Raw genomic sequence first — 144,179 nt, forward strand, 5'->3', positions numbered from 1 at the left:
CATGCTTCAAGGCTTTTGTACATGCTCTGCCTCCTGCTTGGGACATTCTTCTGCTCTTCACATAGCTCTCTATTTCTCTATCTTCACACCTCACCTCAAATTTTAGGACATCAAGAAGTCTATCTGCATCTAGAGGTAGCCCTTGTTCTGGTATCAGATGCCCTAAATATCAAACATGGGTATCGGCAAACTGCAATTTTTCTTTGACCATCTTATGTTCCTTTAATGCTAAAAGCTTTAGCAAGAGGATGCTGTCTTTCTGTGAGGGGGCTTGAGAAGGAGAGCAAAGAAGCAATTATCCACAAATTGCAATACTGCAACAGAGCAGAACCTCTAGGGAACTTTATGTCATCCAGATCAGCCTTCAGGATTTTTGAGAAATAAGAAGTTCTCTCAGTATTACTGTCCAGGTGAATTGTTTTTCCTCCCAAGTGAAGGCAAAAAGGTATTGGCTGTCTTCATCAACTGGAATACTAAGAATGTACTGCATAAATCAATTACTGTAAAGAATTTACTCCCAGTGGGAATGGATTTTAGTAACGAAGTTTAGAAACAACATTGTCAATGTTGTTTATTACTCGGAGGTCCTGGACAAGCCTCTATCCTTGGCCCTTAGATTTTCTCACTGGTACAATGGGAATGTTACAGGGACTAATACAAGGGGTAATGAGGCCTCGAGACTTGTGTTCTTCTATTATGGGCTTTACACCTTGAAGGGCTTCTTTATTTACATGGTATTGATTAATTCTTGGAAGAGGTTTTCAGGGATCTATTTAATCTTGATGGGAGATGTGCTGTGAATTTTGCCAACATTAGTTGGAGATTTTGTCCATAGGAAAGTGGTAGCTGATTCAATAGGGACAAATGATCAGCATTTCCAGAATCAGCTGTAGTATCATCAGAGATGGAACAAATAAAAGTTGTCAAAGAGTTATTTAATTAACCTGGTGTGTTTGATATTACTGTCAAACACAAATAATCTAGAATTATTTCCCTCTTTTGGGAGAAAGAAATTCTGGCATGATACTAAGAAGTGTCAGTCTAATAAATGGTTAGGGACAGAGGAATTAAGGAGAAAAGGGTGTGTATCTCTCAAAGGACCTAAACAAAATGGAACAGGTTAGAGATCTCCACTATTTGAACTGTTTTAGTATGCAGAGGCAGGGTCTGTTCTATGGTAGTGGGGTTGAGCACTGAGAATGTGGCTCTGGTGTCAGTTAAGACTGGCAAAGATTCATCCCCAATCTGGAGAAATGTTTCTTCAGGCTGATTAAGAAGGAAGATTGGGAAGAGCCCCTGTAGTTGATTGGAGCCCCATCATAGTGAACTGGGAGGACTTTGGAAAGGCTGAAGCTGCCTAAAGTGTTTACATTTGTAACAGTCTCTTTTCCAGTGTCCTGGCTCTTTGCAATAAGAGCAGAAACTAGGAGAGTTCTGATTTCATTTAGGAACCTTCATTTACTGGAATTCAAAATTAAGAATTTTGGTGATCTTTCTTTCTTTCTTTCTTTTTTAAAGGTTGCACTGCATGGCTTGTGAGATTTTAGTTCCCCAACCAGAGACTGAACCCGGGCCTTTGGCATTGAGAGCGCGGCATCCTAACCACTGGACCACCAGGAATTCCCTGGTGACCTTTCTTGAAAGTAACTCATCTAGAGTATGAGAGAGGTACTTTGCCAGATTAACTAAATCTGGAGTGGACATAATTTCCCATTCCATCCTGGTCTTTTTTACTAGAAGGAAAAGGTCCCAGTTTAGTTCATTAATAAGTATAGAGTTAAAAGCTATCCTGAGTGGAATCAACATCTAAAGAAAGGTCAAAATTTTCTTTAAAAACAATCTTAAATCAACTGTAATATGCATGAACAAGTTTGTCAGATTTTTGTGTGCAAGCCTGAATTTTGTTCCAATCAACAGGCTTAGAAAAAGCTCTAGAAATTGCTCAGTAAAGTTGCCTAGCAATTGCTGAAGGCTATTCATATAATGTTAGCGGGCTGGTCTCCAAACTGTAAATCTAGAGACCCTTCAGGATTTTCACAATTAGGATTTTCATCTAATGCTGGGCCTGGCCTTCACTGACAAGCATATGAACTAGCTGATATAAGTCAGAGAAACCAGGTTGATAATTTGAATGACCATATTAAATTTCTCAGTAAATCTGGGAGGCTCTTTGGTTACTTGGGGAAAATCTTTGATGATGGTTCACAGTTCAGCTTTAGTCCAGGGAGTATAAGAAATTAACGGTTTAGCTGCTAGACCCTCAGAAGGCTTAATTTTAAAGGAACAGGTTCTGACAAATTCAGAGGAAAAGGACTAGTTTGGTTGGAGAATTAGTATGAGGAAATTGAGGCTATAGTGGAGGCATAAGCAGTATAAAAGGAAAGAAGGAAGATGGCAGATTCTAGCCACAAGAAGCCAAAGGAGAGAGACAAGTTGGTGCCCAAAGCTGAGCCTGAGACAAAGAAGCCAAGGAAAAAGAGCCCGAGGCTTTGGAAGTCATTTTATCTTTCTTTAATTATGTGTATGCCTCAGTTAATCTTAAATTCTTATTTTGCAGAGAGGCAATTTTAGACTCCTGATAACTTTGGAAATCCTCAAAATACTAATTCTGGAAATTTTTGAGCTACTGTAGTCCAATTTAGTTTTAAGAAAATTAAGTTTGGGAATTTCACAAATTCCCCATAATGGCCACCAATATTCTAAATTGCCTTTAGTGAGGTTGATTCATTTAGTTATAAATGTGCATGAGGAAGTACCAAGGTTTTTTAAACATAAAGTCAGAGTCCCTGTGGTGGAGGGCACCCTCAGAATACTTAGATAACTAAGATCCTATTTCCTACAGGTTTTTCCTCTAGGGTAAAGAACAATTTTCAAACAGTGTAACCAGCTTACAGCACAAATGGCTCAATTCAAACAATTTGCAAGCCAATCCAAGTCAATTCAAAGGAAACAGCTTGGTCCCAGAGGAGCCACACCAGAGAAGGTTATGGCTTTTTCAGCCATTTTCCAGAGAATAGCCCAAAGGCTGAAAAAGTCAGTACCTTTTCAGAGAAACAACCCCTGTTCCTGAAGGAATGTGTCATAAGCTAAGCCAATTTCAGGAGAAGCAGCCCCTTTTCTGAAGGGAATAGGCTGAAGGCCAGCCAGTTTCAGTCAAAGAGTCTGATCTCAAATAAGACCAAAGTGCCAAACAAGTACTTGAATGCAGAACAAAGCCTTAAGTAGAAAGATAAAACACTTAAATAGATCCTGAATGAAGCCTGGAGAGCTTCAAACCCAAAGAGGGCATGATGTCAGATCTAGAACGTCCAAGGTCAATGAGAAAAGCAGTGAGTAACAATGGGCTCAATTGTGGGTACTATATCTATTTGCTCACCAGCCCTAGAGCCTTTGGGAGTCTTCTCTGGTCCCCTTACCGGCCACCAAAATGTTGGCCTGAAACAAATAGAATGCAGATATTTCTCCAGCAAAGTTGGGTTTACTTGGATTCAGCAGAAAATTGCAGGTCTGGGTCTGCAACCATGGTAAGCCACATGCAAATCCCCTCCCAGCAAGCGAAGGAGAACCCTTTTATAGATAGAAAAGGAAGTTGGGAGGGTTATAGTAAACAAAGAGTCTATGGCTTTTCATTGGCTAAGTCCTTGCCAGGAAAGAAAAGGAGTCTTTCTTTTTCCTGTTGGGCTCTGTTATCATCTCAGAGCATGGGAGCTCCCCCTCCTGGTCTCCTAATTCTATTTCATTGTGGTTTCTGTTCATTTTTTACAACTGAAGCTACACTGGGGAGCAAGCTATAGTAGAAGATGAGTAAGATCATTTTTTCACCTCTTTTCTTTAATTCAACAGGCAAAAGTAAAGCCATGATGCCTGAATGTGTGCCAAACAATCTAGTTACATATATATATATATATATATATTTTTTTTTTTTTTTTTTTTTTGCGGTACGCAGGCCTTTCACTGCTGTGGCCTCTCCCGTTGCGGAGCACAGGCTCCGGATGCGCAAGGCTCAGCGGCCATGGCTCACGGGCCCAGCCACTCCACGGCATGTGGGATCTTCCCGGACCGGGGCACGAGCCCGTGTCCCCTGCATCGGCAGGTGGACTCTCAACCACTGCGCCACCAGGGAAGCCCCTAATCTAGTTATATTTAATTCATAGGTATTACACAAAGATGCCACTCACATTTTTAGGGGTATTAACAGTGAATCAAAATAAATATTCCTTTGGTAAAAATCCTAAAACTTCATTTTTGTATGCATGTGTTAATATTCATATATTTGTATGCAGGCAACCTTTGGAGGAAGCAAATGTCCTCTAACTGCAATTTCAGACTGGTCAAGGTAACAGTCCCTTTCATTAAGTACTTCCAAATTTCGAATCTATCCATGAACGTGAAAAATATGTGCTAATTAAAGCCTGTCACATAGGCCAATAGTGCAGAGAGGACCTGGGAGTTTCTTAGGATTTAAAGGAGCAGACTCTGCATTAAATATAACTTAGGATTTTCTGTACCACAATGAAGATGTTGCTTCGTTCTGGTTTTGTTACCCAATTTATGAGCAGCTGTTAAAATGTTCAGTGGAATTTTACCTTATAAAATGTTGATCAATTTATGTAGCTAGAAAAAGGGAAAGTACCCAATATAGAGAACATTTGATAGAACAAATTTAGTGGATAAAATACTTACGTCTTTTATATCATCCTGTCATATGCCTCAAGGATTTCAAACAGGAATGTCTTCAGAGGTCTGGTAGAGTGATTTTATTTTTTATTGTCAGTTAGGTTGTGCAAAATGAAGATCTCTGACCAGCTAAATGGGACTAGTGACGCAGCCACTGTCAGTTTCAGCAGATTTTTTCCATGCAAAAATGAATCCATGAATGCACTTTTCTAATTTTTCAAAAGAAGCCAGATATCAATATTTTTCAAAAATATAAAAATATATATTTATTATATATAAAAAATTCTTGCCACTAATTAAAATTTTTTTAAGCATTGAATGGACAAGTGACAGAAGTTTGTGTACTAAGTGTTCTCTACCAGTTTTTGGTTTCTGAACTAAGTCATCCTTTTACCCTCTAGTGCAACACTGTTCATTGGAAGTATAATGTGAGCCACATATGTAATTATAAATTTTCTAGTAGCCACATTAATAGAAGGAAAAATAAACAGGTGAAATTAATATAAATAATGTATTTTACTTAAACCAATGTACCTAAAATATTATACTTTCACCATATCATAAATACAAAAATTATTGATGGAATATTTTACATTATTTTTGTTATACTACATCCTCAAAATTTGGAATGTATTTTACATTTGTAATACATCTCAATTTGTATACAATACTAACTTTTATCTGGAAAGATTTAATTTGTGTTTACATTTTATAAAATAAACAATTGAAAAGGTTGATTCACATATCCAATTTTTCTCAAATATTCCTAAACGTACTGAATTGAGTACCAGATTGAAAATTAAATTAATTAATTTAAAGATGTGGGTAAAAGATGTGGAGATGTGCATTGTTGGTAGAAATAAATAGGTGCAACAACCATGGAAAACACTATGGAGGTTCCTGAAAAAAAAAAAATCGAACTACCATATGATACAGCAATTCCACTCCTGTGTACTTATCTGAAGAATATAAAAACCTTAATTTGAAAAGATATTTGTGTCTTCATTATATTCATTAGAATAGCCAAGATATGAAAACAAACCAAGGGTCCATCGATGGATATATGAATAAAGAAATTTTGGTATATATACAAATTGGAATATTATTCAGCCATACAAATGAATGAAATCTTCCATTTGTGACAACAGAGATTGACCTTGAGGGACTATACTAAGTGAAATAAGTCAAACAGGGGAAGATAAACACTGTATTATTTCTCTTACATGTAGAATCTGAAAATTTAAAAAAAAAAACAAAAAGCAACTAAGCTCATAGATATTATACAAAGAACATATTGGCGGTTGCCAGAGGTGGGGGTTGGAAGAGTAGGGAGAAATGGCTAAACTGTGGGGGGTATTTTTAGTTTAAATAAATTAAAAAATTTTAAAAGTGTAAATAAAAAAGTAAATGCTTATTAAATAAACAGAAAAACAAGTTGACAGATAAGCCTTTGGAAGACAACAGGGACAGGTTCAAATTACAATATTTCCATTTCCACTCTTTGCATTGGAAGACCACTTAATCTATCTTAACTTCAATTTCTTTTTTTTTTTTTGAATTTTAGTTACTTATTTTTTTATACAGCAGGTTCTTATTAATTATCCATTTTATACATATTAGTGTATATATGTCAATCCCAATCTCACAAATCATCCCACCACCACCACCACCCACCACATTACCCCCTTGGTGGCCATACGTTTGTTCTCTACATTTATGTCTCTATTTCTGCCCTGCAAACCGGTTCATCTGTACCATTTTTCTAGGTTCCACATATATGCATTAATATACGATATTTGTTTTTCTCCTTCTGACTTACTTCACTCTGTATGACAGTCTCCATATCCATCCACATCTCTACAAATGACCCAATTTCATTCCTTTTTATGGCTGAGTAATATTCCATTGTATATATGCACCACATCTTCTTTATCCATTCCTCTGTCGATGGGCATTTAGGTTGCTTCCATGACCTGGCTATTATAAATAGTACTGCAATGAACATTGGGGTGCATGTGTCTTTTTGAGTTATGGTTTTCTCTGGGTATATGCCCAGTAGTGGGATGGCTGGGTTATATGGTAATTCTATTTTTAGTTTTTTAAGGAACCTCCATACTGTTCTCCATAGCAGCTGTATCAATTTACATTCCCAACAACAGTGCAAGAGGGTTCCCTTTTCTCCACACCTTCTCCAGCATTTGTTGTTTGTAGATTTTCTGATGATGCCCATTCTAACTAGTGTGAGGTAATACCTCATTGTAGTTTTGATTTGCATTTCTCTAATAATTAGTGATGTTGAGAAGGTTTTCATGTGCTTCTTGACCATCTGTATGTCTTCTTTGGAGAAATGTCTATTTAGATTTTCTGCCCATTTTTGGATTGGGTTGTATGTATTTTTAATATTGAGCTGCATGAGCTGTTTATATATTTTGGAGATTGAGCCTTTGTCCATTGATTTGTTTGCAAACATTTTCTCCTATTCTGAGGGTTGTCTTTTCATCTTGTTTGTAGTTTCCTTTGCTTTACAAGAGATTTTAAGTTTCATTAGGTCCCATCTGTTTATTTTTGTTTTTATTTCCATTACGCTAGGAGGTGGATCAAAAAAGTTCTTGCTGTGATTTATGTCAGATAAGGTTGTTCCTATATGTTCCTGTAAGAGTTTTATAGTGTCTGGTTTTACATTTAGGTCTATAATCCATTTTGAGTTTATTGTTGTGTATGGTGTTAGGGAGTGTTCTAATTTCATTCTTTTACATGTGGCTGTCCAATTTTACCAGCACCACTTTTGAAGAGACTGACTTTTCTCCACTGTATATTCTTGCCTCCTTTATCAAAAATAAGGTGACCATAGGTACATGGGTTTATCTCTGGGCATTCTATCCTGTTCCATTGATCTATATTTCTGTTTTTGTAACAGTACCATATTGTCTTGATTACTGTAGCTTTGTATTATAGTCTGAAGTCAGAGACCCTAATTCCTCCAGCTCTGTTTTTCTTTCTCAAGACTGCTGTGGCTATTCAGGGTCTTTTCTGTTTCCATAGAAATTGTGAAAATTTTTTATTCTATTTCTGTGAAAAATGCCATTGGTAGTTTGATAGGGATTACATTGAATCTGTAGATTGCTTTGCGTAGTAGAGTCATTTTCACAATGTTGATTCTACCAATCCAAGAACATGGTATATCTCTCCATCTGTTTGTATCATCTTTAATTTCTTTCATCAGTGTCTTATAGTTTTCTCAATAGAGGTCTTTTGTCTCCTTAGGTAGGTTTATTCCTAGATATTTTATTCTTTTTGTTGAAATGGTAAATGGGGGTGTTTTTTGAATTTCACTTTCACATTTTTCATCATTAATGTATAGGAATGCAGGAGATTTCTGTGCATTAATTTTGTATCCTGCTACTTTATCAAATTCATTTATTAGGTCTAGTAGTTTTCTGGTAACATCTTTAGGATTCTCTATGTATTCTATCATGTCATCTGCAAAGAGTGAGAGCTTTACTTCCTCTTTTCTGATTTGGATTCCTTTTATTGCTTTTTCTCCTCAGATTGCTGTAGCTAAAACTTCCAAAACTATGTTGAATAATTTTGGTGAGAGTGGGCAACCTTGTCTTCTTCCTGATCTTAGTGGAAATGGTTTCAGTTTTCCACCCTTGAGGACAATGTTTGCTGTGGGTTTGTCATATATGGCCTTTATTATGTTGAGGAAAGTTCCCTTTATGCCTACTTTCTCCAGGGTTTTTATCATAAATGGGTGTTGAATTTTGTTGAAAGCTTTTTCTGCATCTATTGAGATGATCATATGGTTTTTCTCCTTCAATTTGTTAATATGGTGTATCACATTGATTGATTTGCATATATTCAAGAATCCTTGAATTCCTTGGATAAACTCCACTTGATCATGGTGTATGATCCTTTTAATGTGTTGTTGGATTCTGTTGCTAGTATTTTGTTGAGAAATTTTGCATCTATGTTCATCAGTGATATTGGCCTGTAGTTTTCGTGTTTTGTAACATCATTGTCTAGTTTTGGTATCAGGGTGACGGTGGCCTTGAAGAATGAGTTTGAGAGTGTACCTCCCTCTGCTATATTTTGGAAGCTTTTCAGAAGGATAGATGTTAGCTCTTCTCTAAATGTTTGATAGAATTCACCTGTGAAGCCATCTGGTCCTGGGCTTTTGTTTGTTGGAAGATTTTTAATCACAGTTTCAATTTCAGTGCTTATGATTGGTGTGTTCATATTTTCTACTTCTTCCTGGGTCAGCCTCGGAAGGTTGTGCATTTCTAAGAGTTTGTGCATTTCTTCCAGGTTGTCCATTTTATTGGCATACAGTTGCTTGTATTAGTTGCTTGTTTCTCTATCTGCTTTAGGTGTAAGGTTATGTGTTTATTTGAGATGTTTCTTGTTTCTTAAGGTAGAATTGTATTGCTATAAACTTCCCTCTTAAAACTGCTTTTGCTGCATTCCAAAGGTTTTGGGTGGCTGTGTTTTCATTATCATTTGTTTCTAGGTGTTTCTTCATTTCCTCTTTCATTTTTTCAGTGATCTCTTTTTATTAGGTAGTGTATTGTTTAGCCTCCATGTGTTTGCATTTTTTTACAGATTTTTTCTTGTAATTGATATCTAGTCTCATAGTGTTATGGTTGGAAGAGATAGTTGATACGATTTCAATTTTCTTAAATTTACCAAGGCTTGATTTGTGACCCAGGATATGATCTATCCTGGAGAATGTTCCATGAGCACTTGAGAAGAATGTGTATTTTGTTGTTTTTGGATGGAATGTCCTATAAATATCAATTAAGTCCATCATGTTTAGTGTATCATTTAAAGCTTGTGTTTCCTTATTCATTTTCCTTTTGGATGATATGTCCATTGGTGAAAGTTGGGTGTTAAAGTCCCCTACTATGATTGTATTACTATTGATTTCTCCTTTTATGGCTGTTAATATTTGCCTTGTGCATTGAGGTTCTACTATGTTGGGTGCATAAATATTTACAATTGTTATATCTTCTTCTTGGATTGATCCCTTAATCATTATGTAGTGTCCTTCTTTGTCTCTTGTAATAGTCTGTGCTTTAAAGTCTATTTTGTCTGATAGGAAAATTGCTAATCCAGCTTCTTTTTGATTTCCATTTGCATGGATTATCTTTTTCCATCCCCTCACTTTCAGTCTGTATGTGTCCCTAGGTCTGAAGTGGGTCTCTTGTAGACAGAATATATACGGGTCTTGTTTTTGTATCTAGTCAGCCAGTCTATGTCTTTTGGTTACAGCATTTAATCCACTTACATTTAAGGTAATTATCAATATGTATGTTCCTTTTACAATTTTCTTAATTGTTTTGGGTTTGTTTTTGTAGGTCCTTTTCTTCTTTTGTGTTTCTTGCCTAGAGAAGTTCCTTTAGCATTTGTTGTAAAGCTGGTTTGGGGGTGCTGAATTCTCTTAGCTTTTGCTTCTCTGTAAAGGTTTTAATTTCTCCCTTGAATCTGAATGAAATCCTTGCGGGGGACTAATCTTGGTTTTAGGTTTTTCCCTTTCCTCACTTTCAATGTGTCCTGCCATTCCCTTCTGGCTTGCAGAATTTCTGTGAGAAATAAGCTGTTAACATTATGGATATTCCCTTGTGTTATTTGTTGCTTTTCCCTTGCTGCTTTTAATATTTTTTCTTTGTATTTAATTTTTGATTGTTTGATTAATATGTGTCTTGGTGAGTTCTTCCTTGGATTTTTCCTGTAATGGACTCTGCGCTTTCTGCACTTGGTTGACTATTTCTTTTCCCATATTAGTGAAGTTTTCAACTATAATCTCTTCAGATATTATCTCAGTCCCTTTGTTTTTCTTTTCTTCTTCTGGGACCCCTATAATTTGAATGTTGTTGCCTTTAATGTCCCTGACGTCTCTGAGACTGTCCTCAATTCTTTACATTCTGTTTCCTTTATTCTGCTCTGTGGTAGTTCTTTCCACTCTTTTTTATTCCAGGTCACTTATCCATTCCTCTGCCTCAGTTATTCTGCTATTGATTCCTTCTAGAGAATTTTAAAATTCATTTATTGTGTTGTTCATCATGGTTTGTTTGCTCTGTAGTTCTCCTAGGTCCTTGTTAAATGTTTCTTGTATTTTCTCCATTCTATATCCAAGATTTTGGACCATCTTTACGATCATTACTCTGAATTGTTTTTCAGGTAGACTGCCAATTTCCTCTTCATTTGTTTGGTCTGGTAGGCTTTTATTTACTCCTTCATCTGCTGTTTATTTCTCTGTCTTCTCATTTTGCTTAACTTACTGTGCTTGGGGTCTCATTTTCACAGGCTGCTGGTTCACAGTTCCCTTTTTTTTTGGTGTCTGTCCCCAGGGTAAGGTTGGTTCAGTGGGTTGTGTTGGCTTCCTGGTGTAGGGGACTCACGCCCGTGTTCTGTTGCATGAGGCTGCATCTTGTCTTTCTGCCAGGCAGGAACTCATCTGGCGGTGTGTTTGGGGGTGTTTGTGAACTTATTATGATTTTAGGCAGCCTCTCTGCTAATGGGTGGGGTTGTGTTCCTGTCTTGATAGTTGTTTGGCTTGGGGTGTCCAGCACTGTAGCTTTCTGGTCTTTGAGTGAATCTGGGTCTTAGCATTGAGATGGAGATCTCTGGGAAATCTTTTGCCATTTGATATTATGTGGGGCTCGGAGGAATCTGGTGGACCAATGTCCTGAACTTGTCTCTTCCACCTTAGAGCTTAGGCCTGACACCAGGTTAGAGCACCAAGATCCTGTCATCCACATGGCTCAGAAGAAAGGAGAGAATAAAAAAAGAAAGAAAAATAAAATAAAATAAAGTTATTCAAAAAATCATTAATAATAAAAAAGAAAGAAAGAAAGAAGAGAGCTGCAAAACCAATAAACAAATCCACCAATGATTACAAGTTCTAAAACTATACTAAAAAAAAACCAAACCAACAAATGGACAGACATAACCCTAGGACATATGGTAAAAGCAAAGCTATACAGACAAAATCGCAGAAAGAAGCATACGCATACACACCCATAAAAAGAGAAAAAGGAAAAAAAAAAAATATATATATATATAGAGAGAGAGAGAGAGAGAGAAAGGAATAAATATATATTTATTAAAAAAATGGAAGAGAACAACCACATCAATAAACAAATCTACCAAGGATAATAAGCTCTAAATACTAAACTAGATAAACATAAAACCAGAAACAAATTAGATGCAGAAAGCAAACCCCAAGTCTACAGTTGTTCCCAAAGTCCACCACCTTAATTTTGGGATCATTTGTTGTCTATTCAGGTATTCCACAGATGCAGGGCACATCAAGCTGTTTGTGGCAATTTAATCTGCTGCTCCTTAGGCTGCTGGGATAGATTTCCCTTTCTCTTCTTTGTTCGCACAGCTCCTGGGGTTCAGCTTTGGATTTGGCCCCGCCTCTGCATGTAGGATGCCTGAGAGCATCTGTTCCCCACCCAGACAGGAGAGGGTTAAAAGAGAGGCTGATTAGGGGGCTCTGGCTCACTCAGGCTGCGGAGAGGGAGGGGTGAGGAATGCAGGGCAAGCCTGCGGTGGCAGAGGCCAGCGTGAAGTTGCAACAGCTTGAGTCACGCTGTGTGTTCTCCCGGGAAAATTGTCCTTGGATAACAGGACCCTGGCAGTGGCGGGTTGCACAGGCTCCCGGGAGGGGAGGTGTGGATAGTGACCTGTGCTTGCACACAGGCTTCTTGTTGGCTGCAGCAGCAGCCTTAAGAGTTTCATGATGGTCTCTGGTGTCTGCGCTGATAGCCATGGCTTGCGCCTGTCTCTGAAGCTTGTTTTGGCGGTGTTCTGAGTCCCGTCTCCTGGCACTCCCTGAAACAATGGTCTCTTGCCTCTTAGCCAGTTCCAGACTTTTTCTCAGACTCCCTCCTGGCTAGCTGTGGTGCACTAGCCCCCTTCAGGCTGTGTTCACACAGCCAAACCCAGTCCTCTCCCTGGGATCTGACCTCCGAAGCCCGAGCCTCAGCTCCCAGCCCCCACCCGCCCTGGCAGTGTGCAGACAAGCCTCTCAGGCTGGTGAGTGCTGGTTGGCACTGATCCTCTGTGCAGGAATCCCTCCACTTTGTCCTCTGCACCCCTGTTGCTGCGCTCTCCTCCGTGGCTCCGAAGCTTCCCACACACCCCCATCTCTGCGAATGAAGGGGCTTCCTAGTGTGTGGAAACCTCTCCTCCTTCACAGCTCTCTCCCAGAGGTGCAGGTCCCGTCCCTATTTTTTTCTCTGTTTCTTCTTTTGCCCTACCCAGGTACGTGGGGAGTTTCTTGCCTTTGGGAAGTCTGAGGTCTTCTGCCAGCATTCACTAGCTGTTCTGTAAGAGTTGTCCCACATGTAGATGTATTTTTTATGTATCTGTGGGGAAGAAGTTGATGTCCACGTCTTACTCCTCTGCCATCTTAAAGGTCCCCCATATACCATTTTATGTTTCCTAAAATAATGCTTTGTTCTTATGCTTATTACATTTTGAATTCAGTTTATCAAAGTAAATGGCAAAGCAAGAGATGATATCTTTCATGTAGCAGTTTCTAAACATTCCTCAATTCTGATCTGTCAAGATGTTGACAGCACAAGTTCTCAACTAGTAAAATATTTGTATCATTCAAATCATACACATTGTTAAAATTAATTGTCTTACTAAGATACTGTATTCACCTGAAAATAAAATTAAAGCTCATTTTTACATCATTTTGACTATAAATCATTTTTACTGTACACCAAAGTTTTCTGAGCTTTTTCTTAAACTCATTAGGCATTACTTAAATGGAATACATCTATTTGAATTGAAATATAATAGTTTATTATCACTAAGAAAGAAAGAGCTACAAATGCAAAAGAAACACAGATTCAAGTGAGCTCTTAAGGTCATTTAGTTGCATTCTAGAAAATAATTCAAGCATATATATATACCCCCATCATGTGCTGATCCCTACTGAAAGAGATTAGGAACTGTTGAAGTTGAATTTTAACTGTGTAGAAATAGAATCTGTATCAGAGGAAAGCACGCTCAGCAGAAATGCTGGGCCAAACAAAGGAAGAAAGAAGCCCATTATCTTGTTTTAAAAATGATAAAAACATTTCCAAAGGATTTTCTTTCTTAGTTATGCCTTAAGTATACTTGAGGTCATTTTTCTGGGCAGGGGAGTGACTGATAATATTTGAAACTTATGTGTCTTTAGGTCAGAATGTTTTTGTGAGTATTTTTCATAGTTGATGAGCAATTTGATTTATTTTATTTGAAGAGAGTCATCTTCACTAGAGAACAAAAACAGCTTATGTTGGGAAATTAATTTACTTTTCTAAAAATGCAATCCTATTCTGTAAAAAGTAGGAAGAAATTACTGTGACTCCTCTGAGAAATAAAAAGCCCTCAATCTTGAGCATAATATACCCATGGCTCTCCCAAGATTTAGCTATTTTCAATGCCAATCAAGGTTATAAAACTTCATGTCTTCATTACTTAGAAAATTCATGAAATGAAAACAAGATGTTTTTCTTTTCCTCTACCTGGAGGCATTTATTCGTGCAGCTTCAGTTTCAAGTTAGCTACTTTCTAGCATAGAAGGAACTTTATTCTCCCTATACTCTCAAAGTCTTTCTTGAATAGAATATGTGCAAACTTTTTTGGGGAGGTGGAGGAGCATCATTTCAGCTCTAAGAGATGAAAGAAAAAAGAGACAATTGTTGTCCATATCACCCTTTTCAATCCTTGAGCAGCTGATTCATTACATGGATCCATTTCATATTTAAAGTTTACAAATTACTGCTGAGGAATATGCAAATTACACATATTTTCAGGGAAATTGCCTATTCTATTTTCTCCTAAAATTAGGGGAAAATATTTCCAAAATTTTATTGGTACCATCCACAACTTTTGTGCATTGTTTGGATAAAACTGACTTTTCTTTAGCAAGTCAAATGCTAGTTCCTTTACAGAGACTCTTTTGTAGTTATCATTAAAACAAAAATTAGAGGACGCAACCACACATACACACATACACACATTTACAAACATGAAAATTGCTTTCATTTGAATTACGCAAAGATAAATAGCAACTTAATTCTTAAAATCAGATGATGCCCACAGCCTCACCAGACTCACCTCTCCCTACAAAATAGAATTAGTACCTTAAAAAAAGATTTTCAAAATCTAGAAGACACGTTTTTGTTGTTTCAGTAGGTCAAGATTTCCCTTACGTTTATATTTAAAAATTACAACTCAGATATGATCTGTAAAATATTCTGTTTTTCTGATTATTGTTGTGCTTTTATAAAATACTTTTGACATGAGATCTGTGTTTATTTTTCCCTCCCTCCCTCCTTCCCTCTCTCTTTCACTCTTTCTTTTTACAGGTCTTAACTGCAAGGGGATTCAGAGGATTCTCCCTATTTGTCATTAGGTTAATTCATGACTCAAAAATTGTTAGACCCCCCAAATATCAATCTGACCTCCTTTTTAAAAGTCTAAACCCCACTGAGATGAAAGAGGGATTTTTCTCACTGAGTCATTGTTACTTCTACAAAATGGTCAGTGATGCTTTTCACTTCGATAAGGAAAAACAGAGGATGTAAGAGGGTAGAGGGTAAAGTGATCCTCTCAACCATGATGATCAAAAAATGCCTAGTGAAGAATAATTGACATTTTTCATCATACAATCTAAATTTTCATTAACTCTGCTTATCCACAAAATATGGTAACTTTCCATGGATAGTCTCCTTGCTGGGATAAATCATAATTTCTCCTAGGTTTTGAATTTAATGTCAGGTCCCTTTATATATCTATTGTTGCAAAGATAGAGTTTAAATTCCTATTTAAAAATATAGTGAACAAACTGTGTATTTGTTATTTTTCCTTTTTAAAAAATTTGAAATTGAGGTGCAGAAAGTAGAGATAATCACATTCTCTTGTTTAGTTGTTTTTGATCCCCTTTTACCCCATTTTCTCCTTACTTCCATTTCTGTCCTCTCCACAAAAGCAATCCCATTGATGTTTTAGGTATGCAAAAAACAGTACTGTTTTGTAACATACATTAAGCTATCGGCTTGTTTCTTTCATATTCTAAGACTCACTTGACACTGTGTTTATATAAGATATACCCATGGCTCTCTGCTTACGTATAGTCTCTTGCTTCTAAAAGCTGCAAAGTATTCCATAGTATCATAGATTATAAAAAAATAACACTGATTTTAAAAGATGCTGGTATTAGTATCTATTTCTGCTGTAAGACACAGCTATAAACTTAGTGGCTTAAAACAGCACAGGTAGATTATCTTACAGTTCTGGAGTTCAGAAGTCCAAAATGATTTGGCAGGGATCCATTCCTTTTGGAGTCTGTAAGAAAATGTTTCTCTGTTTTGCTAGCTTTTAGAGGTCCACAGATTTCCTTGACTTGTGGTTCTTTCTATCTTCAAAGCCAGCAGTATTTCATTTTTAGATCTCTCTCTGACCTCTGCTTCTGTTCTCATATCACCTTCTCTAACTGTGACACTCCTGTCTCCCTCTTTGAATGACCCTTGTGATTATGTTGGGCCCACCTAAATAATAGAAGATAATCTCATCTCAAAATCCTTACCATAATCACATCTTCAAAGTCCCTTTTGCCACATAAAGTAACATTCACAGAATCTGGGGGTTAGGACGTGGGCATCTTTGGAGAACCATGATTCTACCTACCACAAGGCCAGAAAAAATGGGAATGGGCCTAGTTGGGGTCCTTGACCTACTGTTATTCCTTAAGGCAGGTTATGGTACACCCAGATGGCACAGATTCCTCACAAGGCTGCCCATCCCACCTACTGCAAACTACTCTGAAGTAGTACTATCAAGGACTCAACTTGTGTTCAGCAAGCACCCTTCCTGTTATCATTCCCAAACCAATGATGCTGCATACAAGTAAGTCACAAGTTCCTGACACTTAAATTCCTCAAACTTCATCATCTCCCCATTTCAGCAGGCTAACAAAGTTCATCCAATCTAGGCAATCTTGGGTTTTCCAAGCCTTCATTTCCTTCCTGCTCACAGGTTACCCAGCTCCATTTCTTAAATGAGTCTGATCTTTCCTGAACCAAAGACCTTCTGGTATTGCCTGGAAAATTCTACTCTGGGCACTATTTTTTAAAAGAAGCATGGAAACTCCTTATATTTAGGTACATAAGGATTTAGTTACCTTCTTAACATGAGCAAGCACACTCCTACATCAGCGAGGAAAAAAGAATCACACAAATTACTAACTTAAATTTGCTTACCAAATTAGCTAATATACGTATCGCTTAGGAGTTTTGTTCATTGTCTCGGTTGTACTAGCTTTTTGAGATCATGGACAGCAGCCTTTGAGGATGCCAAAATCATGGCTGGGCCCAGAAAAATCCTGCCAATTCAGACGGGTGTGTATAATCTTTATTGACATGCTTAGATGTATAGATTGATTATCAGCTTTACTGCACCTAGTACGGGTTGACTTTTTCTTCTTTTCCCTGCTTGGTGAAACGCAACTGATTCTAACACATTTCCTTTCAAACAAATTTTTTATTTCACCTCTGATTGGCTTGTGGCTCCTACTGATTGACAGGTAACTCTACAGCTGTGGGTTCTCTTTTGAAGCTATTTTATCTTTTCTCTTTGACTCTCTTTTAATTTGATTGGATTCACTCTTGGAGCACTCTGTGGAAAGAACCCTGATTACTCTCTACTCCGCTGTGACTTGGTAGATGGCAGAGCGCACTCAGAGGTCTTATCCCTTCTTTGTTAGGACTGGCTGCCCGTGGAAGCCCTGAGAGTGCTTATCTCAGCTGGCAGATAACTGCTTCCAGGTTTAAACTTCAAAGGCAAAACCCAGGCAGCCTCAGAGAAAGAAACTTCAGTCAGCTTCAAGGGGTGAGTGAGCTGGCTGTGGCGGCTTTTGGAAATGTGAAAGGCTCACTGAGAAATCATGCTGCCTCAAGATCTCCAGGTCAATGTTTCACATTTGGATAGTAATTGCACGGTCCAGGGAAAGTGCCAACTTACTTCTATGGGCAAGGACAGTGAGACTCTCAGCGGGAGGGCTGTCATTGGGAGCATGCACTGACATCATAGCCAAAGGCTCCTCAGAGAGTTGCCAGGTGCAGTAAGAAGGTGGCTCCTCCCAGGGATGCAGGGATGCTCATTAGCTGTTGCAGCCCAACGGGGGGTTTTGTGCCAGGACTAGAGTGATTCATGTCTGAAATTGACAAGTCACGTGCATTCAGTAATTGTGGATCAAGGTTCCGTGGGGAATACTCACAATCGTGTGTGTTTGTGTGTGTGTGTGTGTATGTGTGTATTTCCTCAAACACATATATCTATTAATGTCTACAGCATATTTTTGTAATCCTGAAGTTAGGATAGCTAGAATATCAAAGAAAAAGAATATTCTCATTTTTCCCCAATGATGGTGTCATAATGAAAATCTGTTCTCTGTTCTCTCTTCCTTTATTGTTTCATGTATCTGCACACAAACACAACAAACACACACAATTTTTAATTGGAATCCCTCATGGAACATACAGTAGAAAAGCCCTGATTATTCCATTGCTACTGTCTATCTATGAAAGAAAGAGAAAAAATATTAGTAATCACCTCCTTCTCAATGCTCTGAGCCTCTGCTTACTCTGTGGTAGGTTTTATCTTCAGTCATCTCCTTAACCTCTCTACGCATTATTTGTTTAAAAAATGAGCCTCATTGTAGAATCAACCATATATGATTTTTGTGAGGAGTTAATGAGATAATATCAAGTATTCAATGGATGTAATTGGTTATTTTTATTATTGTTGTCCCCTCCCTAATTATTCCCTTTAGAAGTCTCTGGCGCAATGTGTGTTTGTGTGTGTGGCAGTCAAGTTTGGAAAAGAAAGGGAAAGAGGTTAATCAGATTCCCACACTCACAGTTGCTGCCCATGGCTCTGACCACTCTCCCCTGTTGTCCTTTCCTGTCACTTTTTTTTAGATTCCTCGAGTTTTGGCATCCTACTTGGTTGCTTTCCACTCCATTGTCAACTTCCAGACCACAGATATCCTTGGAAACTGGGGGTGGCTGTGGCTGTCAGCACTGGTGCTGACCCTGCCCAACTTCAGTCTCCGGGGCTTTTCTTGCTTGACCAGCAGGGAAGTGCCTTTTGTGACCAGCTCTTTCATAGGGGGTTCCAGTACCAGAAACTTTAGGCCCCAATAAATGTTCTCTTCATCTGAAAGTAGAATGGAGGACCAGGTTGGTGGATGGTAAAGTAGAAACAGCTTCATAGATACCTGGAATAATTGTTCACTTTGATATATGGGCTGCTCTTGCTCAGTCTGCTCACTCTACTGGTCTTCTAAATGTACAGTGAACTTCTCTAAAGGGCCTATTTTATGTCCTACTAGTCCTGCTCAATTGTTGACAAGTCAATCTCAATTGTTGTAAAAGTTCTCACTTTCCCACAGGGTTCCTGACACTATTATTATCAAAATATCTTCAGGGGTAATGTTGCCAGACTTCCCTGAAGAACCCAACTATTTTTGATGGTTTACCAAAAGAGATGCTAATACTTACATAAGGGCATTGCAGTCCTAATGCGGTGCCTGGTATGCAGGAGGTACTCAATAAATGTTGATTTGCATATTATGAGCAGAATGTTCTGCAATATGGTTTATAATTCCTACTTGAGAAATGATGATAGGTATTTAGAAATGATGTGAAATGACTGGAGACTTCTACAAATTTAATTCTGTATATTCAGGGTCCAATAAAATAAAACATTAGAAAATAGAAGTCAGTTATTCCTCTCATGACATGGCCACTGCTGCCACATTGAAGCTTATCCAGAGATTTTATTTATGAGTGAGTTTATTCAGTTTTCTCTTAGAATTATCTCTTCTTCTTTATCCCATTATTCAAATGTCTCCTCAATTTCCCTGTCCAGACATACACATGTACCCATTTTCAGAGCTTAGTTACCGCTCTGAGTTACATTCAGACCAAATATTGGGACCATATTTGCATATAAGTGGGTTGAAATTTTACCCAACCATGGTGTCTTTCTTAACCCTTGACAGTGACTTCACCTTTTTGACCAGGGGCTACTGAGGGATGTCAATTGTCTATAAACTATCTGCATTCTTACTGCTTCCATTATAGAATAATCATTGTGGATCTCAAGGAAAAGTACTGGACACCACTCAACAACCAAGGTAAAATTTTAACATCTACAAACAGTTAACATACATTTCTTATGTTTGGAGGAGATGTAGAGGGTTTCAGTTTGAGAGGCTGAGCCATGGTCATGGTGAAAGGAGCAGGAATGACTCTATTTATCCTAGATTATCATCAATCAAAACATGGCTACTCAGTGCCTATTACATGAGAGGAAGTGGTCCAGGGAGTGGAGATGCAATCAACCTTGAATAAGATGAACAAAGTCCCTGTCTTGGTAAAGTTTATCATAAAGTCAGGAATGTAGCCATATAAAAAGATGTTACTTTTACAATATACTAGAGTGTGTTAAGTGTTTTGATGTGAAAAGTACAGGGTTCTAAAGGATCCTGTATGAGGAATGCCTAAACTTCCATGGGTATTTGTGTGTTTGGGAAATTGTCAGGGAAAACTATTTGGAGGAAGTACCATTTAAGGTGCAATCTGAAAGATGAGAAGATATAAAAAAAAAGACAGTGTGTTTCAGGCAAAGGAAACAATATGTGAAGACAAGAGAGAGTGTGGCTCATATAGGTAGCTGAAAGTCATTCTGTAAGGATAGAGTGGAAGACACAAGGGCAGGAGGAGGAATCAGAGAGGAAATGGAACTTGAATAAGCACAGATATGCACACCTTGGAATCCATGTTAAAGAATTTGAATTTTATTTTAAAGGTTTAGGGAGTAAGGGGAATAACATGGTTATTCTAGCTCCAGTGTCCTAAAGAGGAGTAGAATGAGAGCATGGAGACCAGTTAAGAGACTTGCAGAAATTCAAGTCAGGGATGATAGCAACCAGAATCATCACTGTAGGTAGTATGGTAGGCAGAATAATGGTTCCCCAGAGATGACCATATCCTATTCCCCAGAACCTGAGACATGCTATGTTACATGGCAAAGTGAATTACAGTTGCAGATGGAATTAAAGTTGCTAATCAGCTGACTTTAAAATAAGGAGATTATCCTGGATTATTTGTGTGGGCCCAATGTAATGGCAAGGGTCTTTTAAAGTAGAAGGGAGGTGGAACAGGAAGTTGGAGTAAGAGATTTGAAAATGCTACATTGCTGGTTTTGAAAATGGAGGAAAGCAGCCATGAACTGAGGAATATAGGAAGCCTCAAGAAGCTGAATAGTGCAAGGAAATAAATTCTTCCCTAGAGGTCCCAGAAGGAATTCAGCCATGTTGACACCTTGATTTTGATCCAGAGAAACCTATTTTAGATTTCTGACCTCCAGAACTATAAAATGATAATTGTATATTGTTCTAAGGCACTAAGTGTATGGTAGTTTGTTACAGCAGCAATAGGAAACCTCCAGGTAGAGATGGAAAGAAGTTGAGAAGATTGAGAGTTATTTCAGTGGTAGGAATGAGATGTAGTGTTCAATTTTACATGAAAGAAGAAAGTGGGCTAACAAAAGTAATTTTTGCCAAAAAAAGGTTTTCCAGTGCTTTATCAATTACAATTGGAGAAGTACTCATACTAATATGACCTATAACAATAAATTTGACTAGTGTATTCGACTCAAAATAACAGTGAATAATATTAAAGACATTAAAGACAAAGATGGATACATTTTATACAAATGACTAATGACTTATTTCTCTGGTTATTTTAACATCAATGCTTCTCCATTAGATTGACGACAGATTCACATAGTTCAGATGTTGATATTCAGCCAAGTGCACATATAAATAAATGAAATTAAATGTTAGAGTTAGGACATATAAATAACAGCTACCATCAAGTAGAAAGTAAGAAAAGCCCTGTGGCTCTCAGAAGTGACAGCCATTGTTTAGATAAGAAAAGAAAAGAAGACTATTTGGGAAACTTGGTGAGACTGAATTTTTAAGTTGGAAAGAAAATAAATACAGAACATGTAATTCAAAAAACAATAATTAATATTATTTTAGAATTAAATAAGCATGTCTGGCAGCTATTCAACTCGTCTACTCACCGGATCAAAGGTCACCTCTTTTTTTTAAATCTTTCATACTCATCCTTTCTCTCTCTCCTTCCAGAACTATTCTTTTTCTTCTCATTCAATGACATGTCAACTCTACTATATTATGTTTCATACTCTTCACTAGATTACAGCTATTTCTACATATGTCTTTCCTTTTCATTATATTTTTAATCACTTGAAGGCAGGAAATATATCCAGTTTATCTTTTGTGTTTGTCACAGAATCTAGCACAATGCCTTCTATAAAGAACCTAGTGAGTGATGGAAAGGAACAGAAGACCTGAGTCAAGGGACTCAGTTCCAGCTTCACTAGTTATTTGATGTAAATTTTGGGAAAATCATTTCATGTCTTTGTGCCTAATTTTCTATTTGAAAACCTCATGACTCAGGACAATGTGTTACACTTAAAGGAAGCAAGTGTGTTTGGATGAACTGAGACCTGTTATAAGTATGCTTAACTTATCACAGGTAGTCACTATTCAGCTAATGAGGATGTTGGTGTGCAAGGTTGGGCATATAATTGAATTGTTGAGGGATTTTTATAGTTTGTGGGAAAAAATGAAAGGAAGAAAAAAGAAAGATGAGAAGACCAGAAGGAAGAGAACATTTAGGTGAAAATTGAGATGTCTAATAGAAATCTGATTAAATTTCTTGCAGTTGTTATGCTATGTCAGTTCCTTCTCTGTCTCCCCATGCAGTTTTCAGTTAAATATTATTTTTCTCTTAACACTTTATGGAGTTGGATCTATTTTTAGAATACCTAAAAGCTCTGAGTATGGCCTAGATGTGGGGACTGGGCAAGAGTAAAGGGCAGAGTAGGAAACCAATGTACACAATTTAAAGATGTAATAAATGTTTGAAGAAATTGACCTGCTCATTACCCTTGCCCTTTCTGAGAATAAAATTTTATATCACCCTTCATTTTTCTTTGGATGTTAGTCAAGACAGAAGACTTCTGAGCATTATTTCAGGTAAACTGGAAATATCAAGGTCATTTTTATTGCCAGCCGGCTCTTATGGTGTTTTGTCCCATGGACTTTGTATCTGGTGTTGGCAGTGAGACTAATGGGGATTCTGCTACTATTTTTGGCCTATATTTGGTTGATTGAGAGTGAAACTGAAAACTAAGATATTATGCTAAGTAAAAGAGAGAATGAAAGTTATGTTGGAGAAATAAAACAGAGAAGAGATTTTTCCCTTCCTAAGCCAGTCTCACAAAATTTCTTGCACACCTACCTTTCTTCTGAGGTTGCAGTAGAGACCAGAAAATGTCACTGTGAACTTATTTCTGTTTTGTTTTTTTAAGTCGCTGGTATCTCTAGTTTCCTATAGTAGAAAGTCATAGATATCTGTACTAAATCAATGACAACTAAGAGAAATATTGACTTACAGACATTATGATCTGTATTCTATTTCAACAAGTACTGTATATTGACATTTACCATGGACACCAATTATCTTCTTGCTAAATCTGATCCCCACTTTATATTGAAGAAAACCATCTTCTACAATGTGAATATTCATATGCCAAAACCACCCAGATCTAGATAAGACATTAACAGCACCTCAGAAAACTTACTAGTGGCCCCCCTCAGGCATTACTCCTCTTTCTCAAAGGTAACCACTAGTCAGACATCTATCACCACAAATAAGTTGCTTGTTTTTGAGCTTTGTATGAAAGAACGCATACCTATGAGTGCTGGAGCTTGGCACATTACGTCTGTGAGCCTTATCCATGTTTTTCATGTAACAGTAAGCCATTCACATTTATTGTACAGTGTCATTTGTTGTATAAAAACACCACAATTTATGTATTCATTCTACTCTGAATGGAAATTTAGGTTGTTTATAATTTTTAGTATATTTCAAATAATGGCTCTATGAACATTTCTTTATTTGTTATTTGGTGAACACATGTATGCATGTTCTATTGGGTATATACCCAGGAGTGGAGTTGATGGTTCATAGAATATGTATATGCTCAAATGTACCCAGATACAGCCACAGTTTCCCAAGATGGTTGTACTTGGGCCAGGACTAATATCAGTAGAGCAAAACACTGAGGACACAGAATTTAAGGAGGTTCTCATACTCAGGGTTGACCTTCCACTTGCATGACCTTGAGGAGACACTCACTCTCAAGATCATGCAAGTGAGGATGAGCCCTGAGAGAAAATGAGTGCTTACATTTTGTACCCTAGGTACCACACTTACCTCACCCTAGTCCTGGCCCTGGGTTCCATCAATTTACAATCCTATAAGAAATTTATTAGAATGAAAGTTTTTTCCTAATTCATTAATATCCATTATTTTTATTTTATTTTTTCCATCCTTTCTTTGGGAGGATTTAATATGCTATTCTTCTTCTAACTTTTTAAGATAGATATTTTTAATCATAATTTTTAGACTTTTTTTCTTATATATGCATTTGAGGCTATACATTTCTTGAAATTTTGGCTTTATTCACATCCCACAATGTAATACACTTTCCATTATTCATGGTGAATTCTCATTTGGTTAATGGGCTATTTGGAAATGTATATTAATACATTTCCAAACTTTAAGACAGTTTTCTAGTCATCCTTTTGTTCTTCACTTGCAGTTTAATTTCTCTCTGGTCAAAGAATAAGATTTTACGATTTTAATTCTTTGATCTTTGTTAAGACTTGCTGGAAGGCCCAAGATGTGGTAAATTTTGGTAAATTTCCCATAAAAAATATTGTATATTTTGCTTTGTTGGGTTGTAATGTTCTATAATCATCTATTAGGTTAATTTGTCATATTTTTCAGATCTTCTGTGTGCTTACAGATTATTTTTGTCTAATCATTCTTTCACATATTTAAAAATCTAAAATAATAGTGGATTTATCTATTTCTTCTCTTAATTCTGTTTTGCTTTATATATTTTAAAACTATGTTGTTAGGTATATATAAATTTAAAATTGTTACATTATTATTAAATTGCCTTTAAAGTTTTGAAAAATTCCCTTATATCTTTAATATGCTTCTTGCTTTCAATTGTATTTATCTGTAAGTAGAATAGTTTTTTCTGGTATACATTTTTTGATTCTCTTCCTTTCAGAATTTATGTTTATTTGTTTCAAATTCTGTTTTGTAAAAAGCTTATAGATGGATATTGCTTTATTATCCAATCTTTTAATTTAGGTCCACTTAATGTAATTATTGATTTATTTAACTATAAAATCTTGTTACTGTATTTATTTTCTATTTGTTCCATATTCATTTTATTCTTCCACTTTTCTGCTTTCTTTTGACTTGACCAAAAGTATTCCTTTTTTAAAATTAATTAATTAATTTTATTTATTTATTTTTGGCTGTTTTGGGTCTTCGTTGCTGTGTGTGAGCTTTCTCCAGTTGCGGCAAGCGGGGGCCACTCTTCATTGCGGTGTGGGACTTCTCATTGCGGTGTGGGACTTCTCATTGCGGTGGCCTCTCCTGTTGCTGAGCATGGTCTCCAGGTGCACAGGACTCAGCAGTTGTGGCTCGCAAGCTCCAGAGCACAGGCTCAGCAGCTGTGATGCACGGGCTTCGTTTCTCTGCGGCATGTGGGATCCTCCCAGACCAGGGCTCAAACCCATGTCCCCTGCCTTGGCAGGCAGACTTTTAACCACTGTACCACCAAGGAAGCCCCAAAAGTATTCTTTTATTATTAATTTGGATATAGTATTCCTCTTCCCTTCCTAAGAATCTTTCTCAGTCTCATTGTGTCTTTAACATAACTTACCACAATTTCTTTATTCATCTTAACTTTAAAATCATACAAACAAAAATAAAGGCAACTCCTCCTTCTAGCTTTCTAACTGAAATCACTCCTGAAGTAAGATACTAGAAAAGACCTGGTTATTTCTGATGGAGCAGGACCAGGAAGTAAAGGAAAAAGAACAAATTTATTATCTCAAAAGATGAAAATATCATAAGTTTGTGAATATGGATGTTTGAAGTATCATAAAAAGTAGCCTGAAAATTTCTCTGTGAATTAAGAGGCAAGTTATCTGATTGAGATTGAAGAAAATAGCTGTGGAATAAGAAGTATAAATTTATTAGTTTTGTTTAGGAATGGCATTTTTGGGAAATTGGGGAGAGAACAGAACCAGGGACTAGAAAAAGTGTTGCTGAGCCTGCTGAAAACCCATCTGGAAACCAAATAATTAGCAGCAATTCATATAATTGGATTATTTTGTCTAACTATTCAGAAGTCTGTGAACAGCAAAAGACAGATAATCTGAAAATTTTCATGATCGTGAAGGAATGAAAATGTTAGGATACTAGCAAAAAGGTTATTGGAAAAAAAAACTATCAAGGTTTCAAGCAAAGAGAGAAAATGACATAAAACTGTGAAGGGTGGGTGACAGCCTGTGAGTAAGTGAAGGGGAAAAGAATGCATTGTTCTTCATGAATAAAAAGAACAGAACTGAGAGACCAAAATGGGCAGGAGATTTGGTAGGATGATGATGCTTTGGATTTTATGATTTCATACAAGCATTTGAGAGGCAATGTACATAGTATTGGTGTGGCAGTGGTTTAGAGGGAGTGGAGTTGGGGTAAGGATGTTGATATTGAAGTCAGGCATCTTTGATGATATTTGTTGGAAAGACTATCTACATGTAGAAATTACCCAATTGATGATGGTTGATTTTAGTATGGGAGTAAAGAGGTCTGGGAACTAGGTTTCAAAGTCCACAGTGAATGAATAGGAGTAGTCAAGACTACAGAGGATGACATGAATCAAAATGGTAAATGATGGTATACTCAGTTATCATGAACCTTAAAGAAAAAGTGATTTTTGTGTAGGATAAAAAAAATTTGAAATGTAGGAAATTATTAACAGTGGGTATTATGATCTTTGGGTGTGAAAGTACAAAAAGCTTTCACTCTACTGGGAAGAAAGGAAGAGACATTTTCAAGGGAGATACAGGTTTCAAATCAATAACCACGTAGCAGAATTTTCTGTGAAAAGATTAAGGATGCAGAACAGAAAATAAGATCATGAGGGTTCAAGCAGCTACTGTTGAAAAGGAGAAGCCAACTGTGAAAGAAGGAATTGAACTGGAAAAGATAATTATGCAACATGATACTAAGTGAGGGGATCTTTAAAAAAAGGGCCTTGAATATGGGTTGGTGGCTAACCATGAGAGGGAAGAGAGGTATAATTGAAGTAATTATCCTCATGTTACTGCTCTTATAAAATAGTAGGCAGCAGTCTTTGGTGAGTATTCAAGTGGATTGACACTGGGCATTTATGTTTCAAGAGAATTCTCTCTGGATACTCAGGAAGGAAGAACTATAGCAACAATTTAATCCAGAAGTATTCCTTAAGAGACATCGTCAGGCTAATGGAATGGCTCTTTAACAAACTTTAAGATCTTTGGAAAGAATATAGATTAGATCCTCAGAAGCTCATACTCTAATTGAGTTTGGACCTTTTATTTCTAATTAGTTCACTTTTACTGGATTCACTTGGAACATGATGGTAGAGGATGGGAGGTACCCTTTGAGTGTAGTAATTAATTAGCAATATGGAGGATTATATGTGATAAAATCTTTACATCAATACTCATCTCTTAATGAAATTATAGGGCTCAAGGTGAATAGAAGGCCTATGGGGTCATCGCAAAGGGTCGAGGACCTTATAAATACCCACCTAACCCTTACTGGAAGGGGAGAAACCTAGGAAATTCTCTTTACCCTGCTCAAAGTGTCCATCACCCTGCATTGTCATGACCAGGATGTCATTTTCTGGGGAAAAAGGAACGACGTTTTATATCATTTTACTAATGTTTATAATGTGGCCTGATATCATGTTAAAATTTGGAAGCAAAGCCAAAATTCTTCCCCTCCAAACCCTTTCTATTAGCATGCCTGTCCAATCAAATTCCCCAAAGCAATAAAAGGACAGCACATAGAATAAATTTTCCCCACTATAACTTTGCCTTTAAACCCAGAATCAAGTTAAATCAATAAAGAACACAATGGACTTTAGACATAAATGAATCCTTCCTAATTTTTTAATAATCAGAGAATTTCTCCAAAATTTAGGCATGTAATATAGTACAGAAGCATTTTCTTAGGTATAAATGAAAATAAAAGTAGTTTTCAGATTTGCACTATACTGATAAATATGAAGCCCATATCTGATACTACATTAAAAGTCAAGAAAGAACAAATCCTTGAAGACTAGTTTTGGATTATTATTTAAGTCCTGGCAGATTAAGAAGATCATTATTTTCCTTTACACACTGCTTATACATTTTCATCAATCTGCATCTTTAATTATTTGCCCTACTTTCTTTTTTTACCCACTTTATTGAGAAATAATTGACACACATCACTATATATGTTTAAGGCATATTGCTCTACTTTCTTAAAACAATAACTATATTTATTATTTTAGACTAAAAAATTATTTAAAAAATTTTAAATAGTATTAGAAAAATGCAAATACAATCTGTTTAGCAATAGTATTTGAGCAAGGGGGCGGGGCTGTTATTAAATAGACCATGGGTTGTTTAAACCATATCTTGTGTGAAACACTTATACTGATTTTTACTTCATTTAAGAGGGAGAAAAATATAAAGTACAGTTTTTATTTAAATAAAACCAAATAAACCCTCCTTTTCTCTTCTGTTGACAAAACAAAGAATTGTATATATCTCAAAGCCTTTCTTAGACTTTAAAGAACACAAGACGTAAAGAACACAAGAGGAGTCACATGCATTGTGCTCAACCAATAATCTAATCACTAAGGGAGGAATCAAAACAGGTTAAGAAGAAGAGACTCCAAAATAAAAATGAACATCAGAAGTAGATCTTGAGTTGTAACTAATTTATTTTTTAGTTACATGTAGTGCTATGGTAGTCCACAGAATTTCCAATAATTATTAGGAAATACTGTTAGCATATGGAAATTACTATCTATGTATTATAACTACAACTATGAAGACATATCATAAAGAATAAAAAACAGCACTTCTTGTTTAGAGATTTTTCTTTTTTGGTACACATTTAGATAAGAGTAGGAAAAACAAAATTGAAGGAGTAATATAATGTAAAATTTGCAAGTAGGTACTGAGTAAAGCAAATGGCTTTAAATGGGATATGTATGAATTGAAGCTTAACAATGCATGGCTTTAAGAAATCATTTCCTTTCTATTTAATTGAGTTTCTAGATTATTAACTATTTCTCTGCTAAAGCATAGGTAGTTTTTCTTAACTTTTTTTTTTTTTTGCATTAACTTACTATACAGACCAATGGGAAAAAGAAGAATGCCTCATACTACCTACAATTTGAGAAATAAAAATAAGACGTGGTATTGAGGAAGATTACAGGAAGAAGACTTCAGAAACAATTCATCTCTAACAGTTTTTTTCATCTTTCCAAGTCGCATGTACTTATGAAGTGGGGAGAATAATGCAGACTTTACAGGGTGAAATGGGATAACATAGGCCAATCACCTTACTCGAGGCCTCCATGTGTACTTGAGTCAGGCACAGAGCTAACTCTTAATACTAAACCTTGCCCTTGCTATGACCTAATCCCTCCCTTACCTTAGGAAAGTAAGGTAGAAGAGAGAGGTCTTCTTTCCAAGAAAGCACCACTTGAAGACCATCCATAAATTCACTGAAGTGAGAAAGAGACAGAAGACATTAGCCAGGAAGCAGATCAGTCAGGGGGTAAGACAAATCAGTTTAAGAGTCACCTTGGAGTCTCCAACCAAGGACAAACAGAGAACTTGCTGAAAGATCAGCATAAGTAGGCAACTATATGGGACTATCTAGCATTCCTGAAAGAGGGGGTCACTTTAGAGAATCCAAACCTAAATGAATGTTCCTTTACTGCAACAAAGGTGGATCTCACCAGGCTTAAAGAAGACCCTTAAAGGATATAAATTGTGCCAAAGAAAATACCATGGACCCTCTAGTCTAGGATGAGTATGGAATATTAAAGGACTCTACCTGGGGTAAAGGGTCACTCAGTGCTGTCACCAGCGGACAGAGGTATGACTTCCTTAGGGAATCCATGACCCAGGAAGCCCTGTTTGTGGTCACATCTCATGAGAGATCACAATGATTCTAGATTCCAGCTTTGACATTTCATGCAGTTCACTTTCAACAATGTTCAAGTACCATTAAAAATCTTTTTTTTTTTTTAAGACTGTGGAAATTTTCAGTAAAATGGAAACAAATTGCTATAAGTAAACCATTTGTCACAGTCTGATTACTTTGCAGCCACTCTGGGAACACTAATTTGTCATGCTAGATCAAGATAACTACAGCCTGACTAGAGGAAATGGGTTTTTGCCTACTAGTTGTGATTTTTTTTTAAATGTTCACCCAGAGAGACGTGCTACACGGAGCCTTCACGTTCCACTCCAGCTGTGTGACCAAAGAGGAAAGCTAAGGCATTAAGAACAAATTGCACCATCTAAAAAGCATTTAAAGGCAAAATGATTAACTATGGTTAAATGTAAAACTCAGGATTGGAAGCAAATATACATGTAGAGAACAATATTTCATTGTATATGTTTGTTATTTAAATGAAAAAAGTTAAAGAACTATTATTCAGTTGGAAAAAGAAGGATGGGAAATAATCAAATAAATGTTTTTGGCTACATTAATTTCTTAGCAAAAAGTAGAAACTTAAGAAATGCTTGGTAATTTGTTACTTGCTTGATATGAAAGAAATCAACTTTCCAACTTGTCCTCCTATTTTTACAGGATTTTAAAATTGAGAAGGTTTTGAAAATTTGTTTAATCACTGATGTGAGACAGTGTATGTATAATTTGGGCTCAAAGAGAAGGCAATTATTCAACATGCTTCCTGTTTTCTTTGTTTGTTTACATAACCAATCAAATTATAATAAAAATGACATTAGGTAAGCGAGAACTACAATTTGCTGAAGTTAGATAGCACAGGTCAGAAGCTCTCATTAAATCATGTCCTTAAGAAGAGTTTTGTAAACTAAGAATGCTGCTAGATTCCCTTTTGCATCTCAAATAATCTCACCATGACAACAATCACTTTTTTCTAAGAACACTGCTAGTTCACCAACCATGTAATTATTGATCACAGTTAAGTTTGGAATAGTAAATACACTCATTGCTTTGTTAATTTCATAAAAGATGAAACTGTTAGCAAAGACAGTCAAGTCTTTTTGCAGTAGGCCATTTGTCCAGTGATTTTTTTTTAAAAAAAAAATATTTATTTATTTTTGGCTGCTTTGGGTCTTCGTTGCTGCGCTCAGGCTTTCTCTAGTTGTGTCAAACAGGGACTACTCCTTGCTGCAGTGCACAGGCTTCTCATTGCAGTGGCCTCTCCTGTTGCAGAACACAAGCTCTAGGCACACGGGCTTCAGTAGCTGTGGCACGTGGGTTCAGTAGTTGTGGCTCACTGGCTCTAGAGTGCAGGCTCAGTAGTTGTGTCACACGGGATTAGTTGCTCTGCAGCATGTGGGATCTTCCCGGACCAGGGATTGAACCTGTGTCCCCTGCATTGGCAGGCGGATTCTTAACCGCTGCACCACCAGGGAAGTCCCTCCAGTGATGTTTTGCCATGGATATCCAATTGTCTATCTCTACTGCATTTTGCCCTGAGTGCACCTTTCAATGTATATTTTGAAAGCATTTTTCAAAGTCACACCTGAATGGGTGGTCTGTAAAATAAATGTCAATATTTTTAATCCATTTATTCTCACTCAAATTTTCTTCATAAAGCTTTCCTTTCACTTTATTTTATTTATTTATTTATTTATTTGCAGTACACGGGCCTCTTACTGTCGTGGCCTCTCCCGTTGCGGAGCACAGGCTCTGGACGTGCAGGCTCAGCGGCCATGGCTTATGGGCCCAGTCGCTCCGGAGCATGTGGGATCCTCCCACACCGGGATATGAACCTGTGTCCCCTGCATCGGCAGGCAGACTCTCAACCACTGCGCCACCAGGGAAGCCCTCCTTTCATTTTAATGGAGGCACAGGCCTTCCTGACACACGGCACTACTTTTGACTTGTTTGATCTTGTACTATTAAAATAAACTCAGATGTTATCACATTCTAAGCAAATACACATGTTATTTCATCAGGTCTTAGTGATAAATCTTTCTGAGAATCATTACAGGAGTTAATTTTGAAATTCAAATGTCCTCTAAGCCTCATAAGTTTATTTACCTCTTGGTCTTGGGTCTTGAGACTCCAAAGGAGTTTAGTGGATGAAGGTTGTAATGGAAGGAGAGAGAGGAATTGTTTCACATAAAAGTCACTGATATTAGTTTTGCAAATCCCCTCCTTGTGTCCACTGCATCACTCTACATATCGTGAAAACACTGTTTCTTGTAGAAACATTGTCTATAATCAGAGGCTCTTTGTTATTATGGTTAATAGACTAAAAAAAATATCTATCATGTAACATAACTTACAAAGTTGTTTACTTTCAATAATTCTTTATCTAACATCTACCTATATATTTATTGATCTTTCACTCTACCATTTATGTTTTTAATTGCAAATATTTTCAAGAATACCATCTGCACATTGGAGATGTAAAAGAACTTAACTCACAGTGGGTTTTTTTTCAAGACTTTTTTTTCATTTTTTGAAAAGCAGTTTGCAATATAACTGAGAGGAAGGTCCAGATATTTTCCCATATACCCCCTGCAACTACATATGCATAGCCTCCTCTATTATCAATATCACTCACCAGAATGGCACATTCTTTATGAAGTTGAGAACCTCATAAAGGTTTTATAAGTATTAAAAAAGGTAATGAATAGAATGCTTAGGACTGTGCTTTATACGTAGTAAATCCTCAATAAATGTGAGACATGATGATGATGATGATGGTGATAAAACTGACACTTTGGACATTAATTATTGCAATTTATTAAACCTACAATAACGAACTTTCATGTAACAGCAGAAATAGATTTTAGATTTATTCTTACATTTGCTCCTTCCAGTAATAAATCAGTAATCAGTAGGTTTCCATAAGTTTTTGAAAATTCTCCATAAGGTTTTGGATATATTTTCTCTGTATATAGCGCATCTTTCCAGCAAATGTGTTAAAACTGCTTGCTGTCAATTCTTTTTACCTTGACAGGGAGTAGCCAAGGAAAACTAAATTTGTCTTTCTTCTGGAAACTTCTCCAACATACGTATACTTGTTGAGACTCACTGATCTGTGGAGCCTTATATACCTAGAGCAGAGGCTTGGGAGATTAGCGAAAGGTTTAGGTATAAATTTTAGGAGAAGCCCTTTCAGATCCCAGTTCAATAGGACCTGATTTGTATTCAGGGGACTCTTTATGTAAACTCTTTAAGCACAACCTTTTCTCCTTCCCCCAATCCCCAATAAAAAATAACAAAACACAAAAAAATCTGTGTCTTAATGCACACACCACAGAAGGAAACTAAGGTCAACTCTTCACTATATTCGGCACTGGAGTATATACCAGAGGACTTGTTAACAAAGATACTTGATTTTTAGCAGTGAAAGAAGGGAATACATGGAAATTGCTGCCAGCCAGAATATGTGGAATAATAATGATAGTAATAATAGCTACTAGGATGTAAATGACTTTAGAAAACATTTTTGAAGAACAGTCGTGATTCACTTAGAATGCTGTGGATATTTTAAAGTACACCTGTGAATTTTTAGTTTGACATTTGGAAAAACAAACTCCAGATTCTTTGATGCCTTCCTCAGTATGAATGTTAAGCTGGATGGAAAATGACACTTACATAGAATGGCATTTTGTCTATTCTTATGTTTTTAAAAAATATTTTCAGTTTTCTTAAATATCCTATCCTAACATTCTTGATTTTTTTAGCAATCTAGAAAATTTTCATATAATTTCCAACAGAATATTAAGTTAATGGTGATGCCACTGAGATAAGGCACCTACCTAAAAGCAAAGCAAAAAAATAAATAAATCTACCTATTTGTATAAAATAATATTATTTCAGTCCTCCAGAATTAAATCATGCCTATTTTCCTTGAGGGAGAAAACATATTGAATCTCCCAAATTAAAGAAACTCCTAAATGGGTAGGATCATCCAAGGAGAAAAGAGCTATATCAAAAAGTTATAAGAAATTCTGACTGAATATTTCTACCTGACATTAGCCATTCAAGTGAAAAATATCTCTGCCATAGATTTTCAGTCTCTCAAAATTACTGACATTCATTCAATGTTTTGAAGGTCTTTTTTTTTTTTCAACTAAATATCAACTTAAAAAAATTCTGTCCAAAGTAAGATAGAATGTCATCACAGAGAAAAAGAAGTTAATGGTGAGACAAGTATAATTAGAATTATATTATAATGCAAAAGACGTGAATTGTACCCTAGACAATATATGCTGGCATTTATTGGTTTTTGGTTTTTGTCTTTTTTTTGAACTTTATTTTATTCATTTTTTATACAGCAGGTTCTTATTAGTTATCTAGTTTATACATATTAGTGTATATATGCCAATCCCAATCTCCCAATTCAACCCACCACTACCATGCCTCCCACCATTTCCCCCCATTGGTGTCCATACGTTTGTTATCTACATCTGTGTCTCTATTTCTGCCCTGCAAACAGGTCCATCTATACCATTTTACTAGGTTCCACATATACGCGTTAATATATGGTATTTATTTTACTCTTTCTGACTTACTTCACTCTGTATGACAGTCTCTAGATCCATCCACGTCTCTATAAATGACCCAATTTCGTTCCTTTTTATGGCTGAGTAATATTCCATTGTATATATGCACCACATCTTTTTTACCCATTCCTCTGTCGATGGGCATTTAGGTTGCTTTCATGACCTGGCTATTATAAATAGTGCTGCAATGAACATTGGGGTGCATGTATCTTTTTGAATTATGGTTTTCTTTGAGTATATGCCCAGTAGTGTGATGGCTGGGTTAAATGGTAATTCTATTTTTAGTTTTTTAAGGAACCTCCATACTGTTCTCCATAGTGGCTGTATCAATTTACATTCCCAACAACAGTGCAAGAGAGTTCCCTTTTCTCCACACCTTCTCCAGCATTTGTTGTTTGTAGATTTTCTGATGATGCCCATTCTAACTGGTGTGAGGTGATACCTCATTGTAGTTTTGATTTGCATTTCTCTAATAATTAGTGATGTTGAGAAGGTTTTCATGTGCTTCTTGGCCATCTGTATATCTTCTTTGGAGAAATGTCTATTTAGGTCTTCTGCCCATTTTTGGATTGGGTTGTATGTATTTTTAATATTGAGCTTCATGAGCTGTTTATATATTTTGGAGATTAAGCCTTTGTCCATTGATTTGTTTGCAAACATTTTCTCCTATTCTGAGGGTTATCTTTTCATCTTGTTTGTAGTTTCCTTTGCTTTACAAAAGCTTTTAAGTTTCATTAGGTCCCATTTGTTTATTTTTGTTTTTATTTTCATTACTCTAGGAGATGGATCAAAAAATATCTTGCTGTGATTTATGTCGAAGAGTGTTCCTCCTATGTTTTCCTCTAAGAGTTTAGTGTCCAGTCTTACATTTAGGTCTCTAATCCATTTTGAGTTTATGTTTGTGTACGGTGTTAGGGAGTGTTCTAATTTCATTCTTTTACATGTAGTTTTCCAGTTTTCCCAGCACCTCTTATTGAGGAGACTGTCTTTTTTTCCATTGCATATCTTTGCCTCCTTTGTCATAGAGTAGTTGACCATAGGTGCATAGGTTTATCTCTGGGCTTTCTTTCCTGTTCCATTAACCTATATTTCTGTTTTTGTGCCAGTACTGTATTGTCTTGATTACTGTAGCTTTGTAGTAACGTCTGAAGTTTGGAAGTCCTTGCCATGCCAATAACAGAAGAAAAAGAAATGAAAGGAATACAAATTGGAAAAGAAGAAGTAAAAACTGTCACTGTTTGCAGATGACATGATACTATACATAGAGAATCCTAAAGATGCTACCAGAAAACTACTAGAGTTAATCAATGAATTTGGTAAAGTTGCAGGATACAAAATTAATGCACAGAAATCTCTTGCATTCCTATACACTAACAACGAAAGATCAGAAAGAGAAATTAAGGAAACAATCCCATTCACCATTGCAACAAAAAGAATAAAATACCTCAGAATAAACCTACCTAAGACCTGTACTCAGAAAACTATAAGACCCTGATGAAAGAAATCAAAGATGACACAAACAGATGGAGAGATATATCATTTTCTTGGATTGAAAGAATCAATATTGTGAAAAAGACTATACTACCCAAAGCAATGTACAGAGTCAATGCAATCCTTATCAAATTATCAGTGACATTTTTTCACAGAACTAGAACAAAAAATATTAAAATTTGTATGGAGACACAAAATACCCCAAATAGTCAAAGCAGTCTTGAGGGAAAAAAATGGAGCTGGAGGAATCAGACTCCCTGACTTCAGACTATACTACAAAGCTACAGTAATCATGACAACATGGTACTGGCATTTATTGTTGTGATAAAATACACAGAATGAGAAAGGTCTGTGCTCTTCATCTTAAGAATAGATTTATTTGGTCACTGGCATGACGCATTTTGACTACCGATGGCTTAACAAGCGTAGTTAAAGTACTATGTTAGAAATGCCTGTGATTAATCTACTACAAAGTTTACTAAAACAAGAGTTTTATTCGGGGCTCTTTTAATACATGATTGTGTGCAATCATTCCTTTAAAACCAGTAAAAGCATAAAATTATTTAAACACTGGTTAATTTCTACTTTATTGAGAATCACGGAAATAGATATAGAAGAAAAAGTAGATAACTACTCTTGTCTTTAAAGATCCCATATTTGGGATGACTTTCCCAGACTTTCACATTTCCCAGAATTCTCAGTTATACTCAAAACTGAAGAAGAACTTTGTTATATCTGAGATCATATGAGATATTTCCCATTTTGAGCACTGTACAAGGCTGGCAAAAATGATGAAGTATTCTGAAATGGCATTTGACTTAGAGTCTACTACATTTGCTTCTGTACCATATTGATCAACATATTTGCTGGGTTAGTGACAAAGCTTAGCATCATTGATTGGCACAATTTAAATGTAGACAAAGGAATTCATTTTATTTCTTTTCCTGGTTTTTCTTTTCTCCCCTGATGAATTGCACTGGGTCATTTTTAAATTAGACAGGATAGCAGGTGGGACATTGGGGTACATCCATCTGCATGTTGAAACTACATCTCTTGGATCACATGTGCCTTATGGAAAAAAAATGAACAGTGTAGTTCTTTTACTGTACCTGTTAAAAGTTGAATTTGCAAAATAAAACTGTAAGAGTTTATCTTTATAGTTACAGAATTCTCTTTCACTCCTAACACTCCTGATAATAATTTGATAGATTCAGCTTCTAAATGCTATTGGTTCAAGATAAGATCTACTCTATTTGTCTGGAGTCTAATTGCCAGCTATGCAAGAAATTATTAATAATAAACCTATTCAGATATTTCCTGTAAATGCTATCTTCTATAATATTTATCTTAATTAATGTAATACTACTGTTACTCTCTGCTCTTTCCAAAGTAAAAATCACTGCCATTTAAGAATGTGTCTCCAACCAAACGTGATTTGCTGCCAATCTCTTTTGCAGAGACTATTTTAGACTAAACAAGATTTAAAATGTTCCACCTGAAGGTAAATGTCTTTTTCATATTAAAAATTTGAAGATACTTATTGACATTTGGCTTTTGACCAAAATCAATAATCACACTTTTATAACTTACAATTGACCTATAAATTTGATTTTTAAAATTCCTCATTTCCCCTCAGTCCACCTCTTACTCCTGCCGCTGCTGTGGCAAAGTTGCTTGGTGTAGGTGTAACTAGAGAACTCTTTATTTCAGTCATACAAGGCATCTCAAGCTTTTCATCCGGGTCTTCTCTTGTACATGACACTCTTGCAAGAATCTTCCCAGACCTCATGCATGCACTACCTGGCAGTGGGATGAAGCTAACAACCCTTCACTCATGGAGGATGAGCCCATCAGTTGATCTCTTCTGTGGACCATCAAATAATGGACCTGGGATGTCTTGGCAGAACTGAGTTGGTGTCCAGCTTGATAGTGCACATTTGTTTTGACCTTTCCTCCTTCTCTTTACCATTCTCTCCATTCCTTCCTTCCTGTTCCTTGAAACCACCTCCTAAATAAACCACTAGCATGAAAGCCATTCCTCAGATTCTGCTTTTATAGAGGATCCAAACTAACAGAACATCCTCATTTCATTTTAGAAGATACAAGTCTTAAATTGGGAATTATGAGATCGTGCTCCTTATTGCCACTAAAATGTTAACAAAGGGTTATCTATTCAGCATAAGGGAAATTGCTACGGGTATCTTCTTGGACCTATCAGTTATACTGAGCTTCAAAGCAAAGCTTTATTTTTCAAAGAACTTTAATATGAGACAAGAAAGTTGCTAAGTTTAAAGAAGTGCCCATCAAAAGTTAGAGGAATACACCTTGCTTTTGAGAGTTGGAGGTGATTTCTTGGGTCCCTCCAGCCTGAAGCCTTTAAATCAAGGAGCATGGACCAAAGTAATGGCATTAAAACAACAGCCACTTAGGCACAAATCAGTGGACACACTGGACCCTCGTGCTTCTCTAGGCATCATCCACTCTGATCATGGTCTTGAAGTGGCTCAGGAAGAGGCTGGGCTTGGACTTCCCTGGTGGTTCAGTGGTTAAGACTCCGTGCTTCCACTGCAGGGGGCTCGGGTTCAATCCCTAGTGGGAGAACTAAGATCCTACATGCCACGCAGAACAGCCAAAGGAAAAAAAAAAAAAGAAGAGGCTGGGCAGTTGTCCATGTCTGTTAACCTGGACCCCTGACCTGAACTGGTAGGGACTTCTATCACGACCATGGGGCTTATTTACTTCCTCTCTGTTATTTCTACCTCTTGTAGTGGCCAGTATCACTATGGTCGTTATGCTAAGTCCCTCTAAGGCCAAGGCTAAACTCTGAGTGCTGCCCCTTCCACTCACAAAGGTCTCTAGCTCTCAGATACCCTGTAATGCCTGCTGTCCCCAGGCTTCACATTGAGTCTCCACCCAGCAAAGACAGACCAGCTCAGGGCTAAGCAGCTGCTCAGAGCCACACGCAAGCTGCTGTTATGTGTGGGGCTCCTCCCCAGCAGCTTTTCCATGTGTTTCTTTTGCACAGCTGGCTAGACCACTGGAAAGGCTCTCCAGGCCTCTTCTCCCATAAGAGAGTCTGGCTTTTTTGCCCACCCTGGTACTATGGCCTTCTGACTGCTATTTCTTTTTATATTCTAGGAAGCTAATATTGTCTTTTCTCCTGGACAAAAAAAAGAAGCAGAATATTTCCCTATGTTTCAGTCCTTCTTCCTGTATATGTCATGGTCATGGGCAGATCAAATATTTTCAACTCTAGAATTGTTGTCTAGCTGCCAAATTTAATCTTGTCTAGCTGCCAAATTTAATAAATAAGTGAACTAAACATCCCTGCACATTTTCCTTATTTTGTCTGAAGCTGTGCTATTTATATAAACTAGCTCATTCATTTTAATTGCTTTCTCAGTATTTCCTTGTACCTACATTGTACCTACAAATAACTATACATGCCAACATGAATAAATCTTGCAAACATTAAAATGAATGAAAAATAAAATAAAAAGATTTACACAGAGATGTTATTTATGTAAAAACATACAAAAATACCAAGAACTCAACACCATATGCTGCCATGGGTAAAAATATACATAGTTAAAGTATAAAATTAAAACACACCCAGAAAGAATATCTATCATCTTCAGGTTATTGGTTACCTACCCCTGAACAAGAAGGGACCATATGATAATGGAGCAAGAGGACCCTGTAGATGTAATTACAACACCATAAAGTAAAAAACAACAACAAAAGAAAACCCCAAGAAATATATTTGAAGCAAATATGACCAAATGTTATTGGATCTGAATGGGTGATACATATATATTACATGTTTTCTTATTGAGTATACTTTTGAATAATTTAATATTTAATAACTTTATAAAATATTAAGCTAAATAAAATAATTAATAAAATATTATTGGTATAATGCCACAATTGAAAAAATTCTCCTTCGCTATTGGGCAATATTTCAACCTCAGAATTATACTTACTATAGATACCTATTAGAAATCTAACAATTGAGTTTCTTTGTACATCTCCCAAAGATCTCCTTTTCCAATTTGTAAAATATTTTGCTTCTCATTTGTGTTTTGGCGGAATGGAAAACAAGTTAAGAGTATCTTCTATATAAGAATTAATTATAATCTACAGTCTCTCCTTCACCTCCAGCCTAAACTAATGACTGTAGTTACTTTAATCCAGTGGTCCTCAGTTGGGAGTGATTTTTGTCCCCTCAGACATGTTCATCAATGTCTTAAGACATCTTTCATCATCATAACTGGTGACATGTGGTGCTATGAGCAGCTAGAGTGTAGAAGCCAGGAATGCTGGGAAACATCCTACAAGTCACAGCTCCCATGACAGAGAGTTATCTGGTCTAAAATGTCAGTAGTGCTGAGGTTGAGAATCCCTGTCCTAAACACTTTTCTCTTGCAAATATTTAGGCATTTGATTCTTTTCTTCTTAATCGTGTTCAAGCTCTCCATATCTCAAAAAAATGATCATGGTATTCTAACAAGAAGCTGGCTTGCCTTTTGAAAGGAAATTCTTTTTATCTCACCTCCTTTTTTTTTTATCTCCCAATGCTGGCTGCATTTTCAAAGTTGCCTCAGTAGTTTGTTTGTCGTGTCCTTCTGGACACCAGCGTGATCTTGACTTTAAGGCCATTTATCTTCTCTCCACTGTTATCTACTTGTCCACTTTCACCATCCTATCAAATAATAACATTCCCTCGTTAACTTCTCCTTTTTGAATTTTTTTTAGCAAAGTAACAAAGTCATAATATTAAGTGTCCATTTTCTTTCTTTTATTTTTCAACATTACCAAAGGTTAAGAAGAAAAGGCATTCTAAATGCTATAAACTGAAACTTTGTTTTTAGCCTCTCCTTAATATATTGGTCATTTGTACCAACTAACAAATATTGTGTTTTGTTGTAATAAGGAAGAAATAAAGAAGTAAATGTTTCCACAGAAGTGTTTGCTATCAACTATGGTGCTTTAGCTACTTTCATTGAGATGCAGAGGACAGCTACTAAGTTTTTGAAGTAGAGCATCTGACTCAGCAAGAGGCTTACCCAGTAGATATTTACTTTCCATAGCATCTCAGGAAAAAGTTGGAGGCTACACAAAATATCCTCACTAAGGAAAGGATCACGGAGCTATACTTGTAAAGAAATAATTTGTGTGTATATGTATGTGTGTGTGGTGTGTAGTGTGTACAGTTGTGTACATGCAAGTCCATTTTCTGTTATATGAAAGATTAAGAGTGGAATCATTTTAAAAAAAACATTTTAGAGGAATTATAACTGTATTCAGGGAGGTATAACCAAATTTTTTTTTTTTTGGCTGCGCTGCATGGCTTATGAAATCTTAGTTCCCCAACCAGGGATTGAACCTGCGCCCTCCATAGTGAAAGCCCAGGGTCCTAGACACTGGACTGCCAGGGAATTCCCTCACCAAATTTTATATACAATCTTTGATGCAAAAAGGTATTTAACCACATAATATATATTGGGTTAGAGCAAAGTTTGCTCACAGAGCAAAGGTTGAAGGAAGCACATCCCCATGTGAAACAAACACAACAAGCTTTGGTCTAATCAATTTGGGGAATAGGAAATTCAACTCGATAGGAACTAATAAAAAATGGAGATTATCCCTTTGAACCTTGGCATAAGGCAATGCTTGAAGCAACAATGCCAAAAATGATATCAAGTCTGAACTTTCATGTACTAGTATCAAATGTACCTGGTACACATTTACCTGTACAATGATATCTGCTCTACCAAAGAGGTATCTAACTTTTTTTCACTTTTAACAATACCACAGAATTTGAAAACATATAATTTGTACTGAAAACTCTAAAATTTAGTGTGTGTGTGCGCGTGTGTGTTGTGTGTGTGCGCGTGCGTGTGTGTGCGCGTGTGTGTGTGCACGCGCACATTGGGTGTTAGTCCTCAAGGCAAGAAATGGGTGTGGCAGACACAGAAAGCCAATAGCTTGACAACAATTGTCAGTACCTTAAAACAGTTTTTAGATATTAAAAAAAAAAACAAGCCATTCAAAAAGTGGGCAGGGGCCTCCCTGGTGGCGCAGTGGTTGGGAGTCCGCCTGCTGATGCAGGGGTTGTGGGTTCATGCCCTGGTCCGGGAGGATCCCACGTGCCACGGAGCGGCTGGGCCCGTGAGCCACGGCCGCTGAGCCTGCGCGTCCGGAGCCTGTGCTCCACAACGGGACAGACCACAACAGTGAGAGGCCCACGTACCGTAAAAAAAAAAAAAGGGGGGGGGGTGGGGCGCAGAAGACCTAAATAGACATTTCTCCAAAGAAGACATACAGATGGCCAAGAAGCACATGAAAAGCTGCTCAACATCACTAATTATTAGAGAAATGCAAATCAAAAGTACAATGGGGTATCACCTCACACCAGTTAGAATGGGCATCATCAGAAAATCTACAAACAACAAATGCTGGAGAGGGTGTGGAGAAAAAGGAAACCTCTTGCACTGTTGGTGGGAACGTAAAACAATTTTTTAAATTGAAAAGCACATAAATTTGACTAGTTGTGTGATGTTGGTTAGATGACTTAGGGTCTCTGCACTTCAGTTTTCTCTTCTATAAAATAAGAAGAGTAATGGTATTTATTTCACAAGGTTGTTGGGAAGTTTAATACCTACTGTACATAACATGGTGTCCATTACTTGGAAAGACAAGCAATTAAATGTTAACTACTATTACTAAAAATGGTGCTAAACCATTGGATCTTGATGGGATGATATTTTGCAAACTATATCTTAAAAGTAAAAGTTAAAGTAAACTGAAGTTTCCTAATTTTTTTTTTTTTTGTAAAATAGAGTGGATTGAGGGTGTTCACTGAAAGAATGTCAGTTCTACCCATTAGCATTCTAATAAGATTTCCTGTGTGGGAGGCAAAGAGGTGGAGTTGTGACTGGTGTCTGATAAATCACGTTCCCTGTATCTATGCCAGTGATTGTGCTCGTGGAAATATGCCATGCCCATGAATGTCAACTGTTGGAGAAAGGTAAGTTGAGATTCTCTGACGTATATTATAAAAAAGGAGGAAAAGTGAACAGTGAGAGATGAGATAGTTTCACAACCAGTTGAAAAAGACCTTGAAGGTCACGGTAACAAACTTGAATTTTATTCTATAAAATATGTAAAGCCACTGATTTTTTAAAACTTTTTATTTTATATTGGAGTATAGCTGATTAACAATGTTGTGGTAGTTTCAGGTGCACAGCAAATCAACTGAGCCATACATATTCATACTCCCCTGAACACTGCTCCCAGCCAGGCTACCACATAACATTGAGCAGAGCTCCCTAAAGCAGTAAAGAACAATTTTTATCCATCCATTCATTCAACAAACACTCTCTGAGTACCCATGCAGGCTCACCTTGCGCCAGCTGCTGTTTGCAAGACAGACGTGGCCATTGTCAACCTGATCAGTGGACGCCTTGGGAAGAGGAATAAGTAATAGTACTGTCCTTGGGGTAGGTTAGAGAAGGGAAAAGCTAAGTCAAAAAAATCTACTCCGAGGGTAATAAAATGGAGGAATAAATAAGCTAAATGCAAAGAACCATACTACAATCTCCAAAACACTGGAATCTGATCCTGAGAATCACAGTAAAAGAAGCAAAGAATTTTACTGATCTTCATTTTTTTGTTCTTACATAAATACATATTTTTCTCTCATCAGGTAACATTTAGCTTTCAGGTGTCATCTAGTTTTAGAGATGACTGATATATGGTTTTCCTTCGCCACTTCCTAGTTATACGAATTTGGGCAAGTTATGTCAACTCTCTGTGCCACTGTTTCCCTTTCTCAAAGATAACTGTAATAATAAAATCCTACTGCACAGGGGCAAATGAAATAATTAATGTAAAGTTCTTTGCATGGTGCCTGCCACTTCATAAGTACTCAGCAAATATTAGCTACAATTATTACCTTTCTACCTTGACAATACAAAGATGCGATTCCCAAAATCTCTCCATTCACCCTGACCTGGGATCTTCTCTCTTAGTTATTAGCTAAGCAATAGACATTTCTCAGATGGGTATGGAATTAACTCTAGATTCCATAAATAGCAGGAAAATCTTGTTTCATTGAAAAGAATTAATGGTGGAATTTCAAATTGTTAAGTGGATAATTAGAAATAATTCACCAGACATACACTTGAGGTCCTATGGTAACAACCCAACCAATTACACCATACTGGGAAACTCTTAGGGTGTCTGCTCAACAGAAAATATCCACCTTATCTTCCTCACCTCATTCACACAGATGGGCCTCTCCTGGCAACATTTTACACTGTGATCACTGCGCTTAGCCACAAGCGATCGGATAGAGGCCACCTGGCCACTCTGGGACTAGGAAATACTCTCTTCTAGAAATTTGAAATTAAAAAATAAGGTCTGTGGTTTTTTTTTTTCTTTTTCATTTCAGAAACCACCAGCCTCCTTATCATAAATTTCCTCTTTCTGCTTAAGCTGGTCTGTGTTAATTTCTGTAACTTCCATTCAAAATATTCTAACATCAATACATACCATACAGTCATTTCAAACTCAATCCAAAGCTAGGATTATGTCAACAAACAGATGGATGATCAACAGATGGATAGGTAATAGTATGTTGAAAATCTCAACATTTACACTATAATATATGTATTTAAACATAAAACAGTAACAGATTAACAGTAATTATCCTTATTGTTAAGATAGGGAAATAAAAACATCAAATTGCCTTGAAACCAGGTATATGATTTTTCCACTAGACTTTGTTACTCATAATGTCTGGCAGCTATAGATATAATTGCTGCTTCACATTCTTGGAGGTTCTAAGGCATTCTTTTTTATTGCTGATCACACATATATATTCCACAAATGTATTATAGGACAAAGCTTGTGAAAATAGGTGAGAATAAAGGAATCTGATAGACATGCCTAGCAAAATGAGAATGACATTTATAAAAACCTAAGTTCAACGTCTTGGACAGAATAAATACATAATTTCAAGATATCTAATGCTTTTCTCGGACTTGACCTTTTGTTAAGATAGAGAACTACTAACTATTAGGATTGCTTAAGGGGCTTACATTTAGCTGGGAAGTGTTGCTAAAATATTACATCTTACAAATTGCATACAGAGAAAGAAAAGGAAGCAAACCATGGAAGGTGCTTCACTAGCTCTAGTAGTTTTGATATGAACCTGCTGGGAAAAAAAATAAAGAACAAAAGAAACAACATAGGAAATGAAATCAACCCTGTCACTTATTGGAAATGGAGAACTGCCTCCAAAGAGGTCCATTCTGATTCAAATCTTTCAACATGTAAGACTAATAGGAATAACTCTCCTTACTTGATTTTACAGATTTGGTTTTCTCATGATGAAAGTATTTTTTATTTGTAAATTAATAAAAACAACTTTCATTGTAGATCACTATCAACTAAACACTTTTAGAACTTACACCCAAATCTTGTCCATTTATTTCAACATCTTTTTTCTTCCACATTTGGTTGAAGTTATTGCAATTCATTTTACTACCCCAGAGGAAAACAATATTAATATTAATTTTCATTCTGAACACTGTATAAAAAGAGATTTTTCCCGTTATTAAAAAAGAAAAAAACTGTTTAGCATGTCTAAATAAAGAATATACAGTTTATAACAGAGTACAATAGCAATCATGAAAAGCTACAAAATGGTATTATTCTCTTAAGACTTCCATCAGACCAGCCATAGAAAGTGAAATATGAAATCTAAGCAAAACTGTTCAGACAGCATGCATAGATGCATATTGTAAATACTTCTATTCAGCTTATTAAAGGTTCCCATATTGTGTCTCTGTAATTTGTGGCTGTTTCATCAGCAGAGAGCATTGTCTTTAAGCTATAGTGCACATCACTTTTAAGAGTTAAAGGAAATGAAGAGAGTGAAAAAGCTATGAAAGCAAGCTGACTAATTTGTGGTAATATCAAAATGAATAAAGAGCTGATTTCATCAAAGGCAGATGGAAGGATATTTCTGTTTTTTCAAATGTTAATGAATAAATAGCATTTAATTTCATAAATGTTCAAAGTTATTCTGAAGATAATTATTTCATAAAAATTTCTCATTTCTACCACATGCAAGCAGCTGCACTAAAGACAAGACAATGGGAGATGTGTGCATGCAATTCAGGGTGCACGCTAATGCCTCATTATCATAATTCAGAGGTGGCTTCTACATACTATGAAAGTTATCAGAGAAGAAGGCTTACTGATGAGAGCAATCCTTTTAAATGCATGTCCAGGGATACTGAACAAGATGAGCATTTAGGCCAGAGAAACTTGAGAAACTATTTTGCCAAAGGAATCTGTAACTCTGAAGCAATGCCCCTAACTTTTCCTGTTCTAGAATTAACCAATTCACATTATCTAATTTTGGATTATGCATCCTGAGTCAAGGACATTCTTCACATATGGCATGCTGGCTCTTACATCTAGAAACAACTTGAGGAAAAGAGTATCAGAGAAGCAAAAACACGTGATAGTTAATTATACACCAATAAAGATGTTAAAAAAATTCAAAAAAAATGCGTGATAGCTCAGGTTTATAAGAAGCTGCAAAATGCAGTTACATTAATTGTTCAGGATGCTGTATTTAACCTTAGCTGTTGAATAAGGAAAAGTTTATATCCCGCTTTTATTTCTTCTTTCTTATTTACTTACCAATTCTCTCCTGGGTCCTGCATTAGTTTTATTCTATGTTAATCTGCAGTGCTTTTCTTTTGCATTCAATATATGTTGGATGATTAGATGCACATTCATAGAATAAACAGAAAAGGAATGGACACTGAAAAATCAATCAGATGTGAAACTGAGACCCAAACAAGACCAATGACGTGGCTGATTTTTCACACAGCCAATGTCACGTGGCTGATTTTTATGGAAGCCAGATGAAAAACACATATCCCTGAATTCCTTAGACTGCATCTGTGCTTCTTAGAGAGATCCAAGGCTGTGTGAATTAGAGTAAGCTGGGGTGATGCTTCCAATACAAAGACCTTTTTATAACTAGTGAATTGGAATCTCTGGGGTACAGCCTATCAGTTTGTTCTATTACCAAGATCCCAGGTGATTCTTAGGAATGTTAAAATCTTTAAACAACTGTCGTGTACCATAGCAACCCTCTGAGATTCCATGGGATATCATTAAATTTTTCTTTGGGGTCTTAGAATGTCCTGGTTCTAGTTTCTGTCCTTAGTCTGGCTTGGTATGAACAGATCTAATGTTATTAAAAATAGGACAGGTAAATCCAAGGAACAGATATTTGAATAATACTGAGTGAAGTAAGTCAGTCAGAGAAAGACAAATATCATATGATATCGCTTATATGTGGAATCTAAAAAAATGGTACAAATGAACTTATTTACAAAACAGAAGTAGAGTCACGGATATAGAAAACAAATTTATGGTTACCAGGGGGAAAAGCGGGGTGGGGGGAGGAATAAATTGGGAGATTAGGATTGACAAATACACACTACTATATATAAAATAGATAACTAATGAGGACCTACTGTATAGCACAGGGAACTCTTCTCAATACTCTGTAAGGACCTATATGGGAAAAGAATCTAAAAAAGAGTGGATATATGTATATGTATAACTGATTCATGTTGCTGTACAGCAGAAACTAACACAAAATTGTAAATCAACTTTAATAGAAGTTTTAAAAAAGAAAATGGCAAATCTAGAAAATATAAAACATGATAATGATAACACCTCTTTGGTAGGGCATCAGAAGCACACATTTCAGAGGAAAAATGAGTTGCCTTCTTTATCAGAAGTATGGAGTTTCAGTAAATGGAATAGAAGAAGTCACATGCAGGCAGAGCTGGTATTAATGATGTTTTGATAATGATGTTGATTTTGATATTGTCTATCTTGACCCTGAACTGAAGAAATCAAGGAGATAGGAAGAAGGAGCTAGTACAGGACCTGAGAAAAAGGTTATATTGGTTGACACTGAGACAAGTTGAGTCTAATTGGGAGGCAGAGAGTTGGGTGTGATAGTGTTGGGCCCCTGTTGGCCGTGGAGGACATTGCTGATTGAAGCGCTTTGCAGTTGAGAAGAAGGAAACCTCTACAGCCTTTCTTGTTTTCAGAGACATGGATAGAGGATGACCTAAATCTTTGCTACTCAATGTCTGCACACCAGCAGTGGGATCTTCAGCATTTACTGTGAGCTTATTAAAAATGCAAAATCTCAACTCTCACCCCCAACCTTACTGACTCAAATATCTGTATTTTTAACAATATTCCCAGGTGATTCATAGGTACTTAAAATTTGAGAAGCTATTAATTAGAGTAGATGAAAATGGACCTTGACTCCAGTCTTTTCATTTTCAGTTTATACTATTCAAGAGTCCCAGATTAATTTTCTTAACTTAAGACACTTTACATTTCATATCTTTAATTAAACAAAAAAAAACTTCAAAAGTCTTTTATTAAATTAAAACAAGCTTTAAGGCATTCTAAGTACTCCAAAATCTGATTCTCTCCTACTGCCTCTATATTCTCCCACCCATCTTCCCTTTACCAAAGCTTCAGTGAAATTACGCAGATTGTTGCTGTATGAATATACTGGCACTTTCTGACCTCCTTTGTCCTACTCCTGCTGCTTGTATTCCTACTCTACCCATACTAATGTAACTTGCAATGCCCAACTTTCTATTCTGTCTTGCATGAAGTCTTCTGTAATATCTCCAGCTGCATCTTTTGGTAATTCCATATCATCTTGTTTATACCTCTCTCATGATTTTTTTTTTTTTTTTTTGCGGTTCACGGGCCTCTCACTGTTGTGGTCTCTCCCGCTGCGGAGCACAGGCTCCAGACGCGCAGGCTCAGCGGCCATGGCTCACGGGCCCAGCCGCTCCGCGGCATGTGGGATCTTCCCGGACCAGGGCACGAACCCGTGTCCCCTGCATCGGCAGGCGGACTCTCAACCACTGCGCCAGCAGGAAAGCCCCTCTCATGATCTTTTTTGTGTGCTCTTTAATGCATTCATTGACAACTGTTAATCTAGATGAGCCATGTCACCACTCTGAAATTCAGTTTAGTCATCTGTCAGAGAGACCATCACATACCTATTTAGCAGGCTTAATGTGAAATAATTTATGAAAAATCTCCAAAAAATATGAATTGTCATGCAAGTGTAAGCTGCTCATAATTTTTAGCCTCTTCTCTGAAAGGTAAAGCCCTTGAGGGTAGAGATCATGTTTGTGCACTTCTGTACTTTCCACAGATTATGTATAATAAAAGCACTCAATAAATTTTAAACAAATGTATACTTAAATATATTTTCATTTTTGCTAAGTTCTATATATGTGAAATATATATACACAGCTATATCACTATTTTTTTTTGCAAAGAAATATGTGTTTATGTACCTCCTCGAAAGCTTCAGTTTTTGTCTTGATTTCTTTCATTTCTTTAAGCATTGTCTTTGCAAATACAATTCCAACAAACTATATTAGTTAGCTTCATGTTATGGTTATAATTCCTATTCCACTTTTATAAGATTCCCTCAGTGTTAGAAGGTCTTTTTGGTTCCATCATTACCAGCTTCTCAGTTGAAATGATGGACAAACATGCAGACTCTAGAGTGAGACTGCCTCAGTTGCAATCTCAGCTACACCTCTTAGTAACCAAATCACCTTAGAAAATTAGTTTACTTGTTCTATGCCTCGGGTTTCTTATCTTTAGAAGAGGGACAGTAATAGAACTCAACTTATGACATTGCTGAGAGATTAAATACATTAACTCATGTAAACTGCTTAAAGCAATGCTTGTCACAAAGAAAGTTCAATTAATGTTCGCTATGACTATGAAGATTAATGAAGATGATGATAATATGTGCTATTGTCTGTAAAAAGATCTTTGTAATCTAAAAAGAACTGCACCAATTTTAGGATTTTTTAAATTATTACTTAACTCAGAGTAGGTACCTCTTATAGGTAAATAGATTCCTCTTTATTTATTTAAGTCGAACTTTAAAGAAATCTGAAACTCCTTTCAACTAATAATCATTATATATCTTTTATTCATTTTACATGATATCAAAAAATAGAGTGAATCATTCTAATTTCAGGAAAGAGAAAACGTTCTCATGGGAACTGAAAGTCAATTTGTCATTCAATATTAATTGGGCGATGTTGTTGTCAATGTAGATGCTGCTGGTGACTTTTATTGATGAAAATAGAGAAAATATAGAACTGGTCATGATTCTGGTTGAGGAGACCAATGGAGAAAACATAAGATGAATCATTTTTCTCTACAATGTACATTAATATTTCCAAATAAATGTGTTTATTAGTAGAAAATCATATTTAGTCTTTATAAAAAACTAACATGGAAACATTAGAATTAGCTAAATTTATCAAGAACTTGGAGTTTATTTCAAAATCAAAACATTATATTATATATAGCCCTATACTTCTGGGCTATGCAGGTACTATCACGTTCCTACTTTAACCTATTATGAGAAAGAATTTGAGATAAAATGAAAAAAAAAAAACAAAAAAAACTAAAGCAGAGATGTGACCTCTAAGATTCAGGCAGATCAAGATATATAACAAGGAGTTTTCATCAGACTATTTACAAATGTATGTAAAAAATATTCTGGCAGAAAAAGGCAGCCACTGCTTGAAACAAGATTTGTGCATCCTGAGAGGAGACTCTTGAGAACAGTGTGACTGTTTAGAAACAATGTAATGGAATCTATAAGAAAAAAAGTACAGAAAGCAGTCCCCAAGCATAACTTTGTTCTGGGACAACTGGACCAACGGCAGTGAGTAGGCTTCTAGCTCCACCACCCTTCCTCCAGCATCTGAAAACTTTGCTGCCTTAGCAAAGTGGTGGTGTTTTTGTTCTTTGCTTTTTTGTGTTTTTATTTCCTCCACTTATTCTACTCACCTGCTGCTTTTCAAAGGGAACTTATAATTGAACTACTACCCTCTGTGGAAGCTTACAGTATAATAGGTGAGAAGTCAAGAATAATTAAGGAAAGGAATATTTTTGTACACCTCCCAGAAGTCAAGGTAGATCTTTTTTATAAATAACTCTCCACAGACTTACCAGAAATACTACATTGGCAGCATTGTGTGATAGCATTCAACTTTCAATTTTTAGTGACAAAAATTTGAAGTAATTATCTTGGCTTGATTTCTTAGTAAAATATAGAGGCTTTCAGGGAAGTCAGAGTACTAGAATTGTTTCTTTCTTCCCCTCTTCAGGAATGTTATTGAAATTCAAGAACAAACTTCCACTTAAGAGAGAAATAAATAAAAAGCATTCACTGTAGTCAACACAAAGCAAAGACTAATAATTTTAGGGCTCAATTTCCTTAAAAGATGAAATAATTTTAGGTTAATGTACAAAAGTTCTCCTGTAATGATTTCACTTGCAATTTCTCTATGGGGAAGCATTCACCAGCTCCAACTGGTTTCTCAACAGAACAATGCACTAGAAAAACAGCAAAGTGACATAAGATGGCAAAGCAGGAGATGGCTTTAACAATAGAGGAAGGTAATTCATATCCTAGACACAACCTATTTACTATTATAATCTTTTTAGTTTGAGTTTCTCAGAAGACAGAGTGCATGTGAATACTGGCCCTTATAATACAATGGCATATACCATTTTAATATACTATGCCATATAAATTCAAATATTTAAATTTTAATCTTTTATATAAAAATCAATATGGATATTTTAAGATAGCTGCTTCTTCCTGAGTACATATAACTCCTATTTATAAATACACTTATTTTTTATACTTTTCTTACAGAGATAATTGCCAATATTATTTACAATATTTATAATGGCGTTTAAGTCTTAAGATTGCTTTATGTGTTGCAACTAAGGATTGAACTAAAGGGATCAGCATTTTAAGAAAAATTTCTTAGGCTTTTGACTTTCAATATGCAAAATCTTTTTAGTGGGCTCCAAATGAAATATTACCTCTCCAATTTTAGGAAAGCGTACCATTAGCATGCAGCTCCAGGTTACATGGCTTTTGGTTGTTCTCCATGTGTTTGGAAGTAAGATTGAGAAGAATTACTTATGTACAACACCCTTTTTTCCTGTTTGCTCTGTCTCTCCTTTTTCTCATCCCCCGACAGATCCTAAGCAAACTATCTTAAAGTTCTGAACTATAGGACATTCCAAATTGTTCTAATGGAAGTTTACAATATACCTTTGTCCTACACCTTGCCTGGAAATGTGCCTGCACCTACTCAGAAGACACATTCAGCTTATATTCCTTACCTATGGGGAGAGCTTTCAACTTAGCTAGTATATACATGAGAATAAAGACAAGAGGATGTGAAGACAGCAATCTTTTTGGGAAAGAGAGAAAAAAAATTCAGGATTGAACAAGGACATTTCAAACTTTTAAAAAGAAAGAGGGAATAGGAAGCTAAATAAATAGAGTATAGGGGCTTGAGGGAGAACAAAAAGTCCAGTATTTCTTAGTTTTGTAAAATTGAGTCTGAAAGAGTGTTCCTAATGAGTTCAAAATGTCTGTTTATCCAGCAAGCAGTCGGAGGGCAGGAAGCAGGTTTTACTCCATTTGTTGAACGAAACAGTATATAAGGAGATTAATGAATATATTATTTTAGTCTGGATGGAACAGGTGAGAAATATTCTTAAATGCCAATTTAGGTAAATATCACTACTATTATTATTACTAATTAAAACAATAATAATGATGTACTAGCATCCTAACTTTATAGATGAGGAAGCTGAGTCTGATAATACCTAAATAACATGCTCAACCTTACTCTGGTCTGCAGCAAGGCCTCAGTCAAATTAAAATGGTCTTTAAGCCCATTGTGGTCTAACATAAGCCCATCAGCTGCCACCATGTTTTAATAAAAGCAGTTGCCGTTACCCATCATAGTAGCAGCAGATATTCAGTCACTACTTTAACTTTAATTATGGGTAATCCCTTGTCTCTGTTTTCCGTCTCTACAGTGTTGGATCTAAGGTTGAGAATCACATCCCAGTTTTGTTCCACCTTAGTTGCCAAAGCAAACACATTATTCCTCCGTTCAACATTGCATACCTACATTGTGCTAGATACCAGGCTGAGATACGAAGCAGAGTGAGCAAAGCAGACATGAGCCCCACCCCCATGGAGCTTATAGCTTAGTTGGAAAAATAAATAATGATTAAATAAAGATACAAGCATATTCTTAAACACTGTTAAATGAGATAGGAAAAGTAAATGCAGAAAAGAGATCATCCTTGGGTCATGAGCTAGCCTGTTAGTGTCAGGAAAATTTGAGCAGACATTTGAAGGGTAAAGAGTTAACCAAGTGAAGGGGGATTGGGTTAGATGGAATGGCAAGTGCAAAGGCCCTAAGGCAGGGAGAATATGCTAGTAAAACTGAAAAAAACAATGTGGTTGGAACACAAGGCTCAAGAAAGAAAGCAACATGAAATAAGACTGACATGGAAAAGGCAGGGACCAGATCACACAGTACATTATAGATGATTCTGTTTGCCAGGGCAGTCCTGGGTTACATTTGTCCTGGTATAAGTATTAACAGTGACCCCTTTCACTCATAAAGCATCCTGGTTTGAATGATAAATTATATGATCACCTACTTAGAGACCATGTTATGATTTGGGTTATTATTATGAGAATAAAATCACTGCCATTAAAGCATTTAACAAAAGGAGTAATATGATCAGATTGGGGTTTTGTAAAGATTCCTCTAACTGCAATGGGGAGAACAGATTGGGAAGTAAAAATTACAACAGAAGACTTCACCTCAGTCTCTGGAGCGCCCAACCTCCTTGGGACCTGATCTAGTCTTTGAGGGTCAGGGAAACTTGAAGGGTAAGGAGTTAACCAAGTGAAGAGAAATTGGGTTAGATGGAAAAATGGTATGTGCTCCAGAGAGATGGGATGGGGCTGCTCATCTCTCTCTGTGGTCTGGCAAAGGAAGCTAGACTCAGGCCATGTCCTATGAAATAATTCCACCTTCCTCTTATGTAGGCTTTTCCCAGAGGGACACAGCCTTCTTCCCAACCATGGTTGACTTGGTTAGCCTATATAATAACAATAGCTGATATTTGATGTACAAATAAGAGTTTTAAGAACTTTACACATAATCTCTTACTTAATCGGCACACTATCCCTGTGAGATAAGTACTATTATTATTCATGTCTTACAAGTGAGAAAATTAACTTTACTGAAGTTAATCAGCTAGTAAGTGACTCCGTAAGAATTTGAACCTATGAAATCTGACCCCCAAAGACTGGACATTTAACCACTATCCTATAATATATCTGGTTCCTCCTTTTAACCACTAAGCAGGCATCATACCCTGAACTCCAAATATCTCATCTGCAACTCAATACGCTGCTAGCTTTTGTCTCTGATCCTCGTATGTCCCAATCATTTCAAAAGGCTTATTAAGAATGAAAAATGTAAAATCACAGCTCACCCCTAACTTCGTGATCTCAGCCTGTCTCCTGAGACCCAGGGGAATAACTTGAAGTAAAACCAAGAAATGCCATTGGACTAAGATTTCTCTATGTCTATGATGCCTTGGTGAACCACAGTAAAGCCTGATTTATCCTTGCAATATTCCACTATGGACTATCCAGCTACCTTTAACACCTGCCATTCATCAGGAGCCAGTTTAATCCATTAATTCCATGCATAAGCTTTCCTTTTTCCCCGAAATCCACTATTCACAATTTTATAATCCTATATGTCCCCAGCAAACCTGGGCCTGGATCATTTCTAAGGAAATTGAAAACAGGTTTCTTTAATTGAGAGATATTAAGAATCTTACTCTAGGAGCTATATTAACAGAAAGTTAGTTGGGTGTCATCAAGGTCTCCAGTTTTCCCCTATATCCATTTTCCTAGCAGGTTGACAATCCCTTTTGCTCCCCTCACCTGCAACTGTTATAAGGTGTCTTCCTGTTCACTCTTGGGAATTTATCTTTCTGGGTTGGCTTGTCCTGCCTATTTTCTCCAAATGTTAATAAATACTTATTGACCTTCTCACACTAACTGGGGTTTCAGTTTGAATTAGCGTTGCTTTTTTGGGTTTCCTAACTATAGAGAAGAGGGCCCGATTAGTTCTTCTTTAGGCTTATCTACCTCTGGCATTTTCCTAATAGTTAACTAGGGTCAACTTGTGGTAATTTTTTTTTTTTTTTTTTACAGCTCACTTTGTCGTAATATATTCTGTCTACTCTCTTGAACACCTCCTCACCTCCAATGCCACAAATGAGATATGGTGTTATGTGATTTTGGCATTTGTCTGATCTATTGCAGTGAACATGGGAGAAATAACGAATGTTATTGTCACGTTTGGTATGTGGATCATATTCTCTATGGTGCTCATGGGCAGGTGTTGATGACACACAAAAAATAAAATGGCTTTCCAGGACAATTCTCTAAATTGTGAAGGATCAAATAGCACATGGACAGTGCTCTGGACTGGTTTCTCCTGCTCATGCCCGCTGCTGTTTGTCAGGGGATGCTGGTTGTTATACTGATGTGAGAAGACACATACGATACTGGTTGTTAAACTGATGTGTTATACTGATGTGAGAATTGGAACAGGGCTGTGACTTGGTTCAGTCTTGTAAAATAGCTGAGAGTTCAGACTCTGGAGGCAGAGTGCCTTGGTTCAAGTCCTGGTTCCACTTCTCATTAGCTATATGACCTTGAGCAACTTACTTAAGTTCTCAAGCCTAAATTTCTTCATCTATAACTGAGAACAATAGTGTCTACCTTATGGGGAAAGTTGTTAGTTTATATAAAATATTTTGTCATAGAAAAGACAATAAGCATTAACTATATAGTTATTCCAACTGGTTAAGGTTTTTTAACTTATGTAAGCTTTGCTTTAAATGTATCCATCTGAACTAGGTTTGAGATTTCCACGACCTGTTGCAATGAGGCTGAGGGTTACATGAGGTCAGTAAAATCTCTTAAGATTCCACAACAAATCACACTGATCTGTCTTCTCTGGGTTAGCCATAATGCCTAGGGCTTTAGCCTTTAAGGGATGGTAGGAAAGTTCTGTTATCAGAAGTTTTAATTAGAGATAGCTTTAAATTTCATTCTACTTGCACTTTGGTTGCTCTGCAAATTTTTAACAATCCTACACACCAGAATCAATAAAAATTGGCCAATATCCACTAGAGTTTCATTTATTTTTCCCTATGAACTCTCCAATATTTATTGACACGTAAGGATTCTATGCTGGGCTGTTTCTGTTTTAAGTTGTAACTATATTTTATGTTTGGTTCTGTAATGTCTTAAATAGCCAGCTAAGCTCTAAGTCAAACACCATAGGTACTCTTAACCAGATGTGCTTAAATAATTTTCTTTGTGAAATTTTAGTGAGGGTTACCCAAAGTCAAAAACTTATGTGTGTGTAGGTGTGTTTTTCAAGTAAATAATAAAAAATAAAATAAAAATGGAGATGTGGTCTATCACACTAAACTGCCTTCGGTTAATCTGTGTTACTTCAACTCTCTGAGCGTTCTGTGTAAAATAAAGTTTGTTGAACTGTACAATTTCTGTTCTTTGAAAGTTTAAATTTTAGACTTTAAACATGTCATATCACAATACTACAGTGTTTAAACCAAATATTTTACTATATAGCCCTAAAAAGTATGAGTCTTTTAGACATTTACTGGATGCCTGCTATGTGTTAGACACTATTCGAAACAATTTTACTAACTCAGTGAGGTATATGTGTATCACTTGTATCTTATAAATGAAAAACTAAGGCTCAAATACATCAAATCCTTCATCAGGGTCACAAGCCTAAAGGCAGCATACATCAGTCGGTCTGACTCCAAAGCCAATGCTGTAGCATTCAGTTCCTTGATACACCGAATCTAAGTCAAGTAAAAGAGGGTAAACTGGCATTCTTATCAATTAGAAAAGTCCCCATCTCCATTCAGTGATTTTATCCACTTTTGGAATAGGCTAGGATATCTTTCTGAAGCCCTATCTCAGAAAAAAATATTCACACATAAGTAGAATATTAGTGCAAAGAATGCTCCAGTGAAATTTCCTTTAATACAATTTTATCTCTTAATTCCCTCAAGCAAAGCAATCTCCTAGGATTGTGATTTCTTTGGCTGCACCCCATAATATTCTAGACATAAGGTGTCTCTAACAAAACTGAATTCCATGAAAAGGATAACCAACAAGTGCTTATTCAACAATACTTCTATTCAGCCCTTCAACAAATATTGATTGGGCCCTTGCTGTGTATAGACTCTGTATGCATAACCAATTCAGCAAGTCCTCACTCTGCAGGATGGACAGGTTTGTATGAACTGGGAATGGGAGAGCAACTCAAGTGATGCTATAATGTGAAGGCAGCTTTAAGTAGCAAAAAGTTAAGCCACAATCGCCAACAAAATGCTGTATGCTAGGAGGAATAGGTCAAAATCAAACATCGATTTTCATCAGATTATAGACGAGCCTTGAATGTCAGCCTAAGGAGTCTGACTGATTTCCCAAAGATGACGAATGTGCAAATTACTCTTAGTGTTATTTCTAAATCCAATTCAAAACAAGAAAAATCAGCGATGATTAGCATAATCGAGCATCAGTCCTCTAGTGCTATTTTTGAAAGAAGTTAGATAATTCTTCTACTTGTCAATTTCTACTTTCAAAAATGAAATTTGCTGTCCTCTTTCTCTCACATATTCAGCATGATTATAGACAGCCACTCAGTTGATTTACCTTAGATAATTTGATACAACATCGATAGAAAAATCAAGTCAGAGCATCCTAATATCAATACTTTCTGTGGCATTGTCCCCTACTGCTTTTTTGCAGCTGCTCCAGCTTCCTGGTGTCATCTCTACATCATGACACTGGTGGTATGGGAGAGCTAGTGTTGTTATTCATATAGAAAGCTTTTTATTGGAGATGGAGGGATTTGAGCTTCTTATTAGACAGAATCCATAGTTGATTTGGGGGCTCTATATTTTCAAAGAATGCAGGATACTAAGCAATACCTAGCAGAGTTGATATGCCCCCAAAATTATAATAAAAAAATGAAACCCTAGCAACATACTCTTTCTCAAACTTAAAGTCGTTTTTGAACTATGGAGATACTTCCATAGATATGATATTTTTACAGTTAATTTATAGGTTCAGAACTATAAATTATAGACTCTCAATCTGGAGAACAGTAAAGGGGGCAGGTTAGAATGAACACATTCTTAGCAGTTTTTCTCATTACAGTTAGTAACTGAAATTCATTAGGTTTTTAGCTTTTTTTCCTATGTAAGTTTACTTTTGATAAACTCTAAAACCATCTAAATTTCTACTAGAAAGAAGAAATTCTTTCTGTTCCTATCTCCACCTGGCAAAACACTAGGACTCCTTTGGAGAGCAATGTGTCTTATACAAGTGTGAATGGACAATTTAGAATAATTTTTAAAATTTTGGAAGCTAGTCTATAAATACGTTATTTGTATTGTACTCTATGAGAGCGAGTCAGTCCATCTTACCTATTTCAGTATAGTTTAATTTTCATTCATTTGTTCATTCATTCATTCACGAAGTAACATAAAGTGGTGAAAAGACAATGGGCCTTTGGATTAGATGGGCTCATGCTGAAATTATAGCTTGCCACTTAGAGAAAGTGAAATTATTTGTTTGATCAATGCAGCAATGACAAGAGATATGCTTGAGAAATGTCCAGTAGTCTATCTTTCAAGTTCTTCTAAATTTTGTGCAATGGAGAGACAAAGTTATTTTAAAAGTGAAATTATAATACAATGAGGTAAGTAGTTTAACAGGAGTGTTCAAGATGGTCCTCTAAACAAACTGGAGGAAAAAGGCATCCTGGGCTATAAGTTCTAACATGAGTACTTAAAGTACTTAAAGAAGAAATTGACCAAGTGAAGGGGACAAAGGGATGAGGATATTAAAAGGAGAAAGTGTATCCCATCTAAGCAAAGACAGCAGAAGTGTTATGGCTCAGAGTAGCGGGAAGAAAAATGTCATATAAGGCAATGAAATAGCTGAATCTGGCAGAAACTTAGAATGCAAGGGAGTATGCCATGGTCATCCAAGCAACTGTTTTCAGCACAACACTGAGGCTTTTAGTTTTCTTAAAAGAACAAATAAAGACAGAACACTGTCACAGAGAGGTCATGCATATAATTGTTCAATGTAGCCTCTTATGACCCCATGTATTTCTTTTGTAATCTTTTCTTTTTTATTTATAGTTTCATTTTTTTGAGTCCTCACTTTTATTTCTTGGTTAGTGTAGCTGAAGGTTTGTTAATTCTGTTCATGTTTTCAAAAAACTCTTAGTTTTATTGATTTTTTTCTATTGTCTTTCTAGTCTCAATTTTAAAAATTTTTGCTCTAATCTTTATTATTTTCTTCTTTCTGCTAACCTTAGGCTTAATTTATTTTTCTAATTCCTTGAAGTGTAAAGTTAGGTTGTATATTTGAGATATTTTTTTCTTATGTGGGTATTTATCTCCATAAATTTCCCTCTTAGAAAATGTTTGTTGCATCCCATAAGTTTTGTATATGTGTATTCATTTTCATTTGTCTCAAGATACTTTCTGATTCACCTTTTGGTTTCTTCTTCAACCTTTTGATTGTTCAGGAGTGTGTTGTATAATTTCTAAGTATTAGTGAATTTTAAAATTTTCCTCCTGTAATTTGATTTCTAGTTTTGTACCATTGTGATTGGAAGAGATACTTGATAGGATTTCAATCTTCTTAAGTGTGTTAAGACTTGGTTTGTGGCTCAACATATGATTTATCCTGGAGAATGTTCCATGTATGCTTAAGAAGAATGTGTATTCTGGTACTGTTGGATGGAATGCCCTCTATATGTCTGTTAGGTCAAAGAGGCTAGTATGAACAATCATACACCAACAAGTTGGACAACAAAGAAAATAGATAAATTCCTAGAAACACACAACCTATCAAGACTGGGTCTGAAGAAAAAGAAAATCTGAACAGACCACAAATCATGAAGGAGATTGAAGCAGTAATCAAAAATTTCCCAACAAAGAAAAGCTCAGGATCAGTGGGCTACCAAACATTCAAAGAATAACGAATGCTAATTCGTCTCAAACTCTTCCAAAAAGCTGAAGAGGAAAGAACACTCCCAAACTTATTTTACCAGGCCAGCATTATCCTATACCAAAACTAGATGAGCACACTACAAGAAAAGAAAACTACAGGCAAATATATCTGAAAAATGTATATGCAAAAATTCTAACAAACTAAAATCAACAGCACAATAAAAATATCATATACTATGATCAAGTGAGGTTTATACCTGTGATGCAAGGGTGATTTGACATAAGCAAATTAATAAATGTGATACACCACAATGATAGAATTAAGGGTAAACTCCTCTGATCATCTCAATAAATAAAGGAAAAATGTTTTGACATAATTCAACACTCTTTCAAGATATAAACTCTCAATAGACTGGGTATAGAAGGAATATACTGCCACATAATTATCGCTGTATATGTCTAAACCACAGGCAACATTATACTCAATGGCAAAAGTTTGAAAGCTTTTTCACTAAGATATGGAAAAAGACAAAACTGCTTCCTCGCTGCTCTTATTTGACATAGTACTGGAAAGTCCTAGCCAAAGCAAATAAGCTCAAAAAAGAAATAACAGGCATCTGAATTGGAAAGGAAGAAGTAAAGTTGTCTCTATTTGCACATCACATGATTTTATATGTAGAAAACCCTAAAGACTTACCATTTTAACTATTTTAAGTGTATAATTCAGAGGCATTAATTACAATCACAACATTGTAAAGTCATCATCACCATCTATTTCCAAAACTTTCATCACTCCAAACAGTAGCTCTTTAACCATTCATCAATAACATCTCATATACCCTCTCCTCAGTTCCTGTTAACCTCTAATTACTTTCTTTCTCTATAAATTTGCCTATACTAGATATTTGATAAAGTAAAAGCAAGAAAAGAAAAAAAACAGATAAACTGAACTTCATCAAAATTAAAAACTTTTGTACATCAAAGGACACTGTCAATAGAGTAAAAAGACAACTTATAGTATAAGAGAAAATATTTGGAAACCATATTTCTGATGAGTTTAATATCCAAAATATATAAACAATTCCTACAGCTCAACAACAAAAAAACAAAAAACTCAGTTAAAAAAATAAAGAACTTGAATAGACTTTTCTCCAAAGAAGATATAAAAGTGGTCAAAAACAAATGAAAAGATACTCAATAGCTTTAGTCATTAGGGAAATGTAAATTGAAACTACAATGAGATACCACTTCACACTTACTAGGGTAGCTATAATCAAGAAAAATTTAAAATAACAAGTGTTGGTGAGGATGTGGAGAAACTGGGACCCTAGTACATTTCTGGTGGAAAGGAAAAATGGTATATCCACTGTGGTAAACAGTTTGGTGTTTCCTCAAAAAGTTAAACAAAAGTACCACATGACCCAGAAATCCCACCCACGTATATACCCCAAAGAATTGAAAACAGGGACTCAAACCCATGCTTGTATACCAATGTTCATTAGAATATTATTCACAATAGCCAAAAGGTGGAAACAACTCAAGTATCCAACAACAGATGAATGGATAATCAAAATGCAGTGTAATGTACAATGAAATATTCATTCATAAAAAGGAATAAATCTCTGATAGATGCTACCACATGGATGAACGTTGGAAATATTATGCTAAGTGAACTAAGCTAGACACAAAAGGACAAATATTCTATAATTCTTGCATTATTTTTCTTCATCTTCAGCACCATTGAAATTGTTTCAGCAAGTCAGTCTTTAACCACAGTTGTCTCTGAGATCCTGGCATTCTTAGTTTTTATCTTGTAAATCTGTTGGGATTTTGCAAGGATCAGCTTTATACTATTTCCACTGTATCATCATTATAAAAAACTGTTCCTTACAGAGAATAGTAGATGTTGAGTGATAATGTGTATTAAAACCCACAAGAGTTAAAACAAAACACAAAAACATACACTTGTCTTAGTCTATCAGGGCTGCTATTATGAAAATACCATAACCTGGCAGCTTAAATAACAAATATTTATTTCTCATAGTTCTGGAGACAGAAAGTCCACAATTAAGGTGCAGGCAGATTCTCTGTTAGGTAACGGTCCACTTACTGATTCATAGAGGGCTGTCTTCTTCCTGTGTCCTCACATGGCAGAGGAGTGAGAGAGCTCTCTGATGTCTCTTTTATAAGGGCACTAATTTCATTTATGAGGGCTCCAGTCTTATGACCTAATCACCTCCCAAAGGCCCGTCCTCCTAACACTATCACATTGAGGGGTAGGATTTTGACATATGAATTTTGTGGGAACACAAACAGTCTATTGCGACATATATACTGAAGTACTCCATATATAAAACTTTAATGAAATAGAGTTTCTTTGAAGATATTTAATTCCAAGGAGAAGGCAGGGTCCACTCTTGATGATGTTATTTTACAATATGGGGATTAATCTGTATATAACTTATAGTCGATCCTCCAAGTCTGCACTCTGCATCCGAGGATTCAACCAACCAGGAACTGTGTAGTACTGTAGTATTTACTAATAAAAAATATCCATGCATAAGTAAACCCATGCAGTTCAAACTGGAGTTGCTCAAGTGTCAACTGTACTTCAAGTGGAACTAGTCAAATTATTAAAGAAAGAGAGAAATATGACCCTAGTGTAAATATACATTTTAGTTGTTTATTTTCATATGTTTTGCTTGATAAAATGCGATATTAAAATATTGCCCAGGAAAAAAAACCATTTAGATTTAAAATTTTTCCTTAAGTTCCTTTTACTAAACAAAAATTAAGTATTAGGTATTAAGAAATAATGGAAAATAAAATCGATTTTTTAAAATATTAAATAGCTTTTAAAAAAATTATTCTTAATAGGATTTTTACATTTAACACAAACATTAAAAGTCAAGCTTAAAATTAAATCATAATTATATTAAAATTATTTAAAATTAGGTCATCTGTGTATAATAAAAACCATATTACATTGCATTTTACCAACTAGAAAATTTTAGAATCTAGTACTTCTTTTTTTTTTTTGAACTAAAAATTTCCAATCACAGAGCCACAGCTGATGCCAAAGATAAATAGAATTGATTCAATAGCAGCCCAATAGGCAACGTAAAAACGATTCCTGCTGAACACGTTTTATTTTACTTTGAGACTCAAAAGGCTAATCTTGTTACATTTGAATGTGTAACCCTTGTCCTATCACATTCTGATAAGCATCTTTTAGTGCTGGAAGTGCAATTTTCTCTTTAGCTTTAAAAACTTCTTCCTTTACTATAAATAGCAAGTGATTTATTGTCAACCTGCAAATTCTTTTTTCAGTGCTTACCAATTTGATTCAACATTTAATAGTGAAAAAGTGCCTAGTCAAGGCTTTAGGATGAACAAAAAATAATAAATTTTGAAAAGAAAAACTAAAAGAGTGATTATTTACAAACTATTGAATACATGTTTGTGTACTTAAAAAATTCAATACTCTGTGGATGATATATTAGATATAATAAGTGAATTTAGCAAGAATTCCTAATGACAAGGTCGATATACAAAAACCAATTGTATTAATAAACACCAGAAACAAAACCAAAATCATTTTCCAAAAAACTATTTATCAGAATATCATCCAAAAAAGTCTATTACCAAGAAATATATCTAAGAACAATGTACAAGACTTTTGTAGTTAAAAACTATTAATGAGAAAAAATATTTTCAAGAACAAAAAGATGGAACAAAAGAAAAAAATGAAAAACAGATGGAAAGAAAAGTCATGTTTAAAAATGCAAAATTCAATGATTTAAAGTTATCAATTTTCCCTAAATTGATCTGTAGATCTTATGCAATTCCAATAAAAATTTCAAGGGTGTTTGTGTGTGCAAATTGATGTCAATACTAACATTTTATAGAGATGCAAAGAATAGTCCAAACTTTGTTTTGAATATCAAAGCTGTGCACTTACACTACTAGACATCAAAACTTAAAAATGAAATTACAACAATTTAGACTGTTGGATATTGGCACAAGGAAAGACTAAAAGACCAAAGAAAGATTATTTTTTAAGTCCAGAAGTGAAATTGCAATAAAATGAGAAAAAGATAGCCTTTATAATAATTGATGCTGGGCCAATTGAAAATGCAAATTGAAAAATTGGCCTCATACTTCATGCCATACACAAAAATAAATTTTATATGACTTGTAGCTCTAAAAGTGAATAACAAAACAGTATGCTCCTAGAAAACAAATAAGAAAATATCTTCATGACCTTGGAGTAAGTAAAAATATTGCAAGTGGAATGCAAAATTGCTAATCATAAAAGTCATTTCTGCCTATCATAACAGTTTGGACCCAAAGTGTCACACCAACTGGCTTCTATAATGCCTGCCAACAGAGATTTAAAATAGCAACCCAGAAGTTTGGACACATTAACTCCCAATAAGACAAACGTTGACCAACGAGAGACAGAAGATGGAAGAGAAGAAAGAACCAGGAGACAAATTCTCTTATCTTTTATCCCTCCAAGGTGAGCAATCAACTATGTCTGCTGTGACTTATTATAAAGCAGTAACCTATTTCCTTTGAATGCCTCTCAACTCTCGCTGACATATTTTCTCTTTTTTAAAAAAAACTTTATTGGAGTAAAATTGCTTTACAATGGTATGTTAGTTTCTGCTTTATAACAAAGTGAATCAGCTATACATATACATATATCCCCAAATCTCCTCCCTCTTGCGCCTCCCTCCCACCCTTCCTATCCCATCCCTCTAGGTGGACACAAAGCACCGAGCTGATCTCCCTGTGCTATGTGGCTGCTTCCCACTAGCTAACTATTTTACATTTGGTAGTGTATATATGTCCATGCTACTCTCTCACTTCATCCCAGATTACCCTTCCTCCTCCCCATGTTCTCAGGTCCATTCTCAGCATCTGTGTCTTTATTCCTGTCCTGCCCTTAGGTTCTTCAAAATATTTTTTTTTGGTTGATTCCATATATATGTGTTAGAATATGGCATTTGTTTTTCTCTTTCTGACTTACTTCACTCTGTATGACAGACTCTAGGTCCATCCACCTCACAACAAATAACTCAATTTTGTTTCTTTTCATGGCTGAGTAATATTCCATTGTATATATATGTCACATCTTCTTTACCCATTCACCTGTCGATGGACAGCTAGGTTGCTTCCATGTCCTGGCTATTGTAAATAGAGTTACAATGAACATTATGGTACATAGCACTTTTTGAATTATGGTTTTCTCAGGGCATATGCCCAGTAGTGGGATTGCTGGGTCGTATGGTAGTTCTATAATTTAGTTTGTAAGGAAACTCCATACTGTTCTCCATAGTGGCTGTATCAATTTACATTCCCACCAACAGGGCAGGAGAGTTCCCTTTTCTCCATACCCACTCCAACATTTATTGTTTGTAGATTTTTTGATGATGGTCATTCTGACTGGTATGAGGTGACATCTCATTGTAGTTTTGACTTGCTTTTCTCTAATGATTAGTGATGTTGAGCATCCTTTCATGTGTTAGTTGGCAATCTGTATATCTTCTTTGGAGAAAAGTCTATTTAGGACTTCTGCCCATTTTTGGATTGGGTTGTTTTGTTTTTGATATTGAGCTGCATGAGCTGCCTGTATATTTTGGAGAGTAATGCTTTTCAGTTACTTCGTTTGCAAATATTTTCTCCCATCTTGTACAAACTACAGTGTTGTATTTTCATCTTGTTTTTGGTTTCCTTTGCTGTGCAAAAGATTTTAAGTTTCCTTAGGTCCCATTTGTTTACTTATTTATTTCTTTCCATTTCTCTAGGAGGTGGGTCAAAAAGTATCTTGCTGTGATTTATGTCATAGGGTGTTCTGCCTATGTTTTCCTCTAAGAGTTTTATAGTGTCTGGCCTTACATTTATGTCTTTAATCCATTTTAAGTTTACTTTTGTGTATGGTGTTACAGAGTGTTCTAATTTCATTCTTTTACACGTAGCTGTACAGTTTTCCCAGCACCACTTATTGAAGAAGCTGTCTTTTTTCCATTGTATATTCTTGCCTCCTTTATCAAAGATAAGGTGACCATATGTGTGTGGGTTGATCTCTGGGTTTTTAATCCTGTTCCTTTGATCTACATTTCTGTTTTTGTGCCAGTACCATACTGTCTTGATTACTGTAGCTTTATAGTATAGTCTGAAGCCAGGGAGCCTGATTCCTCCAGCTCCGTTTCTCTTTCTCAAGATTGCTTTGGCCATTTGGGGTCTTGTTTGTATCCATACAAATTGCGAAATTTCTTCTTCTAGTTCTGTGAAGAATGCCATTGGTATTTTGATAGGGATTTCATTGAATCTGTAGATTGCTTTGGGTAATATAGTCATTTTCACAATGTTGATTTTTCTAATCCAAGAACATGGTATATCTCTCCATCTCTTTGTATCATCTTTAATTTCTTTCATCAGTGTCTTATAGTTTTCTGCATATGGGTCTTTGTCTCCTTAGGTAGGTTTATTCCTAGGTATTTTATTCTTTTTGTTGCAGTGGTAAATGGGAGTGTTTCCTTAATTTCTCTGTCAGATATTTCATCATTAGTGTATAGGACTACCAGAGATTTCTGTGCATTAATTTTGTATCCTGCTACTTTACCAAATTCATTGATTAGCTCTAGTAGTTTTCTGGTAGCATCTTTAGGATTCTCTATGTATACTATCATGTCATCTGCAAACAGTGACAATTTTATTTCTTCTTTTCTGATTTGGATTCCTTTTATTTCATTTTCTTCTCTGATTGCTGTGGCTAAAACTTCCAAAACTTTGTTGAATAATAGTGGTGAGAGTGGGCAGCCTTGTCTTGTTCCTGATCTTAATGGAAATGCTTTCAGTTTTTCACCATTGAGGACAATGTTGGCTGTGGCCTGGTCATATATGGCTTTTATTATGTTGAGGTAAGTTCCCTCTATGCCTTTCTGGAGGGTTTTCATCATAAATGGGGGTTGAATTTTGTCAAAAAGTTTATCTGCATCAATTGAGATGATCATATGGTTTTTCTCCTTCAGTTTGTTAATATGGTGTATCACATTGGTTGATTTCTGTATATTGAAGAATCCTTGCGTTCCTGGGATAAACCCCACTTGATCATGGTGTACGATCCTTGTAATGTACTGTTGGATTCTGTTGGCTAGTATTTGGTTGAGGATTTTTGCATTGATGTTCATCAGTGATATTGGCTTGTAGTTTTCTTTGTTTATGACATCTTTGTCTGGTTTTGGTATCAGGGTGATGGTGGTCTCGTAGAATGAATTGAGGAGCATTCCTCCCTCTGCTATATTTTGGAAGAGTTTGAGAAGGATGGGTGTTAGCTCTTCTCTAAATGTTTTATAGAATTCATCTGTGAAGCCATCTGGTCTTGGGCTTTTGTTTGTTGGAAGATTTCTGATCACAGTTTCAACTTGAGTGCTTGTGATGGCTCTGTTTATATTTTCTATTTCTTCCTGGTTCAGTCTTAGAAGGTTGTGCTTTTCTAAGAATGTGTCCATTTCTTCCAGGTTGTCCATTTTATTGGCATAGAGTTGCTTGTAGTAACCTCTCATGATCCTTTTTATTTCTGCAGTGTCAGTTGTTACTTCTCCTTTTTCATTGCTAATTCTGTTGATTTGAGTCTGCTTCCTTTTTGCTTGATGAGTCTGGCTAATGGTTTATCAATTTTGCTTATCTTCTCAAATAACCAGCTTTTAGTTTTATTGACCTTTGCTATCATTTCCTTCATTTTTTTTTCATTTATTTCTGCTCTGATCTTTATGATTTCTTTCCTTCTGCTAACTTTGGGGTTTTTTTGTTCTTCTTTCTCTATTTGCTTTAGGTGTAAGTTTATGTTGTTTATTTTAGATGTTTCTTGTTTCTTGAGGTAGGATTTCATTGCTATAAACTTCCCTCTTAGAACTGCTTTTGCTGCATCTCATAGGTTTTGGGTCATTGTGTTTTCATTGTCATTTGATTTTAGGTATTTTTTGATTTCCTCTCTGATTTCTTCAGTTACCTCTTGGTTATTTAGTATTGTTAAGCCTCCATGCTTTTGTATTTTTTACAGTTTTTTTCCTGTAATTGATATCTAGTCTCATAGTGTTGTGGTTGGAAAAGATACTTGATACAATTTCAATTTTCTTAAATTTACCAAGGTTTGATTTGTGCTCCAAGATATAATCTATCCTGGAGAATGTTCCATGAGCACTTGAGAAGAAAATGTATTGTGTTGTTTTTGGATGGAATGTCCTATAAACATCAATTAAGTCCTTCTTGTTTAATGTATCATTTAAAGCTTGTGTTTCCTTATTTATTTTCATTTTGGATCATCTGTCCATTGGGGAAATTGTGGTTTTAAAGTCCCCTACTATGATTGTGTTACTGTCGATTTCCCCTTTTATGGCTGTTAGCATTTGCCTTTTGTATTGTGGTGCTCCTATGTTGGGTGCATAAATAATTACAATTGTTAAATATTCTTATTGGATTTGTCCCTTGATCATTATGTAGTGTCCGTCTTTGTCTCTTGTAATAGTCTTTATTTTAAAGTCTGTTTTTTCTGATATGAGAATTGCTACTCCAGCTTTCTTTTGATTTCCATTTGCATGGAATTTCTTTTAGATGCCTCACTTTCAGTCTGTATGTGTCTCTAGGTCTGAAGTGGGTCTCTTGTAGACAGCATATATACAGGTCTTCTTTTTGTATCCATTCAGCCAGTCTATGTCTTTTAGTTGGAGCATTTAATGCATTTACACTTAAGGTAGTTATGGATATGTATGTTCCTATTACTATTTTCTTAATTGTTATGGGTTTGTTATTGTAGGTCTTTTCCTTCTCTTGTGTTTTCTGCCTAGAGAAGTTCCTCTAGCATTTGTTGTATAGCTGGTTTGGTGGTGCTGAATTCTCTTAGCTTTTGCTTGTCTGTAATGGTTTTAATTTCTCCACTTAGTCTGAATGAGATCCTGGATAGATTAATCTTGGTTGTAAGTTTTTCTATTTCATCACTTTAAATATGTCCTGCCACTCCCTTCTGGCCCACAGAGTTTCTGCTGAAAGTTAAGCTGTTAACCTTATGGGGATTCCCTTGTATGTTATTTGTCGCTTTTCCCTTGTTGTTTTTAATATTTTTTATTTGTATTTAATTTTTGATAGTTTGAGTAATATGTGTCTTGGCATGTTTCTCCTTGGATTTATCCTGTATGGGACTCTCTGTGCTTCCTGGGCTTGACTGACTATTTCCTTTCGCATACTAGGGAAGTTTTCAAGTATAATCTCTTCAAATATTTTCTCAGTCCCTTTTTTTTTTTTTTCTCCTTCTGGGACCCCTATAATTCTAATGTTGGTGCATTTAATGTTGTCCCTGAGGTCTCTGAGGCTGTCCTCAATTCTTTACATTCTCTTTTTTTATTCTGCTCTGTGGAAGTTATTTCCACTATTTTAACTTCCAGGTTACTTATCCATTCTTCTGCCTCAGTTATTCTGCTATTGATTCCTTCTAGAGAATTTTTAATTTCATTTATTGTGTTGTTCATCATTGTTTGCTCTTTTGTTCTTCTAGGTCCTTGTTAAATGTTTCTTGTATTTTCTCCATTCTACTTCCAAGATGTTGGATCATCTTTATGATCATTTCTCTTAATTTTTTTCATGTAGACTGCCTTTTTCCTCTTCATTTATTTGGTCTGGTGGGTTTTTACCTTGCTCCTTCATCTGCTGTGTTTTTCTTTGTCTTCTCATTTTGCTTAGCTTACTGTGTTTGGGGTCTCCTTTTCGCAGTCTGCAGGTTCATATTTCCCATTGTTTTCAGTGTCTGTGCCCAGTGGGCAAAGTTGGTTTAGTGCGTGTGTAGGCTTCCTGGTGGAGGGGACTGGTGCCTGTGGTCTGGTGGATGAGGCCAGATATTTTCTTTCTGGTGGGCAGAACTGTGTCCAGTGGTGTGTTTTCATGTGTCTATGCACTTATTATGATTTTAGGCAGCCTCTCTGCTAATATTTTAGGATGTGTTCCTGTCTTGCTAGTTGTTTGGTATGGGGAATCCAGCACTAGCTTGCTGGTCATTGAGTGGAGCTGGGTCTTTGCGTTGAGAGGGAGATCTCTGGGTGTGCTTTCGTCATTTGATATTACATGGGGCCAGGACATCTCTGGTGGACCAATGTCTTTCACTCAGCTCTCCCACTTAAGAGGCTCAGACGTTACACCCAGCAGGAGCACTAAGACCCTGTCAGCCACATGGCTCAGAAGAAAAGGGAGAAAAAGAAAGAAAGAAAGAAGAAAAAAAATAAAATAAAGTTAAATTAAAAAGTTATTAAAATAAAAAATTGGTAAAAATAGTAAAATTAAAAAGTAATTAAAAAAAGAAGGAAAGAAGGAAGAGAGCAAGCAAACCAAAAAACAAATCCACCAATGGTAACAAATGCTAAAAACTATACTTAAAAAAAAAAATCAGACAGACAGAAAAATGGTGAAAGCAAAACTATACAGACAAAATCACACAGAGAAGCATACACATACACACTCACAAAAAGAGGAAAAGAAAAAAAATATATTTTTTAAAAAAAGGGAAAAGAGCAACCAAATCAATAAACAAATCTATCAATCATAATAAGCTCTAAATACTAAACTAAGATAAACATAAAACCAGAAACAAATTAGATGCACAAAGTAAAACCCAAGTCTACAGTTGCTCCCAAAATCCATTGCTTCATTTTTGGGATGATTTGTTGTCTATTCAGGTATTTCATAGTGCAGGGTACATCACTTTGATTGTGGCGATTTAATCTGCTGCTCCTGAAGCTGCTGGGAGAAATTTCCCTTTCTCTTCTTTGTTTGCACAGCTTCTGGGGTTCAGCTTTGGATTTGGCCCTGCCTCTGCGTGTAGGTCACCTGAGGGTGTCTGTTCCCCACCCAGACAGGACGGGGTTAAAGTAGCAGCTGATTAAGGGGCTCTGGCTCACTCAGGTGGGAGGGAGGGTGGGGTATGGAATGTGGGGCAACCCTGCAGTGGCAGAGGCTGGCATGATGTTGCAACCGCCTGAGGCATGCCATGTGTTCTCCTGGGGAAGTTGTTCCTGGATCACGGGACACTGGCAGTTGTGCGCTGCACAGGCTCCCGGAAGGGGAGGTGTAAATAGTGAGCTGTGCTTGCCCACAGGCTGCTTGGTGGTGGCAGCAGCAGCCTTAGCATTTAATGCCCGTCTCTGGTATCCATGCTGATCGCTGCAGCTCGCTCCCGTCTCTGGAGCTCCTTTAGGTAGTGCTCTGAATCCCCTCTCCTCGCGCACCCTGAAACAATGGTCTCTTACCTCTTAGGTGGTTCCAGACTTTTTCCCGGACTCCCTCCTGGCTAGCTGTGGTACACTAGCCCCCTTCAGGCTGTGTTCACGCAGCCAATCCCAGTCCTCTCCCTGGAATCTGACCTCCAAAGCTTGGCCTCAGCTCCCAGCCCCGATCTATCCTGGCAGGTGAGCAGACAAGCCTCTCGGGCTGGTGAGTGCTGGTCAGCACAGATCCTCTGTGCGGGAATCTCTGCTTTGCCCTCTGCACCCCTGTAACGGAGCTCTCCTCTGTGGCTCCAAATCTTACCCCCGCCCACCCCACCCTCCCGCGTCTCCACCAGTGAAGGGGCTTCCTAGTGCGTGGAACCTTTTCCTCCTTCACAGCTCCCTCCCTGAGGTGTAGGTCCCATCCCTATTCTTTTGTGTCTGTTTTTTCTTTTTTCTTTTGCCCTACCCAGGTACGTGGGGAGTTTCTTGCCTTTTGGGAAATCTGAGGTCTTCTGCCAGCGTTCAGTACGTGCTCCGTAGGAGTTGTTCCACATGTAGATGTATTTTTGATGTAGCTGTGGGGCAGAAGTTGATCTCCACCTTACTCCTCTGCCATCTTGAAGGCCCCCCCCCATTTTTGAATTAACATTTATTTTCATCTGCATGGAAATTTTTTTGATTTTGGAAGCATATTGAAATTTGAAGTGGTTGCAATTTTTACATGTAGTCCTGCTCCTCTTATTTACCTCACTCTCCCTCTAACAATAACTCTTTTTATTTTTATGTTGTCCTTCAAAGAATCCTGATTTGGACTTCTTTTTTTTTTTTTTTTTTTTTTGCAGTACGCGGGCCTCTCACAGTTGTGGCCTCTCCCGTTGTGGAGCACAGGCTCCGGACACGCAGGCTCAGCGGCCATGGCTCACGGGCCCAGCCCAATGGGATCTTCCCAGACCGGGGCATGAACCCGTGTCCCCTGCATTGGCAGGTGGACTCTCAACCACTGTGCCACCAGGGAAGCCCTGGACTTCTGGATAGATTTGGTCTTAAAAGTTCAAATAAAAAACCAATATAGGGTAGATCATTCAGATATAATATGAATTTGTTCTTTAGTAATGAGATATTTTAATTAACTTTTGATACACTCTGCAAAGCAAGACTAAAGAAAGAATAAAATCTGGATATTAGCCCACATAAAAATAAAACATTAATTAACAGGTGATTTTTTGGTGCCAAACCACACTTTTTAGATCAAAAATATGTAAGTTTAACTGTTTGTGCCTTTTTAAATAAAGAACATATAGCTGCTTGAATGAATAGCATGTTCCACCCAATCCTGAACTAGATTAACTACTTAAACAAATTCATACCTCATCATAAAACAAGATTTTCTGCCTTTTTTTCATGATGATAGAGAAAAAAAGCAACTATTTTCAGTATGTATTAAATTAAGAACTGTGAAATATTAAGAAAAGCATATTCTTAAAGCTTATTCATAGTTTTTATACTGCCAAAGAGTACAAGCTTTCTGAATGAATGGAAAAGATTGTGTGGACTATGATATTTTTCTCTATTTGAAAATTTCAGTGATCCTTATTCTCAGGACCTTGAGGGTCTCTTATCACTCAAATCACAACTTAAGGAAATAGACCCTGAAATGTAGCATGTACTCTCTTTTTGGAAAATCATTGCAAAATGCTCTGGTTTGACTTTATCACAGTCCAGATTTATACTGTACAGGGCACAAGTGGTCAACAGAGATAAACTTCTTTTAGATGAGACCCAAGAGGCATGAAAGCCTTTTTCCTCCATGGACAGAATTCTGTGGAAGGAAGTTTTCTGGTCCTGGCACATGTTCCTCTACATTTTTGAGGTCCCATCACTTCTGTATTGCAACTTTTATGCAATTTTCAAATTAAAAATATAAAAAGATGTCCTTTCATTTTCGTAGGTCTCCTGTGATGAAAAACAACATTAAATTTGTATTCTTACCCTTTCTGACCAAGGCCTTATTTTATTCAGGGAGATTCAAAAAGTCTTTTCCTCTTTGCCCTTATAGTTCTCAATGAAAGTTCCTTCAAACTTAGTTTAAAGCCCTTTTCCTTAGTGAGCTCCCAAGGACTACTTCATTTAAATATTAGGTCTTACAGAGATGATCCCTTTGAGCTCTTTTGGCCTTAATTAAATGGAGCCACATCCTTTACCATCTTCCAGAAAAATACTTTCTCATGGGAATGATGCCTGAGAAATGTAAACTAATGAAAATATTCTAAGCTAAACAAAGCTACTAATAAAGAACAGCCTGCTTTGCACACACTACCTCAGGCTAAGACCTTAGGAAAATTATCTTAGTGGTAAGAGGTTACAAATATGTGTAGTAATCGGGATCAATAATGCTAATTGTCCCAAGCTGGATGTGGTCTCTCTAAGCTATAAACAATCACAACACTCACCTTGAACCACCTCTTTGTAATTATATCACTTTGGGTTAACTACATAACCTTTGCAACCTATAAAATGGGGCTAAAAATAGTCATAAATGACTGGTGTGAGGATTAGGTGAGATAATCAATATAAGTACTACTTAGTACAATACCTGGATCATACATTGAATGTATGACTCCTTTGCATGTATATACATACTCTAAAAATACTCTAAAAATAAATATATTGTAATAGTAATAATAGGAACTGCTAACATGCTATCATTTTAAATGAGTTACATGAATTATTGTATTCAATCCTCACAACAATCCTGTGAGGGAGAACCTGTCATTATCTACTGTTTACAGTTGAAGAAACAGATGCACAGAGAAGTAACTCACCAAAGGTCAACCAAGAAAATTGTGAAGCTTTGATTCTACCTAGGTAAACTAGGTAAACTGTTCTCTTAGCCCCTTTGCTCAGCTACTTTGATTGCACTGAATCATTGTCATCACATGTCTTGCAATGACCTCAAAAATTGTTTTGGTTGCTGATCATTTTAGTGTTAACCTAGAAAGTGAGTGTGAGATTTATCTTTAAGTGTGTCACACTTATTCTGCTGAATATGGAGGCCCATTCATTTTTTATTCCAAGAATGTATTGGATTTGCTAATTTGTACACAGCTTAAAAATAAGCAGAATATTATAAGACAGAGAATTTATTCACAGGGGATTCAGAATGACAATCAGATATTCTCAAACCATCTAGGACTCTTTCTCAAACCATCTAGGACTCTTTCTACCAGTTACTGATATTTTGAAATCTTTCTGAGTATAAAGAATCATGAATCATTCTTATTTAAAATAAGATTCTCAGGTCCCTTCCTTAAAGATTCTGATTCAGCAGAGCACTACAATCTGTATTTTAATTTTAATTTTATTTATTTATTTATTATTATTTTGTGTGCGTGTGTGTGTGTGTGTGATCTTAGTTCCCCAACCAGGGATTGAACCCAGACCCTCAGCAGTGAAAGTGCAGAGTCCTAACCACTGGACTTCCAGGGAATTCCCTGCATTCTGTATTTTTAACAATCAGTCCAGATAATTCTTATGATCTGGAAAGTTTAGGGAAAGCTAACCTAATTTATTAAAATATAACAACAAAACAATCATATAATAATTTTAAGAGGTAAATATTAATCTGAAGTTTACAGAGAAAATGAGCTTTGAGTATATGCCAAAACTGTCCTCATTGTTTCAAAGCAATTGTTCATACTATTCAAATTACTGGAGGAGTCATATATCCAAAATATGACAGGTAAAAGCTAATCTTCAGAACTAAGTGATGACCTAATATAGAAGGAAATTTCTCAAGAACTTTGTAGACTGAACTTTCCAAAGGGATCTGTTTACACTGCAAATTTCAGTACTCAATACTTGATCCATTCAAGTTTTAGTTTTTATTGTTCCCAAATGAGAAATTATCATAGCATAACTAGTTATTTGAGTTACGTTTGCATGTTAAATAGGGGGAAATAGTCATTTCCATGTTTTTTGGTGCATATATTTCTTTCTGCTCTTGGGGCAGGCACAAGGTAGACCTTGGGGTGATAGTTCACTTTCCATGATAATAACCATATTCAGTCATATCTCAGGATGAGTGACAGGATTTACACTCTAAGACAGGGTGCTTGTCATGGGGGAAAGGGGAAGTGTCAGATCTTGAGGGAAAAAAGTAAAATTGAGACAAAGTAATGTTGGTAGCCTTCTTCCAGGCCTCAGAGAAGAATAGCTGGACTATGAGGTAACACAATCTGGGATTCAATAATGTGGAGTTGAGATGTGTCTGGCTTCCATACCTTAAGGAAATATATACGAAGAATGTATTTTTATAAAAAGTGATAGCACAAAGTAGTTGCTACTAAAAAGGTGAGCTCACCAGTAGAGTGTTACGAGTTTGCTACTAGGGGTGTTGCAGAGTGGGGAGCATTTGTCCTAGTTTTCTTGCTAAAAGTAACAGCAGTTAACACTTATAACAATATATATATGTGTGTGTGTGTGTGTATATATATATATATATTTCATTGTTCCTTGCAAAAACACTGTTAGGTACTTCTATCAGTCTTATTTTATAAAGAAGGAAACTGAGTCTGAGGGGTGAAATATTTTGCCCAAGATCACACATGGCTAGTGGTAGAAACGGTGGTGAGATATAGACCAAATATATGTGACTCCAGAAATTTTTAATTTTTAAAACAATAAAATGCTCCTAGCACTGTTCTTGCTGCATTGTGTGCTCAGCCCTTACCTTAATCAGACCAAAATCGTGTGCATAGGAAGAACTTAAAGATGTCTTTTTTTTATACCATAGAAATTTCTCTCCTGGCCATTGTGACTCTGACTCCATCACTGATTTTTCATCTCATTTCTAATCACTAAGCCTCCTGAGACCAAATCTCCAACTTTGAAACCCTAACTAGAGTTACCAGTTCTCCTAACTAGAGATACCCATTCATAACTGCCTAAGTCTCTAAGTGATTTGATTGCTTTTGTTCCAGTTTCTGAAAGAAGTTGAAACTTTTGCTGATTTATTTTAACCTTCCTTGTTTTATGATAAAAGTATTTAAATCTCTAAATTTTCTTCTAACTACAGCATTAGCTGTGTCTCACAAGTTTAACATATAGTGTTCTCATTATTCAGCTTTAAATATTTCTTAATTTACCTTTAAACACAAGGATTCTTCACTGCGATATTGTTTAGTTTCAATATATTGGATTTTTGTTATTAATCTGTTTTAATGTCTAACTTTTTTTTTTTTTTTTTTTTTTTTGCAGTACGCGGGCCTCTCACTGCTGTGGCCTCTCCTGTTGCGGAGCACAGGCTCCGGACGCGCAGGCTCAGCGGCCATGGCTCACGGGCCCAGCTGCTCCACGGCACGCGGGATCTTCCCGGACCAGGGAACTAACCCGTGTCCCCTGCATAGGCAGGTGGACTCTCAACCACTGCGCCACCAGGGAAGCCCAATGTCTAATTTTATTTCATCATGAGCAAGAACATGGTACAGTTGACCCTTGAACAGAGAGTGGATTGGACAGGAGACGAATATTCATTCATGACTTTGTAGTCAGACCTCTGTGTCTCCTATTTCTCATCTGCTGATTCAACCAACCTGGGATCATGTAGTACCTTAGTATATATATATATTGAAAAAATAATCGACCTATAAGGGAACCAGCACAGTTCAAACCCATGTTTTTCAAGGGTCAACTATATACGTGATTTTGGTATTTTAGATTTTATTGTGCTTTTAATGACTGTTAATTGGTGAAATAACCCGTTTATATATTGTAGCTGTCATGATTTATTTTTGTCATCTTATTTCATATTTCCATATACTGTACATTTTGTTTCCTTCCCCTGACTTCTGGAGACAGAGTTTTCTTCTTTGGTTTAAGTTATACATTATTTTTGTTCTTATTATGAGTAAGTATTAGTTAAGACCCCTACTCATGATTTTAATCCTTATGGATTTCTTGAATATATAGACTACTTTTACATTTATCCTGTAATGATTTTACCTTTTCTTTTATATTTTCTCTTTTTACTCTCTTCTGCTGCTTCCTAGGAGAATATATATCTTTCCCCTAACATACTCTGAGTATTATAATAGGCTCTTATATCCTTTACATCTCAATATGTTGATACTGTCTTAAATCTTAGTAGCAGTTTACTAAGGATATACTTTATCCTCCTTTTTTTTTTTTGTCTTAGTTTTCTTCCCCTAAAATAACATTAAGCTGACTGAGTCTTTGATCATTTTATTTCTTATAATCTCCTGTAGCAACTCTTAAATTGTTAAAGTTATTTCTCCAAAGTGTGTTCATGTGGATCTTCGTACACTGAAACTTCTGAAGCTGTTACTTCTACTTTTATTGTATTCTGATTTTTTATCTTTTTAATTACATTTTCTATCTTTTCTTATTTTCTACTGCTTTCTGGGAGAATTCTTATATCCGATATCTATTTATTCTACAGTTATTGTAAATCTTCCTATTTATCTTCGTATTTATTTATTTTCTAGGATGGAGAGTCCCAGGAATGACAGAACCACTGTTTATTATGCTTATTTACTCCCACTTCCCAAGGCAATTACTTTCCTCAAGTTTTCATCTTTAATTTTTTCTCCTTTCAAAACACCAGCATTGGGATAAGGCCTTCCCCTTAGATTTGTAATTCATTAAGCCTAGAGGTAAGGGGAGGGAGTGGAAATGAATGCTGGAAGCTGGCATCTCAGTCTGCATGTATTTTCTTTACCTCTTCCTATTTCCCTGATATTCTTCTACTTTCCTGATATTATGCAGAGGCCCTAGTAGTCTGGACCATCACATCCCATTTCTGAGGTACAGGAGAAGGCACTGTTTGTTAAAAGGCAATGGTGGAGGTAAGGGACGGATACTGGACACAAATTAGAACTCTTTTCTTTCACATCTGCCTGTGGCTTTCTTTCATCTTGGGCCTTAGCCTTTGCCTCTTGCAAACATGGCAGATGGAGACAGCCTTTGTTCTTTACATGGTTCTCTTATAATTTTTATTTTATTTTGTTTTGCTAGTGGAATCCAAGTTTCTTTTTATTGCTGTAGTTTAGGGTAGATGTTTCTGGATGAAGTCAGCCGTTGGGTTATTTTGTGATTTTAAGAATCCTTAAGTTTTTAAAATGATAGTAACTGCCTTGGTTTCCCAAGCTCTTTAGCTCTTTAGATAAACTGGGTCTAGCCTTTTTCTTACTCTCCAGGTCCTGCATATACAGATACACTCTCATATATACACAGTGTGGTACTAGAGTTCCACGTTTAAACCCCAGACCTGTGTTTAGGTTTCCATTATTGACTACTGGCCTAGTGCATCTGCTTGTTTGGATATTTGAATATAACTGTTGTATTAGTTTCAATCCAGTCCAGGAAAATATCATTTAATATAAAGAATTGAGTTTATAGTTACTGGAGGACAGTTAAGGCAAGAAGGATGAACAAAGTAACACTGAGCTAGCAACTGCAGGAAGCAGTTACCACTGCTGGAGCTGGGGGAACAAAAGAACAAGGTAGGGGTTGTCAGAACACAGAATCTTGGAGTAGGGATGCTCGAGCTCATACTAAAACTTCTGAAAAGGTGCATCCGCCACCTGGCTGATAGCTCTGAGGGGTACGATGAGGCTGGTACTGCGAATACAGAAAAATTAGAAACAGGGCCAGGTACTGCAGCCTGGGTGATACTAATAGAAAGGGAAAGCAAACAGGAAAGAACAACTTCTTTTTCTTTCATCCACACTTCCAGGCTTCCTGTAAGCCCCCTATTAGGAGAGCTTAACCAGGAGTCAGCTGGAAAGGAGAAGTGTGGTTTGCACAGTCCCAATCCTGGTATCACAAAGCAGAGTATAGGAAGGTGGGTTTGGAGCAGAACAACGATAGTTTTATTACTAAATGCTCCCAGATTTTCTGCCTACATGGCGTGCAACATTTACATTTACCTATATGAATCTCTTCCAGTTACCTGCTGACTTGCCTAGTATGAGGTATGGTGAGCACCAGTAATACCCCAGATTGGACAGCCAGTAGAAAAGGAATTGACACTGGGACCCTACTGAAAAGACCTAGAACTGCCAGAGGCTTCCAAAGCCAGAAGCTGTCTTCAACTATTTTCTCCACTTATAAGAGCAGCTGCCAGAAGACCATGACTTTTAGACTCTTATTAAAGCTGGCAGGAGCAGGTATTTTTGCATGAATAAGGGAAGTTTGTTTCTACTCATCTCTGAGGGAAAATGGGAACAGAGCTCATTGCTCATTTTGTATCTAGGTGGATGGCTAAAAAAAAATTATACTTAGACTAGAAGACGTGATGCCCAAAGAGATCAGATAACTTGCTTCAGGTCACATAGCTCATGCTCATTAATGCCAGAGCCATATCAAACTCTTGACTTACTCCTGTGGTTTTTTTCAAATACATTAGAGGATCAATTCAGTTTCACTTTAATTACAAATACAGAAGATATATACGGTTATATATGCAACTCTAATTTCCAGAAATTTGGCTGAGTGTGTCAGGAGATATAAGGTTGAGAAGGGCACATTCCTTTTCTGCAGTTTGTAATCTAAAAGGAAGGATAAGACATGTACGTACACAGCTATAACCTAAGATAGAAAGTGACATTTTCTCCCAAAGCAAGGTAAGTGGAAGTAGAGATTACTAATACTTGGGAAAAAATTAAATCCATCAAACCCCCTCAAAACGGCCACTCCAGACAGTCAAGGAATGCCAAGTATCACTTAATGCAGGAACTTTCTGTAATTTAATTAAAAGTATTAGAAATTATAATTGTGAAAAAAATCAATCCTTTTACTTCAGGTGTAAGTGACCTGAATTTTTAAATTTAAAATGATTTTTTTAATGATTTTTTTAAAATAAATTTATTTATTTATTGGGTCTGTTGGGTCTTTGCTACTGCATGCGGGCTTTCTCTAGTTGCGGAGAGTGGAGGCTACTCTTCGTTGCGGTGCACGGGTTTCTTATTGCGGTGGTTTCTCTTGTTGCAGAGCATGGGCTCTAGGCACACTGGCTTCAGCAGCTGTAGCACACGGGCTCAGTAGTTGTGGCTCATGGGCTCTAGAGCTCAGCCTCAATACTTGCAGCTCACAGACTTAGTTGCTCCGCGGCATGTGGGATCTTCCCAGATTAGGGCTCGAACCCGTGTCCCTGCATTGGCAGGCGGATTCCTATTTTTTTTTATTTTTTTTGTAGTATGCGGGCCTCTCACTGTTGTGGCCTCTCCCGTTGTGGAGCACAGGCTCCGGACGCACAGGCCCAGTGGCCATGACCGATGGGCCCAGCTGCTCCGAGGCATGTGGGATCCTCCCGGACCGGGGCATGAACCCGTGTCCCCTGCATCAGCAGGCGGACTCTCAAGCACTGCGCCACCAGGGAAGCCTGGCAGGCGGATTCTTAACCACTGCGCCACCAGGGAAGTCCTACAATGGTTTCCAAATTTCATCTTTAGTAAAAACAAGCTAAGACAACACGATGGATAGAACAACTATATAGTCACTAGGATGAACCATTACAAAATTGCATTCCTGTGTATTTTGCGTTAAGATAGCTATCAACTAAAAGGACAATTTATTGCTCAAATGTTGAAGAGCACAAATCAACTCCAAACAGTTGAGTACAAATGAACTCCAGATAGTACAGCAATTGCAGCTATTTACCATAGAGGTGACACAAATATGGATCTTGAGAAAATGAACCAAGATTTTTGATGTCAATCATTAGGCTATTTTGCTGGTAATAGCAACTATTATAACCATCATTGATGAGACTGACAATATAATATTGATATATAAAGAAGATAATTTCATAATCAACAATAGTAGAAGAAAATCAGGAAAAATCCCAGAGCAGTGAATGACATGCCTTTTGGGTTTTGTTTGTTTATTTGGTGAACTGGTATTTGTTGTTCCCAGAATGCTAATAATGTTGTAAAAATCCTGAAATGTGCTCATATTTTCTCCACTGCCTTTAGGCAGGAATATACTTGAAACAATTCAAGAAAAATGCTCACATGCTCTGGACTTTTGCTAAAACAATTAAGAATCAGAAAGTTTTTGTTTTTTTTTTTAACTAAAGGATCTGTTTCAGAAATGTAAGGTTATTTTCTTTTTAATAAAAATACAGATTGTTAATTCACCTGTGTCTTTAGCAATCATCCATACCAAAAAGTAGTTTTAAGTCTCCTTATTTTATCTCGAGATTTCTCAACCTCGCCACTACTGACATTTTGGGCTAGGGGGAAGGCTGTCCTGTGCATTGTAATACGTTCAACAGCATCCCTGCCTTCCACCCACTAGATGTCAGTAGCATCCACTCCTCCAGCTGAGACAACCAAATATGCCTCCAGACATTAGCAAGTGTGCCCTGGTGGGAAAATCCCTGTAGTTGAGAACTACTGGTTTATCTTTTCCAAGCTTGTCTCTAACTCAATACATCTATTAGATGGGTACCTCATTATACTAATTGAATCTAAGATTAACATGGTACATTAAATTTGGAGAATTTATGGGGTAACAGAGATGTGGAACTGGAAAGATGCCAGTGGTTTGAGGAATATAGGACAATAAAGCATTTTATCATCAGTAGCCTCCAGTCATGCACTGAGTAGACATTTAATATATATTTGTCAAGGAAACTAACCATTAAAGAGGAACAAGGCTTGGGAGTTTCTGGGATGTGGAGATAAAAGCACTGGAAGAAATGTGGAAGTATAGTTAAAGAGAATATAAGCCAGCATAAAACTCTGTTAACAGACATTGCAGGGTCAAAATTTGGGGGCCCAGCAAAATTTTGCTAGTATTCAAATATTTCAGAATCGGTGCTCTTAATGGCAGTTTGACCCATCAGCAGAGAAAAAAGAGCTGTACAAGTGATCCAAGTGGGGCTTCTTGGGACTCTAGAGTCCTGAGTATGACAGAGGCCTTGAGCACTACTGGCGTTTGACAAGGAATTATATGTAAGATACAAAGCAAGGTACATAATCATAAAGAAGAGAACTGGAGAGACAAGTTGGGGTCAGAAGAGACTGAACATTGAGAGTGTACACACAGATTGGGAAAAGTGGCTGGGCAAGCCTGAAGAACCTTCTCTAGTGTTAAGGATCTCACTGAGCACAGGGTCATGGTCATGGATCCAGGACACACTCCTGGGCTTACTCTTCACAGGACAGTGTTCTAGAAAGAGCTTCATGCACAATTGTTTTGAGTAGCTACATGTGATGAGTTCTGTGTTGTTCTATTCATCTTGTAGCACATTGCCAAGCACAAAAACTTTCTCAGTCTTTTCAGTAACTAGATAATTTATTATATTTTTTCTTACTACAGCAGAAATATTTCTCTCTGCTTTTTTCTTTCTTTTTTAAAGGTTTGCAACCATAGTTATTTTAATTAGTTTTACTATCTCTCTGCATGGAAAAAAATCTTTATGAAAATAATTAACTATTATTTCAACCACAATTACAGGTCTCAATATCTTTTTTTAAAGGAAATATGAGACACAACACCCAATTGAATGGGAAAATATGGGCTTCAAAAGTATTGAAAGCACAGGATTTAACATCTGGAAACAACTGTGCATGGAAGGCTAATTGCAGTTTAAGTATTTTGTCTGTTATCTCTAAGAAAACCCTTTCTAAAAATAAGGATTAAAATATTTATTACATTTTCAAGTATTTTTCTAAATATTCCAATGAAGTGATGAGGTGGTGAAATCTCTCTTCTGACAAACATTTTCTACTGACTTATTCTAACTACACAAAATGATATACATGTGATATATGTTTTAAACACTTTGAACAACTTAATTCCCAAGGAGGAAAATGTAATCCACCTTAGACATCTTTAGATATTATTTGTATTGTTCAACAAATTTACTAAATTGTATACTTCAATTAAAAACCTGGCTACTGGAAAAATGTTACGCGTGTATTGTATTGCTCTAGAGAGACTGTGCTTACATCATGATATACAGCTGCATTTTTCTTGATAGTATAGTACTTTGTTTGAATCTCTATTGTTATATAAATCACAGTTGGCCATATATTACTAACATTTTTGTTTATCTATTATTAGGTTAGGAATAGTAAATACTAAAAGTGGCTGTTCCCTCACCCCTTGCCTTTGGCAGATATTACCAAGTAATCTTACTGCTGAGGCTAGACACAATCTTAGAATCCCTCTGAAGATGGCACTCCAGGCAACTATTAATAATTTTTAGAGTGGGAATGAGTCTCTGTGATGGTCAATTTTATGTGTCAACTTGGTGAGGTTACAGTACCCAGTTACTCAATCTACCACTGATTTTGGTGGTGCCGTGAAGGTATTTTATAGATGTGATTCACATTGATAATCAGTTGATTTTATGTAAGGAGATTATTTTGCATAATCTGGATGGGTGTGATTCAATCTTTTGAAAGACATTTTGAACAGAATTGAGATTTCCCCGAGGAAGAAGAAATTCTGCTTATCCACTATAACATCTGCTCCTGCTGAAGTTTCCAGTCTGCCTTTCTTGATGGACTGTCCTATGGATTTCAAACTTGCCTGGCTACACCCCACAATTACTTAACCCAATTCCTTGCAACAAATCTCTCAGTCTGTCTATCTATCTATCTATCCATACATCTATCTATGCACCTATCATCTATCTATCAATCTATGTATCTATCTCAATCATCTCTCTCCTAAATATTGCATTTCTCTCTCACATACATTTTCATTATCATGAACACAGGACATTTTTGGGCAAGCATCAGAGAGAACCATGAGTTCACTGTGAAGTATCTGCTTTAAAAAAAAATAAAAGTAACTAATAAACATTAAGAAATATAATTTCCAGGAAAAATCATATTTTGTCTCTATTGTCATATTTTCAAATTCGGGGACCTTTTTTTTTTTTGCGGTATGCGGGCCTCTCAACCACTGCGCCACCAGGGAAGCCTTCGGGGACCATTTTTAAAAGAATTATGGTCAAAGTGGATCTTGTTTGGAGAAGAGCAAGCTGGCTGATAAAAATAAACTAAACCATATAAAGGAACTACTGGAACCACTTGGATTGTCATCCATGGTGACCAGGCAACTAGTATGACAAAAATATACATGATTCAAGACTAGTGTTTGTACAATGCATATTCCAGCTTTCCACTCCCTCTCAAAAGAAAGGCTCCCATCTTACAGTCCTCTGCTTGAATATCGAGCTCTTACCTGAGGCATGGGACTTGCAGGTACCAACAGGAGAATGTGTCTGGACTTCTGCAGCCAGAGGCATGGCAATCCACACTACTGCAGATAGTCAGAGGTCCTTGTCTTGCACAAATAGCTTTATAATATTAACTTTGCTAATTCTAAGCAGCAATGATAACAATAGTAGAGCATATTTAACAAACATTTACTATCTGTTAGACATTGACCTAACATTTTGCCTACACTAACTCATTACACCTCATCACAACTCTGTGACGTTAAGTACTATTGTTATAGTCCTTTTGTCCAAGAGGAAAGTAAGTCATAAAGTATTTAAGTAACTTCCTCAGAGTCAGAGTTCATAAGCCTGTAAATTTGGTTATCGTTACAGGTTAAATTCATATGTTGAAATCCTAACCCTCCAGTACCTCAGAATGTAACTCTATTTAGAAACAAGATTTCTGTAGATGATCAAGTTAAGATGAGGTTATTATGCTGGGCCTTAATCAAATATGACTGATGTCCTTATAAAAAGGGGAAATTTGAACATATAACAGACACACAGAAAGAATATCATGTAAACAAGAAGATAGAGATTCAGGTGATGTGTTTACAATTCAAGGAACATCAAAGATTGCCAGCAAACCACCAGAACCTAGGAGAGAAACTTGGAACAGGTTTCTGCTCACAGCAGTTATGGCAGACTAATAAAGGTATCCCACTCGGGTTATATTTCAGTCAGTCCCAACTATAAACAATAGTATAAACAATGAATCAGGCACTTCCTTAACATATCTTTGTTAAATAACAAGGCAAAGCAACATAGGCTGTGTATGTAACGTGATTTCAGCCCTTACAAGCTACTCTATCCCACTTAGGGTCCAATGGGACTCCAGGATTTGCTGGCTCTCTTGGACTATCACGTGGAAACAAGATTAGATGTATTTCTGGTTGGACACAGGAAGCAAAACGGGAACCAGTGAATAAGAGTTTCACAAAAGCAAATTTTGGCACAATGAAGGGAAAGTCTTCCCACCAACAAAGGCTGCCCAAAATTGGAATGAGAATTCTGGTGAAGCTGTGGAGTCCCCATCATAACAGATATTTGTGCTCTCAAGAGGGATCCGGAATTTGGTAGATAATTGATCCCTCTAATCATTGTGAAGCCACACCTATACTGTCTTGCTGTCTAGGAAAAAGCAGATAAAAGATGAAAATTAGTTTCTGATATGAACAGAGCTGACTAGAGTAGATCTACTTCTAAGGAAATTATGAAGGAGGACCTGAGCCTGGAAGAAATGCAACAGGGTAGATTATTGTTATAAGTGCAGATGAAGTTCAAAGAAAACTATTTTAGCAACAAGCTCTGAGACAGACATGTAAGGAAGGGTTTAACGATTACCTGATACTCAGTAATAAAGAGCTGACAAGAAATATATAATGGTGAGTATTTCATCGACTGGTAATGAGAGGAATACATAGAAAAGAATATCACAATTGTGGAGATCTGATAAAAACAGAGGTAAAAACTTCTCAAGTCATAAAGAGAAGGTGCATTGTTACCCAGGACTATAGATACTTTATCCCCCCCAAACATTCAGACACCAAGAGTTGCTGATGCAGTTACATGTCTAAAGAACATAGATATGACATAACTGCTATTTAAGATCAGTTTTCTTCCCCCACCCCCCCAAAAAAGGCATAGGAAAATGCAGCTGTGGGGCTTAAATGGCTAAAAGTAGATATGAAATCATATGCTCTGATTATTTTTACACTAGAACTGTATTGGATGTGCTCTCTGAAGAGCTTGTTTATATGCATATATAAAAAGGAAATGGAAACTCAAAATATGGTGCCCAAAGCAAAACAGGTTTTTAGTTTTTGGTTTTGGAACCCACCTAAGACCTCCAATGCTTTTCTTATGTCTCCTTTGTAATTCTGACCACAGAACAGACATTTTGACATTACAATTTTATGATGTTTTATAAAGTAGTGCCTCCTCTTATGCCATATTAATAGCAAAGAAAGGACTCCTAGGTCTCCTGACTTCTAATCAAGGCTCATTTCTACTCTGAATTGTTGACAGTGAATTACCAAGAAAACATGGACATGTAAAATTTCATTCACAAATTGAGGGAGACAAATGTTTGGAAATGTTTTTGTTTGGAGAGATTATTTTCATCGCTCATTATTCTATTATTTAGTTAAGTTCACATTTTTTAACAAAAATTGATCAGCTTCCCTTGTGTTAAAAGACAGTACCAGAATTGTCTACCTTGTAGCTAAGCTGGAAAGAATATTATTGGGAGAAATAATTTTTATTTATTAATTAGAACAAGAGAATAAATAATATTAATGATAATAAAAACAGATATTCAGGTATTTAATTCACAGATTCTAAGGGTTACCTTCAAAATGAATCAACCCGAAGGACTTCCCAGGTGGCGCAGTGGTTAAGAATCCGCCTGCCAATGCAGGGGACAGGGGTTCGAGCCCTGGTCTGAGAAGATCCCACATATACCGGAGCAACTAAGCCTGTGCGCCACAACTACTGAGTCTGCGTTCTAGAGCCCGTGAGCCACAACTACCAAAGCCCGCGTGCCTAGAACCTGTGCTCCACAACAAGAAAAGCCACCGCAATGAGAAGTCCGAGCACCACAACAAAGAGTAGCCCCCGCTCGCCGCAACTAGAGAAAGCCCGCGTGCAGCAACAAAGACCCAGCGCAGCCAAAATAAATAAATAAATAAATCAACCCAAGATCCTGAAGCTTGCCTAATTCTTGACAACATCATTTCCCTGGTCCTTTATAAAAATATTTTTGAGGTATTAGATCTAAAAACAGTTAAATAATTTACCTTCCCCCTTTCATCCATACAGGACTTTTTCTTCTTTCTTAATTTTTTCTTCTACTCTAAAGCTGAATTGGAGACTTTAAACTCTGGTTCTGTTTTGATACTTTTATCAGTAAATACACATACGTATGCAGTACCATGTGTTTATTCCATAATCAGTCACTTATAAGCAGGAGCACAGTAAAACATGTTTTGTTTTGTTTTGTTTTTTGCCTATTACTATTTCTAAAATTGATTCAAAAGTAAAGACACTCAAAATGAAATACTCTCTGTAGGTTTTCAGTTCTAAATGACTATTCTGAGGATTTTTTCAAACAGAAAAATTAAATTGTCTTATATTTTTTTTTCCTTTTTCAATCTGGATTCAGCTAAACCAGGGGAAGCAAATTGAGTTCTTTGAATAATTTAAGGATAAGAATAGAAATGTTTCATTGTACGTAAAACTCAACCTTGAGTCTCTGTTTAAGAATCCTTGGTAACCAATGAGCAGTTACACTTTTCTTTTTCTTTGTAACCATACATTTTGAAAAAAACAAGGGTGAACAGACGACGGTAACAGCACTACTCCAAGATCTGACGAATTCTATGTTTTCCTTATCCTTTCAAAAAAATGATTTTTTGTTTCCCTAAAAAGTTGTTTCTTTCATATTTGTCTCCTTTTAACTTTTAACACTTGCCTTTTCTCTATTCTCTGAAATATGTTAGCATTTCATAAACTTCGACAGATTGGGGCAGGTGATAGTTATTAATATCATTTGACTTATGTAATATCCTGACAAATTTTCCCCCAAGAAAATTAAATATGAATCCAAAATTTTAAATATAATTATTGAATTAAATTATAAGTTTTAAAGGGCAGAAGTGAAGGTTTTACTCTTGTTTTATTGCATTATCATGTGCTAAAATATAAAGAAAATTCATAATTAATCAGAATTAATCTCTTTATCACTTAGTTTCAGCCTTCTTTAGCAAGAAACCTAAAATAATCTATACATAATTACCAAAGATCTCAATTGTAAGCATTTTTGTGTTTATTTTAGCTTGAATTAACTTTGTAATTAAATCAACAACTTTCCTCTTGAATCAAATACATATTGAAATATATGTTGACTTACTAGTCAATATCCTGCATAGTTAATTTCACATAAAAATGATAGCTACCATTTACTTAGTGTTTAATTTGTACAGTTTCTGCGATAAGCACTTTAAAATAATTGTTCTGATTTAAAATAATTGTTCTAATTTTACTGATGAGGAAATGGATTTTCTATTAGAGAGCTTAACTAAATTTTCCAGAGTCTCACACTATTTGGTTGAGGATCAAAAATTTGAACTCATGCCTGAAATTCCCGCCTTTGTGTTCTTTAATATTATGCTACAAAATTTGAAGAATTCTAATTTGATTGAGAAATAAAAACACAGACACATTTACAATAGCCATTTTTCTTCAGAGATAATAAGTATTCTAAGCTATATTTGGTTTACTTCAGTGAATCTTTATTGTTTTCTATTGGGAACCACATAGTTGGGAAGCCTAGGTAACACGGAGATTAGAATGACATGGCCTAATTTCTAAGGCAACTTTTATGACAGTGAGTTCATATTATGTTTAGTAGCAAGATTATTTGTGATGACTTACTTCTCTCTAACTTAAAAGAAGCAAACAGTAATGGATTCATGTTGTATGTACATTGACAGTTCTCAATCTTCCTTGTGCCCTAATACACCTGTGAATAAGATGTATTCAGCTTGGTAACACTGAATCATGACAGTGGTATTTCTTGGAGAGGAGGGATTTCCTTTTTCTCCCCCACTCTCCATTTGCCTATTACATTTCTGGGCAAAAAACTCAAGGTAGAAGCATGTAAAAATATGCACAATAGAAAATAATAATGAGAGGGAATGTACAGAAATAATTACAGAATTTGCATTTGTGTGGTGAAATTATGGATTTTTCCAAATCTCATGAAATGTTCTAAATTCTACTAATAAGTTTTGAAAATTAACTTCTATTTTTAAAGAACTATAATATTCTGGGATATATTCATTATATGAAGTCGTTAATTTTCTATCATTTTTGACTTAATAAAAATTGCAATATTTGGTTCAAAAAATAATCAAGGTAGGCAAGGTCCCTGTTTACTTGTTGCTTATAGCAAAATGGGCATCAGAACCTTTAAGGGAGATTTTCCATGTAATTAGGAAATACTGTCATGTGATTCAACACATCTTTTTCTCCACAGCCTGTTGAAAATCAATATTTTAGACTATGTGTTTCTTGTTTATGACTAGAGTCACAATAAGCAATATTGACAGGTTTAAAGAAAACACAAACACATTCACTTGTTCCCACACAGAACAAATAGAGGGATGAAAAAGGAAAACAAACAAACAAACATGTAAAATTGGAAATACTGCTATATTGCTCATCAAAATGAGTTTAACTATAAAAAAAGGAAGAGTTAAACAGTAGATAGGAAAAAATAACTTCTCAGAAGAATTTAGGATAAAATAAACCAGAGCTGATCACCCTGGTAGAATCCTTATTCTATTGCCTAGAAAAATGTATCTCAGACAGTCTATGTTGCCTGGTCTTTTATTATTATTATTACTTCTTATCTCCCTAATTGTTTGGAGTCTTTGACCATCCTTATGCAGGCAGATAATTTTTTTTTATTTTATTTTACTGTCAGGGTCCAGAAAAATGAAAACAAACTCTATATAAACTCTTATTTTCTGTATACCGACTGAATCCTAAGAACAAAAGATTTACAGGATGATGAGGTAATGCACAAAAGTTTTCCTTTATATTCAGCTCTATAGAGTTTAAGGAATTGAGCCAGGAAACTGTAACTAGCAAACTTTCACTTTTCTGTGTATGTGTGTGTGTGAGAGAGAGAAAGAGAGACAGAGATAGAGACAGAGACAGAGAGACAGAGAGATAGAGAGACAGAGAGAGAGGTTAGGGGAAGAGGGTTGGGAAGAAGGATAAGTTAGTAAGAAAATGAGGGACAATGCTGAAAATATTTGCTATGGTCACACTACCTAACTTTACAAATTAACCAGAATAACCTTAAATATCATCGCTTATGAATTATTTTTTCAGATAAAACATTCCTTAAGTGATAATCCTGAAATGATTTGATTTGCACGGCTCAGAGAAGTCAGTCTTGAATGACTTTTTTCAGAATAATCCACTCTGCTTCCTATAATACCAAACTTATCAGACACTCTTACTCTTATTTGTGAAGCTTAATATACAGTGTTGTACAAGCCTCTATTACCCAGAAAATTCTATTGGAAGAAGATACATAGTACTGTCAAATAACGGCACACAGAAAAGCAATAATTTATTTCTATAATGCATGTTTCTTCTAGTGAACTCAGACTATAGATAATGCATATTATTAATCCCATGTTATACAGAAAACCTTAAAGAACTCAGATTTATTTTAGGGCCATAGAGAGATTTTGGCAGAGCTAGGAAATAGCTGAGAATTTATGCTTCTATATTTTCTCTCTATGCTTTTCAGAATCCCAAAAGACAAAAATGTCTTTGTAAAAGTCCAAGAAAAGAAACCATTCACCAGAAATCAGAAAACATACACTGTGTCTGGCATATGGATAAAACTCCATTATTCAGAGGTCTCTAATCTTTTAGCTTTAGTATAACTGCAGGTTTGTTATGACTTAGTTTGTGGAATAACACTGATCAGAATCTTTCAGCTTATGTTGCATTATATGATAGCAATGACTTCTGTTCACTGTGTAAATATGTTTCAGGGTCCAATGAGAGTGACAATTATTTCTCAAATGTGTTCTGAGGAATATTTTGAGGAATACCAAAGCTGCAGCCAACTTTCACCCAACTTCTTAAAAGTCCAATTATTAAACTGAAGGTAGGGTGGATGGGGAGCTAAGAGAGAAGAATTCTTGTGGATCAGTCATCACTTCTGCAAAGGATAATTCATGTACAGAATTGTGTTCCAATTAACTCAGCAGTCTCCCATCTGCAAAACTGTCATTTTTTTCTCCTTCAACAAATACATGAGGATCTAGCAAAATACCATAGTAGGGTAATAAGTCACTTTTTGGAATCATATTAAAGATACAACTTTTTAGCATATAGAGTCTGTACATTTTTTTAAGAATATATATCAAAGTATTTTATTTTCTTTGGAGTGATTGTATAGAAGACAAATTATTCTGACACTTGTTAAAATGATAGGGAAGACTCTATTTAAGACTTGTAATAAGGGTCAATTCTATTGCAGCTGGGGAGAAAGACTGGGCTCAACTCCAAATACAGGAATAAGTGGGGATTTATAGCCAATGAGCAGAGTGAGGGAGACAGTGGATGGAAAATTATTAAGAGGAGGCATCAAGGGTAGGGGGATTCTTGCTAAACTGTCTTAACAAGATTTTTACTAAAGTCAGAAAAAAGGGCATACACATCAAGAGTGAGGGATGATGAACTTGATAAGATATTAAGCATCCTCAGATATCAAGAGTAGGAGGATTCTTGTTAAACTGACTAAGCAGGATTCTTTGCTGAAAACAGACTAAGGTTGAGATATAATAGAGAAGAGGCCTCAGAGGAGACTAACTAAAGTTTGGTCAAAGAGTAAACCTTTTCAATTGTAATAGTACTGGTTTTTTCACTTATTTTTTTACATGCTCATTGTTAGCATATAGAAATGTTATTGATTTCCATGTGTTGAACTTGTATCCTGCAACTTGGCTGAACTCATCTATTTGTTCCAGCAACTTTTTTGCACGTGTATAGATTTCATGGGACTTTTTTTTTTTTTTTAGTGTAGACAATTATGTCATTTCCAAATCAGAAAAGTTTATTGTTCCTTTCCAATTTTTATGTCTTTAATTCTTTTTCTTGCCTTATTTCAGTGGCTAGAACTTTTAGTACTATGTTGAATAACAGTGATGAGAGTGACCACCTTGCCTTACTAACAATCTTAGGGAGAAAACAGTTTTCACAAAAACATATAATGATAGCAGTAGAATTTTGGTAGATGCTCTTTATCAAGTTGAGATAATTCTTCTCTATCCTTAACATATTGAGAGCCTTTGTCATAAATGGCCATTGGATTTTGTCAAATGCTTTTTCTGGACCAACTGATATAATTATACAATTTTTTTCTTTATAGCCTATTGATATGGTCAGTTACAACATTTGATTTTTGAATGTTGAACCAGCCTTGCATAACTGGATTAAATCTCAGACATGGTTATGGTATATAATTATTTTTGTATATTGCTGGATTCAACTTGCTAATATTTTGTTGTGAGTTTTTATGTCTCAGATCATGAGAAATAGTCCTCTAGTTTTCTTTCTCTCTCTCTCTCTCTCTTTTTCTGTATTGTCTTTATCTGGTTTTGGTATCAGCATAATTCTGACTTCATAAAATGAGGTCGGAAATATTTCCTCCTCTTCTATCTTTTTTAAGATTTTTATGAAAAATTGGTGTTAATTCTTCTTTAAGTATTTGTAAATTTCCCCAGTAAAAATATCTGGGCCTGGGCTTCCCTGGTGGCGCAGTGGTTGGGAGTCCACCTGCTGATGCAGGGGTTGCGGGTTCATGCCCCGGTCCGGGAGGATCCCACGTGCTACGAAGCGACTGGGCCCGTGGGCCGTGGCTGCTGGGCCTGTGCGTCCGGAGCCTGTGCTCCACGGCGGGAGAGGCCACGGCAGTGAGAGGCCCGCATACCACAAAAAAAAAAAAAAAAAAAAAATCTGGGCCTGAGGACTTCTTTCTTGGGAGTTTTAAATTTCTTTAACCATTATTGGGCTATTTAGGCTATCTATTTCATTTTGGTTGAGATTTAGGAGTCAGTTGTTTTCAAGAAATTTGTCCATTTCTTCTACATTTTTAAATATAAGAATATAAATTTGTTTACTCTATTTTCTTATTATCATTTTACTGGCTGCAAGATCCTATAGTGATATCTCCTGTTTCATTCCTACTATTGGTTATTTACGTCCTTTTATTTTTGTCACTCTTGCTAGAGGTTTACCATCTTTACTGATTTTTTTCTGAAGAGCCAGCTTTTTGGTTTCACTGATTTTTCTGTGTTGTCTTCATATTTTGAATGTTATTGATTTCTGCTCCTATTTTTATTATATCCTTCCTTCTTCATGCCTTGGGCTTACTTTTCTTTTTCTAGTTTTTTAAGGTGGAATTTACTTTATCGATCTGAGGATTTTTCTCTTTTCTAATGTATGCATCCTAGCATTGCTTTAGCTGCACCCCGCATATATTGGTATGCCTTTATTTTCATTTTCATTTACTTATATAGATATTTTACTGCATTTGAGACATCTTCTTTGACCCCTGGACTATTTAGAAGTATATTTTAAAATTTCATAGTGTTTAGAAGTTTTCATCTTGTCTTCCTGTTAACGTTTTCTGCTCTGATTTCATTATGGTCAGAGAACATAGTTTGTATGATTTTGATTCTTTTAAATTTTGAGGGGTGTGTGTATGGCCAGGATATGATATATTTTGGTAAATATTCCATGGACACTTGAAAAAATGTGTATTCTGCTGTTATTGGCTAAAATAGTCTATATATGTCAATCAGATCCTGTTGTGTTATTCAGATCTTTTTCTTGATGATATTTTTATATAGAAGTTCTGAGTTGCTAAAAGGGGAGGTGTTAAAGTTCACAATTAAAGTTGTGAATTTGTTCATTTCTCCTTTCCTCTCTATCAATATTTACTTCACATATTTTGAGACTCTCCTGGTTGGTGCATACATATTTAGGATCATTATATCTTCCTTTTTTTTATTACCTCAGAGGTGCCTGTGGCTGTCTTCCCCCTTTTTTTAAAATTTTTTTCTCTCTGTTGTTTAGATTGGGTAACTCCTATTGATTTGCCCTCAAGTTCACTGATTCTGTATTGGTGATTTTCACTTTACTGTTGAGTCCATCCAGAAAGATTTTTGTTTATGTCATTACATTTTTCATTTCAATAATTTCCATTTAGTTTTTTCATATAACTTTTTTTCTTTGTTGATATTTTTCTTTTTTACAAAGAGAATTCATAATTTCTTGTTGAGGAATTTTTATGACAACTGTTTTAAAATCCTTGTCAGATAATCCCAACATCTGATTCACATTCATGTTAGAATCAGTTGATTGTCTTTCCTCTTTTCATTTGTGATTTTCTTAGTTCTTGCTATGATAGGTTATTTTCTATTGTATAGTGGACATTTTGCCTATCATGCTAGGAGTCTGAGGATTATTTAAATCTTTCCTTTTTTTTTTCTTTTAGAAGGAAATCACCCTGATTAGGTTTAGCATTTAGGTCCTGGTCTAATTTTATAGTCTGTGGTTCTAATGAAAATTTAATTTTCCAAGACTTTGCACTTTTGGTCTACTTGGTTTATTGGGTCTTCTTTAAGTTCCCATTCATCCCTGCTATTGTTGCCTGAGGTGTCAGCAGTAGCTTCCCTAAACCAGTGCACCTGGTGTTCCTTGTTCAGAGAAAGGAGTGTCTGGCCAAGAGGCACAAAGTGCCTTTACATGCTGGACTGGTTTTTATGGCTGAATCTCCTTGCTGGTGCTGCCTAGTTGCCCAGTGTCTCTAGGTGGGGAAGGGAGTCTCAAGCCCTATTAAGAAAGCACGAGAGCACCTCCCCGATCATTAACTATTAGTGTGACTCCTGATTGATTCCCCTTTTTGGTGATGCCAGGCTCACTCGGTGCTGTTGGAGAAACTCCTGTTTGATATGAGGGTGAAATGATCCTATCTGGGCTGCCTATACTTTCTAGGTTGGGGGTTGAGAAATGCTGGGGGTGGGCCACTGTCCTCTGATGGGTGGGGGGAATGTAAAATGTTCTGCTGCTATGTGTCTCAGGTCTTGGCATCCCAAACCAGTCTGCCTTCCTCTTTACACTTTCAGAAGCCTTCTTTTAGTACTTCTTGTTTTATTCCAGGGTTTATAATTGTACTTGGTAAGGAAAAACAGAGAAAAATAATCTACACAATCTTGCTCAGACCAGAAGTCTGTACCATAACATTTTAAATACCTTTTAGAGTATAAGAAGAATCATATATTTTCACAATAATTTTAGCTGAATATAATCTATAAGTGAGAATATAGACAAAATATCAAAACATGGAAAAAATACTGTGGCATGAGGAAATTAAAAAATAAACATTATATATATTTATATATATTTATTTTGCTAATATATTTTTATCATAATGGTACTCAAAATTAACCAAATTGGGAGGAAACCTTGAAGATGGTGGAGGAGTAACATGTGAAGTTCACCTTCCTTCCCACAAATACATCAGAAATACATCTACAGGTGGAACAACTCCTACAGAACACCTACTGAATGCTGGCAGAAGACCTCAGACTTCCCAAAAGGCAAGAAGCTACCCACATACCTGGGCAGGGAAAAAAAAATAAAATAAAAACGGAGACAAAACAATAGGGATGGGACCTGTACTTCTGGGAGGGAGCTGTGAAGGAAGAAAAGTTTCCACACACTACGAGGCCCCTTCACTGGCAGAGATGGTGGGTGGCAGGGGAGAAGCTTTGGAGCCACAGAGGAGAGCGCAGCAACAGGGGTACAGAGGGCAAATCGGAGAGATTCCCACATAGAGGATCGGTGCTGACCAGCACTCACCAGCCTGAGAAGCTTGTCTGCTCACCTGCTGGGGCAGGTGGGGGCCAGGACCTGAGGCTCCAGATTCAGAGGTCAGATCCCTGGGAGAGGACTGGTGTTGGCTGCATGAACACACCTGAAGGAGGCGAGTGCTCAACAGCTAGCTGGGAGGTAGTCCAGGAGAAAGTCTGGAACTGTCTAAGAGAAAAGAGACCATTGTTTCAGGGTGCCTGCGGAGAGGGGATTCAGAGCATCACCTAAATGAGCTCCAGAGAAGGGCATGAGCCATGGCTATCAGCGCAGACAGCAGAGACGGGCATGAAATGCTGAGGCTGCTGCTGCAGCAACCAAGAAGCCTGTGTGCAAGCACAGGTCACTATCCACACCTCCCCTCCCGGGAGCCTGTGCAGCCGCCACTGCCAGGGTGCCGTGATTCAGGGACAACTTCCCCGGGAGAACACACGGCGCGCCTCAGGCTGTTGCAACGTCACACTGGCCTCCGCTGCTACAGGCTCGTCCCACATTCCATGCCCCACCCTCCCCCCCGGCCTGAGTGAGCCAGAGCCCCCTAATCAGCTGGTACTTTAACCCCATCCTCTCTGAGCAGGGAACAGATGCCACCAGGTGACGTACATGCAGAGGCGGAGCCAAATCCAAAGCTGAACCCCAGGAGCTGTGCGAACAAAGAAGAGAAAAGGAAATCTCTCCCAACAGCCTCAGGAGCAGTGGATTAAATCACGACAATCAACTTGATGTACCTTGCATCTGTGGAATACCTGAATAGACAATGAATCATCCCAAAATTGAGGTGGTGGACTTTTTGGCAGCAACTATAGACTTGGGTTTGCTTTCTGCATCTAATTTGTTTCTGATCTTATGTTTATTTAGTTTAGTATCTAGAGTTTATTATCATTGGTGGCTTTGTTTACTGATTTGGTTACTCTCTTCCTTATATATATATATATATATATATTTCCTTTATCTCTTTTAGTGAGTGTGTATGTGTATGCTTCTGTGTGTGATTTTGTCTGTATAGCTTTGCTTTACCATTTGTCCTAGGGTTCTGTCTGTCTGGTTATTTTTTTGGGTTTTTTGGTTTTTCTTATTACTTTTGAAAATCTTTTATTTATAATAATTTTTAAAATTTTTATTTTAATAACTTTATTTTATTTTTTTACCCTTTCTTTCTTTTTTTCTCTATTTTCTTCCAAGCTGTGTGGCTGACAGTGTCTTCATGCTCTAGCCAGGTGACAGGCCTGTGCCTCTGAGAGGGGAGAGCTGAGTTCAGGACATTGGTCCACCAGAGACCTCCTGGCTCCACATAATATCAAATGGTGAATGCTCTCCCAGAGACCTCCATCTCAACAGTACAACCCAGCTCCATTCAACGACCAGCAAGACGCAGTGCTCAACTCTATGCCAAACAATTAGCAAGAAAGGAACATAGCCCCACCCATTAGAAGAGAGGCTGCCTAAAATCATAATAAGGTCACAGACACCCCAAAACATACCACCGGACATGGTCCTGCCCACCAGAAAGACAAGATCCAGCCTCATCCACCAGAACAGAGGCACCAGTACCCTACATCACAAAGCCTATACAACACACTGAACTAACCTTACCCACTGGGGGCAGACACCAAAAAGAATGGGAACTACAAACCTGCAGCCTGTGAAAAGGAGAACCCAAACACAGTAAGTTAAGCAAAATAAGAAGACAGAGAATAACACAGCAGATGAAGGAATGAGGGGAAAACCCACCAGACCTAATAAATGAAGAGGAAATAGGCAGTCTACCTGAAAAAGAATTCAGAGTAATGATAGTAAAGATGATTCAAAATCATGGAAATAGAATGGAGAAAATGCAGGAAACATTTAAGAAGGACCTAGAAGAACTAAAGAGCAAACAAACAATGATGAACAACACAATAAATGAAATTAAGAATACTCTAGAAGGAACAATAGCAGAATAACTAAGGCAGCAGAATGGATAAGTGACCTGGAAGATAAAATAGTGGAAATAACTACCACAGAACAAAATAAAGAATAAAGAATGAAAAGAATTGAGGAAAGCCTCAGAGACCTCTGGGACAACATTAAACACACCAACATTCAAATTATAGGGGTCGCAGAAGAAGAAGAGAAAAAAAAAGGGACTGACAAAATATTTGAAAAGGTTATAGTTGAAAACTTCGCTAATATGAGAAAGGAAATAGTCAATCAAGTCCAGGAAGTTCAGAGAGTCCCATACAGTATAAATCCAAGGAGAAACACTACAAGACACATACTAATCAAACTATCAAAAATTAAATAAAAGGAAAAAATATTAAAACAGCAAAGGAAAAACAACAAATAACATACAAGGGAATCCCCAAAAGGTTATCAGCTGATCTTTCAGCAGAAACTCTGCAAGCCAGAAGGGAGTGGCAGGACATATTTAAAGTGATGAAAGGGAAAAACCTACAATCAAGATTACTCTATCCAGCAAGGATCTCATTCAGATTCAGTTGAGAAATTAAAACCTTTACAGACAAGCAAAAGCTAAGAGAATTCAGCACCACCAAACCAGCTATACAACAAATGCTAAAGGAACTTCTCAAGGCAGGAAACACAAGAGAAGGAAAAGACCTACAATAACAAAACCAAAACAATTAAGAAAATGGTAAAATGAACATACATGTCGATAACTACCTTAAATGTAAATGGATTAAATGCTCCAACCAAAAGACATAGACTGGCTGAATGGATATATAAACAAGACCTGTATATATGCTATCTACTAGAGACCCACTTCAGACCTAGGGACACATACAGACTGAAAATGAGGGGATCTAAAAGATACTCCATGCAAATGGAATTCAAAAGAAAGCTGGAGTAGGAATTCTCCTATCAGACAAAATGACTTTAAAATAAAAACTATTTTAAGAGACAAAGAGGGACACTACATAATGGTTAATGGATCAATCCAAGAAGAAGATATAACAATTGTAAATATTTATGCACCTAACATAGGAGCACATCAATACATAAGGAAATTCTAACAGCCATAAAAGGGAAATCGGCAGTAACACAATCATATTAGGGGACTTTAATACCCCACTTTCACCAATGGGTAGATCATCCAAAATGAAAATAAATAAGGAAACATAAGCTTTAAATGACATATTAAACAAGATGGACTTAATTGATATTTATAGGACATTCCACCAAAAAACAACAGAATATCATTTCTTTTCAAGTGCTCATGGAACATTCTCCAGGATAGATCATATCTTGGGTCATAAATCAAGCCTTGGAAAATTTAAGAAAATTGAAATTGTATCAAGTATCTTTTCCAACCACAATGCTATGAGACTAGATATCAATTAGAGGAAAAAATCTGTAAAAATACAAATACATGTAGGCTAAACAATACACTACTAAATAACCAAGAGACCACTGAAGAAACCAAAGAGGAAATCAAAACATACCTAGAAGCAAATGACAAGTGAAAACTTGATGACTCAAAGTCTATGGGATGCAGCAAAAGCAGTTCTAAGAAGGAAGCTTATAGCAATATAATCCTACCTAAAGAAATAAGAAACATCTCAAATAAACAATTTAACTTTACACCTAAACAATAAGAGAAAAAAGAACAAAAAAACCTCAAAGTTAGCAGGAGGAAAGAAATCATAAAGACCAGATCAGAAATAAATGAAAAGGAAATGAGGAAAAAATAGCAAAGAAAAATAAAACTAAAAGCTGGTTCTTTGAGCTGTTTTTTTTTTTTTTTTTTTTTTTTTTTTTTTTTGCGGTACGTGGGCCTCTCACTGTTGTGGCCTCTCCCGTTTGGAGCACAGGCTCTGGACGTGCAGCGTCCATGGCTCACGGGCCCAGCCACTCCACGGCACGTGGGATCTTCCCGGGCTGAGGCACGAACCCGTGTCCCCTGCATTGGCAGGTGGACTCCCAACCACTGCGCCACCAGGGAAGCCCTGAGCTGTTCTTTTTATAAACAAAATTGATAAACCATTAGCCATACTCAACAAGAAAAAAAAGAGAGAAGACTCAAATCAATAGAATTACAAATGAAAAAGGAGAAGTAACATCTGACACTGCAGAAATACAAAGGATCATGAGAGATGACTACAAGCAACTATATGGCAATAAAATGGACAACCTGGAAGAAATGGACAAATTCTTAGAAAAGAAAAACATTCCGAGACTGAAACAGGAAGAAATAGAAAATATGAACAGACCAATCGTAAGCACTGAAATTGAGACTGTGATTAAAAATCTTCCAACAGACCAAAGCCCAGGACCAGAGGGATTCACAGGCGGATTCTACCAAACATTTAGAGAAGAGCTAACACCAATCCTTCTCACTCTTCCAAAATATAACAGAGGGAGGAATTCTCTGAAACTCATCCTGTGAGGCCACCTCACCATGATACCAAAACCAGACAAATATTACACACACAAAAGAAAAACCTTCAGACCAATAGCACTGATGAACATAGATGCAAATATCCTCAACAAAATACTAGCAAACAGAATCCAACAGCACATTAAAAGAATGATACACCATTATCAAGTGGGGTTTATCCCAAGAATGCAAGGATTCTTCAATATGCGGATCAATCAATGTGATACACCATATTAACAAACAGAAGGAGAAAAACCATATGATCATCTCAATAGATGTAGAAAAAGCTTTTGACAAAATTCAACACCCATTTATGATTAAAAAAAAAAAACCCAGAAAGTAGGCATAGAGGGAACCTACCTCAACATAATAAAGACCATATATGACAAACCCACAGCCAACATTGTTCTCAATGGTGAAAAACTGAAACCATTTCCACTAAGACCAGGAACATGACAAGGTTGCCCACACTCACCACTATTATTCAACATAGTTTTGGAGGTTTTAGCCACAGCAATCAGAAAAGAAAAAGAAATAAAAGGAATCCAAATCAGAAAAGAAGAAGTAAAGCTGTCACTCTTTGCAGATGACCTGATACTATACTTAGAGAATCCTAAAGATGCTACCAGAAAACTACTAGAGCTAATCAGTGAATTTGGTAAGGTAGCAAGATACATATTTAATGCACAGAAATCTCTTGCATTCCTATACACTAATGAGGAAAAATCTGAAAAAGAATTTAAGGAAACACTCCCATTTACCATTGCAACAAAAAGAATAAAATACCTAGGATAAACCTACCTAAGGAGACAAAAGACCTGTATACAGAAATCTATAAGACACTGATGAAAGGAATTAAAGATGGTACAAACAGATGGAGAGATATGGCATGTTCTTGGATTGGAGGAATCAACATTGTGGAAATGACTATACTACCCAAAGCAATCTACAGATTCAATGCAATCCCTATCAAACTACTAATGGCATTTTTCACAGAACTAGAACAAAAAGTTTCACAATTTGTATGGAAACACAAAAGACCCCATATAGCCAAGCAATCTTGAGAAAGAAAAACGGAGCTGGAGGAATCAGGCTCCCGGACTTCAGACTATACTACAAAGCTACAGTAATCAAGACACTATGGTCCTCGTACAAAAACAGAAATATAGATCAATGGAAAAGGATAGAAAGCCCAGAGATAACCCCATGCACATATGGTCACCTTATTTTTGATAAAGGATGTAAGAATATACAATGGAGAAAAGACAGCCTCTTCAATATGTGATGCTTGGAAAACTAGAGAGCTACATGTAAAAGAATGAAATTAGAACACTCCCTAATGCCATAAACAAAAATAAACTCAAAATGGATTAAACACCTAAATATAAGGCCAGACACTATAAAACTCTTAAAGCAAAACATAGGCAGAACTCCCTATGACTAAAGCACAGCAAAATCCTTTTTGACCCACCGCTTAGAGAAATGGAAATAAAAACAGAAATAAACAAATGGGACCTAATGCAACTTAAAAGGTTTTGCACAGCAATGGAAACCATAAGCAAGACGAAAAGACAACTCTCAGAATGGGAGAAAATATTTGCAGATGAAACAACTGACAAAGGATTAGTCTCCAAAATTTACAAGCAGCTCATGAAGCTCAACAAGAAAAAAACAAACAACCCAATCCAAAAATGGGCAAATGACCTAATAGACATTTCTATAAAGAAGATATACAGATTGCCAACAAACACATGAAAGGATGCTCAACATCACTAATCATAAATGCAAATCAAAACTACAATGAAGTATCACCTCACAACACTCAGATTGGCCATCATCAAAGGATCTGCAAACAATAATGCTGGAGTCGGTGTGGAGGAAACAGAACCCTCTTGCACTGTTGGTGAGAATGTAAACTGATACAGCTACTATGGATAACAGTATGCAGGTTCATTAAAAAACTAAAAATAGAACTACCATATGACCCAGCAATCCCACTACTGGACATATACGTTGAGAAAACCATAATTCTAAAAGAGTCATGTACCACAGTGTTCATTGCAGCTTTATTTACAATAGCCAAGACATTGAAGCAACCTAAGTGTCCATCGACCGATGAATGGATAAAGAAGATGTGGCACATATATACAATGGAATATTTCTCAGCCATAAAAAGAAATGATATTGAGTTATTTGTAGTGAAGTAGATGGACCTAGAGACTGTCATACAGAGAGAAGTAAGTCAGAAAGAGAAAAGCAAATACCATATGCTAACATATATGGAACCTAAAAAAAAAAGTTTCTGAAGAAGCTAGGGACAGGAGAGGAATAAAGACGCAGACGTAGAGAATGGACTTGAGGATATGGGGAGGGAGAAGGGTAAGCTGGGACAAAGTGAGAGAGTGGCATGGACATATATACACTACCAAATGTAAAATAGATAGCTAGTGGGAAGCAGCCACATAGCACAGGGAGATCATCTTGGTGCTTTGTGACCACCTAGAGGGGTGGGATAGGGAGGATGGGAGGGAGATGCAAGAGGGAAGAGATATGGGGATATATGTATATGTATAGCTGATTCACTTTGTTATAAGGCAGAAACTAACACACAATTGTAAAGCAATTATACTCCAATAAAGTTGTTAAAAAAATAACCAAATTGTGCCACATGTTATAAAGTATTAGGTTCACCTACTGTGCTAAGCTACAAAAAGAGAACTTATAAAAACAACAAATTGTACCTTTAGTTCAAATAAAAAAAAAAACCTTCTAAAGAAAATATAGGTAGGACTGATTATTTACTTAAAACAAATTCATGGGATTCTCTAAAATAGCTCCTTCTGAGTTGATTTCATTTACGATTCAACATTTTCATTTACAAATTATTTTTTAGGCATGCATAATTGTACCCACAATTTTGATAACTGGTTTCACAGTTGCATACGGAAGGTATACTCCAGGAAGGCTAGGTTTGACCAGTTGGAGCCCTCATCGTTGACCAAGGCTTTGGATTCTTCTGGTCAGGGTCTCAAGGCTTACCAGACTCAGAAGGCTGACTGACCTGATAAAAACCATAAATCTGAAAGTGTAGCATGAGGCAATGTTCTGTGGTTATACAACAGTTCTGTTTCTTAATCGCAGTGGTGTTAACACAAATTTAAACGTGATAAAATGACAAAATCGAATGCACACACTGTACCAGTGCCAATTTCTTTGTTTTGATAGTGATTATGATTAAGATGTGACAATTGGGGTAAACAGGGAGAAAAGTACATGGAAACTCTCTATTCTTTTTTTCAAATTACTGTGAATCTATAATTATTTCAAAATAAAAAAGTTAAAAAATATTATAGCCTATTTTAATTTATTTAGGGCAAGTACCCAATCGTTATTGCTATTAAAAAAAAACTCTCTTAGGTAATGTATGTATTCTTTGAAATGAATATTAGAATTATTTTATGAAGTCCTAAAAATGAAAAAAAAATTAATTAGCATCATATTACATTGACAGGTTATTTGAGGGGAAGAACTGGAAACCTTATAATATTGTTCTCCTATCCTTGTACTTACCAGCTGGAATGGACAGTACGCCTGACTACTTGGCCATTGTAGCTTCAATGTCATAGGCACAGAAGTCTAGCAGAGGAAATGTGTGCAACTCTAACCACTATGGAAAATGATGTTTCCTTTCATTAGAAAAGGAGTCCGTGGAATCAGATAAGTCCAGAAGGTGTTAATAACAAACTGTAATTAATGTGTCAAGAAAGGTAAAGCTTCTTTATGGAATTGATATTTGTCAAGATGAGATATCCTGCTTCTCCACTAGGGATTTAATAAAATTATCTTTATTAATAACAATGTTTTTGCAAATCATAAAATATTTTATATGAAGAAATAGATGGGATTTGTAATCTTAAAATTCTTAGCTCATGGTTATGTCTTTTCTCTAGTTCCATAATTTTCCATGCTTTAATTTTTAGAATAGTGTTTGTGCCTTCTATAAATATTAAGTGTGGATCTGAAAAGTATGAGAACACACATTGAGTATAACTTTAAGCACTGATCCAGTCACCTCTGATTAAAACTGCCTAGTGGTTAGAGACAATTAAATTCACTCTCTACCATGGTCTGGAACATCCTATGTAATCTGGTCACTGCCTACCTCACAGATCTCACCTCACTCTGTCCTACCTTTTATTCTATAAATATTTATTGATACCGCTTGTATACTAGTTACTCTTCTAGGTGCTGGGCATCTAAGAGTGAAAAGACAGGCACTATGGTGTACTTGCTTTCATAGAGTGAACCTTCTAGTAGGGAGAGTTAGATTTGCAAGTCAATGAATGCTTTCTTTTCCATGCATTTATTCCTGTAAAATGTTATGGAAGGGGAAAAAAACCCCACTTACTTTATTCCCAACTAATTGCCAGTTTTTACCTGTAGCCTTTTGAATAATAATCACAGGACTGCTGTTAGAAAGAGCCAAGCAAACATTTTTAGACCTTAAGTCACTACGTTCAAGATTCAAGGGAGTGTCCTATCAGTGTGACATTTTGTCATGTGCCCACCACTTGGCCAGGGAATATTGGAGCATCTTGGCTGACCATACCACCAAGATCATTTCACAGGTGGGAAGGATGTTTTCCCACAGGAAGATCAGGAACTTTCAGGTGTGGTGGCTGCCATGACAATTAAAATTCTAGGCATATTCCTACCTTTATACTCCTGTGAAGAAGGTAAGACACACATTATGGTGTCGGTTTTGCAAGTGAAGAACCTGAAAACTTCAAAGCTCAAATTGCACAAAGCTAAAGAGGTAGTAAGTGACATGGCTAAGGCTGGAACTTATTTTATCTTCAGGATTAGTGCGTTTATCACTATCAGAAATTATTAAACTGAGGCTCAGAAAGGAGCTTCAAGGCATTTATGAATCTCTTGGAATAATAGGCAAAATGTTGTTTTTAGGTTTGGATGGGAGCAAGTGGTCTGAGTGTTTAATTAGATTCTTTTTTTTTTTTCAATATCATTTTTATTGAAGAATAGTTGATTTACAATTTTGTGTTAATTTCTGCTGTACAGCAAACTGATTCAGTTATACATAAATACACATTTTTCTTTAAATATTATTTTCCATTATGGTTTATCATAGGATATTGAATATCCTATTGAATATAGTTCTCTGTGCTTATTAGATTCTTAAAAGGCTTATGACCAAAAAAAATAAAGTAATAATCATAAAGTTAAGAACTATGCATGCATATTGCATCTATTGAAAGGAAGTAAGCAAATATGAGTCCTCTACCACTATGCAGCTCACATCTTTCTCTTTCGTGTTTGAAAAGACATGAGAAATTAAAATTAAGCTAGGAATGGAGTAACACATTCCACCATTTACAGCTACTTTGAAATTAGCGACACACTTTCTGGGAAGTATCCCACAGGAGCCTATCTATAAGAGAAGGGCTGCTCTGTTTGAGAGGTAATGACAAGCATCCACTCACTTCTACAATTCTTTGAATCATCTCCACATGAAATGGGATTCATGCTTAGCCTCTACTCTTTTTAGTATTTGCTCAAGTAGGAGAAGAAGGTTGCTGATTTGTTCACAACTGCGTAGTGAAGGAATTTGGACCATCTTGTTTCCTAGCTTCTGTAGGTGCCTCTAGGGAGAGCTAAGTGCTAGAGGAGATTAACCTTGAAGTGTGTACTTAAATAATTAGATCGAAGACGGACTGGAGACTTAACCCTCAATAAACTTGCACTACTTTTAGGAAATACAGTAAGTCAAGGATTCCCCAAGAAACCAAAACAAAGTATTTCTTCTCAGCTCTGAAAGTAAAACTATAGGTATAACAGATGTGAAAGTGCTTTGGAAAAGTAGTGAAAACACTAGAAAAACATGATGGCTTATGATGGAAGCAATCCCCCTGCCTCCTCCCCCAAATGCTACATTGTAGTTTTATGTGCAGAAAACTGGTAGCCACAAAATACATTATTGAAAAAGAGCACCGAAGTAGGAAATGATTTAAGAGTGATAAGTGTTACTATTAAAAATTAGCATACTTTGGTAGGATTGCTTACATTTATTATTTCAGTGATTTTTATTTTGGGTACTTAAGGATGATATATTCCCCCTTGGAGCACAGAGATGAATATAGGTTAATTCTACTTGCATCTGGCTGAGTGTTCCAAGACTGTTCCTGTGGGTCTGGGAATCAAGCAGAGATCAATTCACACAAAGCCCTTCTTTGCTGATTCTATACTCATTTCTGACTTCTTACCCTTAGATAATAGTTAAAACTTAATTCTTGGGGGAAAAAAGCCTACTGTTTCAGCTTCAAAATTCTATGTTCTTTACTTCCATCATCCGTTGGATGATTCAGGAAGACAGCACTTCTCCATGTACTTGTCTTTTCCCAAGTGAGGAATCTACATGAGGAGTCAAAATTAACAAACACATTCACTTATCTGGCATGTTTTAAATTACATATATATATATATATATTTGTAACATCTTTATTGGAGTATAATTGCTTTACAATGGTGTGTTAGTTTCTGCTTTATAACAAAGTGAATCAGTTATACATATACATATGTTCCCATATCTCTTCCCTCTTGCATCTCCCTCCCTCCCACCCTCCCTATCCCACCCCTCTAGGTGGTCACAAAGCACCAAGCTGATCTCCCTGTGCTATGCGGCTGCTTCCCACTAGCTATCTATTTTACATCTGTAGTGTATATATGCCCATACCACTCTCTCACTTCGTCCCAGCTTACCCTTACCCCTCTCCGTGTCCTCAAGTCCATTCTCTAGTAGGTCTGTGTCTTTATTCCCGTCTTAACCCTAGGTTCTTCATGACCATTTTTGTTTGTTTGTTTGTTTTCTTAGATTCCATATATATGTGTTAGCAGACAGTATTTGTTTTTCTCTTTCTGATTTACTTCACTCTGTATGAAAGACTCTAGGTCCATCCACCTCACTACAAATAACTCAGTTTTGTGTCTTTTATGGCTGAGTAATATTCCATTGTACATATGTGTCACATCTTCTTTATGCATTTATCTGTTGATGGACACTTAGGTTGCTTCCATGTCCTGGCTATTGTAAATAGAGCTGCAATGAACATTGTGGTACATGACTCTTTTTGAGTTATGGTTTTCTCAGGGTATATGCCCAGTAGTGGGATTGCTGGGTTGTATGGTAGTTCTATTTGTAGTTTTTTAAGGAACCTCCATACTATTCTCCATAGTGGCTGTATCAATTTACATTTCCACCAGCAGTACAAGAGTGTTCCCTTTTCTCCACAGACTCTCCAGCATTTATTGTTTCTAGATTTTTTTGATGATCGCCATTCTGACCGTTGTGAGATGATATCTCATTGTAGTTTTGATTTGCATTTCTCTAATGATTTTTATATATATATATATATATATATATATATATATATATATATATATATATATATATATATATATATATATAAAACCAACTATTACTTTTCTATGGTCTTTCCCCAGAGTCACGTTTTACAATGTAGATTAACTGGATCTCTTTTTATTTATCAGGCAAGAATTATTTTCCCTTAGGAGATAGCAAGGGATTAAAATGAGTGAGCAAATATGGGGCAAGGGAGGAGGAAGTAAGGCTTTGATTATTGCATTTTAAGAATGTTTGTCATATCCCAAGCATCTTTGTTAAACATCTATTAAAAGTAAGCCCTGCTACAAGGGATGCTTCAGTCAATCTAGCACAGCAAGTGAAGTATCCTTTAGCGGTGTTTGTCAAAGCGTGGGTCCCAGACAATGGCAGCAGCATCACCCGGGAACCTATAAGAAATGCACATTCTTCGGTCACACCCCAGGACTACTGAGGCTGATATCCAGTAATTCCCATTTTAACAGACCCTCTGGATGAGTCTGATCCCCACTAATGTTTGAGAACATCTGTCCTAGTGAACAGCCATCTTGCTTTAAGATACTTGAATTATGTATATATATGTTTTAAATATATATATATTATTGAAGTATAATAGCTTTACACTGCTGTGTCAGTTTCTGCTGTACAGCAAAGTGAATCAGCTATAAGTATACATATATCCCCTTGTTTGGATTTCCTTCCCATTTAGGTCAGCACAGAGTACCAAGTAGAGTTCCCTGAGTTATACAGTAGGTTCTCATTAGTTATCTATTTTACACATAGTAGTGTAATATGTCAATCCCAATCTCTCAATTCATCCTACCCACCCCACCCCTTTTCCCCTTTGGTGTCCATATGTTTGTTCTCTACATCTGTGTCTCTATTTCTGCCCTGCAAACTGGTTCATCTGTACCATTTTTCTAGCTTCCACATATATCTGTTAATATATAATATTTGTTTTTCTCTCTCTGACTTAATTCACTCTGTATTACAGTCTCTAGGTCCATCCATGTCTCTGCAAATGACACAATTTCATTCCTTTTTATGGCTGAGTAATAATCCTTTGAAGATACCTGTATAAATATTTTTAATGAGGTTAATATACTTTCATGAATCTTTTAATTTTTAATATCACAATTTTTTGTTAAATCAATATTCCACTTTTATCTTATTGTGATTATATTCACATAGTTCTCTTCTAGGCTATGTTTTATGATAATATTTCCTTTTAAAAAAAATAATCCTAGAGCTAATTATTGTCATTTCCTGAATTCCATCAGGTATTCTTATTCTTCCCAAACCATCTAAGAGAACTGTATAATTACTCTAAACTCTATTTTTTGTTTGGTCATGTACATCAACCTCTGTTCTTATCTTTACCCAGTGAGGGTTCCTTCCAGGAGCTCTTTGTGCCCCTAGTGGGATTATTGTTCTCTGAGTCTTAGGCAGAGCTCTCCATCTGGGTGTTCCCTTGTCTCTCCTGTGGGTCTCATTTCTCCTGTATCCACTGTTTTTTTCTCTTTATTTACTCCTTTCCCCCTTTTCTGTCCTCCCTGATAAAAGATGAATGCAAGTTAAACATCTTGAACCTAGCTTATGGAAAAATGTTTTTATTCTATTCTTACACTTAGGAGTTGACAATTTTTTGGCTGTTCATTCCTTTTTAAAACAAACCATAAAAAAATGACATGGAAGCCTTGAGGTCATGGCGGGAGTTGTCCATTGATAGGCTTTGCTGGAAGATCTGATCCAGCAGGAACTCAGTTGTGTTATTAGGGTGCCCTCCAAAATCACTGTCTACATATTTTTTCTTATGGGTTGCTCAGTTTCACCTCGTTAGATTTTTTTCAATTTCTTATCTTAAGGAAGAAGAAAAAGTGTTAATTTTATTCCTGACTCCCAACCAGAGTTATTGAAGCCAAGCAGTAGTCAGGAAAAGGGATCTTGCCTTTCAAGGTACAGAATTTTGCTTCACAGAACAGCACCCCTCCTCCATTCTGCTGCATTCAGATTTCGCCTGATTCTGTGTTGCCTGTAGGTCTTTCAAATGAAGATACCTAATGTGTAATAGTTTCCAGTTGCCCAGAAAGTGATTTGTGCCTAAGATAAATATTTGGCACCTATTAATAAATGGATACTATGTTGTATATAAGGAAGTAATTAAAGTGAGTTATGGTATGAAGTAAAAAGAGTGGAGGATGGAACCATGGGAAACTTTAACATTTAAGGGGCAATTGAAAAAAAACTATAAAAAAAGAAAATGTTAGTTTAGGTTTTCCAAGAAGCAGACTGAATTAGATGTGCAAGAGATTTAGTGGGGAAATCACCTGCAAAGGATAAATGGAAGAGTGTAAAGGAGAAGGAGGGGAGGAATTATACAATTAGATGTGGATCTGATACCTGTGAAAGAGATGGAAGGATTGGGTAGGAAAAACATCACATGCAATTCACTTCTCAAAAAATTTTGACCAAACCAATGGGAAGTCCCTGAACAAAGGTATCTTTTGGATGAGTCCTGAGCAGGCAGGAAAGGGTGGGGACTAACACCCATGCCATGCTCATCATTAACTGGGAACAGCAAAGAGGGAGTGTGAACTGCGTGCAAATGCAGTGATGAATCGCAAGGTGAGGCAGCTAGGGCTTCACCTATGCTTCCTGAAGCATGGTTTCTTAGAGAAAATCTGAAAGGCAGATCTTAGAAATGAGAGAAACTAGAAAGAATGGCAGTACCAAAGCCACAGAGAGGAAGTTGTGTGCATTTATTCTCATAACTCTGCTATAAAAAGAAATGATGGATAAATTATCTTAAAACTGCACATTTGAGCCTGAGACTTTTCCCTGTGAAACCTGTAGTTAACAGTCATGTGCAAAAATGTGCATAATTGGAGACAACGTTAATACTGGGGAAAACATAGTTCTGGAGAAGATGATGGATTGGCTTAAAAGTTTAAGACCATTTATAATTTTCAAATATGCACTTTGAGTTGATTTGAAATATTTCATACTTGAATTTCCTAATGGAGTTAATTAATCACAGCTGATCTGATTGCAAACACAGCACCAACCAGAAACAAGCAGTCACAGCACAAGTGAAAATCAAGGCATATCACTCCTACGTATTTAGCAATGAGGAAGGTATTTCTTTCCTAAACTTTTATCTGTACCTTATTAATATGTAGTATTCCAACATAGTTCGAAACTCAGTTATGGCTACAGCCTTCTTATAACCACAACTGCTCAATTTCCATGTTATCATTCTTTGGGAATTTTAAAGTTATCAAATTTTTCTATTATCCCTATAGACTTATTCCTGAAAAAAGCAGGTTCACATCTCATAATTCCTACCTGTATGCACATAACTGTCAACCAATGGTCCAGCAGCAGGGATCCACTTTCAGAAGTATGTTGGGATGTGTCCGTCGTATATACACGACACAGATGAGGAGTTTAGAGAGAGAAAAGAGAGAATGAGGAAAATCCCTATTTATTGTAGGTCACTTCTGTGCCTGCAAAGCTGAGTGAGGACTTCCATGATGACTGCCCCCCAGGACTTTAGAGTGATTGCTCTGCATAAGAAGGGGGACAGATTGGGGGTTGTGGGGAGAGTCCAGGAGGGAAACCACAGGAGTTAGGATGGCTAAGCTCTGGAGTGGAGAAACAGAGGCAATGAGGGAGAATAAGACTAACAATTCCATGAGGGTAGAGACACCATGTCCATTTTTGCTCTTTGTTTTATAACCAGCACAGCAATGGCCTATAGGCAGAAATCAACAATTTGCAATTCTAATACTCAAAATTAAATGATTTTTGTTCTCTAGTTGATTCATGTTTTAACAAATTTCTGCAACTAGCTCAGATTTTAAAGTACAGAAGAGCACTGCTTCCTTTAGTCAACCCTGTAGTTTAGCCCTGTTCTGGACACAGTATACGTTTTCAAGAACTATTTGATGGGATTGAACTGTCACATAGTTTTAGTTATTTAACCTCTGAGATGTTTAGTTTCTATAATGTGATCATATCCCCTTTTGTTTCCAGATGAGCAAAATCCAGTGTGGACTCTTGAGGAGAAAGTCTTTCTTCTGCATCTCCCAGGTCTAATACCTGTGACACATTTCTTTACAACTCTAAGTGAAAGGGGGATGGGTAGGTGGTTTGGGATCATCTGTTAAAATCCAAACTCCCTCGTTATATACCTGGTGACATCCCAGCTAACCAGGCCTAACAGATTCTTCTGTATGAAGTGGCTATATGTTTAAAGATTCAATAACAGGACAAAAGTTGGTCCCCACACCCACCACCGTCAGACCTCTGGTTGGCATCTACTCCTCAGGCTTTACACAGACCTGCTCTGAAAATCACTAATTTAACAAACTATATTTAATTTTTAAAATGTCCATAATGTGTTGATTTTTTATAAATCAAAGGATTGTATGATTATATCTAAAAAGACGATACTTAAAAAGATAATTTGAGGCTCTAAAAAAAAAGTCAACTCAGCTCTCCAGTGACCTTCATTTCCATTTTTCCAAGAACCAGAAAGTGTGTGTGTGTGTGTGTAAATGTTATATGGAATATAAATATATGTATAATATACTCATACATATATATGACTATATACACATGACATAAAGTTATAATGAACTTCTAAATACAAACCAGAATTTCAAATCTTTGAAAATATAGTTAAGCATGTAGATTGTGTTTAGCTCGCTCTTATTTTCGACACTGGCAAAGCTTCAAAATCTTGAAGTAAAAATAATTATTTTTGTTTCTATGGTGAAACATATGTAATTAGAGTGGTTTTAGGGACATATGTGGTGATGAAAACAATTGAAGTCATTAAGCTTCAGTGAGTTTATTAAAGTGTTTACAGATCAGGGTGCCTTTGTTTTGAGCTGAATTCAGGTATCTCTCTAGAGGTAGCATCAGTAATCCATATGAATTTTCCATTACTGTTAACACTGAAACAAAGTAAGAAAAATGTAATTAAAATTATAATTAAACCAACACTGAGAAATAACTTGAGACAGAAGAAGTTTATAAGTTTTTGCAAAAGTTTTCTTTTTAGAGCCGCTTTCAGATTTTTCAAAGATAAAATAATATTGGTTGGATATTGTGCATTTCTTCATGATGGTCAAGTATTCCCTATTTACTCCCTGTAGACATTTCCATAGTTACCAAGTTGAACATGCAAGTTTGAGTTATTGCTACACTTTCACATTATATTAAATGAAAAAAGAAGTTGCAAAGCAGAGTTAGTAGTACAATTCCTTTTATTTAGCAAAACAGTTCTGTATTCATGAATATATGAGGAACAAAATATTAACATTTAATTAATAGTAGTTAATCTTGGGGCAGAGGTTTATGGGAGTGATGGAAAACTTCCCAATTTCATGTTCTAACTTTCAGTTCTATGAATTTTTTGACCACATATTTCATTGTTTTTATTTAAAAAAGTCAACAAGAACTCTAGGCCCTTTTAAGTTTTCATCTTTACAGGATTTCTTTTAAGATAGAAAAGAATGGTTTCTAGCACTGTTTAAAAAGATTCCTCTTTTTTAAAAATTCTAATTCCCTTCCTAAATCTTTGGAAATTTTTACTATTTCTCCCTTAAACTGGTTGTAACAGGGAGCTATATGTGGAAAGTTTGAAAGACCTCTCGCAAGGTGGAATATGAGAATGATTTGTGAAGGAGAGCTCTGAAAAGAGAGGGCATTGACAGATCTAGGGAGGTGGAATGGAGGTACAAGGAGAAAAGGATGCTTCTAGAATAACATGGAATGTTCTTCCTCCCCACAACACTAGAAATGACTAAAGATGTGAACAGGTGAGTTGGCCTCTCTGAGAAATATGAGGATTGAAGGTGCAGCATACAATTTTCTTAGATGGGTGGCAATAGCGCTCTCTAGTGGAGGCTGGGGAGCTGGCAAATCAGGGAAAGCAGGACATGTAGCAATGTCCCTCCAAAGATAATGAGAAATTCAAAGAGACACCTAGAAGGGGAAATGTGTCCGGTTAAACACGGTGGATTCAATACTTAGGTCTCGTCTCTTTCTCAAGACACCATGAAAATGCTAGTAAATCGGGAAAAAGGTAGAAATCCTTCAAAATGAGTCAATAAGATAAGAGATGGGAATTAATTTTTGAATGCAAGAAAGTGGATGGAAGTTTGCAGAGGTGGAAGCTGGCTGCAAGAAGGACTCCAGTAAGAGACAAGTCTATTTTGGATGCAGAATCCCAAAATGTGTCACGAATTGGAGGTGCCATTTAACACTGACATCTCATGTGAGGCGTGGAGTGGAAAACAGGGAGTTGCCGGTCTGTCTGGATAAAGAGAGCGTGAGGTCCTGCTGATCCGGGCAACTGCAGGAGCCTGGGGAGCACTGCATCACACCAGTACCCGGGCCTCAGGCCCAGAATCTCTGAGTTACGTTAGTCTGGATGGCACCCAGGTATGTAGATTTTTGAAAATCTCCTAAGATGACTCTGACTTGCAGCCAGGAGTGAGCACCATGGCTCACATACAAATTGACCATTGTTCCAAAAGGAAACAGGCTACTTTTTTAGCGACTTTACCCAAGGTTTCCCATCCAATAGGAATGAGTTAGAATGAGAAGCAGTTCACTCTTTCCAGGTTTTCTTTCCATTAGCCATCCAGCCTTGAATTCTGCCTGTTGGAGGCAGTGTGACTCACCCTCAGCTCGTTGTGACACTGTGTCTCTAAATAGTGCAACCAGGGGGCTTCCCTGGTGGCACAGTGGTTAAGAATCCTCCTGCCAATGCAGGGAACATGGGTTCGAGCCCTGGTCCGGGAAGATTCCACATGTGGTGGAGCAACTAAGCCCGTGCGCCACAACTACTGAGCCTGTGAGCCACAACTACTAAAGTCCAGGCACCTAGAGACTGTGCTCTGCAACAAGAGAAGCCACAGCAATGAGAAGCCCACACACCACGATGAAGAGTAGCCCCTGTTCGTCGTGACTAGAGAAAGCCTATGCACAGCAACAAAGACCCAATGCAGCCAAAAATAAAATAAATAAATCAAAAAAAAAAAAAAGTGCAACCAGAACCCCAGCAGGAGAAAACTTTGTAGGTCAGAAATCGTTTATAGATTAAGAAAAAATGCATCATCTTCATGCACCATTGAATTACAATCTTGACTGTATCTTTTCTCTTGTTTACACATGCCTCTGTGCCCCATGAGAAAAACAGATAGTGCAAAAGAAAGAAACAGTGCTGGTGATCAAGGAATTTGATGCCCTTTGGTGTTGATTTTTACTCCCAGATCACTGCATTTAAAATTGAGAATGCAGGGTTTTCATGCCATGCTTTCCCATGGCATTATGTTTTCATACCATGAGAGCAATTTTGATATAAAGCAATATTGCTTTGAAAATAAGAGTGCCGTCCCTCAGAATGAAGGCAAATGAGGATTTAGAACCCTTGCAGGTTGTACTGTCAGTACTAATTTGAGTGCTAAATTTCCATTTTCAAACCTAAGTAAACAGGAACGTAGACAGCTTGAACAAGATGAAATTGTGATATCGCCCAAAGGAACATGCTGATCAGGGAGAGCTCAGCATGAATTTGAATCAAAAGCATCTGCAACAACTTTAACTCTGCTTCATGCCATCAGGGCTGGACCAACACAGGGAAGTTGAACCCGTAACACCTGGGATAGAGGGCAGAGAGCCATACCCTAGCCATTCTGAAAGGCTCTCCAGATTTTTGTAACACGTGGGGGCCGATGCTAGACAATGACCACATCTGATTCTTGTGCAGCTGTCGATCATAGCAGGCACTGGCAAATTCCGGTTCCTGAACTCATCAGCAGCAATAAATATTTATTGCGTGCTTCATGAGCACATTGGTAGCAAGACTGAATTTTGCACTAAATTTGAGTATACAATGTCATTTGATTTAGACAATACACATAAAGGCACATGAGAAAATTCTTTCTGAATGAAATAACAAATAGCTGCTTATATAATAAAAAGCCTCAGAGCCACAGGGGTCTTCTGTGTTTGAAGGAAACCTACTGAAGGCACAGAAAGAAAGATTTCCTCTTGACAGGAGGATTTTGGCTCTGTGTAAGTCCAGTAGAATTCTCACAGCCAGCCGGGGCTCTCTGCTTGAGTAGACAGCCTAACTAAGGTGTCAAAAGTGGTATTGTTTGGACTCATAAAGTTTCAGTTTTTCTGGAAGCCACCAGAGGATGGTTGCTGGGTAAGGCAGAGAGTCAGAGAGAATAGATGTGCTTTCCTGCATGGGCAAGGTTTGACATCAGGGGATGTCGAAAGTGTTTCAACAAGCGCTGATCCAGGAGAGCTAGTAAGTTGAAAAGTGAGATTCACGCTAAGTATACAAACTCCCTGTGGGCGATGGAAGCAAAGCTGTCATACACATATAGGTAAGAGTTAAATAAAATTCACTTCTCGGGCTTCCCTGGTGGCGCAGTGGTTGGGAGTCCACCTGCCGATGCAGGGGACGCGGGTTCGTGCCCCGGTCCGGGAGGATCCCGCGTGCCGCTGAGCGGCTGGGCCCGTGAGCCATGGCTGCTGAGCCTGCGCGTCCGGAGCCCGTGCTCCGCAACGGGAGAGGTCGCAGCGATAAGAGGCCTGCGTACCGCAAAAAAAAAAAAAAAAAAGAAAAAAAAAAAAAATTCCACTTCTCTCCGAAGGGATCTCAAGTCTCTTTTCTCTTATAGTCTGTGTCCAGAGCTGCGTAGAATACATAATACTTTTTCCTACTAACTTAAAAACGACCTCTCACTGTTAGACCATACTTGCTAGGAAGAAAGAGAATCTACGTTGGTGAATATTTTTTCATCGTATCTAGATCATCAATGGCAAGTTGAAAACATGAACAAAGAAAGAATCATTTTCCTAAAAGCAGAAATGAGATTAAAAGGAATGAATGAAAACTAGACTGAGAATAATAAGATTTTAACTTTTAGTTTTTAAAATCTCTCGATTTGGTGTGGAGGTGTGCACGTGTTTGTATGTGCACTCCTTTGTAGACACACAAGTTTTCCTTATGCTCATTGTACAGAATAGTCAAATTAGAGTTCCTGGAAAGCAGGGCAGCAGCTAACACAAACAATAGAAAAGGCACCCTTCTGGGCAAATTAGCGAAAATGTGCTGCTTCTCCAATCTGACTACAGCCCAGCTACCAGGCTCGTGAATTGATCATTTCAACCCTCACCCCATCTCCACCCCCACTGACATATACCTCTGTATCGGGCATAACCTGCGTAATCCTACTGGTTTACCATCCTCCAGAGCAAAATACACCATTGCCATTTCTACCTTCTTTAAATTGTCTTAGTAAAACAAAAAAATTAAATAAAAAACACTACTTGTTAAATTGTCCTACTCCAAAGGGGTGACGTAGTTAAATGAGGGTGTAAGCCAGAGATTCTAAACCTAAGACTCCAAGTGCCCCCTGGAAATACAATGTCTTTTGCACGTGTACATCTGCATTTTTCTAAGGACAGAGGGTTTGCAAACGTGTCAGTGACCCCAAAAATTTAAGCCTTAAGCTAAAGTATAGTGGAATTAATAATTTAGAAACATTCACAAAAGAATAATTTAACTTTTAAAAAGTGCCCCTGGATTATCCAAATGAACTTTTACATTAAGGTCTGAATTTACCAAACTTGCTTGAAACAAAATTCTTATAATTTTAGGGGATGATTTCAAATGAAGGATTTTAATAAGTTGTTCATAGTCTAAAATTCTTATCTCAAAAGCCAAATGAAGATATCTGAGTCTTGTAATTAGACATGTCTTTTTCTTTCATTTATTTTTCATGGGATGTTTCATTATTCCAAGACTCTCATTTCTCTTTAGCATAGTGATTTTCACTTTGAAAAAATGTCTAGTGATTGAAAAGTTCAGTTCATTTAAGTGACGTTGTGTATTTTTCCTCCTGTCATATGAGAATCACAGAATGGAAGGAACCCAGAATCCTTTGCTAGTTTTCTCCTTTATGCAAGATTATATTCCACTTGGTTGGATTTTCTTCTTTCCCTTTAAAGATAAATCACTTAAAGAATTTCTTTCTGTTTATATGACATATAAGCCTAAGAAGTATATTCCATAAAATAATATATTATTAATAAATTAACTATTTGTTCATGTGATATTCGCTATGTTGACCTTATTGTTTTAAAGCTCTTTGGTTCCCCTAAATATTGTTAAGTCTTTATTGCCATAAAACATCATTACTTTCAGTTCCACTGTTTCACTTTTATGATTTTTCTAAAAGGGTTAGTGCTGAAATTAACCTTATGCCTTTACAATACCATCTTTTTTCTTAATTTGCTTAACATGCTCTTCTTCACAAATGAGGCAATCAATTTCATAAATATCCCTATACAAAACAGAAAATAACATTTTATTGAATTCGATAAAACTGATATGATACATATTTCCCTGGTCTCCTTTGACTAGTGAGCAAAAATGAGCTTTATTCTTTAGCCTCAAAATGACAAGCAATTTGCTTTACATAAATATTACCTTCTATTCATATACATACATTTTCCAGAAAGAATTAACAAATATACTTTGTAGATTTTCTAGAATTCATTGTCTCGAGATGTTAAAAAAAAAGGAAGGGGTAACAGAGAGCACCCAACAATACCTGCAACACTCACTGTCTCACTGTATGTCTTAAAATTGCTTTCAGGTTTCTGGACCCAATTCTAATACATGTGTGTGTGCATGTGCGTGTGCGTGTGCATGTGTGTGTGTGTGTGTGTGTGTGTGTGTGTGTGTGTGTGTGTGTATGGAAGCTTCTCCACACCAACAAGCAATGCTTGCAGCCAGCAGGTTGTCTGAGAATTCAATTCAATTCTGATACTATCTACCTGGGGATGGTATCAGATTCCACAGGTAAAGGGCTCATTTCTACAAGACCACCCTTCACTTTAGATGTCAATCACAAACCCAGGTTATTACCTGTGCGTCTGACAAACTGTAGGTTCTAATGACTCTCCAACTCAGGATGCTAATCACAAGATCAGATTGTCGCCTGTGTTTCTGACTGACTGGCTTAAATTAGAGGTTCCTACAACCCCCTTTGTGTTTGATTGATTTGCCAAAATGGCTCACAGAACTCAGGAAACCCATTTACTCACTAGAATATCATTTTTTTAATAAAAGAATATAACTCAAGAACAGTCATATGCCACAGAAGTAGAGAACAAACCTACAGATACCAAGGGGGAAAAGCAGTGGAGGGGCGATGAACTGGGAGATTGGGATTGACATATATACACTATTGATACTATGTATAAAATAGATAACTAATGAGAACCAACTGTATAGCACAGTGAACTCTACTCAATGCTCTGTGGTGACCTAAATGGGTAGGAAACTCAAATAAGAGGGAATATAATTATACGTATAGATGATTCACTTTACAGCAGAAACTAAAACAACATTGTAAAGCAACTATATTCTAATAAAAATTAATTTAAAAAAAGAGCAGTCATATGGATGAGATGCATAAGGCAAGGTATATGGGAAGGAGCATGGAGCTTCCAAGTCCTCTCCAGAGGCATCATTCTCCCTGCATCTCCACATGTTCACCACCCTGGCAGCTCTCCAAACCCTATTCTTTTGCGTTTTTATGGAGGCTTTGTTACATAAGTATAATTCATTAAATCATTGGCCATTGGTCATTAATGACTGATTCAACTTCCAGCCCCTCTCTTCTCCCTGGAGGTCAGGGGTTGAGACTGAAATTTCCAAACTTCTAATCACATGGTTGGTTCCTCTGGTTACCAGCCCCCATCCTTACTTGATCTAAGTGTAGCCCAAAAGTCACTTCACTGACATAACAAAAGACAACTTTAAGCACTCTCACACTTAAGAAATTCCAAGGGTTTTAGGAGCTCTGTGCCAGAAATTGGGATGAAGGACAAATATATATTTCTTATTATAAATCACAATATCACAGAAATGTTCTAATGAAGATCTCTCTTTTCCCCAGTTCTGCTGAAGACTAGAATTCTGATTTTCTGAAGAATCTCTCCTTTCTCCCTTTCACTCAGTTCATTTATTTGTTTTCTAATATAAGCATTACATAATTAATGTGTGTCTATTTCAAAATGTATCATTTAAGCAATGTGGTTATTTATAATTGCTAGAAACCTTTAGTGATAGATTGGGCCATTTTTATAAAATTGAGCTTTGTTTTGCTTATTAAATTTCCTTCATTTTTTTCTTTGTTTAAAAGTTATTAACATTCCCTTAGAAATTATGAGCCTGAACCCTCTCACCAGTGCTTGGGCTGGAATTCTAAACAGAGGGCAACATATTTGGGTGAGGAAGCTAGGAGTATGGCAGCTGTGTTGAAAGTGAGAAAACAAGGGAGGTATCCAGTATGACACAGAGAAAATATCTTGGATTTGGAGTAACTGGATTTAGGACTTGAATTCAAAATTTTTTGGTCTCTGCTGCATGCATTTTGGCAGGGTATTTTTTGATTTTCACCATCAGTATTTTTCTCAAATAAAGTAATCCTCAGGGATAAACTCAAGAATAGCATCATTTTGAGATTTCAATATTTGTTTCTTTTGGAATTCACAGTGGAAGGAAGTCATATTGTTACCTATTTCTTTTGATTGGCCATTGTGAGCAGTGCCAGAGCATTTAAGAATAGGTAATTTTTGATGAATATAATTAATATGAGTTGCTCCAAAATTCAAGACACTTGTTACTTAATCGCTGTCATTTTATTGTTTCTCATTCATTTTTCTTAAATTCAGACATTTAAATTCAGACATTATCTTAAATTCAGACATTATTTTCAAAACAATGTTTTTGTCCTTAGGAAAATCAGACAGCTTCTAAACACTTTATGAGGATGGAATGTAAGCAGAACTTGTTAATAATAAAAATCACTGGATTGATTTATATTTCAGTTGGTGTAGTGACTTCATGTCACCTACACAATAATGGTTCTACAATTGGTTTTTAAGAAAGAAAAAATTCATTTTTATTTTATAATTTTCAGCTGAAAGACAAAGCACATAAAGACCATGAAACTTAGATAACAGAATCAAGAATGAAAGAATTAATAACTTTTCTGGTAAGTTTGATAAATCAAGGGGTCTCGACAATTTAAAATAAACACATATACAATTTTAAATTATTTTTAAAGAAAAATTCCTTTTATTTGAAAAAAATTATATCTGCTATGATAGAATCTTTACACTGATAATTTTAGTCATTTCTTTTTTTATTAGGAAAAGTAATTTGTTATATGTAAGCAGTTACTTAGGAGAGCACACTCCAACTTTTCTCTCGGGTAACGTGTTTTTGATAGCATTCTGTACTGGACAATTATAGAACAAATCATCCTCACACACTTTATTAAAAACACATTTTTGATGTTCTAGATAGTTGGCCACTGGATTGCTCCTAAGAGCTCTATTTTCTCAATATTACTTCCTTTTTTTGCATTAACATGGGTGTCTCTTACACTTCTAGGAAATATTGATCATCCTAAGTAAAATAAGTTTCCTGTGGTTACAAATGACTTGTGGATGTGGTGAAAGGAAGATCATTGATCTCAAATCCAATAATCCCATATGTGCAGACAGGAGTCTTTATGAATCCTGTTTATTTATAGGTTTCTATTAAGTGGCTCAGCTTGCAGGACTGGAGGTACTGGTTTATTATCACAACAATGCTTTTGAAGCCAATAACAAAAACACCAATAGCATATTATGAAAAAAATCAGTTTTACCTAGGCCTGTATTTATATAAGAACACTATCCTATTAAAATAATTGGTTCCTTCAAATTTCAGTGAAGCCTTGCTTCTGTGACATTTTCATCCAGGTGGTAAGTAATTTTCCCTAGAGCTTTGTTTTACCACACTCTTATTTAAATTACAGTCTTTTCTTACTCAATATTCATTTTTCATTAAAAACAAAACAAAACTATAAAAGATGTTCTTAGAAACTGTAACATCAACTGTAACCATCTAAAGAGTGATATTGGTTAACGATAATGTCCTAATAGCATTTAAATTGATTAATTGAGAGAAGTAGTTTCTGTTCTAATAAATTTAATATATAGTCTCTTCATAATCTAACATTTTGGTGTTTGTCATGGGTATATTTAGGTAACAAAAAACTGTTTCCTTAGAACTTCCCTGGTGGCACAGTAGTTAAGAATCCGCCTGACAATGCAGGGGACACGGGTTCAAGCCCTAGTCTGGGAAGATCCCACATGCTGCAGAGCAACTAAGCCCGTGCGTCACAACTACTGAGCTTGTGTTCTAGAGCCCGTGAGCCACAACTACCGAAGCCTGCTCACCTAGAGCAAGAGTAGCCCCCGCTCGCCCCAACTAGAGAAAACCCACATGCAGCAACGGAGACCTAACACAGCCAAAAATTAATTAATTAATTAATTAATTAATTAAAGAAACTGTTACCAAAAACGTATAATTACCAAAAAGACTGACTAAACAGTGAGTTATTCCTCTAAGGATACAAGTGAATGACAAATTAGAGATATGGTCAGAAAATAAATGATACCCGTTGTGCCCTAATTGTCTATTAGTCATCTTGCCAGTGAAATCCAGCTGTAGTGTTCTTGAGGTGATTGAACATGACCCCTGGGGTATGTCTGCCATTAGAAGGCAAAGGATAATTTCTACCCCAATAATTGATAGTCTGGGATCTCTGCCCACATCTTTTCCTTCTTTTCTGCCCCTGATCCTTTCAGATTTAACATCCAGGTTGAATGCTTTGTCTTAAAATTGATACTTTCCTTATTTCTCCATTGCCTTTCTTTTGCTGCTGTAATTCTTCACCTATGGGGAAGTAAAGCTCACACATTCAGACCCCTGTGCAGCGCTGACTCTGAGGTGGATGTAGTTCAAGCAAGGTCTGTTCACATGCAAATCTCAACTGAACCACAGAGAGGGACAACCTTGGAGCAAAATGTATCTTGTTGCAATCAGCTGTTTTTCAGAGAAGAAGTGTATTTGTTTGAGTAATAAACATTTATATGCCAATATTGAAAAGTTACTAGAACTATTGCATGTGAAATGTCTCAACCACTGTGTAAATGTAAATATACAGAATTTTTAAAAACATAATTATAAATCCAGACAGCTCTGTCAAAATATGAGCAGGTAATACCATTAGATTAAAAAAGAGATAGGTCATATATTATAAGTATATAACATATCATATTGGCATAAATAAGATTTGAGGCATAAAAATTATTTATATCAAAATTATTTTGACTTGACTATCAACTAACTAGTCCTTTAAGAAGATGCTGTAGCCAAGTGAAGTTTCCAGCCTGGTGTCAGCAAGTATTTGGCAGGATCGGTCCCTAGTTCTGAGCTAATGGCAGACATGGCTAATCAATCATGTGCTCTTTCTTGCTGAGTCCAGATTTAGCCTCAGATACCATCACAACTGCCAAATCCATTATTTTTTATAATAGCTGCCTGAAAAATTGTGTTGCATATTCCAAGTACCTACTTGTCATTCCTACTTGGTTCACAAGTATGCCAAACTAACTAAATCAAAACTAAATGCTCCATCTTCCTTATAGAATTCTTGCTGTTTCTTCAGTGTATCCTATTTCAACAAATGGCCCTGCTCTCCTTCCTGTGGCTCAGGCCAGAAATGGGAAACTCTCTTGACTTGTTTTTTCTCCTCACCTGTCACCATCCTTTTTATCTGTTGTGCCCCTTGTACTCTATTAGTGTTTTTCAAATTAGTCCATTTCTCTCAATTCTCATGACTACTAGTTGAATTAGTCTTCCTATTTCTACTCTTGTCCATCTGAACCATTCTTCATAGTGCTGCCAAAGTGTTGCAAAACTCTTAGTCTACATCATTATTTATAACCTTATGATAGGGCTTCCCTGGTGGCGCAGTGGTTGGGAGTCTGCCTGCTGATGCAGGGGACACGGGTTTGTGCCCCGGTCTGGGAAGATCCCACATGCTACGGAGCGGCTGGGCCCATGAGCCATGGCCGCTGAGCCTGTGCATCTGGAGCCTGTGCTCCGCAATGGGAGAGGCCACAACAGTGAGAGGCCCGCGTACCGCAAAAAAAAGAAAAAAAACAAAGAAAAAAACCTTATGATAATTTTCCTTATCATTTACATCAAATCCAAAATCCTCACAGGATTCTCCCTGGTGTGGCTCCTCTCTAGGTCTTCAACTGTATTGTTCACTCCATTTCTTTCCTTCATCTCTACCATGCTTGTCTCTTTTCAGTAAAGGGACTTCATTGTCTTGCCTGAGGACTTTCAAGCTCATTTTATTTTTTTATCCTGGTATACCCTTCACCCCTCCATTATTTAGGCAACTCTTACTCATCTTTCAGGATTCATATTATACGTTTATTTCTCTCTGAATACCCAGGTTGAATTAGTTACTCCTGCTGTATGTTTCTACAGTGCTCTCTGCCTGCCCTTTTAAAACAATTGCCACACATGTCCTTTTTCTTAACTTCAAAAAGGCAGATTTCATATTTGTCTAGTTTGTGGCTATATTTTCAGCATAGTTACCTCTGAAATATTTTGGACATATTGGTATTCTGGAAATCTTAGAGAGAAAATGAAAAACTATATTTTGCCTTCTTTAAGAACACCGTTTTTGCTTTGGAGGAATTCTTTTCAATGAGATGCAATCTAGTGGGACTATAAGTCAGGGACCTTGCCTTCCCCCAGGCTAAGGTTAGGGATGAGACCAAATTTTCATGATGTGATGATCCCTCCCTGGAAGTTGAATCTTGAGCAGAGTGGGCAAAATAAGCAGAACATGAGAGTCAGTTTCTTTCCTGTGGAGGTACTGTAAGTGCTCTTGACATTCCTGTGTCTCCCCCGTTTCCAAGACTGCTATCCCCACCCTGATATTACTTCTCAGGACTCTGTATTTGTAATAAATTTCCTTTTTAAAAAATCTATCCAAAGTTGTTTTATATCATTTACAATAGAAGAACCCTAATTGGCAGATTTTACTTTTTTTCTTTTTTTTTCTTTTTTTTTTTTTTGCGTTACACGGGCCTCTCACTGTTGTGGCCTCTCCCGTTGCGGAGCACAAGCTCCGGACACGCAGGCTCAGTGGCCATGGCTCACGGGCCCAGCCGCTCCGCGGCATGTGAGATCTTCCCAGACCGGGGTACGAACCCGTGTCCCCTGCATCGGCAGGCGGACTCTCAACCACTGCGCCACCAGGGAAGCCCCTATTTTTGTTATTTTTAACATGTCAAAAATATATCATGATTTGCTTAGGATTCTGGATTGGGATCCTGTGATATTCTGTAGTTGGTATTTAAAACTGATGACTCTCAACTTATTGTCTTAATCCCTCTTTGCCTAGATATCATGTGTTTTTTAAGCATCTTTATTTCAGTCAATCCTGTATTCATTCATTCATTTATACATTTCCTCCACAAATACTTATTAGTACGGTTTCACTACTGTAAAAATTAATAAATAGAAACCTCAATTAAAATAGAGTTGGGAGGCTAGAAGGAGAAGCTCCAATGATAGCAGAGCTCAACAGGATGAAGGAAGACTTCCTTTTCTTACCTTGCAAGATCTCAGACCCTGAGAGACTCACAACTCAGCCAATGAAAAACCACTATACCTTGAACTCTCAATTCCTCCAATGGACTCTTTGTTTACTACAGCCCTCCCAACTTCCTTTTCCCTTCTATATGAGCCCTCCTCTCCTTGTTGCGGGGGGCTTGCACGTGGCTCATCATGGTTGCAGACCCCATACTGCAATATTTTGCTGATCCCAAATAAACCCATTTTTGCTGGAGAAACAACCCGCAATCTATTCGTTTAAGGTCAACACTATGTATCATATATTGGCAAGACACTGGAAATCCAAACATAAAACACATCATTTTGGTTCAAAATACTAGTGATGAAATACACTGATAACTGGCTTCAGTATCTTGAGATATGATAAACGTTATGAAAAAGATTACATACGAAGTAATATTCTATCATGGGCAATGGAAGACTAAGGTTCTGTGACAACTCAGTGGTATAATGAAAGCCTTGGGGAGGTGGGCAGTGGGCAACTAAGCTTTAATAAGAATGGGTTGACATACCTTTGTGAGGACGTATCATAGAGTAGTTAGGAGCACAGACTCTGGATCCAGAGTGGGCTTAAACCTTGGCTTTGCACCTATGGCATAGTTTTTCAAACCAAACCATACCAAACCAAACAACACACACACACACACACACACACACACACACACACACACACAGTATCATATTAAGCCTCTAGATGTAACTACCAGTTTACAAGTAATACAGGGGAAGGAACATATTAAATAACACCAGAAGGATGCAACCAGCAAAATCTAGAATTTAGAAAACTCCACAGAGCAAAGTCTGCTTTTTATATTAAATAAAGAGCCAATGAAAATCAGAGGCAAAGGGAATCTATAGATTAAAAGAAACTTAAGAGACATAATTATATGGAATATTTGGACTTTGGATACTGATTTAAACAATCCAATAGAAAACTACATTTATGAGACAACCACAGAAGTCTAAATACTGACTAGACTGTGATAATAGTTGTTAATTTGTAGCTTTGAATATGGTATTTTTATGTTTAGGACAGGTCCCTTATATTTTAGAGATGCATGAAGAAATATTTACAAGTAAATAATATGTCTGAGATTTGCCTCAAAATAATCCACTTGGGAAGGGAAGTGAAATGGACTTATATAAAAACCAAGAGTGGACATGAGCTGTTGATGAATGAATATTGGATAGTTAAATAGGACTAAACTTATAACGAAACTTTAAAAAAGAAAAGTAAGTAAAAATTCTGGATCTGCCATTTACCCATAGACCAGCTGTGTGGTCTTGAACAAATTATATAACATCTCTGTTTTAACCTAAATTTTCTTTACTTGTAAAGTAGGGACAACAGTAAATTACCCTTGTAGGATTGTTGTGAGGATAAAATAAACTAGTTTATGTTTATGTTTAGTGTCATGCCTGACCCAGAATTATGCTTTGTGTTTGCTCTTATTATTATTAATTGGTATAGCAAGAGGATAAACAACACGAGAAAGAAAGGCTAGAGAGGAAACTGAATAGATGAGAAATCTACAACAGAGATGAAAGTTAATAAAATGGGAAATAGGTTTTAAAAATATATAATGATGTTCCTAAGGGACATTAAATGCATTTGACCAATTCCTATATAATATGCCTATGATTCCAGGGTTTGAACTCAGTGTTTAAGAGTAGAGGGAACAGAGAAAGAAATAATTTCATCCTCTTTGTTTTTTATTTGTGCTAAACTATAAGACCTCTGGAAACACACAGTTGATATTTGTACTTTACAATTAACATGGTTTGTTCACTAAAAAATCTTATAGAGCATTTTCAAAGAGAGTCAGCTTCACTTTGATAAAGTTTTCCAATGCTATTGTCTTCATGAGGACTGCATTTCATAGCTCACTACCCATGATGTTTTTAGGCTTCCAAGTTAGTGGCTTTACCTAAATTTAGCAAACCTGTATAAATCATGAAAAACATATATTCTTCTATGTGAAGTATGATTCATTATTTTATTAATATTATGATGATGATAATTACCTCAGTGCATTCAGAGTCCATTTTCATTTTGGAACCTTTTTGCCTGTTTGTTGTGTTGTAAGTGACGACTTCAATAACCACCTTAGTTACTATATCACTGATGATCTTGTGTGTCATTGAAATGATTTTCCAGAGGTAATGTGTTTCTGACCTAGATTGTTTCATTGTTTTATTGAATATATGAAAAATGTTAGAAATAGCAGCACTTTAAATTAACAAAATGATCATTTATGGTCATGTGGGAATATTGAAGATGAAAAGCAACGAAATATGGTCACGTGGCTAGCATAATTGTATGGACTTTTTTTGCATGCAATATTGACTAATTTAGCGTTTATTAATTTAGTGTTTATTATTCTAATGGAGACTGTGGAAGTGATTTATAATTGTTTTTAAAGCACTATTAGTTTTATTTTTAAGTTGACTCAGCATATATTTTTGCTGTTGTTTTAAAATAAACTATATATGATTTTTGCTTTCCACGCTGAAAGTTACTAAAAGTTGTTGTCTCATATATTTAGGTGTATCACATAATATAAATTTAAGTCAAATTAAAATTAAATAAAGTCATCTATTTTATGTTATGAACATCTCATAAACATTATAAGTATTAACAATGTGGAAATAAAAAAGAGAAGTACACTAGATGTAATAATTAATATTAATAATTACTGCTATAATTTACAGAGTATTTATTATTTGGCAGCACTGTGCTAACTGCTTTATGTGCATTATCTCATTATTCATCACTGCAATTCTATTAGCAGTTGTGACATCTATTCCCTTAAACAACAGTAAATAAAAAGAGTCTATGTAAAAAGTGTGCTTGCTTTAGAGCTTTAAGAAAATCCTCCATCCCCTTCTCCACTTATTAGGATGCCATGCAAACCCCTCTGATGTAGAACGTCCCAAGCCAACACTGCCTATAGGAGATCCTATTATCATACCCATTTTGCAGAGTGGAAGGCCAATTCTGAGAAGATTAACTTGTCCAAAGGCATGCATTCAATGCATGTCAGAGATGATGCCCTGCAGTCATTTTCTCCACCTAGTCTTTCATATTGATGCTCCTCTTCTTCCTTCTTACCTGCTGCAGAAGTTAATTACTGGCAAATTTTAGTTTTAGGTAATTAAATCTTTAGTTCTTCCAGCTCTCCCCATCCTACAAAAGAGCTGCTCCTGTCGGTGAAATATTTACCACCTAGGCTTCTCCTCCTCCTTAGAAGCTATCAAAGTAGCCTGATCCATTCTAGCCCCTTGAATGCTTTCAAACTGGTATTTTTCAAGCGTTTGTTTGTCCTGTTCCTGGAAGCAAGTGACCAGAGACAGGTGAAAGGTAACTGCTGAGGCCCTGGAGCCGCTCCCAGCAAACGTAGTAAGGTGCAGTGTAGTGATCTGAGACAAACCCACTTTTAAAATTTTACGTGTGGGTATGTGTGTGTGTGATTGCAGGTGAGCTATTTGTGTCCTTTTCCTATATTTCATTTAAATGGACTGTGAAATTAGACTTACCAGATTCCTGTGAATTATAAATGCTTTAAAAACAAACCCACTTTTTTGTTTTGTTTTGTTTTTTGGCTGAACAGCGCGGCATGCGGGATCTTAGGTCCCTGACCAGGGATGGAACCCGTGCCCCCTGCACTGGAAGTGCGGATTCTTAACCACTAGACCTCCAGGGAAATCCCAAAACCCACTTTTTTGGATGAGACGTTATTTGTAGCGAATATTATGTAATGCTTTATAGATCTAAAGCATAATGAGTTTAAATATTCTTCCAGAATTATGAGATTATTCTAATTCGTTTAGGGAATGTAATCCTTTTATTCTTTATCAATAATTGTTACAGAACAATATTAGCCCTTCATTTTGAACAGTGATTCATTTTTGCATGAACTGGTTATCTAAAAATAATAATAAATAAAATAAAAGTGAAGCATACTTAAAGATTGACCTTTTACACTGCTCCAAAAATAATTACTATGATCTTTATATATAAGAAAATAATAAAGCAACATCTGTTGTATCAAAATCATTGTGTCAAGATTCCACTAGAGAAATAGAACCAGTAGAATATACGTATGTGTGTGTGTGTGTGTGTGTGTGTGTATACACATAATGAACATATATATGATTTATTACAAAGAATTGGCTTAGATGATTATGGAGGTTGGCTAAATAAGTCCAGATATGTAGGACAGGCAGCCAAGAAGGGAAGACAATGAACAGAATGGAACTCTATCTCCCAGGAAACCTCAACCCTGATTTAAGGCCTTCCAATAGATTCAGCTGGGTCTACCCAGATCACCCAAAGTCATTTCCCTTACTTAAACTTAAATTATCATGGGATTAAAATACATCTGCAAAATGCCTCCTCAGCAGCACCTACATTAGTGTTTGATTGAGTAACTGGGGACTATAACCTAGCCAAGTTGCCATCTCAATAAAGCCATCACATCTGTAAATTCCCTACCCTCCTCAAGAGCTATCACACTGTCAGATCTGAAGCTCTCTCTACTCCTGCCTGCTCACATCCTGCTTTCCCTTAGAGAACTATCATATTGAACCACCATATTGGATTTTTAAAAATAATATATGGCTTTTTTATTGCCTTTGAAATTTATTAAAAATGGTGACACTGTGTCTTTTCCAGGTATGCTGTTTTCACTTAACATGTTTCTAAGATGTATTCATTTCTTAGTAGCTGTTTTCATTGATTTTTAATGCCTTACATTATTGGATTATTTGAATGCACCAACAATTATTTATCCATGCTTCTATTTATGATTATTTCATTTTATAGTTATTAACTATTAAAACAATAAATTTTGAAACTTTTTGTACATATCTGTTTATTCACATCTTAAAGGGTTTCTCTGGGTAAGTACTTAGGATTGGAATTTCTAGGTTTTATGTAGTAAATGCAGATTGAACTTAACCAGATATTTTTACAGTGATAATATCGATTTACTTTGCTTCCCTCAGTATAAAAATGTAGATTTTTATCTACACATGGTTTCATCAGACTATATTAGTTTCCTATTACTGCTATAACAAATTACCACAGTTTAATGGTTTAAACAACACAAATTTATTCTCTTAGGATTCTGGAGGCCGTAATTACAAAATAAGTTTCTCTGGGCTAAAGTTCAGGTGTCGGCAGGGCTGATTCTTTCTGTAGGCTCTCAGGAGAAAATCCAATTCCTTGACTTTTCAGATTCTACAGGCTGCCTGTATTCCCTGGATTGTGGCCTCTTCCTTCATCTTCACAGGGCATTTCTAAACCTCTGCTTCTGTCATCACATCATCTTCTCTTCTTTTGTAGTCAAATCTCCCTCTGCCTCACTCTTATAAGGACATTTGTGATTACATTTAGGGCCCACCTGGATAATCCAGGATAATCTATCTATTTCAAAATCTTTAACTGAGTCACATCTGCAAAGCCTCTTTTGCTATATAAGGTAACATTCATAGGTTCTGGGGATTAAGTGGTGTTCATCTTTGGGGGCAGAGAGCATTATTTAACCTACCTTTCAAGTTTTTGTGCCAAAGTTGTAGATATAAAATGCAATCTTATTGTGGTTTTAATTGGTATTTCCCTTAATACTAATCAGTTTGAGCATTTTCTTATATGCAATGGGCACTTGGGTTTCCTTTTCTGTGAAATAAATGTTTATATATTTGATCTTTGATTTTGATTGAAATGTCAAATACATATGCTGAATAAACATTCTTTATTGATTATGCATATGACAAATTTCTTTTCCAAGTTTTTAATTTATCTTTCATTTTAATGCTTTTTATGAATATGTTATTATTTTAATATAACCAAATCGATTTATTCCTTTATGCTTAGAAATTTTTGTCTCACCTAAGAAATATTTTTCTAGCCTAAACTATAAATATATACTCTTTTATTTTCTCCTAAAATATTTAAATATTTGTTTACATATTTGTATGTAATCCACCTTGAATTAATTTTTGTTTATGATATAAGTAGAATCCAACTTTTTCTTTCCTATGGCTAACCAACTGTCCCAGCATCACTTATTGAATGCTGCCACTTACACCCTACTTTAAAATTCTACTTCCTTGTGAATCAAGTGTCTACATATGCTTGAATCTGTTTCTAGGTTTGGTATTACGTTCTATTGTGCTATTTGTTTGCCCCTATACCAGCACTCCATGATGTTACTATAGATTTATGATAGGTCTTAAGCTCTACCAGAGCAAATACACCACTTGGGTCCTTTTAGGATTATCTTGTCATTTCTCATTCAAATAATTTTAGAAAAACTTTTGTCCAGTTCTGGAAAACCCTGTTGACTTTTGCTTGGAATTGCATGGAATCTATAGATCAATCTGGGGGAATTGACATCTTTATGATATATAATCTCACTTAACCATGAGTATCTTTGTTTCTGCAGATATTCTTTAACTTATCTTTTAACAGGGTTGCACAATTTTCTTCATAAATATTTTACACATCTTTTGTTATATTTATTGTTATGTGCTTTATTTTTTTGTTACATGGCATTTTACAATTATTATCTCACTATTTTTTGCTGTTATAGAGAGATACAATTGAGTTTTACACATTGATCTTACATCCAGGTCTTTGCTAAACCCTTGTAAATTCCAAAAATTTAACTGTGGATTATTTTGGATTTAACATGTAGGCAATAATATTATTCCTGAGCAATTAGAATTTTACTTTTCTAAATCCTTGTAATTCCATTCCATAGGTTGCCTTTTTCTTCTGTTGATGGTTTCCTTTGCTGTCAAAGAGAACTCACACAAATGACTGATTAAATATTATGTGATTATATCTATATGTATAATATATATATAGTATTATTCTATTTATATGAAATTCTAAAAGAGATAAAGCTAACCTGTGGTAAAAAATATATATATCAGAAAAAGAGTTGTCTCTGAATAGTGGGAGGTGAATGTTTACTGAGAAGAAATGTGAAATAAATTCTTGGATGATGGTAATGTTCAGTATTTTTTTAGAGTTTTGGGTTGCACAAGCTTATGTATTTGTCAGAACGTACTGAATGATACACTTAAGATTTGTATATTTCATTGTGTGTAAATTTTGCCTCGAAAGAAAAAAAAGAGAAAAAGAATTATAAACAAATATTGAACTTTAGTTAATGATAATTAATGGTGTATGCAGAGACCAAGTATTTGGGAGGAAGTGTAATGACATCTACAGCTTACACTGAATTGTATAAAAAAATAAGATCTGATAGATAAATAGAGGAAGAGACAGAGGAATGGACAGATAAAATATTATATTATGGAGCAAGTAAGGTTAAAGATTGATTATAGAATCTGGGTGATGTGTATAAAGGTATGTGTTCATTGAAATTGTTTCAACTTTTCTATACCTTTGCAAACTTTATAATAAAATATTAGCAAATATAAAAAAAATTAGCAAATATAGAATTAGTATATTTCCATATAAAATACCTCCATAGAATCATTGACAGTTTTTCAGAACTTTCTAAGTGTTATTTGAAACTCAGTACTATGGCATTACTGAAGGCACGGAAATTTTTAGTTTACTTTGATAAATTTTATAAATAAATAATTTTACGTTTATGAATTGCCTTCATTTGATTACTTTCATTTAGGCAAATTTGAATTTCAAAAATAAATATATTTTATCATGATTCCATGAAATATCTTAAAGTTATTCGACACATTTTTATTAAATGAAGGTAAAATATGGTTAATGACATTGTTGCGTAGATATAAATCTCCACCTATTTTTAGTTAGTTAATTCATTTCTAGCATGTTGAGTGTATTATTATAACTATAAGGTTAACAATTAAACAAACAAACAAACAAAGAAGAAGAAACTAAAGCTTAGTGATTGCAGATATTGCTCAAGAGAAGAGCATTTGATCACAACTCAAAGGAGCTCTGTTTCAAATCCAGAGGTCCACTAATAACTTTTGCAAATGGATAGCGCCATGAAGCCGTGAAGCTTATGTGCTTGACCCCTTCTTGCTTTTTGTTTTTTCAGGTATTGTCATTTGGAGACTGTGCAGAGCTGTTCATGTGTTGTTAGCTCATGAAATAATTTTTATAATGCTTTTACATAATATCTGTTATAGTAAAGATTTCAGAATTTTTGCAATATGTAGACATAGAGGTTAATCTCATTTCTATCATTTATTACATTTTGAAAGAAATTTTGAACAATAAGTCTTATTTTGCTTATGATTGAGGAAGGATAAATGTTTCTCCTAGAGTCAGTGTATTCATGGTGTTCATATTATATTAAGCCATAGTAAAAATAGTGAAAAATCAAGAAGAATGTTAATATAGTTTGTGGGTTAATTATTTGGCTGTATTTAAACTCTGATTGTTGAAAACTAACTTTGAATAGTTTTAACACAAGAATTGAAGGAAGAGAAAACAAAGCAATACAAACCAATGATCAATCAATAAACACAGAAGCCTGAACTCAAAATGAATATACCACCTACTGGATCTAAAACGTTTGTAAATTATGTGAGGAAATTTAAAACAAGTTCCCCTTAAATTTTGAGGGTGAAAGTGGATTTTGATTTTGAAAGCATATCTAGTTTATATCTGTTGTTTTCATTCATTTTAGGACCTAAACAAGTTCTTGTGCTTTCCTTTTTAAAGGTCAACTTGTTACAGAGAAATCACACCTTTCCTTTAGTCACACACATCATCTCTAATTGTGCCCCAGAAAACAGACCCACTATTGTCAGGGTCAGAAATAATTAGTAGATTGTTACATGTCTTTTCCCAAATTCCACAGAAAGAATATCTTAAAATCATTATAGAGAAGCAGACCTGGAACTACATAACACCTTTAGCTTATTATAACAGTTGGGTGTTTGGAAAATTAGTTTTTATCCCTAATGCAAATATAAATGTTAGATTAAACTTGTAGGTCTATGATCATTCCCTATTTCTTTCAATTAGAATCCTAGGTATCAAAATGTTTTGAAAAGCAAAATAGACCATAACTAAATCAGCATATGTATTTTGTTCAGTAAAATGCAGAGAACTTAAATTGTTTTACTGCATTTTCTTACAGAAACCCTAAAGGGCTACTCATTATTTCTTTCTTTCTTTATTTATTTTCATTTATTTTTTAAATCAGGCCATTTCAGCTAGCCAGGTGAAAATATAGAGTTTAAATGTAGCAACCAGAAACAAAACAAAACAAAACTCACCTTTGCTCTCCGAGGATAACACAACCCAAATAGTTTTAAGATCTAGAGAATCAGGCAAGATTATTGCTTACTGATTGAACCAAGTAGCTAGTACCTATTCAAATTAGCTTTCTAGCCGTGTTATGACATATATACACTACCGAATGTAAAATAGTTAGCTAGTGGGAAGCAGCAGCATAGCACAGGGAGATCAGCTCGGTGCTTTGCGATGACTTAGAGGGGTGGGATAAGGAGGGTGGGAGGGAGGCTCAAGAGGGAGGGGATATGGGGACATACGTATGCATATGGCTCATTCACTTTGGTGTACAACAGAAACTAACACAGTATTGTGAAGCAATTATATTCCAATAAAGATTTATTAAAAAATAAAGAAAATAAAATTTAATAGCAAACCTAACACCTGTTTTTCAGTGGTCAGAATAGGACTTCTATTGTTCCTTTATATGTTTTTTAAAATTCATACAAAGCTACTCAATGAACTCAAACTAGTACAGCCTTTGTGAAGGGCAATTTGACAGCTTCTATCAAGAACATTACACACACAAAAAAATTACATATACTTAGACTCAACTTCTAAGTTTTTTTTTCTAAAGAAACAATTAAGAATTCATTAATTTAGGGTTTTGATTATTATAATAGTCTAGATAGAAGTAATCTAAATATATGGGATTAGGAGATTTATGAAATATAATTTTTTCATACAATGCAACACTATGAAGTATATATCTAAAGATTATTTAAGGTCATGGGCATACACACCCAATGTATTAGTGATAAAAATTTTTTTTTCAAAAGTTATATACACTAGTTATAAAATCACTCACTTTCAGACATATACACAAAAACATAAGAAAAGACTGGAAGAAAATTCAACTTAATCTCCAAAATACTTATGTCTAAGTGGGAAAATTATAGATAACAGTTTTTTAAATCTTTTTGCATCTTCCAAATATTCTATGACAAATATGTGTGATAAATTTTATTAACAGATAAAAATATTAAATTAAAGTTTGTAAGTATAACAAAAACAGTTTCTCCAAGCATCAATTTTGGAAATCCCTCCACATCATGCTGCATAAATATAATGAAGGACACAGACAGGACTAAGTGGACTTAAGTAAGCAATTTAAGCTTTCTGTGACTTAAGTTTGTTAATTCATTAAACATACCTCATATTGATCTTTCAGCAGAAAAGGAATAAATCTTGGTCTACAAACTTGGATGGGCACTATACAACTTTTATCTTTTATATTTGAACACTATGTCTGGCTAAACATTAAAGTGTTAGAAAGTATAACATTAGTAATACCCTGACCCAAGTTATGAAGACTTCTGAAACAGTAGAAATGTGGCATTTTTATTAAAATTTAAAATATGCCTGCTCAACACCAAATAAATCAGTGATGGATTATTATAGCTCTCATAGCCTGAAGGCCAATGTTACCAACTATACAGAATGTGTTTTGATAGAGCAATAGAGTAGGAATTCAAATTACATCAAACTCCCCAATTAGTCAGTAAGATTTAGATACAGGCTGCTCTGGTTATAGTGATTCCACTATAGACTAAAACTCCGAATAAGGGAAACCTTCAGAATTATGTTACAAAACTGAAAAAAAAATCATCCTCTGATATAAAAGTTAGTAAGTATGAAAGATGGCATCCCTCATTTCAACAAACAGGTTTACTTAAAAGGTTTAGAATTGGGGTGCTACTAATATTGAGGTATTTCTAAATTCCAATCAAGAAAGCTAAGTTTTCTCAGAAATCAGCAATCTGTTCCTGTGCACATTATCTTATCTACTACCTAAAGTACATTTATTTTTATAGTCGATCTGCAAATGCCTACTCCCTCTTCAGGTCAGCTCAGATACTTTACCCTCTAGAAATCCTTTTCTAAGTCTGAGATGTTTTTTGTTTTTACTTTTTTCTCTTGTGATTCTACTGTACCTGATGTTTTAATAACAATAGCAAGTATCACTGGAAACTAGAAATCCAAATTTGTGTGATTACTCTTTTTTCCTTGAACTGCTCACTCTTTGAAAGCCAGAACTGGCTATTTTTGTCTCTGCCAATGGCTAATATGGCAGACAATATAAGTTTGCTGAAGGAATCTTGAATGGGTGTATAAACTGATCTCAAGCAGAGCCAAGTTGACAAAAGTTAATCCTGAGATCAGGTGTACACCAACAAAAAAAAAAAGCTGGATATTTTCAAATATATCAAAACATATTCAAAGTAAATTTAAGCAGTAACACAAGAAGGGAAGTTGTCTATATGGTTATGTGACTATTTTCATTTTTAAAGAGAACCAAATAGTAGAATATGCACATATTTCTATAGTTCACAAAAGGAAAAGGGTGTCAAATCTTAAGGACTATCATCAGTTATTTGAGTGAAAACATCTTTCAAGCAAAAAAAAAAGAAATTCATCAAGATATGAGTCATATCTTGAAAGAGCTCTAAAATTTATGAATTTTTGTTTAGTCCAGGACACACAGATCAGCCTGATGATCTATAATGTGGCTACCCTGGGTTGATTTACCCATCAGGAAGGAGAAGCCAGGGAAATGACAGGTGCTGGTTATCCCGCCAGATATCTCTGTCATCGTGAATGTATAAATTGCCATTCTGGTTTATCTGTACCCTTCTTTGTGAAATTAGCCACTGTGAATCAATTTCTCAGAACATAATCACTTCTGGAAAGATATATCACAGAGTTCTCAGGGTGCATACCTAAAGGCTGGGTATTAGATTGTGGAAACATTACAGGTAAAGTCTTACCTGAAGCAATAGGCCAGTCAGCCAGCCTCCATTTATAGTAGCTCTTGGAGGCAGCTGTTGGTAACTGAATGTTCTAGCTTCCAATTAAAATGTACGCAATATAATTGCTCCTGTCAAAATCTTCCCTTCTTCTTATGCCTACAGAGGATTGTAAAGTGTCCTTAATTGCAATTTTGAACATTATAAAAAATTACTGCAATGAACATCCTTTTACATGTTCTTAAGTTAGTTAGAGCATACACAAAGAAGAAGATTTTTTTTTAATCATAAGGGTGATATCTAAAAATTAATAGCCTGCATGACAGAGGTACTGTCAATCAGAGCAGCTGCCAGCCAAGCAGCTATAGAAAGTATACTCTTTCAGTACTAGCCCAGGAAATGTGTTGTACTTTCATTATAGAATATCAAATTATCCAAGGAAGTTTATACCAATTTACTCTTCTCCTGAAGTGGGAACTTTAGGGGTTTAACTCTCCTTTGAAGTTTGCACATGCTCTCAGTTTATCCCATCACATTAGATGATCTTTATTTAAGAGAGGTACTTAACTTGTATTTCCCAAAAACCTCTTCTTTATAATATTAAAATAAGACCTTTAACCAGTGACCTTTTAAGCAAAACTAAAATTTAGTTGAAAAGATTAAACTTATATGTAATGATTATTATGTATAATTTATTAAAATATTGTAAAATATAAATGCACCAGTATATTTTTAAAATGTATACATATAACTAGAGTATACTTTTGGAATTAAGTACCTTCTTAGTATTTTGATGTAGAAATGGAAATTGCAATGAGTATCTATTTTAATGTTTTTATTTTAGTCTTGGTATAGAGTGTTGTTCTTTTATTGCATGTATTGTTTTTAAAATTTTAACCTGCATTCCCGATGAGTCAACCCAGGGCTCGTTGTTTCTTAATATCAAAGCAGCACATATGAATTTTCATAATAATTACATTATTATTTCAGGCTACATTTTGTGGTTTTTTTCATGATTTTATGATATATACATTTATTAAAATTCTTTCAAATTCTGATTTTTCAATTACAGATGCTCGAGACAAGTTTGTACACAGAACTGGGTAAGAGTTATTTACAAGATTAGTACGGAAGTCCTGGAGTCATTCCAAACAAGGGCATTGCTACCAATGAATTCATGGTATAGGACTTGGAAAAGATCAGAAGTCAAGAAACAGAGGCTGACTTTAAAATCTAGAAGGTAGACTTTAAAGGTAGCCAATGGGTAAATTAGGTTAGTGGTATTAGACATCAAAGTAACCAAAGAATGAGAAAGTTCAACCATAAGGAAACAAAGTTAAAGAGTGAAGTACATATCGATGAAATAGACTTTTTTAGAGCAAATATCTACCATCAATTGTGACTTTCAGTTGGGCATGGAAGATAGAGTTAGACATACTACTCAGAGATGTGGAGAAAGATATTTAGAGACCCAGACTAAGAGGGATAAGTGTTTCCAGAATAATCAGTGGTATATGAGGACAGTGAGATTATTTGAAGTTGAAGTCATCTTTGCATACTTCCAGACATATGGTTATTATAAATATAATAAACAAAATAGTTTCCCACACAGATAATCAAGGTATAATTTTCAAGTTGCATCACTAGATTCACAATAATATTAAGATAATATAATAATAATTTTTCATAGTTAACATCTTTCAAACCCCCAGCTTCTATGAAAGACAGAAACTTAAAGTTAGTTTACATTATTTAGGTGGCAAAATTATTATTTATTTCCTAGTAATCACATATAAAGACAATGATCATAAATGTCCTAAATGAGGTATGTTGCAGCATTCTGTGTTAAAATTCACTGGTCCAATTCTAGAATCAAATACAAGCTTGTTTACCTAAAAACATTATTTCTGAAGGCATAATGGGTTTAGCTGTTCTTAAAATAATCTAGGAACTGAGTAACACAGCTGAATTTTCATTAAGTTTATTAATTATTAATTGTTATTAATTAGTGCTACACGTATTCAAAAATGAGATTTTGATATAATCAGAAACTAGAAACTATTGCTTCTATAAAAAAAAAACACAGAATACCATTAGTACTGCATTCTGGTGAATGATCTCAACTTAAAAGTTGAAAGGCAATAAAAATTACTGAGTGAAATGTGGAATCACATATTGAGATGAATATTGATTGAAATACTTCTTTTGGGTAGAGGAAGACAAAATGGGTAAAATATCATAGCTTATGTTGTTTTTCTAGATTTCTGAAAAACACAAATATCATACTTTGGACTCTTAACATAGGTGAAAATAAAATAAATTTCCCACTCGGGAAAACACTTCTTTTTCTCTTTCTAGGAAATGGGTTATCAGTATGAGTTAATTAGTAGAAGTAATTGCATGGATAGGATTAGCCAGAAAAACAAAATAAAACAAAAACTAGTTTTTAACTCCTGGCTATCTTCACTTACTGATGTTGAAACTAACCAGTATCAGGTCTAAAATTACCTAATCATATCAATTCTTTATTTCTTTGATGGAAACGCTATTCCTGGTCTCACTTTTGTTGAGTTCAATGAAACCAATGAACTATATTAGCACATTGATATATGCATAAAATTAAGCTCAAATTTCAATATTATCAAATGAACATATCATTACATATCATTTTCAATAAACTAAAATGAGCCCAAATTCTTATAGTAACTTAAAACTGAATTTTAAGTGTTTACTAAACAACAATTACATATGGAAAATATCACCTCAAGGTAGCTTACCCTAAACATACAAAAGCTCTCATGATTCCTACTTAAGTAGAAGATAATCTGAAGCTCAAAATATTTATGTTTCTGTTTTAGGCCATACAAGAATTAATGAGAGAATCTAAGATGGATCCAAAAATTTGAGGTGCTGTTATATCAACTATTCTTTAGTATTTGAAGAAATAAAATGTATGCAAACCTTGTCTATGGTGCAAGGATTCACAGTTACCAAGTATGTAGGTTCCATTCCAATCCTTGGAGATTAAGTTCAGTGTGTAGCAAGATTTCTTTCCATAAGTTTATTGTCAGTTTTTCTGAAAGTTTTCAGAATGAGCTGGAGGGTCATTAATTGCTTTCCCTAATAAACAAGTTATTTAAAAATATATGTTGTTTTGGAGTGAGTACACTAAATACAGTTTTTCAAGTGGGACTCATATTTGAATGTGTCTCAAAACATTTATTTAGCCTTTAAAAGCATTGAGATGCTTCTGAAGTAATTTATATTTATAATATATAATAATATTAATTGACTAACAAAACACCTTTAAGTGAATAAAACTTACATTTTACAGATAGAGAACATAATACCTGTAACACAAAATTAATCTTTCTCGCTATTAATATATTCTACAGAATAACTTGTAGTTTAATTCCTTAAGTGCTTGATATTGTCTTTGGAAATGCTAGCTAACATGCTTCCCATCTATTCTCCATGGGAATTTGCACTCTTACTCAAAGTATTTTATGACTTCTAAAACTCTAACTTTTTAAGAGTTATTTCAACATTTCTGAATTTGAAATTGACCTTAGCCCCGTAAATGTGTTGTAGTAGAAATGTGTATTAGAAATGTGTTGTATAGAAAAGTATTTCTATACTTATAAAGTTCAGAAATTATTTTAATTTAAACTTAATTACTTAGTTCAGGAAAGAATATCAGAAACAACTATTTTTGATAAAGTGTGGGAATAGGATTCAAGATATTATAATATGCCAAAAACATTTGTAGAGCTAGAAATAGAACTAAGCAATCACATTCTAAACATTTTCCTTTCTTTAAAATTTAAGTTGCCTCAGGAAGTTGAAAGTAGTCAGGAACGTTTAAAGAAGGAGAACAATGGTAATGCCTCATTGTACTTTTGCTCCCCAATGAATATATGTACACACACACACACATATGCACACACACATCTTTCTTCTTCATTAAAATTATTGTATTACACACTATGAAGTCTAATTTTATGCCTACGAATAATATAATTAACTCCACTAATGTTTAGTGAACACTTATGCTAGGCATAATTCTAGGCAATGAGGATATATCACAGAATATGTATGATCAGAAATGAAATTTCCAATATAGTCAATGTTCAAAAATATTCAAATAATGATTTTATATGTATTATGGCTCTTTCCATTGAAAGTAATATAAAACCTAACTTATAATAAGTTTCAAAAGGAGAGGCATTTAGCTCATGCATTTGAAGAGTCCAAAGATGGATTTGGATTAGGACCTAGCTGGATGTAGGTTTTTAAATGTTGTTTTGGGGGGTCTTTTTCCATTTCCATAATGGATGCTTTCTTCTCTATGTAAGTTTCCTTTCAGAGAAGGTATTTTCTACATAGCAGGAAAGATGGTAACTGACAGCCAGGCTCAAGCCTAAATATCAATTTCTTTGTGAGCCAAAGAATGAGAGATATTTTCTCTTTTAGCATCATAAATCTTAGGGAAAGTTCTGATTGGTCTTGCTGTGAACCATCCTTCAACCATTCGCTTTGGAAAGAAGTATCTAAATGGCTGTGCCTGGATTACATATCTACTGTTTCTGGGAGAGTGGAGAGGAAGAAGGAGGCTGTGAGACAGTCCCTTCAAATTGTACAATATAGATTTGCCATAGGAAAACTTATTCAGAAATTAGAATAAGTAAGGAATATTGCTGGGCATAAAACGATAGCCATTCTGTATAGTAATTTTCAATACAGTTGAGATATGATCATTTGCTTCTCTGTTATTCACTTAATGTGCATATCTAATTGTCTTTCATCAGATGATATGTAAGTGCTATTATAATTACACACTTCCCAGGTTTAGCTATTGACTGGAGTTCTTCAGAAGACCTAATTCAAATTGCTAATAAAGGCTATGTAATTTAATAGCTGTCAAATATATATTCTTTATCAAAACTAGCATAGGAATAACTGTAAACATAAAATAACCCTGGACATGAAAAATAGAAGCAAAATGAGAAAAAAGTAGGGAAAATCTAATAGTATAAGATAAACTATTAATATTATGTATCAGGTCCTATTCTAGGCAAATGTTTGACATTATCTCACCAATTTGTGACAATTACCCCACAAGAGATACACAATCACTTTGTTTTCAAATGAAAAAATAGACTTGGACAAAGGCGGATATCTAATGGCAGATCAATCTGACTCTGGATTCCATGGTTTTTCTCTATACAAGAGAGTAAGTTTAAGAACACAAATATATTTGAGTTTGTGTGTGGGGGGGGGGTAGGTGAGAGAGAGAGAGAGAATGAGAGAGAAATATCTCAGCTTCAGAGCTTTCAGTGTGTTCAGTCGAGTTCTCTGTTGACACTGTTTAACAGAGTTCAATTTATTCTTCTGCCTAATCCTGCTTCCCTCACTTCCTTACAAGTGTTATTCCTAAAAAGCACTCTTCAGTAAACCACTTGTGTGCAAATCTCTGTTTCAGACTCTGTTTCCTGGGAAACCTAACATAATAGTTGGTGCTAGGAGTAATCCTAGAATGAAGAATCTAAGAAGGATTTTGAAGTTGAATCACACCTGCTGTCTGGCTGACAGTCAGGACCCATTACTAGTGGTAGGTAGATCATGGAAAGCCCCTTGCACAAGGCACAACTCTCACATCTTTCACTTGTGGTTAACTGGTATAATATAGCCATGAAAGGAAAGGTATTGGAAGGTGCACTATCTCAGGCGTTTGAGAGATCTAAGGGAAGTAATAATTACAAGAACTATGAAATTAGTTGTCCCTTATCTGAGCAATAGATGCACTAGATAAAGACAAAGGAAGTCTGAGGTTGATTAATCATCATTTCAATCATCATTTCAAGGATAAATATAAAAACCGAGAAAGAATAATTGTGGTGGCATACAAATAGATTATCACGTATGGCATCCAGAAGAGAAAAAAAAAGCTCAGCATCAGGCCTAGAACAGACATAAATAATAGCAGAGCTCCAGAGAAAATAAAATTCTCAACCCTGCCAAGTCTGCAATGCCAGGATTATATCTTGAAGGGATGGGAGCCAGAGACACGAAATGGGGGCATCTGGGTTGATGCACTAAAAAATTTTGAAATCCCAGATTCCTTTGAACACCTGGACCTGTGAAAGTGTTCCTCTCTTCCGGATTAACAGCTTAAGAGGCCTCCCTCTTGCTTGGAGATAATGTAGAGGACCTCGCTTTGCTAGACAAAATGAGCCCCCTTGGGATCTTTCTCCTCTTCTGCACACCATACCAAAAGCTAACATTAAACTTAAACATAACCTAGTCGGGTAAGTGCTTGTCTTCTAAGAGATGAAATGAACCCTACCATGAAGAATCTATAAGACCTTAGCCAAAATAAATATTTCTGAAAAAAAATTTAACAAAAATCATTTTCTTTATTTAATGAAATTAACTTCTAAATTCACAAAGTTAACTCTATTTTGCTCTTACTTTCCTGGAAAAAGGAATGCATTCCAATAATGTCTCAAAGGGGACTGATTTGGAGAGACCTACTAAAAGAGATAATCATCACAGAACATGTGGGAAAAGACTATCCTAGGTTGCTCTATCTTTTCCCCCTTCCCATGCAAGTCACAGAGCTCATGAGTATTAATCATTTCAACTTGGTCTTGAACTAAGTTCAAAGTGATGGCTTTTAGGACAAATG

Source organism: Delphinus delphis, chromosome 7 (genome assembly GCF_949987515.2).
Source record: "Delphinus delphis chromosome 7, mDelDel1.2, whole genome shotgun sequence".
In the NCBI taxonomy this organism is placed as follows: domain Eukaryota; kingdom Metazoa; phylum Chordata; class Mammalia; order Artiodactyla; family Delphinidae; genus Delphinus; species Delphinus delphis.